The sequence below is a fragment of the Dipodomys merriami genome, unplaced genomic scaffold (genome assembly GCF_024711535.1).
Source record: "Dipodomys merriami isolate MVZ:Mamm:240054 unplaced genomic scaffold, mDipMer1.0.p SCAF_156, whole genome shotgun sequence".
Taxonomy (NCBI): Eukaryota; Metazoa; Chordata; class Mammalia; order Rodentia; family Heteromyidae; genus Dipodomys; species Dipodomys merriami.
In genome coordinates, this window is record NW_027202893.1 from 366,138 (window position 1) to 510,316 (window position 144,179).

Sequence of the window (144,179 nt, forward strand, 5' to 3'; positions counted from 1 at the left end):
TCCTTTTATTTTTTTCTTCCTTTCTTCCTTCCTCCCCTCTCCTTCCCTCCCTCCCCTCTCCTTCTCTCCCTTCTTCTCTCCCTCCTTTCTTCCTTCCCTCCTTCTCTCCTTTCTTCCTTCCCTCCTTCTCTTCTTTCTTTCTTTCTTTCTTCTCTTTTTCTCTTTCTTTCCCTCCCTCCCTCCCTCCCTCCCTCCCTTCCTTCCTTCCTTCCTTCCTTCTTTTTGTCATTAGTGGGGCTTAAACTCAGAGCCTAGGTGGTGTCCCTGAGCTCATTTGCTCAAGGCTAGAACTCTACCACTTTGAACCACAGCTCCACTTTCCATTTTCAGGTGGTTAATTGGAGATAAGAGACTCATTGACTTTCCTGCCCCAGCTGATTTTGAACTGTGATCCTCAGATCTCAGCCCCCTGAGTAGCCAGGATTCCAGGTGTGAGCCACCAGGACCTGGCTTAGAAGTGATTATTCGTTTGAGATGAAATGTAACTAATGTAATGTAAAATAATGCTCAGATGGTCAATATCTATTGACTGAGTTTTGAAAAAGAAACCAGTTGTGTAATCCAAACCCTGGAAACTTTCCTCATGTCCTTTCTCAGTCAATTTCAGTTCTTGCTGGTGATCACGTCAGACACAGCCTTCCACCTGGGCCATAGGAGAAAACACTGTGGGCACTGTGTGTGTGTGTGTGTGTGTGTGTGTGTGTGTGTGTGTGTGTGTGTGTGTGTGTGTGTGTGTGTGTGTGTGTGTATGCTTGGCTGCACTCCTGTTCCACACCTCTTCCCACACCTCCCCTCCTGGGTAAGCCAGGGTTGGGTGGGGGAGTTACTGTGTTGCTGTATGACAGTTCTCAGCTTTCAGATTACAACATTGACTATAGCTTTAAACTTACACCTACCTCAGCCTGCTCTCAGGAACACAGAGGCCTCCAAAGCTTGGAAATCATACTTTGCCTCCCTCAGGCCCTATTATGCTCCTTGTTCTACCAGGGACTGGATTGGTCCCTGTAGAGACATTGGATGAAGGGAATGCCAGAATATCTGAACCAATAGGGGGGATCCAGAAGCCCCCCTGTTCACTCCTTGTGCCATATATGGGGAAACTGAGACCCAGAGAGCTCAGCCAGGGTGGGAGGCATCTTTCTGACTCCCTGTTTCATTTTGTTCTTTGTTTAAATTATATGTTTTATCTTCTTGTTTGGATACTGGTGATTAAACCTAGGAGGTTTCACTTGCTAGGCAAGCACTTTGCCACTGAGCTACATCCCAGCCCTGTTTTATGCTCTTCTTGTGGTTCCTCAGTTCCTTTCAGAAGCATCTCGCTGCCCTGGCTGTGTGGTCCAGGAGAAGGGAAATCAGCAGAGGCCCAGACCAGTGGTGAGTGTACACAAGCGGTCTGAACTTGCTCCAGCGCCCGTCAGCCTTCAGAGAGGCTGCCCTGGACTGCCTTGATAAGGCGAGGAGAGGGTGACATGTTTGGCAGGGACCCATCCTCCCTGCCCAGCCAGTGCATGCGTCATACAGTAAAGTGCTGCTTTGGAGATTAGATGGGAGCCAGAATGCAGAACGGGTGCACACATACCTCAGTAGGCGCAGGAGGCTTGAGCTGGTGCACACGTCTACAATGGGACAGGCCAGCCTGGGCAGAGGGAGGAGGGCTCCCTATTCCTGTCCACTCCACCCTCGTCCTCATGTGACTTGCTACCCCCCCCCCCCCACTTTCTTCTTTCAGGCCTCTCCTTCTCCGGCTTTCCTTTTTCATCCTATTCCTCCTCCCCTTTCTTTCCCCAAGCTGGACCATCCAGGTAGCAATGAATTGGGATTCCCAAGCTGGTCTCTGTACATTTGTGAATGCTGCTCTTCAGAAAGGTTTTGGGGGTGCTGGATGGGTTCATGGCTTCTGCTTCTTCCTTTGCCTGCCTGAGAAGGGACACTGCAAACCGTGCCCACTTTGGGGCAGTCTTTGAGTGCTTGGGAAAAGGGGCCATGGGGGCAACAGGAACTCTTTGAAAGTTTGAAGCTAATGGAAGGAAGAAGCCCAGTCATGCGGGTATCTGGATGGGAAGAGTGAGGGCTGTGAGGGCTGTGAGCGCTGTGCTTGTTGAGTGAATCTTGAGAGATGGCATGGAAGGCAAGCTGCCACTGATTGTCACAGCCTAGGCTCCTGGCTCAGGGACTGTGTGCACTCCCATCAGCTCTGGTTCTCTAGTTTTCATGACTGCATATAGATCAGCAGTTCAAGGGCAGTGTGGACTACATGGCAAAACCCTATCTCGAACAACAAAACAAAAACCCAAACAGGACTGGAGGCACGGCTCAAGCAGTAGAGCACTTGCTAGCAAGCATGAAGTCCTCATGAAACCTCAATACAGTCAAAAAGTCACATTAATTTTATTACGTTAACTATGATTAGTTAGTTTGGAACTTATGATTCAGGCCCATGGAATATTTGCCTACAACGCCATGGTTGTTGAAAGACTTTAGCGAGAAACATGAACTTGGCAGGCTCTGCAAACATTGGTCTTTATCACTGTTGTCCCAGCTTGTGTTCTTAATGCTTGACTATCTGGAGACTGATAAAAATGACAGGCCTACAAGGGATCCACTGAGAGCATCTGCTTTCTCTCAGGATGGTTTAGGTGAGGCAGGATGAGCCCAGAGTCTTAGGAGGGATGTGTGTGTGTCTTTTTTAAAGAAAAAGTATATAAAATTACAAGTACAAAGTCAATACAAAGATGGATATGTACACAGAATAAGAAAACACCACAAATTACATATTACAAGAAAGTTGACAACCACACAGACATCCTAAAATCCCAGGAAAACAAAGAATTTTAGAAGTAATTATGAATCATCTGCTGCCGTGGATCTAGAATATTTTCATCCTTCATCTGTGGGCTGTATATTCTTTGATAGTTTCATAGAATGATAATTTTGAGTTTGCCTTTTACTATAGAGAGAATAAAAGGTAACTCTACTTTTCTGGCAAACATGGTGATCTCAATTTGTGTGTGTGTGTGTGTTTTTTTTTGGGGGGGGGTCTGGTCGTGGGGCCTGAACTCTGGGCCTGGGCGCTGTCCCTCAGCTATTCAGCTCAAGGCTAGCACTCTACCACTTGAGCCAGAATGCCACTTCCGGCTTTTTGCTTTTTGCTCATGTGGTGCTGAGGAATCGAACCCAGGGCCTCAGGCATGCAAGGCAAGCGCTCTACCACTGAGCCAACTTCCCAGCCCCTCAATTTGTGTTTTTATCCTTGTCACTTTGAGAGCATGCATCTTTCATCTTTGTTAGGTGTGGACAATGCTGTGTCTGAGCTCCTGTATGAGCAGGATAAAACAACCCCATTGTGTGCTGGGAGCTTGTTTTTGGGTGATTAGGACCACGAGTTGAGGACAAGAACATGGTTTGGAGTTTATAAAACTGGAGATAGCCTCAGAAGTCACTAACAAAAAGCCAAACTGCTCTAAAACAGGGAAGTTATATGACTTCAGGCTTATTTTTGGGTTGGGGCATGCACTTGTGGCTGAGTCGCATTGTCTTATAGAGAAGGTGTGCAGGTATGGAAGATACATACTTATAGCTTTGGAGGCAAAGACCTCAAAGCATTTAAATGTGGCTAACAGAAGAGCAGGGTAGGATTGGTGTATCATCTATGACAAGCCACTTGAACAGATGGAAGAATTGGGTAATGTGACAGATAACCATCAACTGCCATATGTCATTGTGATATCAACTCCTTAGAATCTTGCTCAAACTATTATTCAACTCTGACTATCCTTAAGCATAATGACAACTGCCACTTTTGAACACTTATTCATGGGGTTAACATTGCATTGGGCACCTGATAGTTGCTGTCTTATTGAATCTCACAGCAAGCCTGTGAAGCAGGTAATACTCTCCCCAATTTGTGAATGAAGAGACTGAGGTTCAGAGAGGTTAATTAACAAATGCAAGCTCATACAGCCAGTGGGTGGTGGGGCTGGAATATGAACGCAGGTTATCTCTTTCCAAAGTCTGTGTTCTTTCCCTTTGACTACCAATTAAATGACAGGGGACATTTGAAGGATAAGGACAGTTTATATGACCCTGTGATATCTACTCTACAAGGATGCCAATTTAAGCCTTAGGAGCCCAGGCTCTAGAATCAAGGTTTTTAACCTGGATGAGCAGATGTAATTCTTGTGCTCCATGGACTTAGATAAGAAACTATGTTAGTTTCTCATTACAGTATTACTAAGTTCTAGCTGAATTTAGCATTTCCATCACTTGCCATGTAGGCAATAAACCACAATCATAACTAAATAAATGACAGCACATCACAATGTTTACAGAGACAGAGGCCAGTGGCTCACACCAGTAATCCTAGCTACTCAGGAGACTGAGATCTGAGGATGCCAGTTGGAAGCCAGCCTAGGCAGGAAAGTCCATGAGACTCTTACCTCTACTTACGCACCAAAAAAGCTGGAAGTGGAGCTGTGGGTCACATGGTAGAGTGCTGGCTTTGAGCAAAAAAGCTTAGGGAGAGCATCCAGGCCTTGAGTTCAAGCTCTAGTACCAGCATGCACACACAAAAAGAACAGTGTTTACAGAATCTCCAAATACCACTTCTGTAACTTATGTGTTGGACCCACAGTAGATTTTGTTATTTAATGCCACACATTAAAAATAGCACAATTATGCTATGCATTTGTTTTTAGAAGTGTAATAATTGTGGTTCAATGTAATTAAATTGGTTTTACTTAATTTAACTTAATTATTTGGAGCAAGGCTCCATAGGCTTCACCTGACTGCCAAACGGTTCCGGATACAAAATGGTCCAGATGCTCAGCTCTGAGCACGAGTTCTGGAGCCAGATCCAGCCAGTATTATTTGCAAGTTAAAGCACATTAAGCAGGTTCCATAGCCTTATGAATGGACCTAAACCCAGGCTTCTCACTTCCCACCTTTAACAGGTGGCTGCATAGTTCATTGTTGGGATGTCAGGGTACAGTGGGCACTTTCCTGGCACTGTAGGATGTACCACCATGGACTTCTGTTCTCTAGATAGCAACCTACTTCCAGTTGTGACAACCCAACCTTCTCCTCCAGACATTGTCACCAAGGAGCGGGGAGGGGCAGGGTGGCCTCAGTAGTGAAGTGTACAGGGCAACACTAGAAGATTCCTTGGGGTTAACTGAGATAATAATGTGAGGGTGCTGTAGCACTCAATCAGTGTTTGGTTTTTAAAAATCCATTCCTGTTAGATTAAGTTCTGAGTCACGGGGTCCAGGTATAGATCCACAAGAAAGGTCCTCTTGAACCATTGGTTCCCGTTATTATAGTAACTCGATGGGGAGTCCTGGAGTACCGGTCTGTGGTGAGCTCATACTGGGATGCAGAAGAGAGGACCTGCTTCATGACCTGAACAATGAGGGCAGAGAGCTAAGCTTCAGATGGGCAGGAAAGATGGAAAGCAGCTAACCCAATCTCAGTTTCTTTAAGGCAAGAAGATCAGGGACCGCAGGGAGCAAGTTCTTGGCTGCAAATATTTGTCATGGCTTCTCCTTTTATTCTAAGGCAAATACTTACCTCCCTCATGTGAGACCCCTGGGCCTTTATGGGCTGGCACTTGCTGACCTTGTAGCCCCCAGCTCTCCCTACCCCATCTCCAACAACCCTACCACTCCATTTCTAAAATATACCATTCATCTCCCATTCTTCCTGTAGCCACATGGCTTGGAACCCATGGATAGGCTCTCAGCCTGACAAGTTTGTGGCTTCCATTCAGGCAGCTGGGCCACGCACCTGCTGATTTAAAATGATGCATTGTGGACACCCAGGGACTGACTTCCAGCCCACTGTGGGATGGTGCAGTCACGGTCTGCAGTTAACCACAACTTCATTGACGCACTCGATCTGTGTTAAGTTTTATGATTCAATACCACCATCCTCAATATTCTCCCTCCCTGACAAGCAACTGCTGCTCTCCGGGGCCCAGTATTTCCTGCTAGACCAGGCATCTTGACTGTGGACTTTCCCCTTTATCACCTTGGAAATGTATGGGTGTTAACTTTTATGCTTTAAATCCAAAATAGACAATAAAATTAGGAAAGACGGTTAGCGATAATCTACAGGGTTGCCTGTGACGATGAACTGAGTCCTTCAGAGTCCTTGGGGGTGGGGGTGGGGGTGGAATTTCTAGAGGTTGTCCTGTCCTCCTGAGCAGAACTTTCCATAGCATACAGGCCAGGGCTGCGCTGAGAAGGAGGGCAAAGGCCTGATGAGGACCTGTGAAGAGAAGTCCAGGAGGTCAGGAATAGCTGTCAGTCTATCTGCTCAGGATAACCCCTAAAAGCTTCGCCTCGAGCTTCACTTGGAGGGTGATAGGATGCAGGTGGGTCAAAGGTGACTGGGTGTACAGGGTGGAGTTAATCACACACACCGCAGCCTCCCTACCACTCATAAGGGAGACAGTAGCTTCCAGGAATCAGATATTTACTAAGTGCTGGTACGTGATTTCCCTAGGCCGTCATTCTCCTGCAGTCCTTCCTCAAGGCAGAGATAAACCATCACTAACTTCTGCATGAAGAAATCAAGGTCCAGAGAAGTAACTTTTCTGACTGCACAGCCAGGTAACAGAGGAGACAAGTTGGGAAGCTAGGTAGCATTCCCTTCTGAAGCCTCAGCTCTTCCATGATGCGGTGCTTCCTCTGTGGGAAACAGCTGGAGATGGGGCTGCCCTAAGGGTGGGGGTGGGAGCTGCCTGCTGGGTACTGAGGGAGGGAGAAAGGATGCAGAAGCCACTGAACATAGTGCCCCAGAATCCTCTGCATTTCACAATCCTGGGCCTGACGTGTGTCTGACTTCTGCAGAAATATGAACCAGGCAGCCTTTGGCCCTGTGCCAGCTGCTGGATTGGGTGTAATTAGGTGGGAAAAGGTCCTGAAGATTCCACACCAGTAAGCCACACCCTTGCAATTAAGAGAAGCTACATGGAAATGAAGTGTGAAGATGTCCATGACTATTACTGCGTTCATGATGGGGAGAAATCAGCCAGAACTCATGCTTGTGGTTCTGTGGGAGCAACACTTCAGTGACCCTCCTGTTGGCCTTCACCTTAGGCAAGCTCTTGGGGGATGGCCCTTGGCCCTCCCCAAGGTGAAGCTGGACACGATTCTCCGTTACACTGCTAGGATACCCATTCACCACATGCCAGGTCTGTGTTCGCAATGAGGTGGCAGGAGGGGGGGGTGATTCTTCATCTCTTATACTCAAGAGGGATGTTGAAAAGAAATGAGTCTGAATCAACATGCCTGGAATACCGCGAAGATTCTTCCTGCCACATACACTCATTACAGTGACGAAAAATCACCGTTGAGTTTGTGATACGCTCACAATGCAGGGGAATCCTGGGGACGTGGCTGGGAATTGATGCTGTATGCGAGCAGGCCTCGCCTTCATGCCTGAAAGATGCCCGTGGCCCTGTGGTGCCTGTTTCCACAGGGGCTGGGGCTGGAGGCAGTCCTGCGTGTGGTCTGTAGGTGAGTGCTGCCTGCTGCTGAAACATTTCCTGCAAGGAGGACGGGACCGCCCCAGACATAGTCCCCAACTGCCACCTCTTCTGGCCATGAAAAATGATACACAAACCTGTATTGGGCATGGGAGAAAGGAGAGGTGTGGGAGTGATGAAGTCTGGTTCCTTGGGGAGGATGCAATATGGTGGACTCCAGGCACCCATATCCTCAGGGCAAGTGATGTTTATCCACAGACCTCTGTAAACACCAGCCCCTTGGAGAAGACGCAGCTGGTGATGGCGAAGTTGCACCAGGGGCAGTGTGAGGCTGTCACTCAAGCCAGGTATCATTTCCCAGTGCGGTACCCACATGCTTAGCACTCGTTACTGCTGGTGGCAGTAACGAGCAGCCTGAGGATGGCTGTTCCCTGGGAGTGGAGACGCCAGCCTTTCCCATGTGGTGTCTCCCTTGGCCTGACGCTCTTTATCTTTTACCTTTTATTTCCATGGCCCGAGATCACTGCCACCCACTTCCGGCCCACCCACCTGGCTCCACTCCACTATGAAAGTCACACTTCAAGCTGTCATTTTCTTTTTAATTTTTAATCAGTCTGTGTCAAGAAAAAAAAAAAAAAAGGACTCGATCAAGCTTCCAGCTCTTACTGCTCTGTCAGCACAGCAATTTTATGGATCAGAGTTTTGTTTATGTTAGTCTAAGACCCAGAGGAGGAAAGGAAGAGACACTTCCAGACTCAGAACATTTTTTTTAAGTCAGTCTATTTCTTAGGATCAACACTTAGTAGATGTCATGAGACACTGGTGGGAATGTGGGATGGTCAGGCAGCAGAGGTATGAAAGCAAGAAGGGACAGTGGTTGGGGGCTGGTCTGTGTGTGTGTGTGTGTGTGTGTGTGTGTGTGTGTGTGTGTGTGTGTGTGTAGTGTGTGTGTGTGTGCATGTGTACATGTGCGTGCCAATACTGGAGCTTGAACTCAAGGCCTGGGTGCTGTCCCTTAGCTGGCTCTCTACCACTTGGAGATAAGAATCTCACAGATTTTCCTGCATAGGCTGGCTTCAAATATGATCCTCAGGTCTCAGTGTCTTGAGTACATAGGATCACAGGCATGAGCCACTGGTGCCCAGCTTACATTCACACTTTCTTTGGAGGCAGAATATGTTTACAGAAACAATTTCTATTTGGAAAATAAAAGCAGTTAAATTTTGGAGTATGGGTAACATAATAGTCATCCAGAAAGGGATGCCTGATTCAGACAAATTGTTAAGTGGATTCTTATTTCAGTGTCCAAACCAAACATCTCCACAAGATGCATTCGAACACATCCCCACCATGTGCAAGGTCATAGGACTTAATCACACACCATGGGTCCACGTGGCATACCATGAACACAAATGCTGATGTTACATCACCAGAAGACAGCACAGGGTACGTGTGAGCTCTACTCTTTGAAGACATTTCCAGGAAGCAGACGGAGTCCTCTTTCCTTTCCTCTGTTACTGGAACTGTCATATCCTGCCTTGAGTGGAGTTATCCAGATGGAGGAAGATGGTCTGAATGTCACATGAGAGCCTTTCCTTGGGAGCCAGGTTCTTTCTGAGAGGGTGCGGGGAGGTAGGGCAGGAGTCGGTTCTGCTCCTTGCCCGCAGCTCGGCAGGGACCTTTTGCAGAGACCGACCCATCCGAATCCGATGTCCCCAGACAGTTTGAAGCAGATTTTAGAAGCTATTTTACATAATGTGTGACATGCTTTCGGAAGAGCAAGGAGTACTCACAACAAAAGTCAGCGGGATGTGCGGGGGGAACTGTCCCCCATCACATGGCATGAGATACCGCACACCATCCTCCAGGGAGGTGCCAGGCACCCCCTCTGCCCTCCATCCCCACTGGTCTTGGTAAACCCTTGAGTCTCACTTAAAAGCAGTGCACCTGCAGTTTGTCAGACTCGCTGTTACACTGGCGATGTATGATGGGCATCACTGTGCCCATGTAGATAAATTAGTAAACAACCTCCTCCAACTCCTCAAGCTCTGTCCTTCAGTGGCCTCACTCCAAGGTTTTAAGGTTCTTTTCCCCAAAGGAGTTTCACCTGGTTAGGGATCTTCTTCCATCAGAGGAATTTCTGTAAAAGAAGAGTTGTTTTGTTTTTTTTAACTTAGTACAATCCTAACACACCAGAATTTGCAACTCTGAGCTGTACTAGACTATAATTCCAGAGATAAGTGATGAGAAGAAAACATTAAGTTGGGGGGAAAATCAAATAAACCAACTCCCCCACAGGACATCTATATGCTGACCAACAATTATGACCTGATTCTCAGGTCATAAAACATAAAATGTTAGATTTTTAGGACAGGCCTAAGAGTTAGGAATGCACATGCCGAGAGGCAGCGTGGCGGGCAGGCAAGGGACTCTGGGACTACTGACATTTACGGTGGATAGAAGCAAAGATTCCTGTTCTCATTAACAAAGCTACACTGGGGCTTTTCTCCCGTGGGAAACAGAGCCTTGAAGAATCAGATGTATTTTCTCCTCCTTTACCAGGAGTTACATCCTTTCTCTGCAAACAGGTACAACTATACCTTTTTCTTCCTATAGGGAAATTCTGCACACTGAATTGCTCTGGGTTGGGATGTGGCTGGGCCCTGGTACACATGTGCAGATGACTTCTCCTTGCCTGTGTGTGATCCTGCTCTGGAGTCCCACTTGCAGAAGTCCTTCCCAATTATAGGATAAAGAAGAGAAACCTCCTGTGCCATACAGAGGCTATGACAACAAAGTCCAGCCACCATAGCCTTTCAACTCTGGATGGCTCAGTGCTCTTTTGGGTCTTCTGAAATGTTTATTAATGGGCTTATTAATCCAGAAATGATTATTCCTTACAGCAATTGGCCATGCCCATGGCTTCTCCAGATAGAGCAAGAAGCACTGGGAGCTGAGGGAGAAGTCAGGAGATGGAAGCAGCCCTGTGCTGCAGAGGGCTGAGTACAGGGAAGGAAGTAGGGTGCAGAGGCTGTGTCTAGCCTGGCAAAACACTCACCATCTGCAATGTCGATGCCTGGGCTGGTGGATGCCACCTCCCCCGCGGTGTTACCAATTGTGTCAGGGTTGTCAGAGCTGAGGCAGCTGCCCCCTTGGCACATGGGAGGTGAATATAGACTCTGGAGCAGCTCAGAAGAGCCCGAGGTGCTGTCACAGGTTTCTGACTCCCCTGGGCCTGTGTCCGTGTCCCCGGAGCCGGGGTATGCTGGGGGGCTCTGGTCGTCCACGGGTAAGGGGCAGCCCTGGCCCACGGAAGTCAGGTATCCAGGGCCTAAGGCACTCAAGCCGCCACTCACAGCCTCGTCATAGGATGGGAGCATGACGGGCACGCCGTCCACTACCACGAAGTCGGGTTCGCTGCTGGAACTCCTGGGAGGGCCCCTGTGCAGGGAAACAGTGTGAACAAGTCAGCGCACCACTCCCGGGAGGCGGCTGCCAGTGCTGGCCTCTGCATCAGGAGGTCCCTGGGCCCATGACGGGGTTGGTAGCATGGGGGTATTCCAGCCTTATTTCTGGGTCTACTCAGGTGAATGTGCCATGCTGCAGAGACAGGGCATTTTAGTCTTGTTCTTCACTTATCCTCTAAGCACCAATGATGCCCCTCAACTCCCACACACCCCAACAGAAAACATCGCCATGGTGTCTTCTCTAATGGGACCCAGCCCTGATCTTGACCTTGAAAACCTACCACTGACTGGAGTAGGTAAGACCAACTTCCCCTAAACAACTGAGAATAAATAGAAGATGGAAAGACATGAAAGATTAAGAGTAGCAGGCATCAAGAACATTCTGTAAACATCTTAATATTTAGTCGATATCCTAGAAGCTTCTTCTAGGCATAGGTAGAAAATAGCTCTGTAGGCCATTTTAAAGTACTCTGATGCACTATCAATCACAGCTATGCAGTCTAGCTCTTTGTAATCCTCTGGCTGCCTTGAGATACTGTAATTGTTCAGTGATGGTACATGGTCCCTTGATTAATAAATAATAATGCTGGAGAGAGAGACAGAGAGAGAGAGTGCATCAAGGGTAGATTTGAGAAGAAGGAAGGTGTTCTGGAACTTCAGCAAGAGTTTGGCTTGATAGGGTGCCTCATCTCTGGGCCTGGGAAGGGTTGAAGGTGTGACCATGTGGGGCTCCTATTGTCAGGCAAAGGAGAAAAGTGCTAAGTGAGGTCAGGTGTTCTCAGATGTGAGGCGCAGGGGAAGGGGCGGATGCTGTCTGCAGCAAGGTGGCAATTTTCTCCTTGCTCACACACCGGGGAGGTGTGAGAGACACTGGGCCTTGCTGGAAGGAAGAGAGAAGTAGTCAATTAAAAAACCCTCCTCATCTCCTAAGCAGGGAAGGTACACGTAATTCTGGGGACTAGAATGTCGCTGCGAGAGAAAAAGCAAATTCCTGTGCTAAGGCATTAGATCTCAAACAGTAATGGTGACTGAAAATGCCTTCCACTGGTGCGGCTTAGATCCAATTTTCAGGCAGATTCTCAGCAGCCTTTTCTTGGTTCCAACGCAGGAGTGGGAGGTGTCCCATTGGACCCACTGGCTGCCTTCTTACGTCACACATTCTGACCTTGTCTCTTCTTCAGGTGTGTGTATGTCTCATCTTCCAGGGTAACATGCAAGTAGACCGCCCCCCCCACCCTCGGAGGGGTGCCCTTGGCGGGGCAGCACACAGCTTTGTTATCCCTGATTTGCCCCCTTCTCCAGTCCCCACAGTGCCTGTTTCATAATGGTCTGCTGGGAAAAAAGGGCAAAGGGGCTTTCGCCAAGTGGTTTTCTCTCTCCTGCTGCCCCAGAGTACTTTGTACTCATCACCTCCTCTCTATTGCACTGACCTGGTGGGGAAGTGGGCCTTGAACTTAGTCTGGAACATCCTGGCCAGGATGACAAGCAAGAGGACCAGCAGCACGCTGGTGGCCGTGAATGCCACGATCTTCCATGTAGTCAGGAGAGTCTCGTGGGTGCTGGGCCATGTTTGCTCTGTGGTGAGAGGGAACAAAGCCATATATGAGACTCCCCAACTGTAGCACTTGCTGAGGCCCCCTCCAAGTTCCTTTCCTGGCACATGAAACATCTATGGTCTGCCACCTCATCCCAGTAGCTTAGTGGAGACAACACATACCTGATATGCCTCCTGATATTCATGTCTTTGGGACACCAAAACCCATCTCCAGCTTGGATTCTGCTGGGTTGAAGACAGACCTGCACATTCATATGCCAGACCACGTGCAAAAGCCTGGCACCAGCCTAATGAATGTGCTTGCTTCTTGGACAGAGAGACTGAAGAAGTTATCTTGAGCTGGACCAAGGGCTAAGGAAATGGAAGCTGGGCTAAGACCTTGGTGATAATCTATGACCTGTTGCTGGCTTGGCAAAGGAAGGTGGGGTAAAGCAAAGAAGAGGAAGACTGAGAGGACACAGCTCTTCCTTAGCTCTCGCTCCATCACCTCTGACCATCAGGTGTCTGCCAGGTAAGGGGCAGTAGGGCAGACATTTCCAGAACAGATTCCTGTCCTTTTGTATAAGTTTCCCTGCCTCCCACCTTCTCCTCCCACCTTCTCTCTCCCCTCATCATGCTCAGGGGTCATCTTCAGACTATACTTTTCTCCTCGCTGGCTCACATAACCATCTGTGAACCTCCAGATACCCAGCATTAGTAAACACTTCTCTCCCATGCTGTGTTCAGAGGAGTAGTAGGCAGACATCATTAACTGCTCCAGGCTGAGGCTATGGCCTTGGCCTAGAAAACACTGGGAGGAGTGGGAAGGATGGGGAAGGGCAGGAGACCGTGGGTATGTGTGGTACCCAGGCCTCCATATGATAGGGTCATTACTAGGTGTGCTGAGATCAGCAGCAAAGTGGAATTATAAGTAATCTGTTACTAGTTAGCAAGCAATGGAACTTGCAAATGGTCTTCATTTGTGTAAGTGAGAGCAGAACAGCACATCATTTGCATTTTGTTCTGCATTCTTCAGTGGGGGTATAAAGGTGGAGTCAAGCATTGCTTGGGTTCCAGAGCAATATGCATACTTAGAGTGATACCCATGGGTATCCTTGCCAGTGGAAGTTGAGGCTGGGAGAATTAAGACTGTGTAAAGAGGCTGAGATTCTGCCAAAGCTGCCAGGGGCTAGGGATCCTGTTTGGAGCGTGGATGGAGTTTTAGTCTAGAAATGGGTGGCTTCATACTCTAGGCCCCAAACTGGGCCTAGAATCATCTGGCAGAGTCCAGCCTTAGCTCCACATTGCCACAATGATATCTTTCTACAGCCTTTTCTTGATGCTGGGTGTGGGAATGAGATGGATGCAGCCCAGGACATAGGCGGACCAAAGCGGGCAGGAAGCTCATGATGGGCGGTAAGCCTCCCACACCTCACCTGATTTGATGCAGTAGACTTGGTAGGAAGGAAACCACTCTCCATACTGGCAGGTGATATACTTGTAGTCACTGGTGAGGCTGTAGCCAGGATCACAGTAGAACTCCACCACCGTTCCGTGGTTGTACCGCTCACAAGGCCGCGGGTGGCAGATGAAATCTCCGTGACTTACCATTGGAGGTAGTGGACAGACTTGGGCAGTGGGGGGAAATAAAAGTGTGAGAACCACAGACTCTCTTTTTCTGTGTCCTTCGCACACACACCCCACACACAAACACAGAGTTAAAGATGTACTTATAGGTGAATTGCCTTTCAGGGAAACAGATACTGCCTCTTTGGTATGCTCCCATAAGGTCAATCAACGAAAGCCTGCTAGAATATTCTGAGCATGCGCAGTGGTCACATGGTGTTGTAAAGTCCATTGTATAAGATGGGCTCATTTTACGATTCAAAGAGCATGCCTATGTGATAGTATTAAGCTGCTCTATTAATAATGCATGCTATTATGTGTCAGACAACCTAGTAAATAAAATTAAGATATTTACAAATAAAATCTTTCCTGAAAGGCACAGCAATGCCAAGTCTGTTTCTGTGAGCACAGTAGTTATTTGAGACTCTTCAAAACATGGGGCTGTGGCCCTACTTAGTCTCCCAGAGTCCTGCTGGGGTTTGGCCAAAGAACAATACTGAATGATTTTTGCTCTTCTTTTGGAACCAGGCCATGAACTCCCATTCACAGGCACAGTAGACCAACAGGGACCAGGGATTTGGAGCCAAGGGTTCTAGGCTGGCCTCTGCCACCAACACACTGTGTGACCCGGAAATTGGACACTTTGTAAGTCTTGATTCCCTCCTCTGTAAGGTAGAAGCCTATTTGGAACTAGATTTTGTCTGGGAGGCTTTCTGACTAATATTCCCTGTTGTCAGAGGGAGAAAACTGTTATAATCTTGAGATTGCATTTCTAGGCTGAAATATAAGAATAGCTCCAACTCCTGAAATGGAAAGACCTCATTCATCTCATGCCACAAGAGCTCTCTTCCCTGGAGAAGAACTCACAAGTAAATGGCCACTTACACATTTGTCAGGAAACAATCTGCGAATCTTACCCATTTCAGATTTAAGTCCACACTATTGAGACCTCAGTAGTAGTAGACCAAAACAAACCCTAAAAAGAGCCAACTCTGTGTGTGTGTGTGTGTGTGTGTGTGTGTGTGTGTGTGTGTGTGTGTGTGTGTGTGTGTGTGTGTGTGTGTGTGTGTGTGTGTGTGTGTATGTGCCGGGCGGGGGGTGGGGTGGTCCTGGGGCTTGAACTCAGGCCCTCAGCTTTTTGCTCATGGCTAGCACTCTACCACTTGAGCCATTTCTGGCTTTTTGGCAGTTAACTTTTGGTTGTTAAAGATCATGAGTTAAGAGTCTCATCTCATGGACTTTCTTGTCCAGACTGGCTTTGAGTCATGATTCTCATATTTCAGCCTCCTGAGTAGCTAGGATTACAGGAGTGAGCCATGGGTACTTGGCAAGAGCAAACTTCTGACCTCGTCTCTGAAAGTAACTAAATATATTAACTAGTGTACAACCTGAGACACCACCTACCACACACAGGCAGTTAGTACTACACTGGCAGCCTGAGTCCACTGAGGCTACGTAACTAGACAGCCTCTTGATAGAGTTGTCCCAAGCCATGCCACCTGATGCTCCTCCCCTGATCCCTCTAATGAACGCAATGCTGAAATGCATATCTGCTTGGCTCTTAAAGCTAGGGAGTCTCAGGAAACTACAGGGGGAAAGGGAGCTGAAGCATGTGTTCCACACAGCGAACTTCCACTGCACTGCTCACCAGCTGAGCAAGTGCTTCCACGTCCTCATGTAACACAAGAGTCTCTCATTCTCAGGAATGCTGCTAAGGGAAAGGCCTTCGTTCAGAGCCCACATATTTCAGTGGGGAAGCCAGGACCTGAGCATCGAAAGAGAGGAAAGGGTTCTAGGCTGTTTTGGCTTCCATGGAAGGGCAGAAAAGCCAACAGGGGCATCTCAAAATCAGCAACAGCAGGAGGTGACTTCCACCCCTGTAGTTAGAAATGCTATGTCGTGTCCCAGAGTCAGCTAAGTGTAGATTTCAACTCTCAGCACTAACATGTAAAGATAACTGTGAGGAGAAAGAGGCGTTAACTTGCTTGGGTGTAGTGATGTCACTATGTGTATGCATATCAAAACATTGTATTGTACACATAGAATATATAAAACTTGGATGAAAGAAAAAAAGAGAGCATCAAGCTCTTCTCCTAGCAGGCTCTCCCAGCAAGTCTCTGAACTGTTTCCAAGGGCCAGAAAACAGCATGAAAGAGGTGCAGTATAAGTGTGTGCAAGTTTGTTATCAGAAGCACTTGCTACTTGGCCTGAAGAGTAAAAGACTGTTCAAATCACTGATTTAGCCCTAGGCAAATGGTCCTGTGATTTGCTAAAGCATTGTTACACTCTTCATTTAAAGAGGCAAAGGGAGGCTTGAGAGAGGGTGGGTGGAATCATCCAAATTTGGGTACAAATGACCACTTTCCTTCTGATACAGTGTAGGCTGTCACTTCTTAGGAAATGACCACTTTCCTTCTGATACAGTGTAGGCTGTCACTTCTTAGGTCTGAACTTCTTGAGTTGTAAGGATTAGAAGTATGTGTAAATTTTCATACACAAAGTCAGGGACACAGTGGATACTTAATAAGTAATAGCTATTATAGCATTGCTGCCTAAACTAACTTGCTGGATATCTGGTGCTGGACCTTCCCAGGCAGTGCCCCATTTCCAGCTCGCTTACGCAAGACAAGGAGGGTTTTCGGGTTGTCCCAAGGCGGCCCCAATCCTCAGAGAACCTGGACAAATGTTTCCACTGCGTTTTCTCAGAGGTCAGATAACAGCCATGAGATGGTTGCTGTGTTCTGACACTGTCATGGTTGGCAGCATGTAATGGACATGCACTTCCCCTAAGTGGAAACATTTATCTTCACACCTCACACTAACGACTGCACCCAGCAAACCGTTAGCTTTTCTGTAGAGGAATCCCCTGTGTGCTGATGCTGATGCTTGTCACAGAGTGGGGAGTGTTTCTTTTGACTTGGAAGGAAATGAGAGCAGAAGTACTGTCGATTACAAACCTGTAGACACAGATTTAAAAAGCCAAAGGAGTACTACCTGGGGTTCAAAGAGACTTCCATTCCTACCCAACACAGCCTGACCACGGGAGGAAACTGAGTTCTGCTATTCTATCCTTTCCACACGGCCCCTAAGAGGCAGGCCATTCTAGACAGAGACAGATAAACAGACAGACAGACAGATAAGCACACACTCCAACCCAAAGAGCTAGCATTTGAAATAATCCACACTTTCCACGAAGCTCCAGTGAGCCAATGCAGTGTGGCTTCACCTCCAAACTGCTTTACGCTCAGCCTGTGACTCACGCCATTAGCTGCTAGTTCTGAGCAAAACACCCCCATGGATGGCACAGATTCTTCTGCAACTTAACTTTAAAAACACTTTCTTACCACATCAGGAATGATCAGCAATAGTGACTGCTTTGATGAGGCTTGTAGTGTGGACATTTAATGGCTACAAAGCAGAATCAAAGCAAAGCTCTGTTGAGGTTCAACCAGAAGAGGAGAAAAAAATTACAGTCCACCAGCTGACAATGCTCTGTTCCTTGTTGGTTGACAGAGGGCTACGGTACTTAGAATAGCCGGAAAATTCCTACCTACACAAAGGGTTGCAGAACAGTTTTTTTTTTTTTTTAAATAGGTTTTGTCTAGGCCCTGTATTGGCTAAAAATGGCCTGCTAGGGTTGGACAGTGAGCGAAAGCTTGCTATGAGACTTCAGATTCCCTAAATAAGTTCTCCGTACCCCCCACCCCCGTTTCCCTTTCCTGGAAAGTTCATGCACAGCTCCTTTTATTCCCATGGAAGTCCTGTACTCACGCCTTCTGCCTCTTGTCCTTTTCAGATTAAGTCCAGGACAAACACCAGCTTCCTCAGGACACCTCTGTACCTAGCCAATGACTGCATTGTTTACCCAGATGCTTCTTGACCTACAGTGTTTGTGTCCTGATAATTCATCATACAACTAGTGTAAATCCTGTTTCATTAGCAGTGTATAATTGTAATGTTAGATTTGATCAGCTAATACTTGTGGAAGGCTTCACGAGATGCTGATCTATAGTTTTCTTGTAATTTCTTTGTGATGTTAGGGTAATGCGGCCTCACAGAATGAGTCAGGAAGTATTCCCTCCACCTTCATCTTCCCACTCAGTTTCCTCCTCTATCAAACAAGAGAAATCTACTCACTAGAGTTTTTGTGAGGATTGTAAGAGTGAAGGAACCTTGGCAAGCAGCTTGCTAACGGAGGTTCATACTCGGTACTAAATTTGCTTGGCTTATTTTCAGAGGCAGGGGCCTATAGCCCTAGCATGGACACAAGGTGAAGTTGCTGGGGTGTTTGGGGAGAGGGGAGCATTTTTGCTGACTGCCTGGTGACTGCTGACTAACAGATTTCAAGTTAAGGAACAGCTCACGTAACCTCTGACCACAGATTCTCTGCTTCAACAGCGACCACTGAGAGGCACAGAAAAGAGACTGAAGTTCTATTAAGTTTGGGCCATGATCTATTTTTGGGAACCTTCACAGTAACAGTCTACCATAAACAGCTAGCCTAAGAAATGAGTAACAGATAAGCATTTATTCTGTGAACCAGGATTAGCTGCTTGAACAATGGTCAGCACTCATGCTTGTTGCCATTTGATGCTGCATTTGAAGAGTGTCTTAATGACTTGAGTCCGTGGTTCTTTAGCTCTATTTGTACACTAGAAACACCTGGGGAGTTTTGTCCATTTAGCCAGTGTTGGGTTCTGGGCTTGACTAGGCCTTTACAACTTTCTCAGTGCTTCTACATGGTAATTAGAGTTGAGGAGCACTGCCTAATGCAGTTATGATAGAGAGCTGGAATAAAACCATCAAGTTTTTCTCCATTTTCTACCTGCTAGGGATCGGGGCATATTACACTCTGGAGCTAGTGGGTCTTCCCTTTCCACCAAGTCCTTGCCATCTGAACTGTGGAATCAGCTAGGAGCTCAGCAATGCAAGGTTCAGTCTGGATATAGTGGCACATGTCTGTAATTCTAGAAACTCAAGAGATGGAGGCAAGTTTGAGGTCACTTAGGAAAAGCTAACAGGGAGATCTTGTCTCAAAAGCAAAAGCAAAGCAAAAGAACTAGGAGCATAGCTCAAACAGCAGAGCTCTGGTCCAATACACGTGAAGCCAAATGCACAGAGACTCTAGCCACACCCAAAACCTATTGAATGAGAAACTTCTTGTTGGCCGGACTCCCAGGTGATTCACACGCACTGTGAGGCCATGAGGAAACAGGGTAGCTGAGTTAAGGGGCAATGGGTAAGAAAGCTGGCACTTAATGCCAGACTCTTGACCTCAGCTGGACATAAGGACTGGTCAAGCAGTGGGAGAATTGAAGGCACAGAAATTCTGTGTACTGGAGGGGAATTATCTCAAGACAGTCCAGCAAACTGTTTGCATGGCTCTTAATGAGACCTGTACAGAATCACTCAAGCTCTGCCTTCAGCAGTTCCGCTGCCTTCTAATGGTCAAAGCTGCTTCTGCACTAGCTGTCTCCCATTCCATCTAAGTTTGGATAATAATTCCAGGTAGCAGCATGGGACTCTCCATGCAAAAGTCACAGCTATTTCCGAGGTTACATGGGAAACTTTGCCTGGGGGCGGGGGCGAATCAATAAACATTATACAGCACATTACATTTTCCACTTTTGTTGCAACAACACGAAAGGCCAATAAATGTGTCTGCCCAAGGAAGCAAATGATCATGAGGTGGGAACTTTGCTTGTTTCCAGGCTGGATGGAACATGGCATTTACCTCCGAGATGTGCTGATAGATCACATTTATGATCAAAATTAGCCAGTGACCCTAGGTGGGGGGAGGGGCTCGTGAGCTGCTCTCTGTCTCAGAGTCACCACATTAGGCTGTCTCCAAAGAAACAGAGTGCATCTGATGATGGCTGTGAACCTCCCACACAAAAACAAAGGCAAGGCTTCACATAAGCAATCGGCAGCATGCGTGGTGTTGCTGCCGCCTGGAACTCACAAAGGAGCTCACAGGTGAGGGAACAGGTGTAAAGCCGTGATGGACTCTGACAGTTTGTGCAGCAGTGGAAGAGTGGTGCTGAAATCCAAAGCTGAGGCATCTTTCTGGGTTTCGATGGGGCTGTGCTTCCCTGCAAAGGCCAGAGTACCGGCTAAATGGAGGACAGCCCCCACCACTGAGAGGAGAAACAAATCACAAGGCATCAGTGGAGTCACAGTAACCTGAAGGCTGTGACCCCTTTTGAAGCATAATCTGCAATTCCTCAGGGCATCTTTATTTTCTTTCTTTTCTTCCCTTCCTCCCTCCCCCATCTCTTTATCTCTCTCCTCCCTCCCTCCTTCCCTCCCCCTCCCTCCCTTCCTTCCTCTCTTTCCCCTCTTCCTCCCCTCCCTCCCTCCCTCCCTCCCTCTCTTTCTTTCTCTTTCTTTCTTTCTTTTTTCCTTCCTTCCTTCCTTTCAATGATGATAATACTGGGGCTTGAATTCAAGGCTGGCACTATACCACTTGAGCCACACTTCTACAAGTCTCACAGACTTTCCTGCTTAGGCTGACTTCAAACTGCAATCTTCAGATCTCAGCCTTCTGAGTAGCTGAGATTACAGGCGTGAACCACTAGTGCCTGACATCTTCATGTTTTTAGGGACACAAGATTAAAAAGAGTTATGTGTCCCACAAGGTTAGCCACAAAGCCCACAAATGAAGGGGGGCATTTGGTGGTACTCCTTTCTCTTTCTTTCTGTATTCCTACCATAGAGGCAATGCTGGAGTTCAATGTTGCCAGTATATCTAATTCTGGTTATTTTCAAATTCTCCCTCTAGACCCTAGATCACAATGGCACACAGATAAATTAAGGTATAGAATTTACTGTACCTTAAGTTTTTGTGCTATCTTTTTTCCTTAAAATGTTGGTACCTCTTCCTTCTTATTTAATAGCAAGTTCTAACAGATAAGGAGATAAATATTTAAGTAGTCAGATAATAATATTGGAAACTCACCGGCCATGTTCTATGTTAGCTATATGTGTGGGTTGTGTATGTGTAGTTCTGAGTACGGTTTTAAAGTACACATAGATTACAAATGCACATACATTACAAATAGCTACACATTAGGCAATAAAAGTTCTAAGATCAACATGTTAGAATTAATCTGATCAGTTTCTCAGAATCCTGTAAAAAAAAGAAGCTATTCTGTAAGGAGAAAGTGTTACACTTTTCAGACATATGAACAAGTGAGAAGCACTGCCTAAGAAAGCATGGACAATGCAAAGAAGAAGAAGAAAAGGAAAAGACAGAGGATGACAGGAAACGCAACGGTAAGAGCTATAATGTGAAGGAAGGAAAAACAGCCAGGAACTAACAAGGCAGTGTTTTAACTAGATACCTCATGAGGTTTAGACACACTGGTCAGCCACTTAGAGTTACACGGCCTTGGATATTTTACTCTCTTTTTAAATTTTATTTCTACTTCCATTCATTTCTCCTTTACTTTCTAGCTGAGCTTTAGTTTCCATCGCCTGTAAAGCAGCAATAGGCATGCCAACATTGCAGATCTTTTACAAGAATTAGAAATACTATCTGTAAATCAGCAAGCACAGAGTGCCTAGAATAAAATTAGCTGCTCAATAAAAGGAGACAGTTACAATTTCTATCAATATTACGAGCCAATGAGATAAAATGCAAGTACTAGTTACAGCCATCACACCTCATGCCTATTTCACTTAATCTAACGATGTTTCTACAGGGCAGGTACTGCTATGGAACCCTTTTGAAGCTCAGAAAGATGAAGCTATTTGTCCAAAGGTCATCTGGTGATTGAACAGCAAGCAGAACTGACTGGCCCTTATATGAGGTTGACTCTGAATTCTTCACAGTACTCTCTTGCCATCTCGTGGGGTTTTAAGGGTATATAGAAAAAAGAGAGTGCAGGGCCTCCCAATGATTTCTTTTATCTGCTAAGCATGCATTGTGCACAGTGGGGTTAGTTTGGAAAAGTCATGATACAGAGAGAGAGTAAAGGTGAGCTAGAAAAGCCCTAACACTATGGGCTCGGCTGATATGCAAAAGCAATGAGCAATCCAAAGGATGCTAGCCAACTCAGGTTTGGGAAGAGTTAAAGACCACAGGTACAAAATTAAGAAACTTGAGGGAAGAGGTGAGGTATGGAGGGATGAGGGAGGTTGATGAAAGATGTGACCCTGATTAAGATGCGCTGTCCTCATAATGCCTCACTGAATGGCAACTCCTTTATATAGCCACTTAAAGTTAAAAAAAATAGCCCCGTTGATCTGGAAACAAAAGAGAGGGTGGAGACAGGGGAAGTTTGCTTCTTATCAAGGCAGGGAGACTGAATTGTATGTGTCTTTCTGTGCCCTAAGCTCTTAGGCTGAAATCCCAACCCTTGGGAATGTGACCAGGTTTGGAAATTGGGTAGATTGCAGATGGAATCAAGTTAAGATGAAGTCACACTATGGAAGGGTAGGGCCTTGATGCCAAGTGACCTCACTAGAAGAGTAGAGAGATACACAGAGAAAAGATGTACACAGGAAACCAGGTACTTGGAGAACAAGGGGATGAGAGGGGAGCAGCTGCACACCAAGGGCCATCACGGACTATGGCCATATCAGAAGTGAGGAGAGGCAAGGAAGGATGCTACTCAAGTCTCAGAGGAAGTAGGGTCCTATCGACAATGGACTTCTTCCCTCCAGAGCCATCAGAGAATAAGTTTCTGTTGTTCTAAGCCACCTGGTTTGTGGAATTTTGCTACTGCAGTTCTGGCAAACAAGTATTGCATGAATCCATCCTTAGCCCAGGAGACGGAGGCCCAGCCCTTAGGCCAGGTCTGCAAGGTAGCATGAGGGTTTCCTAGGTCCTGTCAGAATGTGTCTGGAGTAACTAGACTCTGAAGATTCCTCAGATGGAACTGAAAAATAACTATTAGAACAGTTTACTCCTGAAACTTGTAGCAGTGGGCAAGGTGGGGTAAAAGTAATATAAAGAGGCTGAATCCAAGGCCTGAGATTGCCAGAACTTCCTGGAAAGATAACTGTAATTCTTTCTGGGAGGTGTCAACAGAAACCAATTGGGGGTGCAGAAAGCCACCCACAATTAATGCAAAAGGCTAAACATGTCCAACAGTACGCCTGGGTAAGGTTCTGCTTGGCTATTATTTTAGCCCTGGCTGTCTAGAAAATTCTTGACTTCTCAGCTTCCTATTCATTTACTTTTTTCCCCAGTACAAAAAAAAAATCTCTGAATAAGATACTTATGGTATGAAGATAGACTGATGTATGCAAATTATTCCCTTGTGATAGCTTGAGATGAGGACTAGTTTTAAATCTGAGTTTCAATATAATTGGCTGTCTCAAAAAAAATCTAACCAGGTTTCCAACTTCATAGTAGTCCAGATCGCTTATTAAATCCCTTCCTGTCACTGAAAGAGATGGGGTTAGAAAATGCACTGGATTCTCTCCTGATTGAGGACACACTGGGTAGAATATGTGCAAAGTCCCAGGCTTTGCCTCAGCAGGCAATTCCTGGGAGAAAGCTGAGCTGTGAGTAAAGCATTGTCTTCTTAAAACACTTTTTACTTCAGAGGTAGCTGGGCACAGTTACAGTCAGGCAGGATATTGTACAAAACTAAACTCTAAAGTCTTTTGGACAAAAGGAGAAAATGATTGCGGGCACTGGCATTGAGGGTGTAGGATCTACCAAGAAAAAGAAATTGCATGGTAGAGATGAACAAGGACAGGCGTGGCTTTTTTTTGTTTTGTTTTTGCTTGCTTCCTACCCCGTTGTGTGGTTACTTTGGGAAAAGAGGCAGGCAATTCTGGAAGTGTTTTATAAAGGAAAGCGGGGGGGGGGGCGTGGAATGGGAGACGTGGAAGAGAAGGAAAAAGGAAACGAGAGGCAAAAACAACCCAAACCACTCTGCCGAATACTGTACTGCCAAGTGCCTCTCAGCGTGACACAGCCCCGGAGTGTCTGAGGGGATTTATGGCCTTCTCTGTTGCACCTGATTGCAAGAGATTTTATTACTATGAAATACAAGTCATCTCGCTTTCTAGAAGGGAAAGGAGGAAATAAATCCTGCCTGCAGCAGGGATGGAGAAGATATCCTCGAGTTTAGGGACAAACACAGAGAATTTCCCATTGGTAGTGGCTATCTATTTTCTGAGCATAATGAAGTCACCCTCAGGCCCCAAGTTGAGGTTCTCGGATCATTGGTCATGACTTTGCTGTTGTTTAGCTCTTTGCCAGTTAAACACCACAAAATAAAGACCTCAGCATGCATGTCTGTGGAGCTTATGAAAACACAAAGAAATTGCAGGGAAATACAAGAGAGCCATCAACTCAAGGAAGGAATGACCCTGTGGCCCATCCCTGCCTCACAACTCATCCAAACTGTAGAACAGGACAGGTGGCCTTCCCAGAGGGAGAGCGGTGTGTGTAGGTCATGCCTGGTGGGATCTCCTCTGAGTTTGTAGGAGGAGAGGTGGTTGGAGTGCTTTTCTAAGGTTCTCTTTCTTGATTTGCTGGGGGACACTGTTTAGAACACTGAGGCTGTCTGCTTTGCTGCCCTGTCCTGTTCCTCTGACCCCACTCAAAATTTCTTAAATGATATTTGAAGAAAAAGACGTCTATTTCAAAAGCCCAGGAGAGATAGAGAATGGATGGTCACATTTCCAATGAGGCAAAATAAAGTGAGATGTGGTGAGGCCAGATCTGCCATGGGATGAGAGCTGGCAAAGCACAGATACCAAGAGTAGGAGGGAGAAAAAGAGTCCAGGAAGGAAGAGCAGCAATGCCTGAGAACTTGAGTCTACTTGAAAAACAAGAACAAGGTCTGTTGGTTTTCTTAGGATAAAAAGATCCGTGTTTTCTGATTCAATATAGGAAAAAATAAAACAGAGAAGAATGAAGATTCTTGAAGCTGTGGCACAATCTCCCTGGGGTAAAGAGTGATCTGTGATGATAAAAAAAAAAAAAAAAAAAAAAAAAAAGGGAAGATGCCATTGTGCAATTACTCATTGTAGAAAAGGAAAGAACTGTACGTGGCGATCCTGAGAAGCATGCTGAGGTAAGCAAGCAGTTATGTCTTGTCATCACTCTGCTGTCATGCAAGCACCGTACATGGAAACAATCTTCAGATAATTTACTATCGCTTGTTGAACAATAAATGAGCAGGTATGCTTGTGAGTTTGCATTTGCTGCTAATAAATTACCCCACCAGAGTCGCAGAGAAGAAGGTAGCTTCCACAAGAACAGTGCCAGCCACAGGCCTTTCAATTATGGACATCAGAAGGGCAAAACAGGGGTGGTACCCGCTAACACGTGCCCAGACCACAGAATGCATTTCCACTCACAAGCTGACCTCTCCTTGTTTGAGACAGGGCTTTACAAACTAATGTCACCCACGAGAGGAAACAAACATAAGTGTGTTTTCAAAGCAAACGACGATCCTTACGTTTTTGAGAATGTGACCTAAAATTCCCATAAGACTTTAACTAATGTAAGCCGAGCCCTTAATTAAGGTTAGAAACTAGCTATCTACTTACATACTTGAAAGCTGGGTGTCTGAGGAGATGGAATTTCTTTGTGACCCCAGAAAATCATTCACTCTTTTTGGTCTCAAGTTCTCAAGAAGGCAGAGATAAGGGCATGGTTTTCAGACTACACTGGTAAATTCTTCCCTCCAATAAATCTTGAATGGGAACACACTAGGTAAATATGTAAAACAAACCCCACAGGGGTGGGGATAACCTAGAACAAAATGACCCCAACTTCCCTCATTGCTTCCCAAGGCACTTCCTGGGCATTTGAGCCTGATCAAAACCATCTGACCAGGTATTACCTGAGCTCTTAAAAACCTCTCAAGTTGGTAAAGCAGAGGGAAGGGAATAGCCTGGGGTAAGCAGATAAATCAGAGGGCTTCCTTCCACCTTCTTGTGAATAGAGGTCCCACCGCTACCAGGGAAAAGAGGAGAGAAAAGCATCATTTACTGCCCTTTTGTTCATTTTCTGCTGATTCAATTTCATAGTGGATCCAGCTGCTGGTGGCAGCCTTATGAGTGACTCCTCAGGGAACCTGAAGGGCCAGGAGAGGCTAATGGAGATCATGCCCCAGACAGTTGGTCTACTCGGAGAGAGCGAGAGGGGAGGAGGGTATTGGGTGACCAGTTGGTCACTGTCATTATCATTTACAGCCCAGGAGAGCCAGACCTGAATTCTAATAAGCAGAGGCCCCACAGTGCTCAGTGCACACCGGTCGGCACTGGAGACTTACCTGGAAAAGAGGAGGAAGGGGCAGAGGGAGAGAGGAAAGAATCCTCCCACATGCCAAGCATTGTAGGCACTGCAACTTAAGAGGAATCCCATAGTATAGCTCTTCTACCTCCCAGAGCCTGGTGTCCTGGGTGCATTACAAGAGTGGCATTAGCAGTAGGTATGGGCTCAGGAAGCACATGGGCTGGGCTGTTGATGAAGAGGTGACCTAGGAGAGTTTTTCTGAAGCCCAGTCTCCTCATCTGCCATTGGCACAAACTTTCTTCTCAAGACTGGTTAGGAGGGAAGGTCACATAATAAAGGCACTTCCAAAGCACCTGGCATGGGAGAGGCATCCAAAATGTTACAAGGCAGTTTTAGGCGTGAAAACATGCCACCCAGCAGGCTTACAAAAGCAGAGAAGGAGAAGGCACGGTTTGTCATGAGTTATTCAAGAGAAGTTCAGAATATTGTTTCTCCCTGTTCAAGAACGCAGGCGAGGGAAGGAGACAGAGAAGATGGAGGGGCATGGGCTCTCCCCGTGTGAGATGGTCACTAGGCTGCGGCCAAGCCAGCTCACCTCCAGTGTTGCCAATAAATTCATGTCTACAAAGGAAGTGCTAACCCAGGGGAGAGGGGAGGGGAGGAAGGTACTGGGGATGTCTATGGTCTTCTGTGTCCTGTATTCTGTGATCAGTAATTCAAAGTCATCATCATGAAACTGAGCATGGTGACCCATGCCTTGTCATTCCAGCGCTGAGAAGGACTGTGAGTTTGAGGCCAACCTGGGCTAGATAGCAAGACTATCTCTCAAACAGCAACAAGCGCTGGAGCTCTTATGTAGCATGCATAGGGTCAATTGCAGAAATCAACAAATATAAGAAATAATCCATACCATGAAATCTCTAATGTGATTCTTGACATTTCCCTTGTTCTTCTTGAAGTCCAAGACCAAGCAAGAAGGGGAAGACTGAGTCTTTCTTGCTTGCCTGATGAGAAATAACAAGGCAAGGACACGAGGTACTGGGAGAGTGGCTCTCCTCTGTGTTGGGGAAGTGATAGCGTGAGAATGAACCTCCTTATCATGGACCATAATTTATTTCTTTTCCTTTGTTTTCATTTTAGGGTCAAGTAAGTCTAGGACTTGAACTTGATACTTTACACTTTTGTTCACTGGCTAGTGCTGACTGAGCTATACCTCCAACCCCATGGACCAACTCCTTGGGAACAACCCTAGCCTCTTTATAGTGTTTAATTTTCCATTTGGAAATGGGAGCAATATGCTCCTGGTGGACTGTATGGACATACCTTCAAGGCTGTCCTCTATGGACTGCCTCCCGAAGCCTTTCTCTTTCTCTCTGATCTCCTGAGGTAGGCAGTGTTTCCCATTTGATGAGGTCCAGATTTGAGCTGTGTCTCTCCTGTTCTCTCCACTAGGTTGGCTTTGAAGTCCCAGGGCACTTCCGAGTGACAGCAGGATTTCCAGAGGGAGAAATCGTGGCAGGTGCCTCTTAGGCCAGGCGTCTCTTGTACCTGACTGTGTTTTGACTTGGGAACAAAGTACATTGCAAAATGCAGCTGGGAGACTGGGAGCCCTCCACATCTAAGCTGGCTTTTGAGTTTTGATCTCAAATTGGAACCTTTCAAGTTATTTCATATTTGGCCAAACAGGGTTCTTCAGTTTCTTAGTTTTTTCTACTTATGAAAGGATGAGATCTAAAAAGGACCTTTGGGCACCAGTGGGTTCCTAGAAAATCACACCGCCACCTTCTCTGTAATTGAATCCAATACTGTCTGATCAAACCTCTGTCTCCAACCATGTGAACTAGGGGATAAAGGGGAACAGGGCCATCACTTTGGGCATTCTGAGCTGGGGGAGTAGTTGGATTTAGAAACAAAAATTGCATGTGTTTTTTAGCTGTTTGGAGCTGTGTGTGTGTGTGTGTGTGTGTGTGTGTGTGTGTGTGTGTGTGTAAACCGGCCCTAGGGCTTGAACTCAAGCCCTGTGTGCTGTCTTTGAGCTTTTGTGCTAACGCTAGCACTCCACCACTTGAGCTTCAGCTCCACTTCTGGATTTGGGGTTGTTTAATTGGGGATAAGCATTTCATGGATTTTTCTGCCAGGCTGACTTTGGACCACAATCCTTAGATCTCAGCCTCCTGAGTAACTAGGGTTACAGTCATGAGCCACAAGTGCCCGGCTCTGGCTTTTAATGGGGTCACTTTTACTTATTTCTGGAAGAAATGCTAGTCATAAGGATGAGAAAGTCCCTGAGGATGGAAAAGTCATTGCCCAACTGATCACAGAGGAAGCTACTAATTCTGTTCAGGGAGTGCTGTAGACAGACAAATATACCAAATCCCAACCAGCTACAAGTGGCTCACCTACTTGCCTCTCCTAATACTTTCACAACCACGAACATGCCATTTTCTAGCTCCTTCTCGGTGGCCTCAGAGTAACAATCTCTACTACCATGGTCCTTGGACAACTGATAAATACAATATTATGAACTTAGCTCCATCTGCAGGTCAAAGCCCCAGAATGGCAGAAACCTGTATAACTTGTATAACTATGTGTTTTGGATCTTGTAAATTCCTCAGCATCTAGGAATAACAAATATTTACTGACTGGATACATGACTCTCAAAGGCATTTACTTAAACTAGCACAAAGCTCAGATCTTAGTATCTCTCTTTTCAAAGACTAATCTCACTGCCTGGTCCTTTTTCCATGTGATTGCCTCTCCCCTACTAATCTACTGCCTTTTAAAATCTACTGAAAGAAAGACTTCAGGCTGGAGATGAAAGTTCACTAATTTAACATGGAAACAGAGGAAAATCTTGAAGTGGACGGAACTACACCCAAGGATTACACATTCCACATGTGCTTCAAGCATCTGTTCTGACCCTGGTCATGTGACTCAGAGGTGTACAGTCAGGTGATCACTGCTTTTCTTAACTTACTCTTAGAGCAAGCTGCCATCATGAACTTCTCTAACTAGATACTTAGGGCCCTGCATTACTTTCAGGCCATTGGAAAGCCTGAATGGAAAGAGCACGTTCCATAGACCAAGAGGCTCTTGGATGGTTCTTCCTCCTATAGAGAAAGAGACCTGTTTTGCAGATACCATAGCCAGCATGTGTTGCAGCCCCAGCCACACCATGCCTTGGGGATTCTGGGCAGCTCATACCTCTGTTTCCTCAACTACCTCATATATTCAGGCTTCCTCCTCTGCAGCTACCCACTTCGTGGTGAGGTCACTGGCTGTCTTACGCCTCTCAGTGTCTTTCCACATTCCTGACTCTAAACCTTGAGGCCAGCGCCCTCCATACACTAAGGTGCAATGCCTAGGCTCATGAGCGCTGCAGAGCTTCAGAACGCACAATCCTTTTATATGATTGAGGTTCAGATGCTCTCTTCCTACTGTTCAAAAAGAGACAGAAAATATATGACTGTTTGGTCTTTGGGGACAATAAACAAAAATGCCAGAAATCCCTGGGTAAAAATTTCACTTTACAATTGCAATATTACCTACTGAAACTGCCCTTCCATGTCTTCCAAAAAGACATCTCTCCTCTGCAACTTTTTTCACAGTTGTGGTATGTGTATGTGTCTGCTATTTGTAATGATGCTATTCTCTAGGCAGAGTGATTTGTCTTCTTCTTCTCCCCATTAGACTCTAACCTCTGAGCTGGGCACCAGTGGCTCACGTCTGTAATCCTAGCTACTCAGGAGGCTGAGATCTGAGAATCATGGTTCAAAGCCTGCCCGATCAGAAAAGTCTGTGAGACTCTTATCTCCAATAAACCATTAGAAAACCGGAAGTGGAGCTGTGGCTCAAGCAGTAGAGTGCTTGCCTTGAGCTGAAGAGTTGAGGAACAGTGCCCAGGCCCAGAGTTCAAGCCCCACGACCGACAAAAAAAAAATAGACTCTAACCTCTGTAAAGTAGCAAATTATGTTCTTTGTTTTTCTTTGCAATTTCCTGGGGTCTACTCCAGTGTTTCTCTGGGCCTAGCAGTTGTTCAATAAACACTGCTGGCAAAGGAAATGGATTTCTTGGCATTTAGAAATGAAAGATTCCTTGCACTCATTATCAAAAGTTCCTGGTGTTCTGGATTCTGTGTGTGTGTGTGTGTGTGTGTGTGTGTGTGTGTGTGTGTGTGTGTGTGTGTGTGTGTGTGTGTGTGTGTGTGTGTGTGTGTGTGTGTGTGTGTATGTGTGTGCATAAAAAAGACACTGACAAAGATGAGAGCCTCAAAGGCCATGACAGCATAAGGAAGAAAAGAATTTAGCTATGCCAAGGTCAGGAAAAACACTTGGGCCCAGAGAAAAACAAGCCAAAACACAAGGATCTATGGAGCATCTTCCAAGGCCCGAAATTTTGATGTCAAAGGCTTTAGTCGATGAGGCATGCTTCAGGATGTGCTCACTTGCAATAGCTCCTTGAAATGCACAGCCCACATCTACATATTAGTCCTTGGAACTCTTGCCACCTTTGTTGGCACTTGTCAGTCTGTCTTTTCAAATGGCCAGCTCCTCATGAAGCCAGATCTAGATGATGGGATTGTTCATAAGTGGGTGTGACAGCCGTCACTCAAACATTGGTTTTCTATTCCACCAAGGAGAGGAGGTACCATGCAGCAGGAAGATCCTTGCACTGAGCTAGAGGGTGTGGACAGGTCATGTCATCCTTTAAGGTGAGAGTGTCTCTGTCTGTACAAGGAGGCCACAATATCTGCCCGATTCATTAGCCGAAGTGAGGTTCCCTAGAACTGTGAACCAATGAGCACTGGCCAATGAGCTAGTGGCCACCCCATGGCCAGCAGGGCCATGCTCTGACCTTCCAATCTCCTACAACAGGGGTTCTTCAAGGAGGACAGCTAGACTGGACAGACACATTCCTTCCTACACAACAAGCCTTTGAAACTTTTTTGACTCTTTAAAAATGACTATGAAAATACCAAACTGTTTCCCTCCCACTGGAATGTAATCAGAACAACTCATTAGGTGATGCACCTGGGTGATTAAGATCCACACCTTTGAAGTGACAATATCCACACTCAAGTTCCAGCCCCCTTAGGTATGAGTGCGCGGGTAGGTTACTAAGCTTTCAGAATCCCAGTTGGCTCATCAACATGATGGGACAGACAGCAGACAAGGCACATTATGAGGATCAAATGACACTTTGGTAAGATCCTGACACATAAATAGCCAGCCAGTCTGATGTCAGTCAACACTTCTAATCAATACTCGCATCTCTTCCATTATCAGCTTGGGGAATCCAAGCTTCTTTGTCACAGAAGACTAGAAAAAGAGTTAAGGGTTGGTGGGGGGAGGTCTGCAGTGACATGTACCCTAAGAGTGACAGGTCCACTGACAGTTGATAGTAAGATAGGAAAGGGATAAGAAGCCCATTGAGAAAGATTTCCACTGAGCCGCTGTCCACACAGTCCCTTGCTTGTGGACTCAGAACACTCATAACATGGAAAAGCCCCTATCAGCAGATGATTCTACAGCACAGTGCAAAATGTCCACTGCGTTTTCTTGAAGAAATCACAAATTCAGAAAATAATTTGAGTCAAGGAGGAGAAAGTGTAGACGACACATTAAAGGGATACATTTCCTCAGGACGGTTCATCTATGCTGGATATCTTACAATAAGATTACATCAACAAGGACCTGATATTTAAAAAGAAGATATAAGATTAAAGTAACAACAACAGACACAATTGGAAAACGTTCTCAAGAATCTTTGCTTCTTCTTTTAACTCGTTGCATCCTTTGTTTTCTAAAGATGCAGAGTCTCATTCTGTTGTCCAGGCCAGTCTCTAACTCCAGTGTTCAACTGATCGTCCTGCTTCAGCCTGCCAAGGATCTGTGACTATGAGCATATAGCACCACTCAGGCTTACTTTAGCCCAGTTTCTGTCTAGTCTTGAGAAAAGTAATTCTTTAATTTACTCTGGGCCTCTCCATTTGGAATCATGGCTTTTGTACATTTAGATAGTGTTTCCTTGAAATGGTTCAAAAACTAATTCTATCAGATAACATATTGAAAGTAAAACTGTAAATATTATTTTTATAAAACTGAGGCACTCAGGAGACACTCTGTTGAAAATGAACTATACAATATGTGGGTGGAGATGGGAGGCAAAAATTGGGAGAGAGTGAAGGAAGGCGTGACATTGTCCAAAAAGAAATGTACTTATTACCTGACTTACAAAGTGGTAACCCCTCTGTACATTTTCTTTATAATAACAATAAATTTAAAAAGATAGAAAAAAAACAGAGGAAACTGGAAAGTGGCTCATATCCTTGGAGGCTAAGAGCAAGAGGACTGAGGTTTAAGGCCAGCCCAGGCAGGAAATCTGACTCCTTCTCAACAAATAGCAGGGTAGAGTGTCATATGCCTGATACCTCAAAGCCACATGGGAAACAGGGATTGAGAGGATCTCAGTACCAGACCAGGCCCAAGCAGAAAAGTGTCTCCATAGAGGAGAGCCAGTGATAAAGAGAAGCCTAAAACTAGAGGATCATGGCTCAGATACATGCCCGAGTGGGAAATGATACCCTATTCTAAAAATAACCAGTAAATCAAACCAGGACTAGAGATGTGGATCAATGGTGTTGTTCTAGCCTTCCAAACCTAAGGCCCTGAGTTCAGTCCCCTGGTCTAATATTGCCAAAAAAAAACCCCAAAACAATAAATGACAAGAAAACACTCCCCTTCCCCCGCCCCCCAAAACAAAAACAAAGCCTCCAAGTAACAACAATAAATGTGAAGGACGAAAACACTTAGTGGCCTTAACAGCCTAGGTTTTCAGCATCTTTCCTTGGCCGGAGCCAACTGGTAGCAGTAAAAGAGCATGGTAAGTGAAGGGACTCATTTCTCAGCAGCTTACTCATCCAACGCTCTCTGTTTAAAACCTCACACCACTGCCTCTGGAAGATAGATTTGCTTTACATCTTATCCATATCATATTCTGGACCCCATAGAAACAATTTTCCAAATCCCCCAAATAAAGATGATCAGAACCTGACCGCTTGAAACAAAGTCCAAACAAATTTGAAAAGATTTTTAAAGTGATCATTTTAAATGGTTAAAAATCATCATGATAATGGCATCTTTAAACTGCCCTCTATCTGATTTTAGAGCAGGAAGAACACCAGGCAAACTAGGAAAGTAGCCCCTTTCGGTAGACATGTACCTTGGCCTATTATTGGTGTCTAGAAAATGGAAAGACTATCTCCATTGGAAACAAAGGGGGTAATCTTGGCCCTCCAGGTTAGGATGGCCAGATTTAGCAAACAAAGATTCATACGCAGTTCTACTTGACTTTCAAATAAAGCATATTATTATTATTGTTGTTGTTATTATTACCACAAGTTCCATGCAATATTTAGAACAAGCTCCTATTGGAAAAGTACTTGCTATCTGAAATCCATGTTTAATTGATGTCCCATATTTAAGCTAACAGCTTTACTCTTGGCTCCAGTCACCCGGGGAAATTGGGATGGGTAGTAAGTTGGGGGTCAGTGAAGGTATGGCTATCTTAGGAGTATGACAAAACTTACAGCACAAACCTGGTGTCATCCCTCCCTCTCCTCTCCCTTTTTCCCTCTCCCCTCTCTCCCTCCCTCTTCTTTCCCAACTTTCTCTGAGGAGGTTCATTGGCTCAGGCCAAGCTCATTCCAGGCCACTTAGAAACCAATGCTTTTTTCAATTCCTCTGATCATCACCTGCATGACATACTTTCCTCCTTGGTCTCCTACATCAGAGCTGCTTTAAACTTGTGAGATTCACTTCTACATTCTATTGTTTCTTCCCCAAGCAAGGCTGTAAATAGGTTTGGAAGGGTTCTCTAAAATTGTTTTTTTAATTTACTTTTATTGCAATTTTTTATTAGCATACTAGGAGGGCTCTTGATTAAAGTCCCCCCTCACTTTTTCCACAGACAATCCTCCCTGCAAGTATTCATATGCCAAGAAGCACAGAAGGCCTTATTTCCAACTCAAAGAAAAGAGAAGGCTGAATCTTGTGTCTGACTTGCCTACTACAGAAGAGTTTATGGGCTCCACCCCCAGATACTGCCTTGATGCTGGCAATGGATTCTGTCCCCCTCACTGACTCAGACCTCTGATTAGTGGTCTTTAGTGAGCCAACTTTATAACCATACAGATTTCATAAAAACAAGGAAGAAGAGCTCTGGCTCTCAGGCTTCCAAGGATGTGCTTGCAGTGAAACATTTACAGCTAAGCTATAAAATGCATGGAGATATGGAAGAGACATTGACACAACAATAAAACGAGGAGTGAGATTAACGATGCCATAATGCAATCTGTTTTCATTTGGCGCAGAGAAAATTAAGTTTTGAAGCATTTCATTTAACTTTGCAATATTTTGCAGCTTAACCTTTGATACTTGCAACCATTTGTGTGTGTGTGTGTGTGTGTGTGTGTGTGTGTATGTGAATAATGGGGCTTGAACTCAGAGCCTAGGCACTGTCCATTTGCTTTTTTTTCCACTCAAAACTAGTGCTCTAACACCTGAGCTATAGCTCCATTTCTGGCCTTTTTCTGGTTAACTGAAGGGTCTCATGGATTTTTCTGTTCAACTGAAGAGTCTCATGGTCTTTTCTGCTCAGGTAGACTTTACCATGATCCTCAGATCTCAGTCTCCTGAGTAGCTAGGATTACAAGTATGAGGCACAGACACCTGGCCTACAAGGTTTTCTTTTATCTGCTGTCTACTTCTTTAAGCCTCAGGATGGGGAAAGCAAATTTTGCATGTAGTTCGTATGGCTTTGTGGCAAATGATCTCTTCTGTGGACAGAGACACGGAAAGATTACTCCAAGAACTAAAGCTATTGCTGGCCCTAACTTGTAGCATCGCCTATCAAAAATCTACTTCAGAGCTATTAAATATAACTTCCTAAAGGCTAAGATGTGTTACCTTCCAGAGCAAGGCACCGGGGTGGGCTGGATGACCAGATAAGGTTGTGTAAGCACTCAAGATACTCGGACCCCTCAAGTTTAAATCCAGGGAAGCAGCGATAGGCAATCACAGTCCCCACCGGGAAGGAGGTCTGGAACTCCGAGATGTTCACATAGCCATTGGAAGAGGCTAGAGGTCTCAGGCAGCCTGGGAAGCATAAAAGAAAGAGGAAAGGTTTCACTTGGTCATCTTAGTGCATTCAAAAGTCAAATGGAACACTGGAAGTCTTCAGGATTGCCTCATGGCTCCGAGGAGGGAAACACCTTGGTCTCTAGGCTTAGTTTCCATCTTCAAACTGGCTTATTACATTTAGGAGGCAAAGGTTTGCTTGTATGTTTGCAAATGTCACTGAGAGGGTTAAATAAGGAGTCCAGAAGTAGAGCTGAGGAGGGGATGTGTTTGTGATGAGGACTGGCAAATACAGATTGTGTGTATATCCTAGGTACAATGGCAAATGACTGAACCCTTCCCAGAGCTGACTTTGCCAAATACTGAGAATGTCTTGAAGGAATCTTAGGCACATTTCTTCCATGGACACCTCAGTATATGACGTCTGGAAATCAGAGTGAGTGAGATTAAGTGAGGCAGAGAGGGCAGAACTTAGAGTCACTCATTTTCCTGGTCTGCAGTAGCTAGCGTGCCACTACTGTGCCCTGAGGCACAGAGCTCTCCAATCCCAGCTGACCCTGTCTACTCTTGAACCAATCAATGCTCAGGACAAACTAGATCTGAATAAGTAGAGGAGCTCAACCATCTTTTTAAGAGACTCATACGTCCTTACATGTTTTTGATCTGAAAAGTGGCAATGTTCATGGCAAAAGTGAAATTGGGGTGGGAATCTGGAACTCCTAGGAAGAAGTTACAGCTCTAAGCTACTTGCATAGATAAACTGGTATCTCCCAAATAAACACTGACTGATCCATCGTAAGCAGCAGGCATCTGAACACTGCTTTCCAAAATATAAACGTTCCCACAAAAAATGCCCACCCCAATAGGCCTTCTAGCAGCTTCCTACGCCCAGGAGATGGCAGGGGTTAAAATTTGTGCAGCTAAGCAGAGCTGAGAGGAAAAGGTAGGTTGTTCACTCTTTGCTGGAGATAGTCCATCCTACATATAATAGGAGAAAATGGGCTTCAACTCAATAGTTCAATGGGATTTCCATTTGCACTTCTAGATAATAGAGAGAAGCTTCCTCAGGATTCAGCCCCTGGATCTATAGGTGCAAATAAAAGTTACAGAATGAAATGTCACTCTAAGGGCCAATTAATTCCTGCAGGGGGCTCAGCCAGGTGTCAGGCTGTCAAAGGCAACTCGGATGTCTCATTCCTTGTGCTATGCCAGAGGAGCAGCAGTGACAGCTGGCAGAACACCTGTATAGCAAGAGGCAAAGTGGGGTGGTGGGGTGGTGGTCACAATACAGGCCAGGGCATCTCCTCTGTGAGATGGAGGGCTCTGAGGAGAAATGAGCACAGGGTATGTGTGTATTGTTTGAAGAGGCACATCTCTCAAATGTAGCCATCTAGGCACTAAGGGTTCTATCCAGTGGTAGAGCACTTGCCTAGCATATATGAGGATCTGGGTTCAATCAGGAGAACAGAGAGAGAGAGAGGGAGAAGAGAGAGAAAGAGAGAGAGAGAGAGAGAGAGAGAGAGAGAGAGAGAGAGAGAGAGAGAGAGAGAGAGAGAGAGAGAGAGAGAGAGAGAGAGACTGCAGGGGAAAGGAGGAAGGGAAGGGAGGGAGGAAGAAAAAGAGGGAGAGGGAAAGGAAGATGGAGAAAAAGATGGAGAGAAGTCAGCCAGTTCTTTGGTTGCTGCAAAGTTCTACCTCATGGCTTAAAACAGGATTTGTGAAATGGGTGATAAGGCAAGCCAGACAGAGCAATGGGAAAACAGGTATTTGAACTCCTTAAACTGACATCCCAAGAGATCAACCACCATGGGATGTTCAAAAATTATTGGGGGGGAAAAACTCTTAAGGAAGCCCAGTGTATTTAAATGACACAAAAGGAAATAAAAAGGGTGAAAGGGAAAGAGCAAGGATATATGGGAAAAAGGTAAGAAAAGAAGTAGTGGGAGCCAAGGTGATTTTCTTCGCCATTACTCTGATAGTGCCAGAGACCTGGAACGAATCAGTGGTTAATAAAGTTTATTCAAATAAGGAGATCAATCTAGGAGCCAGCGGCTTCTTTTGTAGACAGTCTCAGAATGTGTAAATAAATCCGAGTCTCCTTTAGAAATGAAATACAAGACAGGCTAGCAGCACAGGCGGCTGTGGGGGAAAGGCAGGGCAAGGAGTGTGATGGTCAGGCTATGTCTGTTTTCCCAATTCTGCAGCCCGTGTTCCTTCACGGGGTCATGACTCTTAAGCTCCCATGTAAGAAAACAATTTATTTCTGATGATGGGGCACACAAAGTAATACCAGAGCCTGCCAGTTGTGATTTCCAAGCACAAAGTTAACATTTGTCTCAACTTGAACATGCCAAGGTTTTGGAAGCAAATGAGATTGCTCTCCTTCTCCCTCACAGAATGAATTATGCATTGCATTCTCAGTCCTTCAGTTCAAATCTCAGGCCAAAAAAATAAAATGAGAATTAATGTGAACTGGAGGGCTTATTTGCACAAACAAGGAGAGATCTCTATATGGCTAGGGCAAATCTTTCAAATCTGAAAGGATAGATATTCACCATAGGGTGAATATCTGAATTTGTTTTTCTGCTTTCTATGCTTTAAAAAATGGCTAGTTTTGGAAGTGGTGCTGTGGCTTAAGTGGTAGAATGCTCACCTTGAGCTGAAAAGCTCAGGGTCAGCATCCAGGCCTGGAGTTCAAGCCCCACAACCGACCCCTCCCCCCCAAAAAAGCTAGTTTTTTTAAAGAGAAAATAGTGCCTGTCAGATGGGATTTTCTATATTCTCACTGAAATAAAGGAAAGCACTCTGTTATTGCCATTACATATATAATGAGCTATATAATGGTTCATCATTGTGTTCAGAGCCCAGATTATATCTCATAGTCCTTAAAACTACCTTTCACTTACTTACAAACACAAGCAACATGCTAAAAAGGAAGGTATATGGAGCCATGACTGTAATCCTAACTGGATCTGAAGATCCAGGTTTGAAGCCAGACTGGGCAGGAAATCTGAGACTCTTACATCCAATTAACCACCCAAAAGCCAGAAGTGGGGCTGTGACTCAAGTGGTAGAGTGTCAGCTTTGAGAAGAAAGAAAAGCCAAGGGACAGTGCCTAGTCTGTGAATTTAAGCTCTGAGTCCAAGGGCTGAACTGAGGGCTGAGTTCAAGCCCAAGTACTGGCACAGAATGTGTGTGTGTGTGTGTGTGTGTGTGTGTGTGTGTGTGTGTGTGTGTGTGTGTGTGTGTGTGTGTGTGTGTGAAGCTGAGTCACTACAGGGATTTAGATGGAGATTCCACGAGCAGAGACATGGCAGTCCCCAGGAAGATATGGGAGGACTCACATGGAATAGATGCTCTTCTATTTCTATTATGCTGCTCTAGACACGATGCAGTCCAGATAGAACAGCTGACAAGTGCAGCTCTGTCCCATACCTTGACAGATGGGCAGATTATCCCACGACCCATCATCGCGACATAATGAAACCGTGTTGTACAGGTCAGGGTACCGAATCTTGAATCCTTCATGACAGGTGATGATTAACTTATCTCCATGTCTGTATGTCTTGTTATGAATCTCAGCATCTTCAATTTGAGGGATACGGCAATCTGCAATCAGGTTAAAGGTATATATTATGTTAGTTTGGGAATTTAAAATGGTTAACAGCTTCACAAGAAAGCTCATGTTTTCAGTCCTTATCTTGACTCATACAAAAAGTTGATGCAAGGTATCTTACCCATCATTAGGCTCAGATGCCAGGAATAGGCAACACAGCCTGAGTCACAGAGAGATGCAACTCAGAGTTGACACGCAGAGGGAAGTTTATTTCCTGCCTATGATACTTCTGTACAGCTGGTCTTAAGAATAATTATGGCAATAAATGAAGATAGGAGTCAGGGCTGAACCTGAACTATCTATCTGGTTATACACTGTTGTGGATGGTACCTAACACAACACAGTCTGTCTGTTAGACCTGGCCAACCCCCTAGCAAGCAGAGGTCAAGCTGTGGCTGTGTTGGCTTTCAGCATCTTCTGTCTATTTTATGTGCTTTTGAATGTCTAATGAATGGAGCAGCACATACTCTTATCAATCGCTCAAAGGCTTAGAGCACCCAGCTGCACTGCCTTCTAAAAGTAGGGTAGAGCAGAGTGCACAGATGCGGGGTGGGGGGTGGGGGCAGGGCAGCAGCTCCTTGCAGCTAAGTAGGGATCCAGTCCTTGCTACCCCCCCTCCCCTCACTGCCTCTTCTAAGTCACATTGATCATAATGTATCTCTCTCCATTTCTTATGAATACATCTCTACTTAGTGTTTCCGATTTTATGCATTTTTTTCAGAGATGGGGATCGAACCCAGGGCCTTGAGCCCACTAAGCAAGTGCTCGGCCACTGAGCTATACTCCCATCCCCACTAATGTTTCTGATTTTAGATGCACATATATTTGTTAGTCTGACCTATGGGTAGATTAGGTTTCAGACATGGACTCTTAATTTTTTTTTAAAAAGGAAAATTCTAAGGACAGCATGTTGTCGATCACAAGAAACTCCCCCCATAAATTCCTGAATCGCCTTAAAGATAATGATTCCTCAGTCATTCCCCACTACACAGAACCTATGATACTGTTGAAATAGCATCAGTAGGAGTTCTGACCTTTAAGTGGTTCTCAGGTGTGGTCTATCAGTGCTGAGGCACTGGACCCTGGAAGCTCTGACTGGGATGACAGGAAGAAAGAAGCCATGGCTGACAGGGTGGCTCTGGTGGCTGCAGACTTTGGTTGCTTTGAAGGAAGGGAACAATGCTAGGGATACGGGGTTTGGGCTACATTGACCAGGAACAGTGGGGAATGATACGATTGACTCTAGAAAACAGGATGTGAACAATGAGAAAGATGAACAGAAAGTGAGAGGGGAGGGCCTGGCAGCTGGAGAGAAGGAGTGTGGGCTATCCATTGTAAGGGTCATCTTAAGTCAAATGCCTGGAAGCCTGAGATGACTTTGTTACCACCATTAGTTTGAGAGCAAGACTGGTGCCATCCACTCCCTGTAACATTGTTTCCAGACTTAGGCACAAACCTGTCAAAGAGGAAATGCAAAGGGAGCCATCTGAATTTCTGCCTGAGAGCCCTAAGAGTACTCAGGAGCCTGGTTAACTGGCTCTCCACACAGCCCCAACCTCTCCCGCTTCCCCAAAGAAATTATCATCAAGCTGTCTGATGAACTCTAGATTTCCAGCTAGAGTCTTGGATACAGAACGGTGATCTTGTTCTTTGTTTTCCTCTCCTTTTTGCTTTTGGAATGGGGGTTAAAACAGTTTACATTTAATCAGTAGTTTTTCTGCTAAAATAGCTGAATTTCTCACAAATTAACCCCAGGATAATCCTGACTAGAGTGACAACTCTGCATACCATTGCTGCTTTCTTCTTAATGGAAAATGTAAATTATGGTGTTTTTTTTCCAATGGCACTAAGCAGACATTATTCACAGCAAATAAAAACACATTTATCAGGGCATCTGTCTGTAAAAATCTTGGCTTCACATAGTTCCTGTGATAGTAATTTGTATGTCTGAATAACTATGTTCATAATGGACTTAAAATGTGTTCAAAAATTAACTGGAAGAGTCAGAAGGTGGTAAACACTAAGAATAGTCCATGGATAAAATGTCCATTTGGACTTGACAGATCAATGCACATGGGCTGGCTAGGTGCCAAAACACTCATGCCTTGTTCCTAAGGTTGACTTCCCAGCCTGTGGTGGTTAAAGTAGAATGCTTTGAACTTCTCAGTAGAACTCCAAGTTTCTGCAGGCAGGAGTCAGGTCTATTTCAGAGCATATGACACAAGGATTGAAGGGAGTTCTCAGCCACCCAAGTCTCATGGACTTCCATCCACAACATCCATGTGGATGCTTCAGGGACAGTGATGCAGGGCCAATTCACCAAGTGGAGCAGTCACATTTCAACTTGCAATTAAGAAGTTAGAGTTCAAGATCCATCACAGTGGAGATGCCAGGAAGGAATATGCCTTAAAAGTAAGGAAAACAGCTGGGCGCTGGTGGCTCACGCCTGTAATCCTAACTACTCAGGCTGAGATCTGAGGATCACACTTCAAAGCCAGCCCAAGCAGGAAAGTCCTCAAGACTCTTATCTCCAATTAAGCACAAGAAAACTGGAAGTGGCATTGTGGCTCAAGTGGCAGAGTGCTTCCCTGGAGCTAAAGAGCTCAAGGGTAGCGCCCAGGCCCAGAGTTCAAGTCCCATGACAAAAAACAAAAAAAAACAAAAACAAAAAAACCACAGACAGGTTCTAACAAAGCCTACATCTAAACAAAAGAAAGGATCATTTGGTCTCTCTGAGTTTTTATGGCCAATGTCTAGCATTTAACTTCCCCACCACCCATGAACGCAGAAGAAGCCATCTGGAACAGGTATGTGCCCGAATGAGCTGTCTGTGATGGAGAATGCCCATGGACCTTAGTTCTATGGAGCAAAATAATCCAGAGACCTTTGGTCTCTGAAAATTAATGTGAAATCTTCATCCATGTGGATGCTTTGTATAGAAGTCTTCATGGTGATATGGTTGGTTTCTGAAAGATCTGTTTGGCCTGTTTATAATCTCACAGCCTTCCTTATTCTATGTCAGTTGGAAGGTTGTTGTTGGTGGTGGGGGGGAGTTTCAGGGAGCCTTCTGGCAACACTCAGATAAATCCATCATAAGTTAAAAATGCATTAAATATACCTAACATATGGAACACCCTAACTTATTAGTAAATATGCCCTGATATCCGCCATTTCCCCTCATGTGGCTGATGGGATTGAGGCTCAATGATACTGTCCAGCACTGAAAGAGAGTACTATAGCACAAATCGCTAGCCCAGGAAGGAACAAAATTCAAAATCTGAAGTACAGTTTCTACTGGACGTGTATATATCACTTTCACATTACTATAAGGTCAAAAGACAATAAGTAGAACCATTATTAAGTTTAAGATGTTTATAACACCATTTTCTTTTCTTCCTTCCTTCCTCTTCTTTCTTCCTCTTCTTTCTTCCTCTTCTTTCTTCCCCTTCTTTCTTTTTTCCCCTTTCTTTCTTTCTTTCTTTCTTCCCCTTTCTTTCTTTCTTTCTTTCTTTCTTTCTTTCTTTCTTTCTTTCTTTCTTTCTTTCTTTCTTTCTTTCTTTCTTTCTTCCCCTTTCTTTCTTTCTTTCTTTCTTTCTTTCTTTCTTTCTTTCTTTCTTTCTTTCTTTCTTTCTTTCTTTCTTTCTTTCTTTCTTTCTTTCTTTCTTTCTTTCATTGGTCGTGGAGCCTGAACTCTGGGCCTGGGCACTGTCCCCCAGCTCTTCAGCTCAAGGCTAGTGCTCTACCACTTGAGCCACAGTTCTACTTCCAGCTTTTTCTGCTATGTGGTGCTGAGAAATTGAACCTAAGACCTCATGCATACAAGTCAAGCACTCTACCACTGAGCCATCTTCCCAGCCCCTGTAACACCATTTTCTATAGCATAAATTCATTCAGTCAGAATTTTTTAAAGTCACTTTAAACATAGTATTACCAAGGACTATAAAAATTATTTATCAATATTGTATTCTATCACGGGGAATCAGTCAACAATTAGAACCTAGGAATATGGGACATAAATAGGTGCTTGCAGGATGCAACTTGAGGGATATCAAAACCTTTGATTCTGGGAGTCATTTTATGCCAGCACACCACTGTCATTATTTTTTGTGCCTTGCTCCTAGTAACAATGGAGATTCGCTACAATGACATATTAAAGGAGCAAAAGATCCTAAGGCAGTTTTATACATTTATATCCAAGTACAAATTAATATATCAAGCTAGTTAGCAGAGAACAGGTTCCTAAGGGATATAGCAGGCATAATATTCATAAAAAGAGGTTTTCAAGAATGTGTGCTATATGCTGGTTGCATATGTCTTTAAGATGTGAGTTATATGTGAAAACAAATTTGATTTCTTAAAAAAGCCACATTTCAGCATTAATACAGCCCCAAACTGGTCCCAGGAACATTAATACATGATATAACACTCAAAGAATCACAGTCCACATTAATATATTAAAGGCTCTAAAGGTCTTTCTGTAAATAATTTGATTTAATTTCATTTAAATCAGAATTTGTAAAGCTTATTTATTCAGGCAGCTACTTGTTCATCCATTCCGTGAATTATTGAGCACTTACTCTAGGCCCAGTACGTTCAAGCTGCTAAGACAGAAAAAGTCAAGATTCCTACTCGTATAGCACTTGCATGGAGGGAGACTGCTACTAGAAAAAAATTAAGAATCAAGTGAGCTGAAAAAAAATGACAAGGACATAGGACAGGTACAGACAAAGGGACTCACTTAATTGGGCAGCCAGGAAATGGGTCCCTGAGGAAATGACATTTGTTGAGCTGAGACATCAGTGACAACAAGGATCCAATTACACGTGGAGCTGGGAGAAGAAAATTTCAGATAGCAGAACAGTTGGTACAAAGGCCAAGAAAGAACTTGGTATCCTGAGAAACACTAAAGGTCCATGTGTTGGGAATACAGTGACAACGAGGGGAAGGGAAAGGCCACACCAGTTGGGCTGATAGATTAGGCAGGGAATTGGGGTTTTAAATAAGTATGGTAGGGAGCTACTGGAGAGTAAGCATGGGCCATGAAGGAGCTGACCTAAATCACGTGCATAATGGCTTTTCTGAGTTCTGTGAGTCCGACAGTACTACTGGAGGAAATGGACTCTTACGCACTGTTGATAGGAATGTCAATTAGTCCAGCCACTATGGAAATCAGTATGGAGGTTCCTTAAAACCCTAAAGACAGAACTATCATATGATCCTGCTATATCACATCTAGGTATATAAGGGATATAAGTCAATATACAATGGAAATGCCCACACATTCACGTTTATAGCAGCACCATTCACAATAACCAAAATACGCAATCCATCTCTGTGCCCATCAATTGATGAGGAAGTAAAGAAAATGTGATACAAACACACAATGGAGTTTTACTTGGTTATAAAGAATGAAATCTTGTCATTCCTAGGAAAATGGATGGAATAGAAGATCATCGTGTTAAGCACATTAAACCAGACGGAGAACAGATACATATCACATACTCTGTCATATGTAGAATTTAGTCCTTAAAAATAAATCCCAGGCGCATACATACTCATGTTTATTGCAGCACTATTTACACTAGCCAAGTTATGGAAACAGCCTTGATGCCCCATAACCAATGAGCAATCAAGAAAACGGTGTGTGTGTGTGTGTGTGTGTGTGTGTGTGTGTGTGTGTGTGTGTGTGTGTGTGTTTGTGTGTGTGTGCATTCACACATGTGTGTACACACACATGGAATTTATTTATTTATTTGCCAGTTGTGGAGCCTGAACTCTTGGCCTGGGTACTGTCCCTCAGCTCTTCAGCTCAAGGCTATTTTACTACCAGAGCCACAGCACCACTTCCAGCTTTTTCTACTTTATGTGGTGCTGAGGAATCGAACCCAGGGCCTCATGCATGCAAGGCAAGCACTCTACCACTGAGCCACCTTCCCAGCCCACACATGGAATTTTACACATCCATCAGAAAGCATAATATTGTTGTTGTTGTTTGCAGGCTCAGAAAGACAAAGGTTCATGTGTTCTCTCCTAGGTGGAAGATAGACCTAAAATATAAATATACTTGAAAATACATACTGGGCCATATATGTGTACACATATATGTATCCCTGAGCCAAGAGCACAGGGACAGCTCCCAAGCCCAGAGTTCAAGCCCCATGACTGACAGAAAAAAAAGAAAGAAAAGAATAAAAGAAAAGAAAAATCCTAAAATATTAACAGTAGCATCAAAACTTCAATTCCTAGGTATAAACCTAACAAAAACATAAGACTTTCCTATAGAAAACTTCAAAACATTATTTAAAGAAAAACTTGGAAAGACCTTAAGTAAGTGGGAGAATAGTCCATGTTCTCTGATTGGAAAACTCAATGTTATAAATATTATAAAGGCATTACTTTCCTCAAAATGAACTACAAATCCAACATGGTTATATTAAAATTTCACATTTTGATAACTGGCATGCTGATTTTAAAATTTAGATAGAAATACAAAAATATCAAGAAGAGATCAGTCTTGAAGACACAGAGGAAAAGGAAAAACTTGTTCTGCCAGAATTCGGGACTTACTAGAGAGCTACTGAATTCAAAATGATATATTAAAGAAAATACAAACAGATAGATCAATACAACAGAACAGAGTCCTGAATCAGGATGTGCCAGATATCCTGCAGTATAGTGGGAAGAGTCTTTTCTATGACTAGTGCTGGATCATGTTCATACACAAACCAATTCCCTATGGGATGGTTGAGGTCTCAAGGGGAAAGGTAAAAGAGTGGAGTTCTGAAGATCATATAAGAGAATGCCTTCATCATCTCATAATAGGAAAACCTTTTTACTGGGGCTTGAACTCAGGGCCTGGACATTGTCTTTTAGCTTTTTTCTGCTCAAAGCTGGTGCTCTACCATTTGAGTCACCCCTTCACTTCCAGCTTTTGGTGGTTAACTAGAGATAAGACTTGCCTGACTGGGCTGACTTCAAACCATGATCCTCAAATCCTAGCTTCTTGAATAGTTAGAATTACAGACATGAGCCATCAGTGTCTGGCAGGAAAGCAGTAAAAACAATCTTTAGGAAAGTATTTTTTAAAACAAGAAAATACATTTAAAAACCACCAGATTTCCAGGATTTAAAAGAAATGACCAATACATTTGATTATATGAAACTATCTCATCACACTGATGTCAAGAGAGTAAAACCATAACCAAAGAACGATGGTCAGCACCCAAAACCAACAAACACTTGTAGCTATTATACATAACATCTAAAAATCAACAAGGGCTAAGTACTGGTGTCTCATGCCTGTAATCCTAGCTACTCAGGAAGCTGAGGGTTGAAGCACCCAGCACCTTAGTTCAAGCCCCAGGACCAGCAATAAACAAACAAACAAACAAACAAATAAGTCAACATGGAAAAGACAACTAATAGATAAATGGGCAAGTGAATTAACGAGTTTCAAAGAGAGAATATCAAGCTTTCCAATAAGAAGATAAAAATGTACCCAGCCTCCTTATTCCTCAGAGAAATGTGCAGTGCAACTGGTAGATGCTGGAAGTGGTAACCCGTGCCTGGAATCCCAGAACTGGGGTGGCAGAAGAGAGGAAGGTGTAGAGGCAATTGGATCATCAGTTCTTGGTCTACATTAGCCAAGACAAGTTCCCGTCTCAAAAAATAGCAACACAAACCAACCAGCAAGGCAATTGCCTATCTATCAGATAGCTAAGATATTAGCAACACCAAGTGCTGTCCAGGAGTATGCTCTGCTGGTGGGGTAAGTGTAAATCAGCGCAGCCACTTCAGAAAGCTAGCAGCACCTATGAACACAAGACATATGCATATTCAATACCTTAGCAGAGCCAACAGAAATGTGAGCCTATGATTCACCAATGGGTTTTCAGCACAACTGCAACAAAATTATGGTTAACAAAGTCAATTAGAAAACACCTGTCTATTAAACATCAGAACGTTTAAGTGATGGAATGTCCATCATATATTAGAATGCCATACAGCAGGGAAAATGAACAAAATGCAGCTGTATGTGATTTATGTACATGGATTTAAACATAATGTAAAAGAAATTAGATATAATCTTTATAATTCCATATACTACAAGATAAGACAAAAGCAAATGAAATGTGAAGGAGTGACATGCTTAGGAATGCATGTTTCTGGACTGGGTGACTGCAATCATGAAATAGTGATCGCTGCCTATTAGAGGGAAATCGAAGGAAGTAGTGGGATCAGCTTTCTGGGGCACCAGCAATATACTATTTTGCTTCACCTGGATGACAGTGATGTTGGTGTTATTTAAACTCATTGGGCTAGTCAGTTTTATATACTTTTCTCTATATGCATTATATTAACAATACTAAATAATATTAAAGTATATTTTATATTAAAGCACATTATAGTATATTAAACACAGTCTTCTATTTATAATATTCTATTTATGCTTCCAGTATTTATAATAAATTTAATGTCTATGTAAGTATTCTACTTTATTCATTTCAAAAAGGGTGAAAACACAGCATAATGCATCCAGAAAGAAGAGCAAGAAAATTCACTGGACATGCAGCCTTCTTTCTCTTCTCAATTGGAGCCACTGGGTCCAACAAGCAGAAAAGTATGTAAAGGAATTTTGGGGGACAGAATGACTAAACACAGGGGGGCAGTGCTAAAATTGCCCAAAGCATAAAACCTTAATTATTTGAATATTTTCCAGATGGCATCTTAACTTCTGAATGACAAGCGTTCCTGGATTCTGAATTCTTGCTTTTCTCCTAATAAACACAATTTAAATGACTTTATCTTTAAAGAAATGTTGAATAGACTTCATTTAAATAAGAAGATCACAGGAAGTACTGCATGGTCAGAGGTGATCTCACAACACAGATGAAGTAGCTGGGCCCCGTGGGCTCCCACCTGTAACCCTAGCTATTCAGAAGGCTGAGATGTGAGATCCTAGTTTGAAGCCAGCCTGGAGAGGAAAGTCTGTGAGACTCTTGTCTCCAATTAACCAGCAAAAAGCTAAAAGCAAAGCTGTAGTTCAAGTGGTAGAGCACCAGCTTGGAGCAAAAAAGCTCAAGGACAGTTCCTAGGCTCTGAGTTCAAACCCCAGTGCTGGTACCAAAATAAAACAAGAACCAATTTCACATCCATTTTCCCTGGCTCATGGCTTATAGAGCTTCTGCTGCCACCCTCCCCCATCTTAATGTTTTATTTGTGGAACATCCAAGACAAGTATCCCAGACACTCTACAGCAGGATCACCTGCAGATGCCTGTGGAATGTAGATCCCAGTGCATAGAAAGCTTTGAGCATGGTGCTTGGAAATGTGCTATTTTTCTTGCAGCCTTCAGACAATTCCCATCAAGTCAATCACGGAGACAACACCGTCTGGTGAGATATACCAGGTTATTCTAGTCACTGACAACTGAAGATATCAATTAAAAAGCAAAATTGCTGGCCCCAAATCGAATTTCTAGCCCATCTTATAGTACCAAGAAAGCCAAGCATAATTCCATTCTAACCTGAGATTCTAATGTTCATTAGCTTCAACTCTGTCCACTAAGGCTTCTAACTCTTGCAGACTGAGTGTAGGTTCTAAGAAAGCCTGGCTCAGTATCTAATTGGACTATAAGAGCTGACTGAGGGAGCCATGATCAACCCCGAGCTGTGCTCGACAGGCAAGAGAGAAGATTATTCCCACCCACATGGGTTTGGAAGGACATCCTTGGGGGTAGCCCCATATGTTCATAAGCAGTCAGCCTAATTCTGGGTTGTTTCAATTGTGAGCTTGAGCAAACAGCTTTCTGGGGATTTTCTACCATCAGCATGGAGTTCAAGGCTGCCACCAATCATAGTGTGACCTTTACATAGGATCCCACAAATCTCTGAACATGTGCCCATGTTGTCATCCTTGTTCCCTGCTTGCCTAATAATTCTGTGACTTAAAGCCGTTTCCACCACCAGGGTCCCCAAGCAGACAAGGGCAGGATCCCAGTACTCATGTGACATCAAAGAGACGTATGGCTAAGACAACGCTGCCCTGGTTAGTACTTTCCCTCCACATTTGAGGGCTCCTCCACAAGCTTGAGAGCCCTTGCCTGCGGCAGTCCAGTTGTCATCTTCCCATAGTGATAACTGATCACTTCCATCACTTTCTTTGTGAGATCTGCTCCTGTCTGACCTGACCTTATTTCCTCTGTATCTCCTCCCCTTTCAAGTCATGATCATATTTAAGTTAAAGAAATCTGTTTAAGAGCAAAAGCCAAACTCACTCGGAAGCTACAAGGGAGGAGTAGAGGAAAGCAGGGAGTTCTGTGGATAGCAGCCTAAGTAAGAAATGGCAGTGGCTCTGGGGACAGGTAGAGACACCTCTCTGCTTTTTCTCCCATTAGAAGATGGAAAAACGAGGCCATGCAAATACCTGCCCTTCCCAGTAGAGGCTGTAGCTTTTGATAACTCCTGTATAAGCAACAAGAAAGACGTTTCAGATGATAGAAAATGCACATGAGAAGAAAAGGATGTTAAATAAAATATTTTTAAAGCACCCATCTGTTTTGGCAGAGCTTCTGGAGCTGGAAGACATTTCACCTTAATATATGAGTAACTGTAAAACAAGAGTAAGATTCCCCCGCTTTTGAAAAATGCCTGCGCCCCACAGTTTCAATGAAGAAAGGAACTAGCTGCCAACTTTGCTGCCAGCTTTAGCTTATGAGTCAAGTTGGATCTTTTAATTAAACATTTATAATGTAATAATAATCTTAAACTCACATTGCACCTTTCTCACTAGGAAATTCAAAAGACCTTTTTAACATCAAATTATTCATTTTTTTAAATAGCAATCCTGGTCAGGTTTATGGGAGCCAAAATATTTTAGTAAGTGCTTTAGAAATAGCACATGATGAATGTGTTTTTTTTTTTCTCATTTGCATTCTGTAGGGAACTGGGACAAAGTAGGGTTAAGCCTGGAGACAAAGGGAGATGGGGGCGTGGCCGGGGCATTTCTTCCTGAGTCCTACGCCCTTTTCAACGATACCAGGCAACCAGTAACAGGGATCTGGGGACACAAAGCACAAATGGAAGGGGTCCCTATGTGCATATTAGAATTGCCTTGGGTGCTTTTATAAACACCCATACCTTGGCTCCCACCTTCCAGAACAACTGAAACCACCTTTGGAATGAGTACTTGGCACTCCAGGTGATTCTAACTTACCAGCTGGGGCTGTATAACACCGGTCCTGGTCTGGAAGTCAGAACACTGGTCCAATTCCAAGCTTACTTACTGTGTACCTTATGTCACCCCTTAAATTTGTACACTTCCTTTGTTCTGTTGTAAAGTGACAAATGGATGTTCATTTGGTGGTAAGAATAAATGGTCTCCAAGAGGCTCTGCTGAACACTAGAGAGCATCATTTCTCTATTCCCTTGCAGAGCCTCATCACACTACATTCCTGAATAAGTGGGTCTCACTCCGTTCTCTTTATGTTTGAGATAACCTGGGAGTTTTAACAAATGAAGATTCCTTGGCTCCACCTCTAGCAGGAGGTCTGAATATGTATTTTCATCCCTCACATACAATAAATCAGGTTCTTTCCCAAGGGGGTCTGGACCTGGACCCTTATTATATGTGTCACCTCCCTCCTCTCCACAGGTGGTTCTTCTCCTCTGGGTAAAACCATTCTCATCAGATGAGATGAGCACCCTGGAAGGCATAAAGGATGTTGACTTGAATCCCAATTCTGTCACTACTTAGGCTTCCATGGGGAATCTAGCCTTTCTGAGCTTCCACATTCTTAGTTGTAAAATAAGGTCTTAGACCTTTCTTTGTGGAATGACTGTAGTAATTAAAAAAGACAGTGTACAACAGGTACACAGTGTTGAGGAAAGGCAAGCAGAGGTGATATGTCAGGGACATAAACTGCAGATGGGCCGGATACAGAGGCACTGAGGAAGCTTTGCCTTTAGTGGCTGACAAGGACAGGGCAGGTTTGGCTGCTGCCTAGCTGCTTCTCCTTCTCATTCAACTGATGCTGAGTTCCTCTGTCAGCATCCCCAAAGTGCATGATGTGGCAATGACAACTCAATTCATAGTGCCCTGCAGATAACTCAGACTCAGCTGTACCAACATTACTAACTATGACTAAGGCAAAACTAGTACTAAGCAATGGGGGGTACTAAGCTAATCAGAAGTAGGGAAGGAAGCAACATATAGGTGCTTTCCTTATATGTGACTAATGAAAAATGGCAAAAGTCAGCTGTTCTTGGAACCCAAGTGGAGGCAGGAAAGACTAACAACTCCTGAAGCTGCTCACTATGACTATTCATGGGACACCACTTAGGGGCCACTAATTATCACTAGATCACTTGAGACTATGGAGAACTTCCAAGAAGGCAGAGACAGATGGGTTGCATGGACCCCTGGACAAATGACTACAGAAGATCAAGAGAAAAAAGGAGTTGCTAGTCTACTGGGCTTCCCGTTTCATCCTCTGTAGAAGAGAACTGTCCACACGCAGGTGATAAATAGCATGGCCAGTGAGGTACAGATCTGGTCATCACACAGACGGTATAACAGCATGCAAATCTGAAATTTCATCTTCCTCCTAGGTTGAGGGATTTCTCCCTGCCACGGCACTGAAAGGTGGAGAAGGCTGCTCTTTTGGTGAAGAAACAAATCTCATGAAGTCATCTCATGTTTGCCTCAGGCCATGGGCCTGGGTCCCACCTTCTATATCTTGCTCTTTGCACAGTGCTGCAAGTCATACTCAGGTTTTCAGGCACAAGACTCTGGCTCTGCTGGTGGTATCCACGGGTGGCCTGTGCAGGCAGCATTTTCAAGATCTATTCTATGTGTGGGGGTAAACAATGCTATTTCCTACCTGGCTCCTCTCCAGCTCAAAGGAGTTGGCTGGCCAACTACAGCCAAGAATTTTCTGAAAACCTTTTCTGCTCAGGCAGTTCATTTTAAAACAAGTGATGTTCTTCAGAGGGGCATGGAAGGTCTCTTCATAGCATTATGCTGGGATTAGGAGAAGAATCACAGGGATGTAAGCTATCTGCGTACTTTCACCTAAACCAGCTGTCTGCCAGAACTGGGTGACTCCAGTGCCATGGAAGTGCTTTATTTTCTTCATATGGCTTTATCTGAAATTGACTTGAAATGGGGGGATCAATGATGAGTGGCTGTGTGCAGAACAGTGGCTGCTCCAAGGAAGGAGTGGAAAGAAAGAGAACTGTTTCTCTCTACTTTGCAGAGAAGAGCTGGGTGAGAAAGTCCTCAAATATTAAGAACCCATTTCATAAAAATTTAAGTCAGCAGCAGCTCTGCCTTTGACTCCTTCTACATCCCAAAGCACCCATTCCATAAAAGGACACTCAGAAAGGAAACACTGTGTTTCTAACACACGGAGTTTGTTGTCTATACCCAACAGTGTTCAATAAGCACTCTGAATCCTCCCAGTTTCTTCTAGATGGAGCTGCTTTTTTAAAGCTAGCATAAACACTCTTTCCAGAAATGAGAATCCAAAGGGAAGAGGGACTTGGATGCTATTCAATATTGTCCAATGGTCTAAAGAAGACCTTTAATCCATGTAGGACTGCAGTATGATAAAGTATTTAGGGATCTATCTGCAGAAAGAAGAAAGAAAGAAAGAAAGAAAGAAAGAAAGAAAGAAAGAAAGAAAGAAAGAAAGAAAGAAAGAAAGAAAGAAAGAAAGAAAGAAAGAAAGAAAGAAAGAAAGAGAAAGAAAGAAAGAAAGGAAGAAAGGAAGGAAGGAAGAAAGGAAGGAAGGAAGAGAAAAAAGAAAGGAAGGAAGGAAGGAAGGAAGGGAAAGAAAGAGAGAAAGAAAAAAGGAAGGAAGGAGGAAGAAAGGAAGGAAGGAAGGAAGGAAGGAAGGGAAAGAAAGAGAGAAAGAAAAAAGGAAGGAAGGAGGAAGAAAGGAAGGAAGGAAGGAAGGAAGGAAGGAAGGAAGGAAGGAAGGAAACTTCTGCCTAGTTAGGATAACCAATATAGAAGGGCTGAGGTGTACTCAGTAGCTCAGCTGTAACACAAAGTGTTAAGCTAGGAAATACTTATATTAATATGGACAATCAATAAACTTGTCAAGATACAGGTTGATTTTTTTTCTCCTCTATTTTGTCCCAAATAATATCTGTTCATAATACAAACAGGTCCTTGAATTGATAGGTTTTATTTTAATCTCTTGAAGTACTGTGAAAGTAATCTTCTTTAATTAATTTTAGAATGTGCTTTTCTTACTTTTGAGACTGTCTTCCTATGTAGCCCAGGCTGGCTTAGAACTCATGACCCTACTGCCTTTGTCTCCAGAGTGCTAGGATTACACGTGTATGCCCATGTGGCTTACATTCCTTCTTGAAGTTGTACAGACCAAAGTGTGAATCAGCAAAACACTGATACCATTTCTTAGCCTTGGCCAATGTATTTAGTAGGTCAGTGCCCACAGGGTGGATTCCTAGTTCTGTGCCAATTCCAGGTCTCCTCTCCATCACACTTTCCTTGTTCTCTGGACCACAAATGTGTTCACTCATGCCTAGGATCACAAAGACACAATTTCATCTCTCAGAATGCAAACTTCAGGGGAATTTGTTTCCTATAGTATCAGTTCTATAAGTCCAAACTAAAAGTGAGTTTGCCTGGGATGAACAAGTTATATGGGAAAGGTAAAGAGAAGACAGATGGCATGTGCTGCAGAATGCAGTGAAGAATAAGAGAGGACCCAAGAGAAACTTATACCTAACACCGTGCAAAGAGTCAGGCAAATGCTTCTGTAGAGCACTTCACTGCTACAAGCCCTGTAATGCATATGAATGTCTCAGACAGAACTGGTCCACAGCGTAAAGCCCAGGAACAGAGACAAACCCTGGGGCTACAACACATCTGCCAGTCACTACTTCATTTAATTCAGGGAAGGGTCTTCTTTGAGCCTCAGTTTCTCTATCTGCCAAATAAAAACTAAATCAAATCAGAATGAAGGCTGGGGTTATGACTTCATGGGTCTCTCTGGCAGCCTAGGGCTCAGTAAAATTGAGCAGAATTGTGGAAAAGCCCCTGACAAAGATTCCATTACTTTACTGGAGAGATGGAATCACAAAATACCAGGTGACCTACACCACAGACCTGCAGGTAAGATAATACCCCCAAATTCCCTATGAGCTCAGGGTCATATCTATGCCTTGAGGGGTATAAGGACCAATGGCAGTGCCAAACCTGGAAGGGACAAGAGGCTCTAATGCATAGGCATCTGCTTGTACTTTCTCAAAAGCATGTGCCTATACTTCCTACACCAGGCAGACACTGAGCTACACCAAACTATTAGGCAAGGGTCCCAGCGGAGGGCTCCAATTTCAGGCCACCTAGAAACCTGCCCTACTGAATAATAAAAATGCTTCAGTTTCACAACAGTGAGTCCTCAACCCAGCTGTCTCCCTCATGTGCCACGGTGTTCTTTCACTTCACTAGAAAATCACTCCTTGCACTCTTCCTCTTTGTGGTTCTCTGCCTACCTAGGGCAGCATCGTAAGCTCAGATGTCACCCCCACCCTCCCCAACAGTAGCATCTGCAGCCCTGAACCTGACCCTGATCCAGCAATGTGCTCTGTGTTGGATTAGAATGGGGCTTCTATGGCACAAAGAAGGTTGGGAAACAACCTTGGTGGAGGACAGAGGCGCCCATTTAGTGCTGGGGTGGGGGAAGGTGGTATTTGTAGTGTAACTGTGAGAGCTCAGAACTGTCCAGAACAACAATTTATTAAGTTGGTTGTCTTGGAGGAAGAGAACTAGGCTTCAGGGTGATACACTGAGAACTTCTTTTTTTCTTAAGCACACACCTCCATCCTTTCCTTAATCTTTTAAGAACCCATCCATTATACATGGACATTCTCCTAACTGCCCTTCCTCTCCTCACTTCATATGAATTATTGCTTTATCTACAAAGAAAAATGTAGATGCTGTCCCAAGAGATCTAGATTCAGAGGAGAGGGAGGAAGTGGGACTCAGAGGAAGTTCCTGTCCAGCCAAGACTTTTATCTCCATTGTCTCATTGTAATGTTCTGGGTCACACACAAGCCCTTCACACTCTCTCTGACCCCTGAAAGATGGAGATTTGAAACAGAAAGCACTTCATTTTCCCCAGGGCTGGCCTGGATAAACCCAGTTTTTGTTGTAGTAGTAGTAGTAGTTGTTGTATTTCTGCTGCTCCCTCATCAGCTCTGTGATCTTAACAAAGTGAGTGGACCTCTCTGAGCTTCAGTTTACTAGCTAGGAAGTGAGAACCATGACTCTCAGCTTGTAGAGTGTTAAATGACACAGTGACTCTGGGGGTACTTTTAATAACCTATAAAAATGTGATAAATTATTATTATTATTACTGCCCCTACCAAAATTCATTGGCTTTCTAAGAGATACCCAGCAAGGGAAACAAAGTAATTCAGCTGCCCTTGCTATTATTCTCCCAGCATAAATCTTGAGCAAGGGCTAAATCAGAAAGACGAGTCTTTCTGAGGAGACGAGTCTCCTCATAAACTGGAGAGAATAAATGAACACGGCCTGGGACATTAAAACTGCTTTCCCTCCATCCGGGACACAAGAACAATGTCTTTATACAGATCTTTCAAAGACCATAACAATATCACTGTTAAGATTAGAATGAAATTGTGCATCATTGTGCTTAGGCTGGCAACAGTCTTCCAGATTTCCAAAATGATGAGAGCCCAGTACCATGACTGGAACACAGACCTGGACCCTCCTTTGAAAAAATCAGACTGTCTTGTTTGAGGGTGCTGTCTTCACCTACCAGCATGGGTGGGCTAAGCATCAAGAACTATGCATACTGACTTGAACAACAGAAAATCTTACTCCTTTCTCAGGAATTACTACATAGCATGAGGAGTTGGAAGGAAGCTCAGCTAAAATGTGACAAACTGGTTTTTCCTGCAATAGTAAAATAACAGAAGCTTTCATCTCTGGGCAATATTCAGGAAGCCTATTTTGGGTTTTCTTTGTTCTCTGATGTCCCTGAGCTTGTCTGGGTTTTAAGTACCGGGTGTCATATGACTTCCCTTTGGCAGCAAAGTTTACATTCATGAACCAAATAAAGTTTAACTAAGTAGGTTCTCATGAAAAGCACAGCTTGCATGGACTGCTTGCAAGAGGAGAAAATAAACTTATTTTTAAAACATTAAATTTGGCTATATTTTTACCTATCTTTATCTCCTTTTCTCTCTATGTCTATAGGGCATGTGATACATATTTACAATATACATATATATGATACATAAAATACACATCCTCATCTTAAAAACAAAAGCAAAAGTAAAGATTAGAGGTACTTTAAGAACAACACACCATCCTACCCATCCTTTACAATTTCCATGAGGAAAACCATAATAGATATTTTTAAAACTGCTTGTCAGATAAATTATTTAAAAGTATCATAAAAGAAACATGCACAGAATCACAACTTTCACATACATACCAGTATCATAAAAGCTCCCTCCCTAAATAAACTCAGTAATGGTATCAAGAGATCCTGGAACTCATTCCTAATGAGCTCAACAACATAGAAGTTCTAGGCTTCATAAAACTGGGGCCTAGAATTAATTCTTGATTAATGACTACACCAACTTCAGCTTTGTTGATCCTCTGAGATGCATAATCAACAACCACTTGGCAGTACAATTAGTTCAACTTTAAATATGTCTACATATATGTGTGTATACGTGTGTGTGTGTGTGTGTGTGTGTGTGTGTGTGTGTGTATTTAAGGTGATTTCCAGCAGAAATTGAATATCTAGTGACCACCAATAGATTTAGGTGTAATTGCTAGGAATAAATGTCTACCATGCAAATCAGTTCTGCTTTCTTTCCTTAAATGAATCACACCTAATTCAGAGCTGAGAAGGACTTGATTTAATCCTCTGAGTAACACTTGTCTTTTGTTTCACAAAATAGAGTTTCTTCACAATATATTTACTGTACTTTTTATTGGACGACATGAGAATGAGTGCTGAGCTGGCAGCCTAATAACAAATAGCCCTAATGTTATCTGAGTTGCTCTCTTGCCTTGACAAAAATGGAGATAAATTAGATTATAATTGACATACAGAGGGAAGACTGTTTTTCTTAATGCTGAGATTAACTTGTCCCCTACCCTAGTCCTCAATGTTTTCATGCTGGTATAGTCAGAAACAGAGATCAACCCCAAGGCAGTCCTGCAGCTGAGCCACTTGAGTGGCTTTCTTGGAGAAGTAAACACTTTACCTTCTTGCACACAGATGGGTCTATCACTTGGGACCCAGCCTAGGGTTCCATTAAGATGTTTCATACACAATCTCTTTGTAGAGCCCTTCAGCCTGAATCCGTCTTGGCAGTGAAATCGTGTTACAGAGCTTTCGAAGAAATCCCCTGTGCTGGGGGTCCTGAATCCATTCTCTGGAACACCAGGATCAGCACATACATGAAGGTCATCAAATCCTGCATTGATAGAGAAAAGAAAATGTATCTTGAATACACTGTTCTTGTGCCAAGGGTTTTCTTAGATAAATGGCAAATACAGTATTATTTCACAAGAGCACAAATATTTCAGTGCAGATTTCATTGGCTAGGAGAGGCAGAGCTTGGACCAAAAGTGCCTGGAACAGGACAACAGGACTTATCTTTCACCGAAAAAGGAAGACAAGTCCTGCTACTGAGGGGAGGAAGTTCTCCATAAGGTAAGTCTCCTTCAGGATTCATCTAAAATAGCACCACTTCCACAAATGCCTCTCTTCCCCTTCAGAATCCAAATAGGAGGCCTCTTTCCCATCATCCCCTGAGCTCTCTTCTCTATAAGTAGTCATTACCATTGATACATCAGGTGTAGCCCATTGGGCTATGAACTCCTAGAGTAGAAGACAATTGTTTTTTTCTTCACCTTCTGAATATTATGGGTAAGTTCCTGGAGGCCATTCCACAGATGTATTCATGAAGGATGGATGCATGCATGCGTGGATGGGTGGATCGATGGACAGGTGGATGAATGAGTGAATGGATGTATGGATAGGTGGCTGGGTAGACTGATAGTTGGGTGGATTTATGTATGAATGGATGGATGGGTGATGGACGGATAGATAGCTGGCTGGCTGGATGGGTGGGTGTTTAGATTAACGATAGATGGAGCTGCACACTAACTATTCTTGTGGAGCCATTAGGCAAGTATCATGATAGTCCCAGAAACTTACACATTCCACAGACAAAAGAGATGTGAGGTACTCTCCTGTAGCACAATGATGCTGTCTCTTTAACACCCTTTCAGCTTCCTCTCTTTTCCCAACCTGAGTAGGCTGTACACCTTAATTTTCTACAACCTTCTTCCAATCCGCAGCCTGAAACAACTTAGTTCTTTTGCTTTGTCACCAATCAAGGAAAAGGTGTATGGTGGAGCTTTTCTCCAGCATATATAGGTTTTAGCCAGTCACCCCTGCTAACCACTAGACCTGCTGACTTCCAAGGTCCCTCGCCTGTGGCACATATCATCCTTGCTCTGTTCTTTCTCCCAGAGGACAGATAATTCAAAGGAGGGCTGAAGACCCATAAGGAAAATGACTGCAGCCATCAAGAAAGTAACTCCTGTCTAATAAATACATGACAAGCACTCCATTAAAATTACAATATTAGAGAGACAAAATTTCTTTTCTGTACTTGTTTCTTCATCATTCTTATTGATTTATATTTTTATGCTGGGATTGAAGTGAGGGCTTTACACATACTAAGCCACACTCAGCACACAACTATTTCCATGGGTTATTTTATTCCTTCCTTTTAAAACACACTTCCATTCCTGTCCTCTACTTTGAACCATAGCTAACTTGAGTGTGTTTCCATGCCCAGGGATGGATGTCTGGAATGTTGCTGCCCATGGCTCCAGCCTCTGGCACAGACTACGGAAGCTGAGAAGCCAGGAGGCATGAGAAGGAAATACTCATCATCTTGGATATGTTGCTAACAAGAAAAATAGACATTTTCTAAGCCTACCAGAGTTTATATACCACTTTTCAAATTAACTCCTTGTAGATCAGTTCCCTACCTGGGTAGTTTTCTGTAGAGCTCTTCTGATAGTATTCTTTTATAATGATGAAGATCAGCCCTAGCCAGTAATGTATCAATTAAGGAGTAGGCTGGTATAGTTATTAGGGAAAAGAGTGGAAAATAATTTATGTGCAGACCTACTCAAATAATTCTATTCTAAGAAACTGTTCTTTGGTTTTTGTTTTTGTTGTTGTTCTTCTTCTTATTTTTGGTACTAGGGTTTAAATTCAGGACTTTGATTTGCCAAGAAGGTATTGTATTCTATCACCTAGCCACATCTTCAGTTCTGCTTTTTACTGGTTATTTTTTTAGATAAGGTCTCACTTCCTGTCTCAGTATAATTACAGACTGTGATCCACCTTTTTTGGGGGGGGGCTCCCTTTCATTGCTGGGATGACAGACAAGCAACAATGGGCATATCTTCCCTACACCGAGATGGAGTCTTGTGGATTTTTCTGTCTAGGGCTGGCCTAGAATCATAATCTTCCCAATTTCAGCCTCCCACATGGCTTATGAGGGCAGTTGTGTGCCAGTGTACCCAGCAATGGGTATGCCCTTGCTTGTTTCAAATTGTGATCCTTCTATTCTCAGTCTCCCAAAGCAGTTAGGATTACAGGTGTGAGCTACCAGCATCTGGCTCAATAACCTGTATTCTTATAGTCTCAACCTATTTCCTTCTAACTCTTCAAATTCTGTTGGTGCTTGGGAAGTAGCCACAGCCTGCGGAAGAGACAAGAATGCACAGAATGATTTTTAACACATTTGTTCTTGGGAGGAGCTGGAGGTGGGGAAGCTTCCATTTCAATCAGCTGTCAGCATGAGGCATCCCCGGAAACTCTTCCTACATTCAATTCAAAGGGCAGCCAGCAATCATGCAAGAGACAGTCTTTGTGATGGCTAATTTTATGTGTCACCTTGCCTGGGCCACAGGTACCCATATATTGGTTAAACCTTATCCTGAGTGTATCTGTGAGTTGTTTCTGAATGAGATAAACATTAGACTCTATATATTAAGTAAGCAGACTGCCCTCCCCAATGTGGTGGGCCTTATCACATGATCAGCGATCTGAATAGAACAAAAGGCTGAATCCAATACATTTTTCCATCTAGCTGAAAGACTTCAAGCTGGGGCAAAGATCACAGACAGACAGACAGATAGAACACACATACACACATACACATACATATGCCTTCCTGATGGTTCTGTTTTTCTGGAAAACCCACACTCCTATGGCCTTTCTAAAGGTACTTAAAATATATGAGTGACAGTAATGCTGTCTGTTCCTTTCCTCTAGAGAATGTCATTTCTCTCAGGACCCTTGGTTCTAGTAAGTAGCAGTCCCTGGGTCCTAAAGTCTGGACCACCCTAGCACATGGTCCCAGCTTTCAGTCTCTTCTGGTACAGACAGGACCAGCCACTCTTAGCCAGCATCTGCTTCTCAAATACTGGCCTCACTCTCATGTGCATTGGTTTTTTGACCAGTGTGATAACTGCAGACCAAGCTCAGGACAGAGCTCTAACTTGGACTCTGGTTCTTGGTGAAAGCTAAGATCTCTTCTTTCTCTTGTCTCCAAACCAAAATCTGTGTAAGAGGAAATGGAGTGGCCTTCCCTTCTCACATGATGACATGAGCACATTAGCTCCTCTGTTTTATGGTAAGGGCTAGACACTTCTAGTTTGCTTACTTCTGAGCCCGCTGAAAACCTACCAGACAGTTTTACTGTGAGCAGCATAAGAAGTCTTTGAAAAGAATAATAAAAATGAAGGATGTACGAAAAGCAATCTTTGGGGCTATTATAACTGAAAAGTCATATTCTAAGAAAGGAAGAGTGTATCAAATGTAGCCAAATCAATTTAGAACTAGGGTAGGTATTCATTTCTCTGTACACTGCTCTGTGAGTCTTTGGGAGAAGAAACAGGATATAGACACAAAAATTGATTTTGTATGCATTTTCTTAGCAAGAGGGTATCCCTGCAAAAGTTTAAACAAATACCTTTGCAAATGTTAAACAGAATTGAGAACCCCCAGTTCCTAAAGCACTAACTACAGACTCATAGAATTGGCATCAAAATCACCTCCAAAGTTATCTACTCTGACCTCTTTGGCTGGGTGGTTAAGGGACTGGCCCAGTCACCCTCAGGGCTAATAGCAGAGCTGAGAATAAAACTTGATTCTTCTGATTCAGCCTAGTGCTCTTTCCACCAACAGTGTTGCTCTACTTGGCCTTGGCCTGTCCCATTTCACTTTGCAAATGACTCAACGCTTTCTGATGCCATCAACTTGTGGACACAAAAGAACATTTTAAAATGTTTTGGGATCCCTGTATCTGTGAAAGAAGGGCTGAGAAAATGCAAAAGTGACATGTTTGGTGAATTAATACAAAACCGTCTTCATGGTTCTCCCCACCGCTGCAAAACCCTAGTGCATCATCTCAGCACAGTGAAGCCAGGGTGTTTGACTTGTGACCTAAGACATCCACCAATCCAGGCAGTCAGCCACCAAATGCGTATTGCCCATAGTGTGTCTCTGCAGCATGTTTCTGGTGATGCAAGATGTTCTTCGGGGAGAGTACAACCTCACCCCAGGTAACAGTTGAGTGAGACAGAGTTATTCCCGGAGATGTGGAGTGCACATTTCCTCTCATCTTCAGAGACGAAAGAGAAAGATGTGGTGGGCTCAGGGAGTCTTTGACCACCTAACTTCCAGATTTTCCCATGGGCTAAAAAGTATGCCATTTCCTCATCAGGAGTGTAGATGAAGTTTCTTTAAAACCATCTAAAGTGTACATTATCTCTGTGCTTCAAGAAACATATGCATGAAGGAGAGAGCCCTTTGTCCTATAGAGGAAAAAAATATTTGGAAAACCTTTCTCATGGTTAAAGATAGTAAGTTTAGTCACCCTGGCTTGTAAGAGACCAAGTAATCACTATGTCCAAAGGCTATGTAGGTAGGGATATATTGACCCATCCTCTTCTCAAAACCCTCTTACTCTTAGAACTACCTAGACTTATTTTCTGAATGAACATTTGTATGGGCATTCCGACAGAAACTATTGGAGCTGGGACTATAACTCTAACAACTTACCAGCAAAGAACAAGCAGCATAAAAGAATTAATATTATAATCATATCAATAATATTAAGCTAAACCTATAAAGCACATAAACTGTCTCTAACACTAATATTTTAAACCCAATGCTCTTGATGTTGGTGGTCTTTAACACAGAAGCACCTGGCATGCCAAGTTTCTAGCTACCCTGCAGCCACTGGGAATCCAGGCTGGCCCCTACCCTGCCTTTGAACCCATCAGGGCTTGGGACATCCTTTGAAGGTGAGATGTGTGTCTGCACTGCCAAAGTTGTGGCTCCTCTTGAGTTTCCTTTTAGAAAAGTTCTGAATGGCCTGGAGCTCTACCTGAGGAAGATCAAGCTTAACCATCCGGCGTGCCTCCTTCCAAAGATAGTTTAAGGGCTACCAAACAGCGTGTAGAAAATGCCAGAAGGACTGAATGACTAAACCAGACTCCAGGCTTCTCATGCATGCCCCCACTCTCCTAGAGATAGAGCAGGAGCCAAGCCCATGCAATCAGCCAGTCTCGAAGAAGAATGCCAGTGTGGGCAAATGATGATGTCACAGGAAGAACAGATTCCAAGCCCAGACTCCAGTGTAAGCAGCAGGAGACACAGACAGGCTGTTAAAAATCAGAACTAAAATCACTGGGAAAATGTAATTTCCTTTATTAAAAGAATCAATATGACACACATATTTTCATAACATGATCATTGAGTGTTTCCTGACCTTCTGGTGTAATAGTATAAGCAATCTTCATCTAAAAACATAGATCTGAAAAAAAATAAAAATTACAACCTGTTTATGCATTTAATCTGTCAACAAACAGTGTTGGGAACTGGGGGAGGGGAAGATGGAGCTGATAAGTCATTCAACAAATAACGGGACCAAGGATCTCTTGAATAGTGAACTAACATCCAGGATGTACAGGGCCTTTAGGATCTCTGTGTGTGTGTGTGTGTGTGTGTGTGTCTGTGTGTGTGTGTGTCTGTGTGTGTGTGTGTCTGTGTGTCTGTGTGTGTGTGTGCTGATACTGGAGTTTGAACTCAGGGCCTCGCATCCTAGCTTAGCGTCTTAGTTCAAGCTGGTACTTTACCACTTGAGCCACACTTCCACTTCCAGCTATTTGCTGGTTAATTGGAGATCTCATAGACTTTTCTGGCCTTTTCTTAGCCTCCTAAGTAGCTAGAATTACAGCTGTGTCTCAGTCCTGGCCTCTTTGCCTTTTTGTTTTTTAACACGGAATCTCCCTGTATAGCCCAGGCTGAACTCAAACTCACAATCATCTTTCCTCAGCCTCCTGAGTGTGGGTCTTAGGAATGTGTACCATCATGCCCAATTGAGTTAGTAGGTCTATCTTCAAGTTGTGACTTATAATGGGTCTTGAAATCAGTTCTAAGGTTTTGAAGTCAACTAGCATTCTTTAGAAATGAGGTGAAACAGAAAGGCAAAGTCAGAACACCCTTCACGGTAGAGGTGAGCTGTGTTTTGTGTGGCTTTCTGTTTTATTTGTGCACATGTGCTTGTGTGCAATGCAAACTATGTCTTTCAGTGGGTCACATCAAAAAGATGTAGCAAACCCTGCTTCCAAATCCTCTACTTTTTCATGATACATGAAAACATATGTACTTGAAAATGTGCCCAGGGCTTAAGGGCACAGGTTGTGGAGTGAACCTGCAGGTTTGGAATGTCAGCGCTGCTACTTTCTACCTGGGTCACCTTGGGGGGTAAGTTGGTTAACCTCTCTGTGTATCTTAGGTTGCTTGAAATGTACATTCAATGGATGCTGTAAGCATAGTAACTGTTTCCTGGGATAATGCCACAATCATGTAGAGTATTGACTGGCAGACAGTAAGTGCACAGTCCTGTATGTAAACTGTCCTGTTGCTAATATTCAACTGGCTTTCTAAAAAATAAAATGCATTGCTTCATACAGGGACAGTCACCTAATTTCCTAGAGCCATTTGAGTTTCTGAAATATTCAGGCCTAATGTGTCTTAAAATTATGTTTTTGAAAATGACTTTCAAACCTAGGAATAGCAACAAACACTTATAGGCTTTTTCTTGGCCAACCCATTCCATTAAACCATGTAATAGTCAAAGGCAAAACACAAATATCCAAAAAACCAAACTCTGATTTCTCCAAGAGCTCAGCTTGCAGAGGAAATCATGGGGCCAGCATCTTTCAGTACCCAGACAGCTCTGGCCTTTGTTATAAGAGACAGCAACCTGTCCCTGGGGAAAGGCAGGCAATGCTTTTCTCTCAGGGTGAGCAATCAGGCGTAAAGCACCCTGTGATTCCATTTGGGCACAGGCTGTGTGTGTGTGTGTGTGTGTGTGTGTGTGTGTGTGTGTGTGTGTGTGTGTGTGTGTGTGTGTGTGTGTGGTGTGGTATATAGCAATGAGTGAAACCAAATCCTAGACCAAATTAACCACAGGAACAAAATAGATTCTAAGATTTATGAAGCAAAAGCTCAAAGACAATGTTTGAAATGAACGTTCCAATAAGACATACAATATTCACACACACACACACACACACACACACACACATACACAACAACAACAACAACAAAGAAACTCAAAGGAAAATCAAACTTCAGCAAAGAAGATTAAAGTTTCCTAAATTAATGTTCGTGTTTGTAAACTAGTGTTATGTCATTCCATAATTCAGTGTAGTAACATACATATTTAAGAAATATCTGGGAGGGAAAAAAGGAAGCTGATTACTGTTACCATTTATTAGGCTAAACAGATTTTTCACTGCAAAAGCAGCATCCTTAGGGAAATACAGCAAAGAAACACTAGGAAGCAAGACAGAGATAGTTACTATAGTAATATTTCTGCTGTCCCAGTAGTATGAAGTGCTATTTATTATAGCAGATTTATACTAACGACACACCACTTAAACCTAGTTTTCTGAGACATAACAATGAGTTGAGAGAATCAGAATACATCTACATAGGCTGAAAGCTCAGTATCTGAATTGAATTTTCCAGAAACTACATGGAACACCACACCTGTGATTATAAACAAAATATCTATGCTGAATATTTGGATGCTAATCAAGTTTAGGTAACTTTCCCCTAGCAATGGTAAGAAAGTCTTAATGCTTCAAGAACTATCCAGAGATGAATATAATGTCTGCTATGTCTGGGCAAGTGTAAACATAGCAAAAATAAGTCTTAGTGGCATAATTTAGACTTGATTAGAATGGATAAAGACCACAGATGTGGAAGTCAAAGCAGTCCCCATTTGATGCCAGAATTGATATTTTCCCCCTCTTGATTTAATTCACTTTGATTACCCAATTATTCCTAAATCCTTTCACTCAGTTTCAGCTCCAATAAAACCGATCACAAAGCTAACTCATAATGTGATTCTCCCTGCAGTCTCATGATACTGATCCATAAAAGCATGCCCAGCAACATAACGGAAGCATTCCAAACTAGGTTATTATAATGCAGAAAACCAGAACCAACCTTTATCTATTTGAAACAAAGCATGCACAGAGAGCCACACAGCAGAAAAAATTGGAGGTTTCCATCTACCTTTAGGAAAGTGGTGGCGGGGAGATTTTGTAGTTGATGAAGACTGCAGAATTACCAACTGTCCAGACATCAGAATGAGGTATGGATACATTTCTAAAACTGACTGGAGAAAGATAATCATACTAATCAATGAACCTATGTGAAAACAGAACCAGGTAAGTTGAAGGAGATGAGAGGGGTCAGAAGATAGGGGGAGAACGATGAAAGGAATGACACTGATCAAAAGCAATGGACTCACAAATGGACACGTTGAATGAAACCCCTTTGTTCAATACTTAAAGATGATTTTAAAAATCAGAAAAAAAGAAAATTAGAAAAAATCTGATTGGTATGATTAAAGAGGAGTCTTCTTTCTGAATCAACTCCTTCTGAGGGTTGCCTGTCTAGCTGGTGTGGCTCAGAAAAGTATCCTATCACTGAATGGGAGAAGTGGTTGGTTTCTCAGGCCCTTTGAACTTCTGGATCCCACAGTATCTAGTCTCTTCTTTTTCTTTTCTTTTTTTTTTTTGGGGGGGGGGTCGTAGGGCTTGAACTCTGGGCCTAGGCACTGTCCCTGAGCTCTTTGGCTCAAGGCAAGTGCTCTACCACTTGAAGCACAGCTCCACTTCTGGTTTTCTGTTGGTTAATTGGAGATAAGAGTCTCACAGACTTTCCTGCCTGGGCTGGCTTTGAACTGCTGGTAGACTCAGCCAGAAAACCACGTGGACATCCAGGTAGGAAGAACAAAGGAAAGGTTTATTGCCATTAAGGGGACCGGAAGACCCCATCTCACCAGGTGAGAGGAAGTGAGAAGTGTTGGCTATTGTCTCAGGTGACCTTTATAACTTCCGGGATTTGGGGGATCTTGCTGCCTTATATGGTCATAGCTAACTCAACAGGGTGCTCTCTTTACTACTTGGGCCTAGTGTTGCCTAGGGAAAGAGCATGTTAAGCCATGAGGGAGGAGGCTTCTGGGCTAACAACCAAAATCCTCAGATCTCAGCCTCCTGAGTAGCTAGGATTACAGGCGTGAACCACCAGTGCCGGTCCCTCACCTCTTCTTGATAAAAATTTCCCAGAGCACAAGTACTTAGACTTGTGTAATCAAAGGAAAACCAAAGTTCCTAGAATGCTATTCATTATTATTATTTTCAAAAGTTTCCCCTCTTGTCTGCGAGCCTCAGCTTTGCGGCAGTGTTAACACATGTGTTCCACAGACACACACAGTTCACAGTTTACAAAGCATCTTACACAACATCTTATCACATCCCTCTGAGATCTCCACAGCAGTGTGATGGGATTAGTTCTCACAGTCATGCGATGAAAATCCAACTGTTAGCAGCAGCAACCATTTTAGCAATACTAAATAGATCGCCCACATAGTTCATTCACAAACTAGAGTCCAGCTCAAAGCGGAAGTTTTAATTCTCTGTATTCTCAAGTGCCCTAAGGACTTCTTTTGATGTGGTAGTCTGGTGGAAGGTGGGAGTTATGTGTTAGTCAACTCTTTCCTACTATGACCAAGATAAGCAACTTATTTTCAGAGGTTCTAGTCCCCAGTTGAGTGGCCTCATTGCTTTGGGGCCTGGGGAGAGGCAATACATGTTGGCAGGGAGCAAATGAAGGAATGAAGCTGCTCATGTCATGGCAGTGAGGAAGAAGAATGACGGTGGGGATAGGTAGTTAGAGAAGGAAAGACCCAGGGTTCAAATATCCCTTTAAGGGCATATGGCCCCAGTGATCTAACATCCTTCCACTAAGCCCAACCTAGATAGCATCCCAATAGTGCTACAAGCTAGAGACAAATTCAATAACCCGCAGCCCTTTGAGAAACATTCAACATGTAAACTTGCTGTGAAATGAAAGTTGGAGAAGAAGCTGCTGCTGACTTAGAACAGCATGTGTGAGACAACTAGTGTCTTTCATCATCAGGGTTACCTGCTGAGAAGCCTGAGCACATTTAATAAGTAAGCAGGTGAGGGTTCCACTTGCTTTCTTGTTGGTTTGTTTCTTTATGTGCTTGTCTCTTTGTCCTCTTTTGTGATGATAATCTAGAGGAGACACTTGCTTCCATCAATGCATACATTTACTACAAAAATTTGCACCCATGATCTAGGAGGCAGTGATCTCTGTGACTCTGATATCTGTGGTTGAAGACACAAATATTGAAAACCTGCTTCTTGGTTGGTTGTTGGAATCTGGGACACCAGATCTGTTGTCTGAATGTGGTGAGGTAACTTTTCAAAGTATTTTTTAAATCAAATTATATCACCTTTCTCCCATAGAGGATCCTATTTTAGTCAAATACAACCTTTATAAAGAATATTCTAGGAGGTGACGCTGTGGCTCAAGTGGTAGAGCACTAGCCTTGAGCTGAGGGACAGCACCCAGGCCCAGAGTTCAAGCCCCATGACCAAAATTTAAAAAAAAAAAAGAATAAAGAATATTCTAACAGCTACAAAACAAGAGGCAAGCATATACAAACAAAACCTTTGCAGGGAGATTCCAATGAATGTTATTACTGGGAGACTGGGAGGATCTTAGAACTTTCACTAAATAATTTCCCAAGAAAATTGAGACCTGAGAAGTATAACTAACATGTACGCTTACCCACACAGCTCTGAGGACTAGAATATGGGGCTGACTGATCACTAATGCAAGTCCAGTCCTACTTGGTGGAAAAACAGAACAAGGCAAGGTTGGTGCACTGTTTTGCTGCCGGAATGGTCATCTCGACCTGATGGCACAATGTACCTTCCACCACGCCAATAAAAGTACCATGAAGAGAAAGAATGGCCTCTAAATAAGGGGGAAATATATGGGATTTCCTCATAAAAGAACAGCTATGTGAATTCATTCTGACAGACTTGTAGAGAGCACGCAGTTCTTTTCAGACTATAAAATTTGAGGGAATATTATTCTTCAGATGCATAAGAAGAATTGTTTTTCTTCCTTTTCCAACAAACCATCTCGCAGCATCACAGTGTAAAATCATTCAAAATAAACACACCGTTGTTGATCAACAGGGGTTCAAGGTAAAAATCAAATGAAAGATGTATATAGCACACAGACTTTCCCTGACCAGGCTGAAGCTCTGCCACCACTCCACATAGATCAGTCCCTTCTTCTGAATCGCTGTGAAATATCCTCCTGTGCCCTGCACTGTGCATCTTCCCCCAGCTAGCTGTGTTTGTTAGGGACGAAAGCTGAGTTGGGGGGAAGCAGCAGCTGAACCAGTGCCAGAAAGAACTAGAGAATGGAATGGTAGGCCCTGTGGTGATTCTACCTAGGGCCCTAGGCTGAACTTGGAGTGGTAGCTCAAGATGAGGGACAAGGTGTGTGTGTGGAGGGGGGGGGCGGCTTCCTATGGTGAGTGGAATTAAACACCTAAAAGTATCCTGAGCCCTCCCCAAAGGGTAGTATTCAAGATGTCAGCTGGATTATGTTTAGCTTAGAGAAACATATCAATGTCCTGTTTCTGGCTTTGTGACCTCTACCCAAGGCCTCATTCCTGGTACGCAAATCTGGTGTGAACAGGAAGGTAGGTATAGGCCTGGTAGCAGCTATTCTAGAAGCCATTTCTGAGGACAAGATGTGTTCCACCTAAAGGCTAGTTTTTTCAGACATCCCCTGATATATCTCTGACTGGTAGAGAATTGGTTAACCTTAGTCTATTGTTCCCAAAATATGGGTAGTTTGGTTACTTCCATGTGATTTATGTGGCCAATAGCACACCACATCAAGTCCACTGGAGCTCATTCCCGAGTCTGTCATCCAGACTACATAACAAAAGCTTTTGGCCATCAATGCACAGCACCAGGGCATTGCCTGGATTTGATGCATAGGCCTCGCTCCTGGCCCTTTGGTGATCAGCTGGAGATGGATGTTTCTGAGTGTCGGCTTGACAAGGTTGCCCATTTGATCTTTTACTGAGCTCTATGGCCCTACAAAGCCATTCTTCCATAGACAGGACATCAGTGGCCAGTGACTTTGAGAAATCATATCAGTAACCATGGGCACTGCTCTGTGTGTGTTCACACCAGCATCTAAAGCCCAGGGCTGTACTTCTCTCATAGCTGCAATGCTGTGACCTTGGGCTGCAGTAAGTGGAAACACTTTTGTCATTTTCTTTTTTTACTGGAAATGCTTATGAACAATTTCAAACACCTCAGTCTTCAAACATGTAGGTCCAACAGCACTTTCTCAGGAACACCTTCACCAGAGTAAAAAATACTAGTTCATAAGTTATTCATACAATAGAATGCTTTAGAATAATTAAATCATGTTCTGGAAGATCTAGTCATTAACTGTTAATGATGATGGGCCCATTCTCTACATGCATAGTGGCTTAAAAAATTTGCATCACAGAATTTTTTTCAATGTGGAGAAAAATGCATGCATGTATAAAAAAGAATGAAAAAGAATATACTTAAATATTAAATGAAATCTTTGAGATTGAAGGTTGATGGGTGCCCTTTATATTCTTCTTTGTGCGTTTCTGAGTTTTCCAAATTCTCTACCAGGAATATTTACAATGAACTCTTACAGCACAGGATTGTTAAACAGGGCAGGGAGGGGTGGGAAAAGTGGGCCTCTGAAGACACACACAGCTTCCAAGACTCCATACAAGGCGAGCCCAGTCCAGTTCCTCTAGAGGTTGTGGTGCAGAGAATGAGCTTTGCTCTGGCAGGTATTAAATTCTACAGAGACGCCTGCAAATAACATAATGTCCCTTTAGTGGTTCCCCTAAATCATTCCCCGGCCTGAGAGCAGCATTGCCTCTGAGCCGCCCAGGGCTCTGAAGTTCTCCAGGCTAGTGATACCCAGGATGCTGCTGGGTGCTTTATGGCTCTCCTCCCCATAAGGGTAGTCTGAAGGCTGAGAATAAATGGTGTCAGGCAGGTACCAGGAGACTGAGAGAGAAAAATTGTAGCTGGATGCTGAAGAACAGCCGTCTGGCTGGGATTGATAATAAACCTTTGCATCCTATCTGAGGCCACTTAATTTTCAAAACACTGTGTTATAAATATGTTGTCAGTGGAGTTAGTGAGTTTGCTAAGGATGGGGGAGAATCAGAAAGAGGCAGATAAAATAGCTCCAGTTCCCCAGTATCCTTGTCTCTGGTCTTAGCTGGAACACTACTAGGAGAGGAAAGAGAGATGCTATGAATGACACAAAATGTTCTCTATGTTTGGGTAGGGGTAGGGGAGGGAGAGGAGCAGCTTGACCTCCAAAACAAAACAAAACAAAAAAGCCATAGTCACTAATGGGCTTTGATGCATTGGCCCTTTTCACCTGTACACTTCTATCCTAATTTATGGTGGAAATGGCCTGGTTCAGTAGTGATGGAAGTAGATGGTGTTTGTGAGCAGTGAAATATGCAAGTAAATTAACTTAAGGTGACTCTAAGGGGAAAGAATTGCACATTGATCCTTATTTGCTCAAAAGTAGATTCAATAGGTATTTATTTTGGGCTTCTGTTTTTCTTGTAAAATAGTATAAAATCCCCAAACCTCTGACACAGAAACAGATAAGTCTTCCTTTCCCTAGTGTCAAAATGCCAGCCGCAACTATCCTTATAGGCCAGAAAACAAAAAGACAAATCTGCAGATTTTGAGTCCATTGTGAGCCCTCACACTAGATTTCTATCTTCTTCCTCTTTTTACTAGAGGAAGGCATAGAACTTTACACTCTAGCATTCTAATAATTGCTAATTTGTTATGGGCTCAACTCACTTCCTCATTTCATCTCCTAGATATTATTCCAGTGAGAAGCTGCAGGTAGTACCTCCACTCGGAAGGTATTATTAATTAGCAGCCAACAGGGCAAGCAGAAATCATGTGCTCCATTTGCACAGCTAATGGTTTGGTTTCATGACTGGTTGCTCGAAATATTTTATGCCAACTGATCTGAAAGAACATATGATTCTGGTTAAATTTAAGGACTCTTGGATCCTGAAGGCCCACATATTCATGCCTTGAGCTGCCATGCAAATGAGATCACCATAATTTCAAAGTTCGATAGGAAGAAAATGAAGCAGCTGCTATTTAATTTTTTATGGAGCCCACAATTTCTCTCATTAGCTGGTAAATAGGATAGGCTGGGAACTGAAAGCAGCCTAAGCCTCGAGTCACAGGAGAGAAAAAAGGGATCACATTAAATCACTCACTGGGGCTCTCTACGGAAAGGCTGGACAGGCTGATGTGAGGTAACAGAGAAACACTGGCTGCTAGACCAGCCCCCTGCTTCAGCGCTACATCACCTTCACCTACCTATGGAAGCCAAATCTTCCTTACCTCATAATCTAACCAGGAAGGATCTGGAATTATCTATCCCTCAAAGCTGTGGGATCATGAGTGTGTTCTGAACGGTTGTTTGACTTGAAGATGACTGAGGTTTTACCAAGGGTCATAGATTTGACTTGTACGGCCATGAGTTCGAGCTTCCTCCTTCGGTGATTTGAAGAAAATCTCCACATTTTCCTGGTCTCTACTCGCAGTTGTATCCATCAGCCAGCACAGGGGAGGCCGAAGACAAGGAGGATGGAAGAGTGCTTCATCAAAGCCTGTTCACCCCAGGAACACAGTGAGGCTACCTGGTGACAAGTCATAGTAACCTGCTGCTGGAAATACAGATACCAGAGATGGGGAGGAAGACACGAAGCAAACAGAGCTAAGTCCTCTAAAGAGGAAGTATAGAGGAGAGGTAAAGATGGGAGAGAATGATGGAAGGGTGACATTGGTCAGGATGCATTGTACTTATAACCTGACTTAGGGAATGGCCACCTCGTTGTACAACTACTTAAGGATAAAATGTTAAAAAAAAAAAAAAAAAGAATCTGATTGGCTTTTGTCCCTAATTCCTAAGAGGTTTCCTCTAAATCCTTGAAATTTCTTGATCAATGCAATGCACTTTTATTCTTAATGGTGTGCCATAGGGTTTGTACTAATTAAATGTCTGTGGAGATCTCTAGATAGTTCATGGTAAAAAGAGGAGATCAGGATTGGGGGTGGAGGAGCTGGACATGCCAGAAACACCAACTGTGTATTTAGAGGTTTGGGACTTAGTGCCATGGGATCAGCCCCACCCACTCCATGGCTGGGGTGAGGACTGAATTCAATTCCATGGTTGATGACTAAATCAGGGCCTCTGTAATGGAACTCAAAAAGAAACTCAAGACACCAAGGCTCAGTCAGACCTCCCTGGTCAGAGATGCACCATGATGTACTTGGGATCTTCCTAGACCTCACTCTGTGTGTGTGTGTGTGTGTGTGTGTGTGTGTGTGTGTGTGTGTGTGTGTGTGTGTGTGTGTGTCTTCTTTGGGTTGGTCCTGATTTGCATCCTCTATGGCAGAAATGAATATGGTACTCTCTTGTGTTCTGTGAGCTGTTCTAGAAAATTATCAAGCCTGAGGGGGTAATTAGAACCCATGAATTTTTAGTGAGTTGGCTAGAAATGCAGGTGACCTGGGAACCCCAGAGCTTCTGGCTGGTGTCTGAAGAGAGGGCAGTCTTGCCAGGAGCCTACGCCTTTAACTCACGGAGCCTGTGCTGACCATGCGGTTGCTATCAGAATGGCACTGCGAGCCTTCAGGTCCTGAAAGAATTTTTTGTTTTGAAATGCCATTGATTTTCAAAAAGTCACGGAGTCACTTGGGGCAGTAGTCTTTATTGATATCTCTTATTCATCCTGTATTCCCTAGAGAACTTTATTGCTGTTGCTTTTATCTCCAGTCAATGTTGCTCATGCTGGCCAAGAAGCCTATGTGCTCCTGATGTATAAAGCTGGGGCTGCCAATGTTGCTGGGGCTTTACAGAAGCTCTTTCTGACTTGGCCTTCTTAATGCTGTGTGCTCAGCAGGCCCTACCCACCACCAGACTGGAGCAGAGCCTCCCCAGAACTCCTCTAGCTCCACTGCAGCTTCCCACACTGCACAGAACATGCCCACCAGCCTCCATGTGTAGTGACTAGAAGAACAGAGAGATAAGAGGCAATAAACTACACTTTCAACAGTATTGACCTCTTTCCTAGGACACGTTTCTTCCAGTTGAATTTTAATCCATGGCCCTTTCTTTCAGCCTGACGTTTCCCACTAGCAAGGAAAGCAAAAGTGTTATGCTTAGAGAAACATCTGCCTGAGGTTTCTTTTTTTTTTTTTTCATTGTGGAAGTGGTAGAGGGAACCACAGTGGTGAGTTGGGAAGGCAAAGGCTTAAAGCCAATTACATCTGAGTTTGAATCCAGCTCTGCCACTTTGAAGCAAGGTAGACAAGTTATTTTCCTTCTCTGTGTCCTCATCAAAGCCAAATGCATACTAACTGAGTTATGGGGGCTTAAATAAAGAATCCTGTTGGAACTAGCATAATGCCCAATGCATAGGGGAGTTAGAAGCCTTTATGTCCTTCTCTTTATCCTTCCTCATCCAGGCAGAGTTATGGTTGTTGTTGTTATTATAACTTTTGTTGTTATTCTCTTTAAGTAGTTGTATAAAGGAAATGTCATTTAACAAAGCACTATATGACTATAATGCAATGCAATCTTTATCTGTACCACCCCTTCAACAATCCCAACCCCCTTCACCCCACTCCTTCTCTTACATTTCTTAATTTTGTGGAATATAAAATGAATTCTTGACCACATTCTGCCCCTTTCCTCCATTCATTGTCTGCTCTTTTCCTCTCTGCCCCACCCCCACCCCCAACTTGCAAGTATTTATCTCTCAGTGCTTATTTTCTTTGGTTTTGACTTAGGCTTTCTAAAAATCCTCAACTATTTGAGCTCTCTATAGCATCTATTATAATTCAGTCAGTTCATTTGGTGTGGTTTTTTTTTTTTAATGATTTCTTTTTTTGGGGGGGGGGGTCCGGTAGTGGGGCCTGAGCTCTGGGCCTGGGCGCTGTCCCTCAGCTCTTCAGCTCAAGGCTAGCACTCTACCATTTGAGCCACAGTGCCACTTCCAGCTTTTTTTTCTTTTTGCTTATGTGGTGCTGAGGAATCAAACCCAGGGCCTCAGGCATGTAAGGCAAGCACTCTACCACTGAGCCACCTTCCCAGCCCTTTTAATGATTTCTTGTCTACAAAAAACTCTAAGTGAATTCAGGAAAAGTTATTTCATCTCTCTGTTCCCACTATCTTAATAAATATCACACATCTAAGAGACAGCAGTACCTCATGTGGCACCTGCCCTGTCCTGTTTATAACAGCATCTTCAGGGGAGAGAAGGTGGGAATGCATTGGTTTACAAAGTTAGGTGTCCGGAAGCCAAAATGTGCTCAGCATTCAGAGCCAGGCTGGAATGAAGGAGCTCCTCTTATCTTTGCCTCTGCTTCCTGGGGCTCCCACAGGGGTGTCCACCTGACTGGACACAGATGTCCCCATGCATAAGTCCCCATGGACATTTGGCTAGACATGGGGTAGGGGTGGCATAAGACCAATGGGCACCAGACATGGGCAGCAGAGTTCTAAGCCAGGAAGATGTTGAACCTGGCCTTCAGCTTCCTGTAACTTGGGGAGAGGGAGACACTCTGGTGTAGTCTCTGGACTGGGAGCACTATCTATGGAAAAATTACCTTCTCTTGTTGCATGCCCTGAGCTCAGAGACAGCTGTCTGGGACAGAGCCTAACCTCTGTGAGTACCTGGTTTCTCTAACAACTCTGACATCCATTTACTTGCCCCAACTCTTTGGACCCATTTAATGGACACAGGGTATGAAGTAGCATTCTACTCAGGTTTTCTGAGTTTCCATCACTTACTGCTTTCAAGCTTCAAAGGTGCTATCCCATTCCACATGTGGCACAATGTAGATTTTGGTTATCACTTCTCCCATATCTCATCTTTCCAGGTGGCAACTCCCTTCCCTATCCACAAGGCCATTGGCCAACACCGCAAGACTTGTCTATCGTCTGAAATACACAGCCAGGGAAAAGCAGACGTAGGCCTGCCCTGGTTTCAGACACCAGCCCTGAGAATTCCTTCCTGTTTTCTTCCCCATTTGGTTAGGCAGAGAAAACCAGAGACCTGCATGCAACCTCAAGTTAGCCAATTTCCACATGCATAGATCAGGGCAGCAATTAGCCTCTAAGCAAGGCTGTATTTTCTTATCTGTAGAATGGGAGGCTTACCTCCTAGGTAAGTGTGTGCCTCTCCCTGAGTCGTTAGCAGGCTTGCAGATGTTACACATGCCTTCTCTGGGCTAAGTGTTCGTTTGGCCCTCTGTGCTTCCCTAAAGTCCTGTTCCTTTTGCCAGCTTAGAGCCTGCCACAATGCTGGGATTATTAATCGTGTGTTTATTGACCCAACAAGATCAGGTATTCCAAACCTTTTTGTGCAAAGAGATTCTCTAGCAATCTGGTGAAGTCCATGAACCTGTTCTAAAACAATGTCTTTAAATGCACAAAGTAAACACACAGGATTATAGGGAAAAACTGATCCTACTGAAATTCATTCAAAACAAAGAGGTCTGTGGGATGGGAATGTACACGTTTCTCTATTAACACATCAAATAAGATGTAGCAGTGTCTGAAAATTACTCTGACTTCAATGTAGCAATTAGTACAAATGGTATTTTGGAATACTGACAACTGTAACTGATATGGAAGTTTCTGCGATTTCTGTTGCTGAGAAGCGCACATGCTGCTAAGATCACTGTGGCAAGTCCCTACTTCCGTAGGTTAAAAAAAATGCTGAATTTAGAGATTCATGGAAATAAAAAGTAACTTTCTTTTTTTTAAATCTAAGTTCACTGACCTCTGGAATTCTGGGTGAGCCTTCATCTAGATTGTAAGAGTTTACATGCTATTCATATATGTAACTTTAGCATCAAACATACAGCAAAAACAACATCTTGGGGTTTTTTTTAAACTAATGAATTTAGGATATTGTGCCAAGTGCCACAAAACTGACAAGGCACTTACCCTCTAGAAGTGCGCACACACACACACACACACACACGCACGCACACACACACACACACACACACACACATACACACACACACACACGCACACACTGGTAATATAAGGTAAGGGGTAGCTAATGCTATACAGATTAGAAATACAGATGGCCTAGGAGGTATAAGTACATGCATGTGTGCACTTGCATGTGTGCACACGCATGTATGTTTGCACATGCAAGTGTGTACAGAGGTGTGTGCATATGAGGCAGGGAGCAGAGGACTGCAGCACAACTGCGCATTTACCAAATCATTTTGGAATTATTTGTTATGAATCCATCTCCCTGAGTAAAGTAAACTTTCCATGGGCAGAGACCATGTTTTATTTATGTTTATGCAACTGGAATGATATTTTGAAAATAGTAAGCTGATGCATTTTTCATTCCCCCATAATCATGTTCCCTGCAGCCTTCACATAATTACAGCTAGACCTTTCCCCAGGGAAGAGGAGCAAGGTACAAGGGAGGCCACAGGGATGGGGGGAGGGGAGCTGGAAGAAGGCTGTCACCTGCCCCCCTCCCCCCAGGCAGAGAAAGGTGCAGCCCTGCCACACTCATCATTGGGATGGGGGACAGGGGTGAGGCAGCATCAGCTACCTGTTCCTCCTCTCCCGGGGGCTGATTCTCAACATAAGGATGTAGAGAGAAGGCATAAAGGGAGAGACAAAAAGAGGAAGAGAAGAAAGAGGCAAAAAGAAGATAGAGTGAGGGTGGTAGGAAAGAAAAGAACCAAGAAGAGAGGTTAAGGGAATGCTTGTTTCCTGCAAGCCTCTGAGACTCGAGGTGCAGGAAAACAGCTTACAGCTGTGTCAGCACCGACAGGAGATGTCCAGGACAGAAGAACAGGGATGTGTCAGGTTTAGTTGGCCAGGGCCTGAAAGGACAACCAAACACAGGGGTCTCTTGACTTGCATGTGGCGTAAGGGACACATGGTAGAGGTGGAAAGTGGCTGCCAGCAGGCCTGCCTGAGTTGCTGTGGAGAGCAGAAAAGTGGGTCCATAGCTTAGCTTCTCAGTGGACCACTGCTCTGGTTTGAATGTGATTTGTCCCCCAAGGGTTCATGTGTTGGAGGGATTGATCCCCAGTGAGAGGTGCTGCGGCTTCTTGGGGGGAGGGGTCCTTAGGTCAACTGAAAGATTGTGCCACCTCAGAAAGTATTTTTCCCCTAAGCTGGCCCGAAACTATGATCTTCCTGATGTCTATTTCCTAAGAAGTTAAGATGGCAGGCACGTACCACCCACTGGTGTCTAGCCAAAATGGTTGTTTTTTAAAATGTATCTTAAAGGGCTACACTTTGGCTAATAAAAAAAAATTATCTCCCAAGGTTCCCTGTCACCCATCCCAAGATCACGGATCAATAAAACACAACCATATTTTGCCTTTCTTCTGTGCAGATCAGGCCAGGATCTGCCTCCAAAGGACCCTCAAGCATTCTGGCTCTGGGAGGGCAGCAAGCCTGCACACTTACTCCAGAGTGAAAAGATGCCTCCCACAGTATTGCTTGTGAAAACAGGGCTGCCAGACTCTGAATGAGTATGGAGGGGACAGTGGGCACTCGGAATCGGAGGAACCAGCAAGCACTGCATGGAGCTACATGTGCTACTCCCTAGGAAGGTCCTCATTGGCAAACAAGTCCCCTCGATCCTCCAGCCCAGGATCAGTGCCTTGCATTCCCCCTGTGAGTGCTCTGCCCCTGTGTCTCTATGATACCCACTTCACCATGTTACTGAGGTGAGCTGCTGACTCCTCTGCCTTCAGGAGGGTCAACACTCCCTGGCTCATCCCTTGGCAGCTGTACTTAATACAGTCTCTGCTTTGGTGGCTGGCCAACCAGTTGGCTCTTCAGGATCCACTGGGGAGCCTGCCATTTAGGATCAGACTTGGCTCCCAGGTATAGAGACAAGTCTCACCACCATCACTCCAAAAACTAGTATTTTGGTCTGTAGCTTTATAACCATGAGCAGCACCTCTGTCCACAAAGCTTTTAAAACCATCTGACGTGGGATAGCTTAATGCCAGGAAAGCAAAAATGAGGGTCTGTGTTCAGTCTTGATTATGACTTTGGTTGGGCAAAGTTGATCCTCCTGTCCTATACCCAGTGCGTCTCCTCCACCAGCATTTCCCCTTCCTCTCCGACACATGCTATTTAGGGTGATTTCACCTTATTCACCAGGCTTATTGATGATTAGGAAAGAAGAACAAGAAATATCCAATGTACATAGGTGAAAAATGGAACCAGGGAACTTGAAGGGATGGATGGGGTGAGGAGAGATGTGGGGAGAAAAATGGAAGGGGTGACATTGTTCAAGAGGCATTATACTCATAAACTGACATGCTAAATTGAAACCCCTTTTTATCTTTTTATTTTTGTACATTTTTATTGTAAAAATGCTGTACAGAGGGGTTACAGTTACATGAGCAAGGTAATGAGTACGTTTCCTATTGAGCATTAGTGCCTCCTCCTTTGTTTTCCCCCTACCATCCCTTCCCTCCCACCTCCACAACTCCCCCCCACCCAGCCGAAGTTTTAAAGTTCATTTTCAACATAGTTTTTTGTACATCTCATTGTTACAATGGGTCAATCTGTATCCTTATTTAAGCATTTTGTTTTTTTCCCTTCCCCTTCCCGAATTAGAGAAGTGTATATACAAGATGCAGGGCACCGACATCAAATACAATGAAAACAGGGGTTATACCATGGGGGAGGAACATACAAAGCAACAAAAAAATGATACATTATAAATACATTAAAAACAATAAAAAGAAATAAAAAAGATATTTGTGTCCCTATCTTGGAGTTCATTTTGTTTAACATCATCTTATCTGGTCATATGTACATAGCTTTTGGTCTTTTCTGCTTGTCCTACATATGTACTAGTAATTGCAAATAAGGGAAACCATGGGACCTATGTTTCTTTGGGCCTGGCTTACTTCATTTAATATAATTTTGAAACCCCTTTTTAAACTACTTAAAGAGTATATATATATATATATATATATATATATATATATATATATATATATATATATATATATATATAATATGTGTATAAACATATATAATGTATGCAAGTTTTTGTTTAAACTCAAGATGAAGGTTGAAATTTATATGTGGATAAAAATTTGAGATTATCAATGACTTTTCATTTACCTACATTATCTTCTACTAGATCAATACTGAACAATAGCCTTAACTGTAATTTGTCTGCTCTGACTTAATAACTTGTATGCCATTCTAAAAAGAACTGAAACACTTATGCCTGACATTATCCTGCCTTTTCTCTAAGCTCAACATCCTTTGTCCCAAAGGTGTAAATTTCCTCCCTCCAACTTTCCCTGTATTTGATCTACACATTCCTCTTTTGTTTGCTCTAGTGTACAATCACTGTATTCTTTCCTCATCCCTTCTTCAAAGCTATGAGAAAGGATAGCTTTCTACCTTTCACATGGGTAGAGTACCATGAAACTTGATTTACTGCATGGATGTATGGTCAGATGGATAGATGGCTGGCTGGCTACCTGGATGGCTGGGTGGATGGATGGATGGATGGATGGATGGATGGATGGATGGATGGATGGATGGATGGATGGATGGACGGATGGACGGACGGACAGACAGACAGACGGATGGCTGGCTGGCTGGCTGGCTGGATGGCTGGATGGATGGACGGACAGACAGATGGATGGACAGACGGATGGATGGATGGATGGATGGATGGGTAGGTGGGTGGGTGGGTGGATGGATAGATGGATGGACAGTGGGACAGATGAATGAATAGGTTACAGGAAGAAAAAGATAATACTCTTCTTTCATGCTACCACAACTTACTCTGCTGCTTCTTTGGAAAAAAAGAACTCACATTCATCCTCATTATCACACACTTTTGATTTCAGAGCACGTTCCCAGCTGGGGAGGTTTTGCCATTTCTCTCTGCCACCACTAAATTAAAAGCACACTGGCATACTGTAGCAAGGGGAAGATATAAAGGTCCAAAACTTGAAGGGCTAGATTTCTGACTAACCCACAATCCACATATTACTGTTCTTATTTGAGAAATAAGTTTTCTGTTTGGAAAATTCCCCAGGCCTGCCTTCTCTCACCTGCGTACTATACCTTCCAAGTTCTGCCAACATATCTTTATTCTTTCCTAAGACCCTCATTCCCAATTTTTGTCAAATTTTAAGTCTTAACCAAAGAGGTTCAGAAAACAACAAGTGAGAAAATAGAGTCCACACTATGAAAAATAAAACAGGTTAGTCGACAGCACAAGGATTATCTGCCAATAACAACACCATTTGTCTTAGTTACTGCTTTTAACTTGTTCTCTCTCCTGGCATTAATAGAAATAAAACTGCATGTCTCAAGCCTCATGCAACTAATGTACAGTTTGCACCCCAGGCAATAGGAGCCACGGAGTTCAAGTACAGTGGAGACAAATTCAAGTAAACAGATGGTAGACACAATTGATCGCAGCACTTAGTCTCATGGTACTGTTCACCATAGCTGAGGGGTTCTATGTACAAACATGGAGTCCTAAGGAGGGACAGCCCCATGTGGCCAGGCAGGCCCTAAATAAAAGATGGAAAGATGAGCCAAGAGCCAGTGGCTCAGGCCTGCAATCCTAGCTACTCAAGAGGTTAAGATCGGAAGATCAAGGTTCAAAGCAAGCCTAGTCAGGGAAACCCATGAGACTTATTTCCAATTAACCACTAAAAACCTAGAAGTAGAGGTGTGACTGAAGTGCCAACCTGGAGCAAAAATCTAAGGGAAAGTTCAAGACCCTGAGTTCAAGCCCCAGTACTGGTAGAAAGAAAAGAAAAACATGGAAAGATGACCAAGGAATTGAAACAGAATGAATGCTACTAGTGGTAGGTGGAGATCTTTGTTCTGATTTAAATGCAGGGTACCTACCTAATCCTTTTCTGCATCTCCCCTTCCCCACCTGCCTTCCCCATCACCACTGCCCAAGTACTGCAGCTGCCTCACACAGCAATTTATGGAAAGGGCATTCTTCATGGCAGCCCATCCAACCCTTCAAGGGTTGCACCTCAGGTTACCTACTCACTTCCTTTGCTTAGACTTTGGCATCACATTCCTATTTCCCCCAGTGGCATTAGTGATTCTAACATGACAATAATCCAAAGAACAATAGTAGATGACTCAGATTCGATTTGGTGGCACTTCGGAGTTCACGAGGTATTCTCCCACTGCTGGGTCACAGAATCTGGTTCTGTAACATGGAACCATCTCTTGGGGCTACTGAGGTCCCAAGGATAAGCTTTCTCTTATCTCCCCACCCCAACTCAGCAGTGAAAACAAACTGTAATTTTTTTAACCAAATCCCAGCAGCACCTGTGCCCCATGTGGCTGGCGTGGAGCATGACTAAGGAGCCTCTGAAGAGCAAGCCCCAGCGTGGCCTGGCGGTTCCAGTCATTTCACATTGTCTACTCAACACCATCAGTCAGACTCTCAAGATCTCTGACACTATCTGCACAAGGCAGAAAATGGGATCTTCTTGAAGTAAAAGCAGACACCCTGAAAACATTACAGGAAGGCACAGGAGAAACTCTAGGGCCCCTTGGCACACACCAAAATTTTCTTAATAAAGACCCAGAAACACAGCAAATCAAAGAAAGGCTGGACAAATGGGATTGCATTAAATTACAGAGCTTCTGCATGGCAAAGGACATAGCTAGTAAGATCAACAGAAAGCCCATGGACTGGGAGAAGATCTTCACTAGCTACACAACAGACAAGGGCCTCATATCTAAAATATACTTAGAACTCAAAAAATTAAATCCTCCAAAAACAAATCCTCAAAGAAACAACCACCCCATTAATAAGTGGGCTAAAGACTTAAAGAGAGACTTCTCTGAAGAGGAAATAAGAATGGCCAATAGACACATGAAGAAATGCTCAACTTCTCTAGCCATTAAAGAAAGGCTCACCCCAGTTAGAATGGCTATAATCAAGAAATCTAATATCAAAAGATGCTGGAGGGGATGAGACCAAAAGGAAACCCTACTGCATTGTTGGTGGGAGTGTAAACTTGTTTTGTAAAGCAGTATGGAGGTCCCTCAAAAGACTCCACATAGAGCTCCCCTATGAACCCAGCAACCCCACTTCTGGGCATTTAACCCAATGATCACAAACAAGGCCATACTAATGTTTGGCACAACTATGTGTATCGCAGCATTATTCACCATAGGTAAGATATGGAACCAACCCAGATGCCCCTTAGTAGATGAATGGATCAAGAATATGTGGTGTGCATATATATATATATATATACACATATATGTATATATATAGTAATTCTATGCTTCCATCAGAAAGAATGACACTGCCCCATTTGTTAGAAAATGGAAAGACTTGGAAAAAAATCATATTAAGTGAAGTAAGAAATATAGGTCCCCCCCCAAAAAAGAAATATAGGTCCCATGTTTCCCTCATTTGTAATAATTAGTATATGTCTAGGATAATAGGATAATTTTATCAAATGAGCAGAAAAGCTCAAAAGCTATGTACATATGACCATTTAAGATGACACTAAGTGAAATGAACCCAAAGATATAGACACAAGAGGTCTTTCTTTGTTGTTTTTAATGTATTATGTGATTTTTTTGTTTCCTTTGTATGTTCTTCCCCTTATGGTATACTCCCTGTTGTCACTGTACTTGATTTTGGTAGCCTGTATCTTGTACACACATTTGTCTAATTTGGGGAGGGGAAGGGGAATAACAAAACGCTGAAACAAGGATACAGGATGACCCATGGCAACAATGATACCCACAAGACAGCATATTGGAAATGAACTTTACAACTTCGGGGCAGGGAGGAGTGAGGGAGGAGGGTAAGGGAAGGGTTAGTGGGAGAGCAATAATGGGGAAGGGGCAACAATGCTGGACAAGAAATGTACTCATGTAATTGTAACCCCTCTGTACAGCATCTTTACAATAAAATAAAATTAAAAACAAAAACAAAAACAAAACAAAATGTGGTTTTGGGGCTGGAGACTGAACTGCAAGTCTCCCAACAAGCTCACGTGTAAGAAAGGCCCAAGTTCACATGACCTGTGTGTCTTTTCTAATAAGAACGGAAAGAACTCTGACAGAGCCATCTGCTCCCACAAGAGGGCTTGGCTGAGAAGCCCCAGGAGATACAGCCCCAGCTTGGCAGTGCCAACCTGGAGACCTGGAGAGGCTGAGGAGCTCATTATGTTCTCTTCATCTTCCTCAAGAGAACACCTAGCAAAGCCACTCAAGGGCACTGACAAGGCAGTGCAGATTGTAGTATGAGCAGAAGTAAAAGTCTCAATAGCAGAGTAGGTAATGAATGAGGTGGCAAGTCATTTTGACTTCCAGCTTCCTACCCTTCATCCTCTGGCCTTCTGCCTGCATTCTGCTTCATGGAATCCCAACATGGCTATTCTAGAGGGCATCTAGAACCCACGCAGAGTGGGCTGAGTGATGAGGAAAGAGCCACCCATAGGAAATGCAGGTGAGAAGCTCTCTATTCTGCAAGCTTCTGAATTCTAGTCCTCATGGGCAATGCTAGTTGCTAAGTGAAACAGCAGTCCAGTGGTGTCAGGAATACTATCAGTGGCCATAAAATAGGTATGATGAGATTCATAAAATATTTGGAGGATGCTATTAGACAGTGTGGCTAGGCTACCTCAAAGTAACTGTTTTATATGTACTCACATGCACATGTATCTACAGAAAATATAATGGTATACGTACAAATGGCATATCTATATTCACACAGTACCTGTATTCCAACAAACATCAAAGGATTAAATTACTTTTTGAACTCCCTTGCTAAAACTGGCTATTTACGGCTGCTGGTATCTATAACCATTTCCAGCCATGAGCATTATTGAACACTAAGCCTTCCCAGTTCATCGCATAGAGTTATAGAGGGTTTCTTAGGATATGTCCACTTACACTCAAAGCCATTAGTTACTTTTATTGATGTAAGTTGGATTCCAGACATTAAAATACATGTTCTAGGCACCAAAACATGACCTGGAAACCCCATCATGACTAACTTGCAATGCAGTGAAGGAAAGTTGTCATGGAAGACAAGATCTTTCCAAAAAACACTCTCTTCAGTGCATGTGTGCCAGGGAACTGGAATTATGGGTTGGAACTTCCTCCAAGCCTGGAGACTGAAGCTTGATCTCTCCCTCTTCTGCCCCTGACTTTTACTTTTCCCCATGGTTCTGACATTTGAACTCATCACCATGCTCCCAACTCTTTTTTCTCTAGTTTATTTTTTTTTTCAGATTAAGGTCTTGTTATTTCAACCTCTATCTCATGTGCAGCTGGGTTTGCAGCTGTGAGTCAACACCTGGCTTGTCTGCTAAGATAGGGTTGGTCTCACGAACTTTTTTCCCCAGGTTGGCCTTGAACCACGATCCTCTTATCTCTGTCTCTCAGGTAACTGGGACTAGGCATAAGCCATCACATCTGCACCTCCACCAACCCCTGACTTTTATAGCTCCTTCCACCTACACAGGTAGTGGGGAGGGTAGCATCATCTTCTCTCTCAGTTTTTCCCTCCCATGTGACTACCATATTTTAAGAATACTTTCTGTTTCTTTTAAAAACAGCATTCAGAGGCTGGGAAGTTGGCTCAGTGGTAGAGCCTGCCTGAGGCCCTGGGTTCGATTCCTCAGCACCACATAAGCAAAAATCCAGAAGTGGCGCTGTGGCTCAAGTGGTAGAGTGCTAGCCTTGAGCTGAAGAGCTGAGGGACAGCGCCCAGGCCCAGAGTTCAGGCCCCAGGACCAGCCCCCCCCCCAAAAAAAAGAAAAAACAGCATTCAGGCTGGCACTGGCGGTTCATCTCTGTAATCCTAGCTACTCAGGAGGCTGAGATTTGAGGATTATGGTTCAAAGCCAGCCCATGCAGGAAAGTCTCCAAGACTCTTATCTCCAATTAACCACCAGAAAACAGGAGGTGAAGCTGTGTCTCAAAGTAGTAGAGCATTAGCCTTGAGCAAAAGAGCTCAGGGACAGTGTCTGGGCCCTGAGTTCAAGCCCCACGATGGACCAAAAAAAAAAGTCAGCATTCATGGATACATGGTATTTTCTTATGTGTCTGAGAATTATTAATTGTGATATTTTCTGTCTGCATTGTTTTATATTTCTTCATACTTTGCCTTTCAAATCGGAGGCTTCTTTGACTATAGTTAAGAATGAGATAAGAAAGGAAGATCTGGCTTGTGGGTGGGGCTTGTCCATTCCTGGGCATCACTAAAAATGGATTGGGCTAGAATTTGGCCATTTCACTGTGAGTAGGTGGTATTAAGTCTAGCCCCTGATTGTTAAACCTGAAGGTCTTTTCCCTAAGACTGTGTGCTTTCTCAAAGTGTGGGAACACATGTAAAGACATATTGCAAGAGATGTCTCTGTGTGCTATGTACATATGACCATTTAAGCCAACGCTAAGCGAAATGAACCCCAAGATAGGGACACAAGAGATTTTATCTTTCTTGCTGTTCTTTTTAATGTATTTATAATGTACTATGTGATTTTTTTTGTTTCTTTGTATGTTCTTCCCCGTGGTACAACCCCTGTTGTCACTGTGTTGATTCCTGTGTCCTGTGTCTTGTATATACATTTTTCTGATTTGGGAAGGGGAAGGGAAATAACAAATTGCTGAAATAAAGATACAGGATGACTCATTGTAACGAGATGTACAAGACACAATGTTGAAAACGAACTTTACAACTTTGCGGGGAGGGGAGCGGCACAGGGAGGGAAGAGGTGGGGAGGTGGGGAGGAAAGGGATGGTAGGGGAAAAACAAAGATGAGAGTAACAATGCTCAATAGGAAATGGCCTCATGTAACTGTAACCCCTCTGTACAGTATCTTTACAATAAAAAATATTAAAAATAGAAAAAAGAAAGAAAGAGAGAGAGAGAGAGAGAGAGAGAGAGAGAGAGAGAGAGAGAGAGAGAGAGAGAGAGAGAGAGAGGGAGGGAGGGAGAGAGAGAGAGAGAGAATAACAAGTGAATAAAGGAATTAGCAGAATGGAGAAGTCACCAGAAAGTCACAGATGTCCAGAAAGAAGGATGATCGTTTTGCAGGTGAGTAGTCATGAGGCTAAAACAGAGAGACTGGCTAAAATATGTTAAGGAGAAATTAGACCCACATTCTTCTCTCCTGGGCTCTCCAGGAGAGGAGAGGGCGATTTCCTGCAGAGCTTGTAGCTTAGTAAAAGCTGGCATCTAGGATGGAAGGAAAGGAGACCACCCCAGCCTTCCAAGGGTCTCTATCTTTCAATCTAATTCCCTGCCAATTTATTCTCTAGACGATACTCAGCTCACTGTCTTAAAAGTGTTCTTTGTAGTTTTTTTTTGTCATCAATGTGCTTTATTGCACTGCAAGAAATGGGGGTTGTAATTTTCATAGTCACCAAAGACTGTTCAACACTCAAATGTTAGTAGAATGTGTGAGCTAATTAATGGATGGATGGATGGATGGATGGATGGATGGATGGATGGATGGATGGATGACACTTCACGGAGCCTACCCACAGACTTTGTTGAGTGGATAAAACCTCAAGTGTCTAAATGTAGCTTGAGGTGTGAGGGGAAAATATAAAGATCCCAAGTAATGAATGCCTGCAAATGAGGGTGGGTAGGTTAGGAAGTTCTTGCTGTAACTGGGTGTTCATAATAGAAACTCCTCAGCAACCTTAGCACCACGAGAGTGAGCCATCTGCTCAGAAGACAGCAATTAGGACAGCAGCTAAGTGCCCAGAGCCACGTGCTTGCAGCTGTGAGCTGTGTACAAAATCCCTGGTACCCACTTTTCTCAGCCTCGCCAGCACCAGCTGTGTGGATACCTGCTACACAGTCAGTTTATACAGTTATCACTCACAGTGGCTTTCCTCCCTACCCCCAACAGGAATGGTTATAGTTTCTAGCATAAACAGAGACCAAAACAAAAGAGGCTTAGAGTGAGAAAATGAGGCCAAAGTACAACCAAATCCCTTAAGAAAGACTAGGTGCCCTTCAGAGTCTGCCTGGTCTGGAGGCCACCCAAGCCTCTGAGCAGACTTGCTCAAGCAGGATTCTCTCTGTTCGACTATAAGGTCCCTCGACTCCTCAGGAATACTTGAACTATTTTTCATTTCTTAAAAAAACAGGTGAATCAAAATAGTACATGTATCCAGGACAGATTCACACAGGCCAATGGAGAAATCCAGCTTCCTTTGATTAGACTCGAAATTCAGCGTGGAGAAAAGAAGACTTAGGTCATGTCCAACACAGCGATATTTATGTACAAATGTAACTGTCACCAGAAATGAAAGAATGAACTAACTGTTGCTTCATAAAGCCACTCAGTCAGTCTCTTCTAGCACAGGTTAATGAGCCGAAAATAACAAAAAGGGTCCTGAAGGGTGAGGCTGGGCACCACTGTGTTCATAGGGATATCTGTGTCTTCTGCTCTGAAATGAGATCAAGCTGCAGGAACAGATGAGAGTGGGAGAAAAACAGGAAGCAGCAAAAAGAGAGGCAGGAAAATGGCAAGGTACCTCCGGCAGTGGGCTGTGTGCAGGCCTTGAAGTTCACAGTTCTACCTGGACTTTGAGCTATAATGATGTAAGCAGATATTTTGTTTTGTTTTGTTTTTGGAAAAATAACTGTCTTAGTGCTGCTATCACAAAATACCACAGACTAGGAAACGTATAATCTATGGAGATTTATGCTGGTAGGTCTGAAAGCTGGAAAGTTTAAGGTTGAGGAGTCATATCTGGGGAGGGCCTTCTTGCTGCATCATCTCTGGGTGCAAAGCAGAAGGGCAAGGGAGTTCCAGAGAGTGAGAGGGGGCCACCCCAAAGTAGAACAAACCTATTCTTTCCAAAACCAACTGGCTTCCATGAATGTTTTTTTTGAAGACAGAGACCTGTGATCTAATCATGTCTCATTAGGCCCCATCTTCAACACTGCTACATGGGGATTCATCTTCTGATGTGTGAACTTGAAGGGCACAGAAAAAACAGAAGCAACAATTCTCTGAGCTGCAGGGAGGGTGGCTGGATGGGTACTACAAGAGATGGAAAATCCATTGTGAAGCATTGCCAGTGGTCCTAGGATGGTAGTATGAAGGTAGTAGAGAGGGCGATGGAGTGGGAGATAATAGATGCAGTGTGTGTGTGTGTGTGTGTGTGTGTGTGTGTGTGTGTGTGTGTGTACTGGGCTTGACTTCAAGGCACAGGCACTGTTTTTCAGCTTATTCCCTCAAAGCTGGCATTCTACCTTTTCAGCTACCACCTCCACCTCTGCTTTTTTTTTTTTTTGCTGGTTAATTGGAGGTAAGTCTCACACTCTCCTTCCTGCCCTGGCTTCAAACCGTGGTCCTCAGATCTCTGCCTCCAGATTAGCTAGGATTACAGGCGTGAGGCATCAGGGCCTGCTAGATGAGGAATTTTATTTTATTTTTTAGCACAGACAAGCAGGACACAGACTGAGTTTACAGATAGAAGATGATGCCCAAGCTCTGTTGAGAAGGCCGAGGCATATAGATACAGCATCACTGAGACAGAGAACATGGATGAAGAAGATAATGTAGTCTAGACCAGCTGAAGTTGGTGGAGGGCAATTCAACAGAGATGTCTATAGGCACAGACATATCCTTATCAGGTCTGGAAAGAATCCTGTTCCTGGGAGGAGTTTGGGGGAAGAGTTTGGATCATAATAGCAGATGGGGTCTGTGGGTAGCCTGGATGGCCTGAGATGAGAGGACTCACCCCCCATCCCTCCCACCCCAACTATGGGGAGAAAGTAGGAGGAAATCCCAGGAGTCACCTCGGAGTTTGGACATTAATTCTTAAAAGACCTTGAGACATACAAGATGAAGCAAATGACAGACAGGAAGGAAAGCTATTTCTTCTTTTGTTTATTGATATATGTAAGTTTGAAAACACCTGTCTATCATTGGTAGAAGATTTGTCTTGGTTGATAATGTGGATTCTCATGTACTTAAATAATTTAGGGTTTTCTTCCAAATTAAATAGCATTTAAAGACTAATATATTGCACTTTTAGACAAGTATGCTATTCATGTATAGTCTTCTGATTCTGTGGAACACTAAAATTATTATAAATGAGGTATCTGGATCCATTACAGGTTGTAAAAAAAACTCCTTTATAATTTGAATCTAATACTCCTACTACTTTAGAGATTATATATAATGTTTTTAACCACCTAAATTATAATGTTGAGTTTTGAAAATAGAATGTGGATATTTTAAGATGCTGTACTTAATGCATTTCTTCTAGTTATCATTATGCATTACATAGAATTCTAATAAAATATTATTTGCTTTAAAAAAAAAAGGTAGGTGGTGAAAACAGAGAGACTCAGAGGGCTGGCTAGACAAAGAAAATCCCCAAAGTGAGTAATATCCTAGGAGTCATGGGAGGAGAGAGGGTCAAGGAGAAGAAATCACATGCTACAGAGCAAGAAGAGACCTGGCAATCCCCATCGTGTTCACAGATCTGGGGTTTGCATGTCTTTGGAGGTGACATTTACCAAGATAATTTCAGTGGCGGTGGGGGTGGAACCAGATTGCTGTGGGTTGAACAGTGAAGTTAGAGATGAGGAAAGCAACTAAATATGAACTGTGATCACTGGGAACTCCTGGGGGGACAAGGGGAGACAGAGAATCAGTCAGGAAGGGCCAGGACCAAGAAGGGTTTGGGAGAGGAAAGGTTGGAAATAAGGGCAGTGGTGGAGTGGGACAGAGATCATCTCCCTCTTGCCTGCCAGATCCTCCCTCACACAGCCAGATCCCTTCCAAAGCTAGGATAGGACAGGGGGATTCATGAGATTGGGGCTATAAAACACAGCTAGCTACATATCAAAATCTCATGACATCCGTTCAGTAAATCACTCCATTCCACTATCTTCTCCTTCTAACACGGCAGGAAGATTGAGGCCAAGGGAATCTGTGTTTACAGAAAATCCCTGCTCATTGCCAAACCTGTCAGTTCCTCTAACTGATAAACTTTGCAAATGGTACACTGAGGCCCTACCAGAAGCAGAAGCCACAGCTCTTCAAGAATGGGCTGCTTCTAGGGCCTGCTACCACATGAATCCTTGCACAGCCCAGGGCCAAGTCCAACAGCCTTGATGGGGGTAGATAGCAATCTACTAAACTAACAAAATTGGGCCATCATTCCAACAGCCTCTTCTGACACAACAATGCTCAGCTCCCATCTCCTGACATCTGTCTTCCTTCACCCCTCAAGCAGGAGGATCTGCAGGTAGCAAAGTCCCACCATCATCTCAAATCATATTCTCTGAAGCTGACTGTTGCTTGGGCCATGGGTACCCAAGAAAGGCTGAATATCACCAAGAAGTGAGACTTCCTGTTTGGCTGAGAACCAACTGATAAACCAGTGTGTTTATCACTTTTTCCTTGGAGACAGTTCTGCCTGGTGTCCTGTCTCCTGGAAGAGACAGAAATTCCCGCTCTGGCTTATCTGTCTTTCTGATGGGTGCCTCAGGAATGCCCTGACCTGGCAAGGCCTCTCCCTGGGGTGCAGAAGCAGGTGAACCACACTCCACACTGCAACTGATTAAAAACCAGGTACTAATGCTAGAGAAAAGGGAAGGCAAGTGTCTTACAAGACACTGGGAGCCACATGGCACAGTGGAAAAAAAAGGGGCTTTCAACTCAGTCCTTTAAAATCCCAGGTAATCTGAAGGTCCCCAGTTCACACTATGCTTTGACCACTGGAAACTGAGGCTAAGAAATTGCTGACAATAGATGAGGAAGAAAAGTCAAGTCTTGTCCAAAGGAGGGGCATGTGATTCTTTTCAGTCCTGTGACCTCATTAGTAAGAACACAGCCAACAGATACCCACAATGAGACAGGTCAACAAAAACTGCCAATGTTCCAGAAGAACATTTCTTAACTCTCTGTTGTTTCCTAAATGTAAATGCCCAGGCAAAGCTGATTCCTATCAAAAGACATTTGTGACTTCTCACTTCAACTTTTGCTGTGTTACACCCAGGAACTACCTGGTCAAAGAGAGGAATCGACATCTTTGATTACTACAGTGTACATGTTTGATATGCAAAGTTCTAAAGCCAGCTGCCACATCTTGAAACAGACACTAACAACCTAGTATTCTTGGGCAAGTGGTTTTGTTTTGGTTGCTGTTGTTGTAAATTTTTGTATAAGGCCCAGAAGTAACAGGCACCACAGAAGCACTAGGCCTGCCTGGAGTCCCTACCCCAAGGAGTGTTTACTGCCCTGTCTCTCCCCCATTACATTGCAGGAGCCCCAAATGTAGAACCAGATGCCTGTCTGAGTACTTGGCAGGCCACAGGCACTGCTGCAATTAGCAAGCTGGATCATGATTCAGCATCAGACACGGGCAGCCTCCACCAGAGCGTAGCGGACAGCTTAAAAATAGCAAAGCTGGGGCTGCATCTTGCCAGCCCAGGCTATAGGAGAGGCAAGGCAGCTGCTGCCAGCAGAGCCTGGAGAGAGTCCCACCGCCCACTGCCCACCGCCCCTCTCATCCTTCCCTGATGTGCCTTCCAGCTGTGAGGGAAACAGAAGGGGTCAGCTCCCATCAAGCCTCTCAAAGCAGAACATCTGATGCACAAATGGTCTTGTTTTACATATACAAATGGAAATGAACATGGCTTCCCCTGTTCCAGGTAGGATAACAACTGCATGTACAAACACAGCAGTAGGGGGCGCTCTCAGCCTCTCTGCACCCCTCCTATCCCCAGTTAAAGATGGTGCACAGGACAAATGTCATTCTGAAGAAAAAGGTGGAAAGAGGCGAGATTCTGTGCAGAGTGGCCTGGGTGCAAACCTCTGTCCGTCAGCCATCTTTCCATTGACGCTATTTGTTCCCTGGTTCCCTCATCACTACCCCTGTCTTACCCGAGTTAAATTACTTCCTAAGGCCTTGGAGTTAGATATAAAACTGAGCTAATGAGCACTCATTTGCTGGTCATGTCAAGAGTAAATGAGATACAAGCACAGCACTGAGGAAAGTGCCCAGCGTAGATGAATCTCGATAAATCAACATCCTTTCCTTCCACAGCTCCTCGGAGTCATGGCTAAGGTGTGTCCTAGAGGACTGAAGCCCTTGTAAGACCACAGATGGAGGACAGTTGGGGCCGCTGGAGCCCAGCACGAGAGGGAACCACAGAGAGACCTCTGCGGTTATTTGCCTTGTTTTCATCTCAGTCACGTTCTCTGGATCTTGATATCTTTCTAGATTAAAATATCCAGAACTGATATTGTCTTAAAATGTTCTTTCTCCTCAGTAACCCAAAAGAGAAGACTGAAAATAATGGAGAGGTTTGCCATTTTCCCTGAGAATACTAGTATTGAATAGATGTCACTTGTCCCTGAATTAATCTACAAAATTAACTCTATGATTCTAAAATTTATCCAGAAGAATAATTTCATGGGACTAACTGAGAACATTTTGAAAAAGAAGAGTAATGAGTGAGGACTTTCTCTATCAGATTTTAAAAGGTATAGTAGTAAAATAGTGTGGTTCTGGCACAGAAAGAGACATCAAATCAATGGGATAAAATAGAAGGTCCAGAAACAGCCCCAAATACCTATACAACATTAGTATGTTATGAAGGTGCTATTTCAAAACAGTGGGGAAAGGATGGCCTACTCAATTAATACTACCGGTAAAACTATCTAAGCATCTAAATAACAATAAACAATATCCACGCTTCTCCAAAACACACAAATGAATTTCCAAATCGACTAAACATTTAAATATAACCAACCAGTGAAAGTATAAGTGGACATTTAAGTAACCTAGGGTTGGCAACACACTTTCAAAGCATGCCACCACATGGTAGAAATCACAAGGAAGAATGAAGTTGACAGAATGTTCATAAATCCAATGAAAGGCAGGTGGAAAGTACAAGAACAAGTACCAGGAGAGAGGTGAAGGAGTGAATATTTGAGAAGAGTTTTTACAATAAGAGAAAGAGATAAGAAAAAAGAGAGAGAAACAGCAGTGGAAAAACTGGAAAAGAACACAAGCTAACAACTCAAAGTAGGAATGTCACATAACCACTAACCCTACAGGGCAATCTGCATTCCAGCCCCATGGCCACGTTCGAGGTGCTTGAACATCCATGCTATCTCCCCATGTTCAATGTGCTTGAACATCCCATGCTATCTCCTGACACAGGATATTTGCACAGGCAGTTCCCTCCACCAGGAACACCTTCTCCCTTGATCTTCCCTAGTTTAAGTCCATCAATTCTGGGAAAAACCAGTTCCTGGGGAAAGTCTTTGAAGACTCCCTGAACTCAATCACGTGTACTACTCTTTTATAAGCACTTCAACACCAAGCTGAGTTCAGTGCTATACTGAGGATGCTTGATTCTTTTTTTCCCATAACACTGCCCAACATGTGCTTAAGAGACACTGTCTTTCAAACCATCTAAAATTCTCACTTTATCACTTCAATTAAGCACATCAACTTACACTTCGCTTTCTGGGTACCGTTTGCTTCATGAAAGGGAGATCTTCACAGAATTGAGAGCAGGGAAACATAGCAAATAACACAACAATTTACATTCAACTCGCCATCCCCAGGGACTGGGCCACATAATGCATACATGAATTTCAAACTTTTGTTTTTAAATCTTCTTTTGCTTTAAAAATAAATTGTTACAGTTTGACCATACTTAGTCAAAATTGCACACAACGAATCACACATAAGGCAGGAGTTCTGCATGTACAGCACAATGGTTAAGTTATAGGACAGACACAAAATGGAATGTTTTTTGTATAGCAAGATAAAATGATGTAATAAGCCAGGCATCTATGGCCCGCATCTGTAATCCTTGCTACTCAGGAAGCTGAGATCTGAAAATCAAGGCTGAAAGCCATCCTGAATAGAAAAATCACCGAGTCTCATCTCCAATTAACCAGCAAAGAGTCAGGGATAGAAGTGCGGTTTAAGTGATAAAGTTCCAGTCTTGAGCAAAAATGTCAAGTGAGAACAAGAGGCCTTGAGTTCAAGCTCCAATTCAGATGTGCACCTGTGCAGAAGTGAGCACGCATGTGCTCTCTCTCTCTCTCTCTCTCTCTCTCTCTCTCACACACACACACACACACACACACACACACACACACACTTTTTTTTTTTTTGCCAGTCCTGGGGCTTGGACTCAGGGCTTGGGCACTGTCCCTGAACTTCTTTTTGCTCAAGGCTAGCACTCTACCACTTGAGCCACAGTGCCACTTCTGGCTTTTTTTTTTTTGGTCTGGTCGTGGGGCCTGAACTCTGGGCCTGGGCACTGTCCCTCAGCTCTTCAGCTCAAGGCTAGCGCTCTACCACTTGAGCCACAGTGCCACTTCTGGCTTTTTTCTTTTTGCTTATGTGGTGCTGAGGAATCGAACCCAGGGCCTCATGCATGCAAGGCAAGCATTTTACCACTGAGCCACCTTCCCAGCCCCACTTCTGGCTTTTTTCTGTTTATGTGATACTGACGAATAGAACCCAGGACCTCATGCATACTAGGCAAGCACTCTACCCCTAAGTTACATTCCCAGCCCCCATATACACACAGAATTTTTAAAAAATGATGTTACATAAGATAAATTATTAAAGGATTACAAAAGGCAGCATGACATGTTGTTAAATAACAAAAGGCTAAAAATTAATATATATGTATACTTGTAAAAGAAAATATATAATAGAAAGGAGAAAGACATAATTTTAACAGGATTAGGAGAAGTATTTTCTTTTAAAAATTTTTATTGTTATAAATAACAATAAATAACCCTCTCTGTACAACAGAGAGGGTTACAGTTACATATGTTTGCTTAATTTTGGTTAGCTATATATTCCCATCTATCTGTGTGTGTGTGTGTGTGTGTGAGAGAGAGAGAGAGAGAGAGAGAGAGAGAGAGAGAGAGAGAGAGAGAGAGAGAGATTTCTTCTCTCAGCATGGAGTCTTACACACTGCCGCAGTTCCATCCCACATATTCTCCCTGATTCTCTTCTTAGCCCTTTGGCTTTATTTGCCCCAACAGAAAGAAAGGGAACACAGGCCAGCAGCAAACCAACAGCTAACTCTCTGTTTAGTCATCTCTAAGCCCTGTGTCACTCATCTACAGAAAATACAAACTAAGCACATAGATTTCCACAGGTCAGACTCCCTAAAACAAATGAAGATGCAATGTGGATTATGATTGTCTAGACCTCTAACTCTACCTAGCCTCAAGGACTGTCTTCCAAGTACACATCTGCAGACAACTGGGCCACTTAACAAAACAAAGGAAGACCTTTGTAACTTTTACTACTGGACAGCAGAGATCATTCTTACCGTGTTTTAAAGTGATGGGTACGTTATGTGTGCACAGTCCTCTTAAATGGTTGATGAGCAGAGAGAGGGAGGTAAAAGAGAGAACAGAGCTTCAGCTAGGTGCTGGTGGCTCATGTTTGCAATCCTAGCCACTGAGGAGGCTGAGATCTGAGGATCAAAATTGGAAGTCAGCCTGAGCGGATGAATCCACGTGACTTATCTCCAATTAACCAGCAAAAGGCTTGAAGTAGAGCTGTGTGGCCCAGGTGGCAGAGCATCAGCTGTGAGTGGAAAAGTCTCTGAGCTCACATCCCAGTAGCAGCTGCCAACACACACACACACACACACACACACACACAGAAGGAGGTGTTCATAATTCCCTGGAAATAAGAAACCTCCTTCTCAACAAATTGATGTGGCAAGCACTTAGGTACCCTATCACCGGGCACGATGAATGTGTAAGGATGAGCCGTCATTGTACTTCTCCGGAGGCTTCCTTCTTGGCCTGCTCATTTGTAGCTAAGGGAAGAGCAAGTCTGCATTTAATACAATGACAGAACTGCTTGAGAATGGTTCATCCCTGAGAAAGGCTGAGCTTTGAAGGGCTGCCAAGGACGGCGTTCAGTGTGGGCTCAGCAATTTCAATCTGACCTGAGTGTGACTCACACTTCAGCCCCGGGAAGATGCACGCCCACTTCCCACCCTCTTTGGAGCCTGTGGCCCTCCCATCATCTGGGTGACCCTTCCCACTGGGGCTGGACCTTCTCCCTTCTCCCTAAGACAAAGCTGATGGTTTTGCCATCGCTGTGGCCCCCACGCTTGCAGAGAGGACAGACAGACTGCCTCCCTGCATCCTTCTGGACAATTTCTTGCAGTTGGGAACATTCTGTGCTCTTTTCAATGTTCAAGGCTAGGAGTTTGGAAGTTCAGAGATAAACAGATTCTGAGGAACTAACCATGATTTCCTCTGTTGCCTCTCCCTTCTCATTTATAGCTTCTAATCTTCTCTTTTTCCCTCTACAATTTATTTCTCTTAGTTAAGGAAACTGCAAAGTTAATATGAGTAATTGGTTATTAAAGCTACACAACACAACTTTCGCAACCTACTGTAAGAAAAACATAATTGGATGTTGCAGTCATGCCAGGGGGGCTAACTTGTATGGAAGCAGTGCTCACAAACAGTAATGAAAATGCATCCCCAAAGGTGCCAAGGAGCTCCTAGCAAAAAGCTGCTTTCTAGTCCTTGGTTTCCTCCAGCTCTGCATAGTTCCACACAGTGGCCAGATGTCCTTAAAGTCCTCTTGTCTCTGGCTTAGAGCACACGGTGGTATCCTAACTTCCCACCCATCTCTCTGAACATTCCTTTTGTCTCCTGCAAGAAAACCAAGGAAATTCTGTGCTTACTAAGAGATAGAACTTCATAGCTGAGCATGGTGGTACATATACTCCTATAATCCCAGAAGTTGGAAGGCACAAGCAGGAAGATCACAAGTTCAAGCCCAGCCTGGGCTACATAGTGAGTTTCAGATATATAGAATTCTAGGTCAGCCATGGATACAAATCAAGACCTTTCCTCAAGAGGAGCAAGGGGAGGAGAGTGGGGTAGGATTTAAACTCAGGCTCCTGGCTTTCCTGTAGGCTTCCAGGATATCACACAGGCCCCCTTCCATAGTCTTCTCTCTAAACCACTGAACACTGATCCTGAAGATTGCTTTCCCTGATACGACGCCTAAGTCTGTATTTATAACCCCTATTTGGCCCTTTCCACTCTTCATTTTCAATTGACTGTTGGGTAATTCCATCTCCAAGTCAAAATTTAAACACCCAAGGACTAAATTCACTTTTTTGAAGTGACTGACCCCACTCATCTGGGCTGCCTGTAGGAGATACCTCTGACTGACTTCTCACTTGGTTTCCCTCCTACCCTCTTTCATCATCCTTTGCAATGTGTACCCCCACCTTTCTCTGCTGTAGACCCCTCAGCACCTATCTCCTGGAACAGCTCCTCCTGTTTCATCCCCCCATCTCCCCTCCAGCCTGCTCTGCCCACCACAGCAAGACAAACTGATCACCCCACATGGGGCTGCTCCCCTCCACCTCTGGGCATTTTGTCTGGGCAACTGTTTGCTGTATGGACTATTAGAAGGGGGTTAGAGCATCCTTAGCCTCTACCCTCTGAACATTAGTAGCATACTGTCTCCCATCCCACCTCCTCACTCCAGTTTCTACCAAAGATGTCTCCAAATGTTCTCTTTGAGAGCCATTTCTCTAAAGCAAGACTCAACCACACCCTCCATTGAGGGTGGCCTCATTGGTGGTGGCCTCCTGATGCATTTGTTCAAGATGTAGGAAATGAGTCTTCCTACTTATGATTTCCTTTCTCTTAAGTTTTCATCTTCACCAGCTTTGGGCTCGGGTTCAGATAGGGAAACCCAAGATCTATACAGAAAAAGGCAGTTATACTGGCTGGCAAAGCCATCTCTGCTGGAACACTGAGTCTCCCGTGGCTATGTGCGCCTGGAGTTGGTAAGGCAAGGAGCCATGAATACCCTGGCACCCCAGAGCCACCACCTTCTAAGGCCAGGACTTTGTATTTGTCCTTTAACCTATCCCTGCCCCATTCCCTCTAAAAACAAGAATTAAAACTACCTGATTCTCAAGGCTGTGGTGAGGTTATATGAGTTAATGTGCATACAGCATCTGGAGAATGTCTGGCCTGAAACAAGTAAAGGATAAGCATTATGATAAATAATAAACAAGCATTATCTCTAATTACCCATATTGTGATCTTTCCAGCTGTACCAGCTGAATGTCCCTCACATATGCTCTTAGTTCAGGTGCTGGGTTAGTCAGCTTTCTGTGACTGTGATAAAAACACCTGAGACAAGCAACTGTAAAAGGAGGTAAAGTTTATTTTGGCAAATGGATTCAGGGGCTTCAGTCTATCATCAATTGTCCTATTGGTTTCTGGGCTTGTAATGAGGCAGCACACCAGGAGCATGTGGTGGAGCAAAACTATTCATGTCATGGCAGCCAGGAAGCAAACAGAAAAGGCCAATGTCTCACACATCCCTTTTAAAGACACACCCCCAATGATGTAACATCCTTTCACTAGGACCCTTCTCCTTAAAGGCTTTACCACTCCATAACATCACAGACTAGCAACCATGACCTTAACACATGGGCATCTTGGAGATCATTTACCTAAACCACAGCAAGTCCAAAGTAAGTCCTTCTTTGACCATAAGTGGTATATTATGCTTGTCTTAGCAATGCTCTTCATTCTTTCTTCTAAAAACCCTTAGTCTATATTCTCTGTGGTTGAAATTCTGTGTGTCTTTCAAGGCCTAACTCAAAAGTCATGTCTATCACAAATCCTCACTTCTTCCAACAGTTAGAAGTCATCTTTCCCACTCCTGAAGCTCACAATACTGGAACTATGTACCCAGCATCTTCTCTCACAATTAAGACTGATAGAATTATTTCCTGGCTGAATAGAATACCTCAGACCTATCTGCATTCTTTACAGAGGCTGGTTTGCAACCCTTCACACAGCAAACACTCAGTAACTCTAACTTAAATCCGCACATGAAATAACTAAGGCACTATTTCATTAACACTGTGATTTCTTTTTTCTTATTTCAATTTCTGTTGGAATGAGTTCATAGTCTTGCTAACATAAAACTATCCTTTATTCTCCATGGGTGGAGGTGGAGTCAGGTGTGTCTCTCTGTGTGTGGTGGGGGGTAGGGGGTGTTTCAACACTATCTTCTCACCCAGATACCAAAATCTCCAATGCTCAAGTACTTAAACAAAATGACATAGTATTTGTAAGGTTACTGAGAACATTTGATACAATGTAAGTGCTATGTAACTAGTTCTTATACTGTATTGTTTATAGAATAATGCCAAGAAAAAATATTTTCAAATAGTTTTAATCCACAGTTGATTGAACCTGTGGTTATGGGACCCACAGAAACAGACGGCCAATCGTACTAGCAACAGAAACATTTTCAAACTTACAACTTTCAAAGTGCTTGGTTACAAGATATTAGGCATGACAAGTATCATTTCCCCACTTAAAAAAAATGTTCAATCCAGGTGCCAGAGGCTCATGCCTGTAATGCTAGCTACTCAGGAGGCTGAGATCTGAAGATCACAGTTCAAAGCCGGACCAGGCAGGAAAGTCCATGAGACTCTTATCTACAATTAACCACCAGAAAACTAGAAGTGGCACTGTGGTTCAAAGTGCTGTAGAGCACTAGCTTTGAGTGAAAAAGTTCAGGGACAGCACTCAGGACCTGAGTTCAAGCACCACGATCAACAGAAAACATTTTCCATGTTGAATTAATATTCTGCCATAAATTATAATCGCTTCCTGTTAGTTTTGCATATGGACTGGCTTTGATGATTTCACTAAGGCCTGGTGAATACTCAGTTTCTGCCTATGACTGTGAAATTCTGAGCATATAGGTGTCTTCCCCTTAGTATGTTCTTGCGTTTCCTTGGCAGCAAGTCCTGCTCAATGGAAACAACTCATACTAGGAAGTGTTTATAAAACACTCATCAGAGTTCCCCAGAAAAGGCCCCAAGAGTTTGAGTCTCCATACCTTGGAGCTAAGGCCTGGATCCAGGGAGACACAAATTCCTTAAACAACAAAGCACTTCAAGAAACATTTCCAGAATCTACTTGAGTGGTCTGGACCACGATATACAAGAATGGAAATGTTCAGAAGCCTGCTAGTCTAGCCAATGACCTTTGGACATCACAAATTCAAAGGCATGGATCACCCTCCCCCGCCCCCCGAAAAAGAACAAGTAAGTGGCCTATGAAGAGGCATGAGGACCATCAACAGTGTGCAAGAAAATGCTGCAACTCCTTGCCATCCAATCAACAAGCAGCTTCTCCCTGGTTGGTTCCTATAAATGCCCTTGTAGTTAACCAATCAGGGGAGGCAGATTTGAGCTCTTTTGCAAATGATCAAGGCCATAGTTTAGCCTTCTATATGCAACAAGCAGCACTACTCAGAACACCCAGTGTTCTGATGGAAGCAGAGCCTTCAGCAAAGTTCTAGATGATGTAGAGAGGACCTCTCCCATCAGCCTTGGGCTTATCAAAATGCTTGGGCACACCTAATTCCTCTCTGCCAAGACTAAGGGGAACTAGAGAGCAGCTACCAAGGGAGACTATGACTGACACATAAACGAGGGACAGAGGACCAAACAGAGACAGATTTACCAGAGAGGTAGAGTGTGAAGGGCAACCTTAAATTGAAATTCTGCACACACACAAAAAAAGTGTAAGGCTTCTCTGAGCATCTCCTACAACTAATGGACAAGAAGCCAGAAGAAGGGCACTGTGTTGGAAGAAAATTAACAGAAGTTCTTGGCAGCTCATAGGCATATGATATACATTACCCATTCATGAAGAGTTTAAATAAAGTCGTAAAGAATAAGATCCATACATGGCAAGGAGATGGCTAGAATTCACAGAGCTTGTGTTCTGGGCTAGGCCTAGGCATAAATGTTTTTTCTTGCATTATCTCATTTAATCCACAGGATTTCAGAGGTAAGTCCTGTTATAATCCATAGTTTTGAGAAAGAAGGTACCCCTGTTTATAGCAAAGATGCCAGCTCCTTCCCCTGTTTTCACCACTATGAAGATGACTTCAGACCATTCCTGCTCTACAACTTCAAACTGAAGTCCAGATCTACACTAGGAAGACGTATTTATTACGTTTCTAATATTCATTACGGAACAGAAAAATAATTTCTTTCACATGCAACTAAACTGTCCGTTTATAACAGTGGAAACTGCATAATCACAGTTGTAAAGCCTGTAATGTCTCAATATGTCACCGCGGCATGCTGAATGACAGAGATAACCTAGACAAAAGCATCGCTTTTGCCTGTTTATTGGGATATTTCTCATTCTGTCTACATTTTCAGGGGGAAAATATAAAGATGACTATTTTCCCTTCATAATTTCCCATAAACTCCGGCTGCCGGCTTCTGCCTATCATTCATTCCAGACTCTCATCCTCACTCCCACAGTGCCTTGCATATAACAGAGGTTCCAGACACACCTGCAGATGCTCCACCTATTCTGTACCTACCTATTCCTTGAATATTTACACAGAAACTGCTGCAGGGTGGAGGGGTTTTAGATTGCAGTGTTTGCGACTGTCAGGGTGATTGGAGAGCTAAAGGAAAGATGCAGCTCTGATGGTTCTGGTGGCCAACACAGTCCGCTTTTCCTCTCCAACCCTTTTTCCCCAGTACACCATGAACCAAAGCCCAAAGGTGACTCAGGTCAAAACCTCCAAAGGAAGGTAATCACAAGCAGAAAAACCAAAGAAATCACTTCCCAATATCTCAGAAACTATTTTCTTTCCTGGATGATCTCTCTAGTAGCTTAGCCGCAACCTCATTCAAAGCAGTCCATTCTAAACTTGTCATTCCTTTTTTCAGCCCTTTGTGGGTTAATGAACCTAGGTAAAAGTCGGTTGGAAACTAGATACCCTTTTTAGGTATTCATTTATGGCTATGGGTGGGGCTGGAGATGGTTTAAGGAGGTATGGCAGCTGGTCCATGTCACAAGGCTAAGAACGTCTAGGATGCACTTGTCAGCAAGGGGTGGACATTGACCCAGCTGCTGCCCTGCCCATCAGGCTGCAAAAACCTTCATTAAATACATGGGCTGGAGTTCTTCACAAACCCTTAGGTGCCTTCGATTGCCCCACAGCCCAATCCAAACATATAATGCATTCTGATATTCCCATTTATTTAAAGCATCACAAGAAGAAGGAAAGAGCAAAGGAACTATGTTGACTTGGAGAGAAAAGAAAATGCCCCATAAAAGACAAACTTAAAATGTTAAATAAAAGATAAAAAGTTTCCAGTACAACCTGAGACAGCCACCTATTACCACAGCTATTAACCAATCACTTCTCCACAGGCTAAGTTCTCATCATAATTCAATATTTACCTGACCTATACCAGAAGTAGCCCCACTGCATGGCCTGAGGAGCCATTTACAATTGATTTTTAGTGGCCAGCAGCTGTAATCAAATAATGTGAGTGTCTAGCAGTAGGTTGATTAGGTTAGAGCAAACATTGTAGCCCTGTAATTTGGGAAACTCTGCAATGTGAGCTTCTGCCTCAGTGCCGACCAACACAGCAAAGCTTATGACACATTTGGCGAATGACTCAGTGACATAAATTAATAGGTAAATGAATGGTGTGTACTACCAGCACATATAAACACAAGCAGCTTCATGAGATCACACTGATGCTCATATTGCTCCTCCTTCTCCTTCTTCACCAATTACTATGCTTCCTTCTGGAGTACTTTCTTCCTGGAAGCCTTCTCAGATTTCCCCTGACTGAGACAAGAACTCTGCATTCTCATAGCAGATTAACATGCATCTTCCTTTAGTATCTGTTGAGAACTGAAATGCAACCTCCTTTTACCCCTTATCTGTATGTTGAAGTCTTGGCTCCAATGTGACTCTATGTAGAAAAAGGGCCAACAGGAAGTAATAAAGGTTAAATTAAGTTTGGGCCCTAATCTGATAGGACTAGTGACTCTTATTGGACGATACACCAGAGATGATCTCTCCTGCCTGCCTCCTCTCACCCAACGCCCACCCCAAGAAAAAGGCCATGTAAGAACACAGAGAGAAGACAACTTCCTGCAAGCCAGGAAGAGAATCCTCACAAGAACCTATCTCTACCAACATCTTGATCATGGACTTTCAGCCTCCAGAATCATAACAGTTGTCTGATGTTTAAGCTGCCCAGTCCATAGTATTTTGTTATTTAGACTGGAGCCCCTAGAGGGACAATGTTTATATTATTCATATTCCTAATTCTAGTACCAAATGCAGTCTTTGCACATAGTAAATAGCCAATGAATGCTTGTTAAGTGTAGGAACAAATGAAGGTAAGAAGCTGAAAAATAAAAACACCTCACTTTCCCATCCTTATGGACACAAAGCCATGTTTAAAACATGCTCAAAAGTCTATAACCATCATGTTGCCACTCACAAGGGAGGGTCAAGGTTCAAGTCAGACATCAACAACGGGGACATTGAACCTGGTTCTGGAGTCCTTTCAATCTGAACAAGCTACGGCACCTTGACTAGGTCTACACATGTGTGCAATGCTTTGAGAGGAAAAAGGAGGGAAAGCCTAGTGATCACCCTCCAGGAACTGCATGTCACTTTGGGGAGTTCTCAGACCCCCCCAGAACATTACAATCATGGAGCTCTGGAAACAGAGAGATTTGGGGGAACTAGGGAAGCCAAAGGCTCTCTGAAATACTACAGAAGAGAGATGGAAGTATATGCAGGAGAGGGGAAGGATCCTGAAGGTAGAAAGTGAATGCTCCTGGAGGAAAGGGACAGAGGCAATGAGTGAGTTCAGCAGAGCTACTTTGACTTAGGTCATGCACCATCCTTAAAGCATATCCTTTCTTTTACAATTCTTGCACGAGTATATGGCCATCCTGCTTTCCAAGTTAAGGAGAGCACGTGCACCTCAATCCCACAATGGTTCCAAAAAAAAAATCATTTCCATGTAAATTCAGGGTCCCAGAAGAAACGGGCCTGGTACACTCGTTTGCATTTCCATTCAAGGTAGCTTATGCCATATTACCGAGAACATGACCCAGTTTAGTAACATCAACACAGCAGGAGTTAAAGAAAATGCCAAGTATTAGAAGCCCAAGGCATGTAGGAGGTGAAAGGGACACAAGCCAAACAGCACCACGAAGACAGGGACCAGTAGCAGACTCTGCTTTTGATTAGAGCCCCTGGTAACTACATTGCATGGAGGGAACTGGGAAAGAACAATTTTTAACAGCAGCAGCAACAACAGAGTAGCAGAATTCTGCCCCTGTGTGCAGCTGCAGTTCCCCACCAAGCATGCAGAGGTAACTTCTTCAGAGATGGGGCCCTTTCAGACACCCTGGGTTTCATTTTGGGAGCTCCTGCATAACTAGGTCTTCCTTCATCTCTAGATGACAAAGGGCAAAAGCTCTTTGGGCTCATTTCCATGTAAATGAAAGAGACAGCGGCAGATTTTCAGCAAAGCCACTCTTAAGGGGATAGATAAATGCCTTGCTACCTCATAAAACCATGTAAGACCCTCCGCTAGTAATTCAAAGCCAACTGATCTGGTTGCATTTGAAGGAACCTTTCCCAAAATAAGACCCTAGCATTGCAGGGGCCTATACATGGCAAAGGTCTGATGGCTAAGCCAAGGCTGCAGTGAGATGCCCCCGGAAAAGGCAGCTTTCCTAAAGGGCTCTAATATGGGAGCACAGAGAATTTCCTGTCCTTCCTGCAAAGCACTAAGAATCCCCACAAATGACCAGAAGCAACATCCTACTTAGGAAGCTATAAAGAAGCTTCCCAAAAGTCACAGACGGCAAGTGTGCAGCTGGAGGTGAGAGAGAGCTTTCCACAGAGATAAGCACTTAGAGATCTCCTAGATCTCAAGGCAAACTCTTGATTCATCCCTTGGTCCTCCCTCAGCCCACAGAGGCTGAGCCTTCATGTTCATGGGCATCCAGCACCAGACACACCACGCTGGAGAAGGGAGAGCAGAATGAGGGACATGAGAGCAGCTTCCTCCCGCGCAGAACCTTTGAAGCACTTATAATGAATTACTCGCCTGCTTCACATGTCTAATTTCTTTTTTTTTCCCTTGAGGCTTCTGTGAGCATACAAAAAGAGCCCACTGGGCTTGGGCCAACAGCCATAGAGAAGATCCTCTCAACAGAACAAGGACCTTCTCCATCTCCAGATGTGACTATTCGCCGAAGGCGCCAGCAGCACAGACTAGCATAACCCATGTTGCAGCAAAATCAGCTCCTCCAGCCGCCAGACATCATGTCCTCATAAAATGAGCTTTCACAGGGTCAGAACCCCCATGTGGGCACAAATTTACACACTGTGTAGAGCAGCCCTCGCCCTCTTTTTGGACTTAGGGAGGTGAAAGGCAAAAATGGCCCTCGGCAGAGTAGAGCGATGCCGCCCCTCCAGACAGGCAGTAATCACTCAGATGCATGTTTATCAAATGCCTTCTGACACGGCCTCCTGTACAATGGTGCATCCCGTGCCCCCATGAGCTGGAGGAACTGGCCTTATTGCCCCTGAATTACAGAGGAAGAAACCAAAGCATGGAGAGGTCAGGTGACTCACTTCGGAGGTGGCAAAGCAGGTCATAGGGGGCGGGGTGACAGGGGGAATCTCTCTGACAACTGTACCTTTAAAGATGAAGTGACAGCCTGGGAAGGCTGAATCTTTGAAGGACATGAGAACAGGGCTGCTGAAGGATCTATACAAGAAGGAATTGTGTCAAGAGCGCTAAGCACCTAAACAAGTTCAGTGCTCCAGAGAGACAGATGACAGGGAGATGAAGCCCTACCACCCGTACTGCAGTTAAGACACAGGACAAGAGACACCTTGTAATCCTGGTAAACCCCAGTTCTTCTCTTAGCTTTGTCCTCCCACCAAAGACTAGGACATATTCCAACTCTTCTCCATTGATCCACTTCCCTACATACAGCTCTTCTCCCTTCTAACCCTGTTGACTTTCTTGCCCAGTTGGTATAAGAATCCAGAATTGGGATCATGTAAACATTATCCTAATAATAACATAAAGTAAGCCTCCCAGCCCCCAAATAGGAAGAGCAATCAGGAGGCCAGCATTAAGTTATGGACAAAAATTGCGGGGGGGGGACCAGTAGCTCATACCTGTAATACTAACTATTCAGGATGCTGAGATCTGAGGGTCTCAGTTTGAAGACAGCCCTGAGAGGAAAGTTCCATGAGCCTGTTATCTCCAATTAACCACCAGAATGCTAGAAGCGGAGCTGTGGCTCAAGCGATAGAGCTCTAACCTAGAGTTTTAAAAAAAGCTAAGGAACAGGCCCTGGATTCAAGTGTCACAGGATGGAATGCCACTGCTGATTAGCAGCACATCTCTTCAGCCTCTATCTTTTTTGGGTCTGGTCGTGGGGCCTGAACTCTGGGCCTGGGCGCTGTCCCTCAGCTCTTTAGCTCAAGGCTAGCACTCTACCACTTGAGCCACAGTGCCACTTCTGGCTTTTTTTAAAATTTTTTTCTGCTTATGTGCTGCTGAGGAATCGAACCCAGGGCCTCATGCATGCAAGGCAAGCACTCTACCACTGAGCCACCTTCCCAGCCCTCCTCAGCCTCTATCTTGACACTAAATGCACATATCTCCTGGGGTCCATCCTCAACCTCCCCTCTGTGCTCATTTCATACTCCCTTCCTGGGAAAGCCCAGCCCCGCCAATGGCTCTCACAATCCTCTCAATGTAGAGGACACACACATCTTCATCTCTACCCTTGATCTCTCTCCTGAGAACCAAACGGAATTTTCAACTACTGGGTGGACAGATGGCATCCAAATAGATGTCCTGCAGGCAACAACACAGCCTCCTCATCCAGAATGAAATCATTAGCTTCTCCTCCAAACAACACTGCCAGGCTCCGTGACTGGCTCTTCCTCTTCAGCCATCCCTACATCTAGCCAGCTGCTGATGCTGTTAATTCTCCCACTTTGCATCTTTTACCTCCATTTATTCCTTTCTAGTTAAAGCCCTTGTCATGTCCCTCCTGGATCTACGCCATTGTTTCCCAACTGGGCCCCCAGACACTATCAATTTTTGCCAGGCAGAGCTTTGTTTCCCCTTGTATCTTCCACCTCGTCTCGGATAGATACACAATAAATATTTAATAAGCAAAGGTCTCTCAACTTCTTCAGCTCCCACACCACTAAAAAAATAACTTTTAAAACAAAAAGACCTGATCTTGTCATGACCCTGAAAGATATATTTTGCAGGTTCTCCTTTACTAGGGGTATAGGGAATGTTCAAGTTCCTAAGCATTGTAGTTAGCGGGGCATGTGAGTTCAGCCTGCCCACCCACAACTCTTCTCTTGTCTTTTCCCCATTTTCCCCTTTTCTAAGGTTGCCTGCCCTGAACTATTCCTTATTTTCAGTACATACTCTTTCTCATTCTGAGTCTCTGTTCACGCTATCTTTTCTCTTGGAAAAAAAACTTACCTCCCAACACCTCTGCCTGGAAAATTATTTTATCGATCAAGACTTGGCTCAAATATCTTTAGAAAGCTTTTCCCCTACTCCTTTCCCCTCCCCAGAGTCTCCAAGATAAATCTCCACTATAGAAGCTACTGTACCATATCATGACAATTAGCTCTATGGGACTGTGGGGGTCGAGGCTCAGTGACTACCCAGTGAATGAATGCCTATGACACATGTTTCTCTTGGCCTGTGCCTCTGTGTATTGTTATGTATGTTTTATGCTATATCCCCTCAGGACAAAGGAAGCTCTTGAGGAGGTAAACCTGGAATAGTGAATGTAGTAAGCATTGTCAGTTTTTTCCTGAATGAAACTGATCCCTCAGATAGTTGTGGTTCTTTGCTCTATTTGACTTTCTGGGTTTGACTTCCATAACAACAAGGGGAAGTAACAGATTATTTTCCTTTCAGGTAGATGGATAATTTCACTTTCACAGTTAGTGAAACTGAGGCAACACTTTTTACCATCCCTCTGCCTTTGTAACTTTAGCAAGGAACCCTGAGTATTTTCTTTAAGGTTCTAGGCCTCTCTAGGTCTTTGTTGCAAGAACTGAAAATATGCATACAATAATTATTTAAAGTAAATAATTGGTGGCTTGCACCTGTACATCCTACCTGCTCAGGAGGCTGAGATGTGAAGATCGTGGTTCAAAGCCAGCCTGGGAAGGGAAAGACTGTGAGATTCTTAACTCCAATTAACCATCAAAAATCAAAATTCCAGAAGTAGAACTGTGACTCAAGTGTAAAGCACAATCCTTGAGGGGAGAAAAAAGTAAATGGAAGCAAGGACCTGATGGCTCATATCTATAATCATAGTTACTCAGGAAGATAAGGTCTAGGATCACGGTTCAAAGCCAGCCACACAGCAAAATCTCTGAAACTCTTACCTCCAACTAACCATGGTCCAGAGCCAGTGTTAAGTGAGAAAGTGAAGGGACACTTCCCAGGCCCTGAGTTCATGCTCCAGTACTGGCGTGTGCAAGCACACGGGCATGCACACACACACACACACACACACACACACACACACACACACGCACACACACACACAGTAAACAAACATCTCCCATTGAAAGACGAAAGGGAACAATCTGGACTATTTGCAACCTAAAAGGAAAAAATCTGGGGGTGCTTTTTAAAGACCCCTTAGCAATTCAAAACACTACTGTTCTAACTCAGATGAACTGCAAGTTTCTAAAATATTATTTCTCCATTGTATTTAAGTATGAGTTAAATACAGAGGAAGTCCCTGTATTTAGTTTATGCTACCCAAAACCTAATCTAAATCTACAGGTGTGTCTCCCTCCTCAACTCCTCCTCAAAAAAAAAAAAAAATCCTTGTTAATTTGGGATTGATTCTAATGTTGAGATTCAGACTTAAGTAAATAGAATCCAACTAAAAGGCCAAAAGAGAACCTCCTATAAGATTAATCCTCAAAGCCTATCAAATTTCTCCCAAACAAGTAGCTCTTGTTTGTCTAATGGAGAAAAATCAGAATCTTCTAAGTGTCTAAAGTCCAAAGAATTCTTCTCCATGCTGAAAATGTGAATCTGAAGGCCTACACCAGTAACAGTGTTTTGTGAACACCTAAATACCCAAAGTAAGAAAAGATTTTCTTTCCTTAAAAGACCCTTCCTCTTACTGGCTCACTCAATTCAACCACATATATCTTTTATAAATGAAACCAGATCCAAGAAATAAGGTATTTTTGTATTTTGTTGCTCTCAAAAAGAAAAAAAAAACAACACATAGAGTGTCTAAGTGACCTTCCCTGTACAGCTCTTCTTCCACACTAGAAACTCCAGGAGATAAAAGGTACCAATTCCTAATAGAAACAGAAGAGATAGCCAGAAGGAGCCTTCATATCCAGGCAGCCTCGCTCTAATTCATCTTCTCTTGAAAAGCTCAATGTATTGGAATAATGATGATCACTGATCAAGTGTACTTGGCTCTGCAATTCCTTTCACTTCTACAAACCAAACTCCATTACTAGAGACTGGGCACAGACCCACAGATAGGGTCACATAGGTTCTATTCTAGTGTCCCTGACCTGCAGGGCATGGGTGTGCTTGTCGTTTACAGAGGAATAGAGAGAGACTCGCTCACTGTGGTGCTCCAAGCTTAATGCTATTTCCAAATCATGTCAAGGATTGTTTTTGTCTGACTTTTCTGATGTTCCCTGTTTACCTTGTTTAAGATTGATAAAGCAATTATGATATTCCCAATTAAGAAGCTATTTTAAAATGCACTTTAATTTCAGTTTGTGAACAACTCATTTAATTATTTCTGTTTGTTCTTCTTCTAGAGTAGACAATTTCTTTTCTCAGACTCACACAGCCATCTTTTTCTACAAAGAAGAAATTTTGAGCCAAATTCTTTCCTAATGTACAACATCATGTAATCCAATATGCCTTCCCAGATAGCAGAATGAGACTCACATTTCTTGACCTATAACATCGTGTGTGTGTGAGTGTGGGTGTGTGCATGCACACGCACACACACATACAACACATGAGAGAGAGAGGAGAGAGAGAGAAAGAGAGATAGTACTAGGGCTTGAATCAGGACCTCATGCTCTTGCTTGGCATAGTCACTCAGTTGAGCCACATTTACATTTGCAGCTTTTTGGTGGTTAATTGGAGATAAGTCTCTCAAACTTTTCTGCCAAGGCTGTCTTCAAACTAAGATCCTCAGATCTCAACCTCCTGAGTAGCTAGGATTATAGGTATGAGCCCTCAGTGCCTGGCTCAAACTATCATATCTTATTCCTACTTCAAAGTTAATCTTTTGGGAGGAATTTATACTCAGGCTTATGGGTCTCAGATATCATTTTTCCCTTACTTTTTTGTATATACTAACTAGATTATCATTGACACTATATTGAAAAAAATAGCCTTAAGCCCTAGTCAATAGGCCTGGCTCCTAATCTAGGTTTGTCTAACCAATTATGAAACCTAGAAGAGCAACGTCAATGTCAATGCCTCTTGAAATGTAGAAAATAAACAAGAGGAAGATAGTTAAAATCTTCTGCTTTACATGGTTCAGAAACTCCTGACAAGCTATAATACCCTGAGCATATATTAGCTAAGGTGTCATTTAGTGCTTGGACAAATTACATGAAAAATAGCCAGTCCAAGGAAAGCTGTCCCATTGAGAGCAACAAACTGTTCAAAGAATCACAGATGTGGAGGGTGGGGAAGAGGGTCACTAGAAGGGGACCACAGAGATCAGCCTTCCATTCATTCATGCTTGTTCTATCTAAGCAGGTAAGCATCCTAGATGTCCCTTCTTACCACCCTCCTCAAACAGCCCACAAGGACAGGCTCACAGGTTTCTGAGTCCTTCCTTTCTCCAATCATGAGCCCAAGGTTCAGGCACTCTGACCTTTGCTTTGTCCTGGAATTTTGTTGGTGATTTGCTGGTTTGTTTTCTGCTTTTTTATGTTTTTTATAATAACACCAAAGAATTCTCTTAAATCAGGGTTGGGAAGGCCAACTTTCGAAAGATAGGTTTGAGTCAAGTATGATGAATGGGAGAAAAATGTGTTTAGGATCTTGGATTGCCATGCCCTTGCACACTAAAAAAAAACTCTAACGAACAGGACAGCGTGAGTCAGATGACAGTGCAAAAATGGCCTTGGGTTCATCTTCTACAAAGTAAACATTAAATAATAACATCTGCCCTGCACAGTCACTGTGAGAAATTAAACAAGCTAACAAATCTAAGTATGAAAGCAGTATAAGCACTCTGTAAATGTTTGCAATTAGAATCAGTAATGATTCAGAAACTTCTATCAATCACTCAGATATTGGACACTTTAAAACTTCATCCTGGGGCTGGGAATGTGGTTTAATGGTAGACTGCTTGCTTAGTATGCACGATGCCCTGGGTTCAATTCTTCAGTACCACATAAATAGAAAAAGCTAAAAGTGGCACTAAGGCTCAATTGGTAGAGTGGTAGCCTTGAGCAAAAAGAAGCTCAGGGACAGTGCCTAGGCCCTGAGTTCAAGCCCTAGGACTAGCAAAACCAACAAACCAAACCACATAACTTCATCCTATCTATTCCCAGTCCTTCACAGTTACCAACAGTTGCAGGCTTATTCTTGAGAATGAATAAATGGTGTATCCAATGGACGAGAACATTAGCACTTCTTTAAAATTTGACTGTGTATATAAATAAATTAGAAAGTCTATTTGTTTTGCCTATTTCTTTCAGAAGCAATGATCCCAATGACCTCTTTAGACATATGTCTAAATGTGTGGTCATCTCAATGACCAAACACCAAATGAGCTTCAAAATAAGGCAAGGATAAACAGCAGAAGCAATCTGAAATCCCACTTTCCTCATTTGTATCAGTAAGTACCATTAGTTTTTAATGGAATTAAAAACCTATACTCCCTAAAATTTGTGCAATCCTTTTTTTATTGTGAAAATACCATACAGAGGGGTTACAATCACATGAGCAAGGTAATGAGTACATTTCCATTTCTTATCAAGCATTGTTGCCTCCTCCTTTGTTTCCCCTTCCCATCCCTTCCCATCCCCCCTTCCGCCAGCCAGTCTCCCCCACACCCCACATCTCCCCCATGCCAAAGTTGTAAAGTTCGTTTTTCGACAATACGTCTTGTGCATCTCATTGCTGCAATGGGTCTACCTGTATCCCTATTTAAACAATTTGTTTTTTCCCTTCCCCCCCACAAATTATACCAACATCAAATACAGTGAAAACAGGGGTTATACCGTGGGGGAGGGACATACAAAGCTGTAATCCTTTTGTGTTTACACTTTTAAGAAGAAACCAACCCTTACTTGGATGTTTCCTCAGGAGAAAAAACTGGATCCTCTTTAACACATACATGACTAAGGCATACAACAGAGACGAAAACTTAAGGCTAGGTAGAACAGAAAGACTTGTGGCTTGCCTTGGATTTTAGAGCCCACCAACTCTTAAAAGGTTCCTCTTATTGTTCCAAGATCCTCCTGAAACCAAGCAGAGCACCAAAACCCATGCACTGTGCTATATGTGTTTTCCTGGTTTTATGCCAAAATCCTAAGATTAATGCTCCAGCCCAAAGAGAAATTGCTATTCCTAAATTTACTGATAGCTGTGGAGTTTATCACAGATATGTCTCTATGATAGTTTGTTTTATAAATTAGGCACAATAAGAGATTAAAAACAATAAAATATACAATAGGCTGTTATGAAATTACAAGATACTGTAATGAAAATCATGTAAATGTCATCTCAAAACTCCTTGCTGTATTGTACATTGGTCAAAGGAACAAACCCGAGCAGGAGGGACTGATCAGGGTTCTTAAGAGTTCATTGTACACCTCAGAACAGCACACCATCTAAAGCTTAGGAATTACTTCTTTGTAGAATTTTCCGATCTCCTATTTTCCAACCACAATAACAGTGGATAACTGAAACTATGGTAAGTGCAACTGTGGAAAATGATAAGAAGGAACTATTGTAAACTCTGAAACCAAAGAATATAAGTGATATGAGTCAAGTTAGTGAAACTGAGTCACAGAGAAGTACTACAGACTGCCTAAGCTTTATAGCCAATCAATGGCAAAGGCTGAACTTGAACTCTTATCAGTCCTATTGGGAATGCAAAGCTCTTGTTCTGTACCAGAACTTTCCACAAAGAGCAGGTCTCCTTGGCCTTTTGAGGGCTTTGGAGATAACGCCTCACCAAGCACAAATTGAGTAGGTGCTTTTCTTCACATTTCTAATCAATATTTCCTGGAGAGAGATCTTCACCTACACTCATCATTACTTAGGAATTAAAGAGCCACTGATTGTCTCTGACTTGCCTCTTCAGGCCTCTGAGATGAGAGACTCGTTACTTGTTATATGAAATCCTTCTGCCCCCAGAAGCTTTCAAATTTCACCCTGTGGATAAATCAAAAGAGTTTCCATTCTCCTTATGTTAAGGCAGGCTTTGCTGAAAAAAATGAGAACCCTCAAGAGTTGGGACCCTGTTTGCAGAATGAGTAATATGCAATCTGAAATTATGGATTTTACATGTAACCCTGTATGACATTAAGACTTTTTCTTTCTTTCTTTAAGATACTAGCATCTAACAAAGCAGCCCATCACTCCAAAAGAATCCATTCCTACCTACTGGCACACAGCTTGATGCTGCAGCTCCATGACCCAAAGGAGGCCTCAAAGGACTTGATTCAGCCACCTTCCAACTGTGACGGTGTGCAGAGACACAGACTAGACTGAGAGATTGACCAGAGCCAGACTTGCAAGCAGAGAAAGAAGCTATGTACAGTGCCTGGATATTAAGTTCCTGCTCTAAACTCTTCAGAAGATCTGACTGCATGCTGTGTGACATTCGGGGTCCTTATTGGAGCTTCTAGAATACTTACAATAAGACTCAGACCTATTTGTTCCTCTATCCTACTGGTTACCTCCAAGTACACTATACTCTAGAGCATTGGGACTATTTTCTGCTCCTTGAACAGTCCCATCACATAACCACCCTTACACCTTTGCACAAGGTATCTCTGCTTCTTAGGCGCTTCACCCATCCCCCCACCCCACTCCTTCTCTGGAGCCTTTCCTGATTTTCCTCCATCATCATAGACAATCAAACTGGATCTGGCCTCAACTATGTAATGAAAGTTTGAATTTCTGTAACTCAATAGTAGTGATTATTTTCTAAATGGTGTGGCAGTAATTCGGGGTCCTTTTGTTTTGCTTGCTTTCAATTAACATTAGCTACAGCACTAACTATGTGTTAGAGGCTATACTGGGTACCGGGACACAAAAATGAACATGTCGAGAAGCTCTTTTCCCCAGAGGGTTTGCAGTACTCAGAAGGCTGTACCCAAGAGCAATCAGTGTCCAGGTGAGGGGAGAATTGGATGACCAGGGAAACATGAAATATAGCAGGGCATCTGAGTTGGGAACGGGAAAGTGAAGGAAGATTCTACCAGGCAAAGAGAACATTACATACATACTACAGTCCTTGGATCAGGGTGGGGTACAGGCAATGCTTACTAAGTGAATAAAAGCAAAGGCCTCATGGATTAGAACATTGTCTTGGTCCCTTATTCCCTACTTCTAGCTGAATTTTTTACTGAATGCCTATGTGTTTTCCATCCCTCACACCAACCCCATCAGTTCAGCATCATCATCTTCATTTTACAGATGAAGAAACAGACTCTCAAGGCCAAAGACCCCAAAGGTATTAAAGTGGCAAAGCCCGCTGAGCTCATAATCATACAGGAATTCATCTTCAAAGAACAACCTGTAGAGCAAATTCCTGGCTCTCTTCCTCTGAGCCTGGGCTCAGAGAAAGGGCTAAGAGGGCTCTGGGAATCCCTCAAAACCTAGCAGGCTTCTGCAAAAGTAAAGGGGACAAAGAAAGAAGAGCAGCCCAAATCAGGCTCCATGTGGATTATGGGAACAGCAAGCTCTGTCCTGGTATAAATCTGGTATCAACACCAGATTTATTTATTAAAATGGAATTTTAATAGCCCCAGATGAGGACCCTTCTTCCTCATTTACAAAAGATAACCTGAAGAGAGTCACCCAAAAGGGACTTATGAAGGCTCTCCTAGGGCTCAATGAATTGAATTAGATCTCTGGCTTTCTAGAACAAAACGTTTTGGTTTTGATGAGAGCTCTTTCCCCGCTTTTCCTTTGTCTGATCATTTTCTCTATTTCTCTCTTTCTAGTCCAGGCTTTTTCTGTAATACTTGTGTTGGGCACAGCTTTTTTCCTCCTAGCTGAGACTATTATGTCTTTCTATTGTGGTGCTTCTTTCCCATTGAAAGCAATCAAAAATGAAAATCCACATTTCAGAACAGTGTCTATTAAAAATGCACCTTCTTGTACATTTGAAAAAAAAAAGAAAAGGCTGATTTTCAGCTCTATGTATCACCCACAGGTAGATGCTAGGTGAGACTTCTACTTCCTAGCAGACCATTTGCATTTGACAATTGAAAGTGATGCCAGAAAGTCTGCAGCCAGCAGCAACTTACTGTAAGGAATGCCTTAGTTTCAAGCACTGCTAATTGAAGTGTGATCTTCGCACCAGAAGCAAGTGCTTCACCTGGGAGCTTATTAGAAATGCAGACTCACGGGCTCCATTCCCAAACCAATTGGGTCAGACTCTGCCTTTTCACAAAGATGTCAGTAATTTAGATGCAAAGTAAAGTTTTAGGAGCACAGATGTAACTGGGGGAGAGGGGGGCTATGTATGTCTGTGTATGTCAGTACTAGGGTTTGAACTCAGGACCTTGTGCTTGCTAACCAGGTGCTCCTCCACTTGAGCCACACCACCAACTCAGCACAGATTAGAATTAAAATGCATTTACTTGTACTGTCATCCTGGACCCCCCCCCATGTGTGTTTCTTCTCAAAAAAGAAAAAAAGAAAGAGAAAATCTCTGTTTAGTGAATTCCACAGGATGTCTCCCATCACTCTCCATTGCTTGTTCACAGAGGAAATCTGAAATGGTAAATATTCTAGAAATCAGTGTCGGCCCAGAGAGTTCAAGGTGAAGCAAACAAAGCTGATGACTAGCCTTTCTGCTGTGTATAGATAGCTAAAAGGAAAACACTGGAAGTGAGGCAGCTCATTTTCCTACCCTCTTTTCTGAGACTCTGGATCATTTTGCTTGGCATATTTTCCTCAGGGAAGGGATGGAAAAAGACACAATGTATGGACTGCACAAAAGACAGGTGAGTCCAAGAGGACATACTGAGTATCAGGAAGCTTTGAAAGCACAAACAGACAGATACAAGATCATAGCCTTTAAATTCAGGCTTTGCTCAGATATCATACATCTAAGAACAGTCCAGACATATGTAGATGAACTCAGATTAACCCATCTGGCATCTACATGAGAGACAAGGACCAGGAATATGGAAAATCTTATGGATCTGATTGGAGGGAAAGGGAACAAGAACTAAAAGGTATGAGAAAAGGGGAGGAAGAGGCCTGCTGCTCACTGGTATAGTGCCCATGGATGCTCACTTGCTGGAGAAACTTAATACCGGAGGAGGCATAGAGTCTCTGATAGGCCACGTAGATGCTGGCCAGGCCTCACATATGACCTTGTTCTCTATAAAAAGATACCTGCCTCAGAGATATTCTTATTTAAAAAAATAAATAAAGCACCAGAAAGTTACTTTGCTAAGCAAACAAACAGAAAACCCTGTCTCCTCACCCAAAGCGAGTGTTTTCTCCCTATTTCTAACAGATTTGCACATCACAACCAACATTTTCATGCCCTAGGCATCTTTCAGATGTCTAAGCAGAATGCCTGAGTTATTGATTACTGTAGTTAAGGCCTAACTTGTTATTCTCTTCTCTCCACTTTTTCTAATCATTCACTCTTTTTTTTCTATCTTTGACTTCAGAATCTCCCAAACAGAGTATTTTCAAACACAAAAATGGTTTATTTATACCAAGCAATGTTTATTCTCAATGAATGATAGTTTGTATCCTAACAGTATTTCAGCTCTGGGAACACAATGTTGTCTCTTTTAACTCTTTAGTTCACATCAACAAGCTCTCAAAGACAATTTGGAATGGGCAGGAATTAAGGACAGCCTTGTCAAGAAGATGCTTCAGCTCTGACATTCAGACAGGAACTCCACTAGTCTTCACCATAACCAAAAGATAGCTCTCTCCTTCACAGTCAAGTATTATAGATTAGCCACCGACAGACTATCAATTCTATTTCAGCTAACTTCCCCTTTATAGAAAAGTACTTGATTTGATTCTCCCACCCCCACCCTCTGTAAGTCAGACCCCAGTGAGCTAAGACATCTTCCAGAAACGCACCTGAAGAAAACCTCTTCTCACCCCCAACAAGCACAGACATGAACACACAACCTCCAAGAAAGAGAAAGTTAACTTTAAAATGAACCCTTCTTCTCAGTCTGGCCATGCTTTGAAACCTTCACATTCATGGATAGTTCGCAAACTTTCTCTTTTTCTCTTGCCTCTCTCTTCCTCTCTTTCCCTTCTCTTCCCCCTTTCCCTCTCCTGATTGTCTGCCAACGTGAAGATGGCTTTATTTTGTCCTTCCTTCAGAGAAGGCAACCTGGGCTACTAATGGGGTGCCTGGGGCAAGGTAGATGTGTTAACCTGTGCAGGGTCCAGAGAAGAATTTTCTGGCAACTCCGGAGGTATTGAAGAAGGCTGGGACACTGTGACTCTCGGGTTCTCAGGCACCCCTATGCTCTGGACTTATAGTGGTGGGGGGACTGGTGTAGGGCCATCCTGGTAGCTGACTCCTCTCCCTGCTGGGCCATCCTGGGCCCTCCACCAAAGCGGGGTCACTCACCACCCGTGAGCTGTGCAGGGCCGAAGCACAGCGCAAGCTGAAACCACAGGATCACGGCCAAGAGTCTCTGGGGGGACTGAGGCTGCTGCTGCTGCTGCTGCTGTTCTAGAAATCCATCTCCATTGCTCGGGTTCATTCCATGATACATCTTTCATCCACAGAGGGCATCCAGCTTGCAAGAGTCTGCAACCAGGAGGAAACAGAACACGACATACCCGGTTACCCTGGGTATCAGGGGCCACGCTCCCTCTGCCCGGGGACCCCGTGCCACGACTTCGCGGACTCCATCCTGGTTCTCCCCAGCGTGGCCCCCGCCCCCCTTTCCCACGGCGAGATCCCCCCCTCCACCCCACCCCGCCACCTCCCGCACGGGGCACACGGAGTACCCGCCACCGTGGGATGCTGCGCGTGCGGCAGAGGTGGAGGAGGGGAGAGAGGGCAGGGGTTAGCGCACATGGGCTCTGCGCCGGTCCCCGGGATTCGCCGGTAGTGACCACGATTGCAAAGTCTAAAAGCCTTCCAGCACCTCGGGGCTGGGAGAACACTTTTCCCTGGGCCTAGACATTTCACTCCTGAGGAATCTCTCTCGGTGTGGGCACCGTTCCCTCCAGCTACTTCTCTGGTTTCCCTGAGATCGGGAGGGTCTTATTGCCCCAGTCCCCAATGAAATTTCTCTGCGCTCGGAAATGATTTTTTTTTAATTAAAAAAAATTGATCGCTGGGAGAGGGGGAGGGAGCAAAAGCAGGCGCCAACTCCCCCCCCCCGACCCCCGGCGCCCCTGCCCGGCCTGCGCGCACCTCCCCGGGGTGGAAAGCCCCTTTCTCCCCCCGCTCTCGATCTTACCTGTGGGTCTCATGCATGCAGCTCCCTTCCCTCCTCCGCCTCCTCCCCCCGCCGGGCTAACCCGCATCTGTGCGCGACCTCTGCCGCCGCCGCCGCCGCTGCGCGAGCCAGCGACCGAGCGAGCGAGCGAGCGACCGAGACAGAAGCCTCGGCGGCGGCCGCGGCGCCCGGCTCCAGCTGCCCCCGCCCGCCGCGCGCTCCCTCCCCAGGCTCCCTCGAGCGGGAGCAGGGGTGCAGGGAGCGGAGGGATGGAGGGGAGGGGGGAGGAGGGAGAGAGGACGGCGTCCCGGCCGCGCGCCCCCGGGGAGGCGCCCGCGCGCCCGCTACCTGGATTCTGGGGCGCGCGCGCGCGGCGGCGCGGAAAGGGGGAGGGAACAAACGAGGGAGCGCGCGGAGGCCGGCACGCGCCTCCACCGATCTTGCAGGAGCTGCGCCCGGGGAGGGCGAGGGGAGGAGGGGGGACGGATCGGTGAGGGCGGGGAGTGGGACGGGGGCCCGCCGCAGCTGCCGCGGCTGCCGCCGCGACCAATGGGAAGCCGGCGCGCTTGCACCTGTCGGGGCGCAAGTCGCCTGGCGTCGGCACACAACACACACACACACACACGCGCGCGCTCGTGAACACACACACACATACACACGCATACACTTAGGCCTGCAGATGCTGGGCTGCAGCTCCCAGCCTCCATTGCACGCTGGCCTAGCGGCCAGCTGTGGCCTCGGAGTGGCCTCTGGTGCCCCCCAGTGCGCGGGGCTGAGCAACGCGGGAGAGTGAATACAAAGCCGGATATGGTGCTCACCATGGGGTCCTGGATCCCTGCCCTGAGGTCCTCACCCCAGGATGCTTACCACTGACAGGCTGGGTTAACTTGGGTGGGACCAAGCTGGGGACGTAAATTGCCAGAGCCTCTTTTGCTGTGCTACAATCTGCCCCGGCCCATGTCTGCAGAGGCTCTGCTAGTCTCTTCCAAGCTGAAAAGACCATCTAAAGGGGGCTGAGAGTCTGACCCCCTTGGTATTTTCCCATTGCCAAATGCAGGCATATGGAACTAGCTTTCTTGGCAGGCCTAAGAGATGCCTGGGCCAGTCCAAGCCTTGAGAGGCGTTCCCCAGACAGGGGGTTGCAGACCGTGCTACCTAGGAAGGCTGATGGGGGAGGGTAGGCAATGGGGAGGAGTGGACAGGAACCCAAGAGAGTCAGGTATATTTGTCCTCCCAGCTTCCAGAGGAGAGAATTCCCAGGTGGCTATGGCCCTTTCTGGCAACTGAGCTCAGCCTGACAGCCGGCAAGGCTCTTTCCCACCTGACCACCCACGGTTCTGCAGAGATAGGCCTCCTTCTGTGGGCTAGGTTCAGAGGGCCCACGTTCCAGCCACGGTGATTAAGGGGTGTGAGTTAATGAGGTGGTGCCGGCAGGCAGTACTTTAGAAACAGTGGCACTCCATTATTCTGTAGCAATTTGTGGATATGAAAACCGTATTTCTGATAGAGCTACCAAATCATCCCGTCCTTCTATCGACTTTCCCAAAATCTTACATACTGAAATTACAGCTTTTACTGTGTCGACTCTTACCGGGAGTAATTTTAACAAATTCTTGCAGGATAGATTAGCTTGAATTTAGTAGATAAATCAAGCTCAGGATTTTTTTCTTTTGATTTGTAAAACTGAGCTGGCAGCCTTATACAGAATAAGTTGAAGATATTAGTTAACACAAGTACATTCCTACTAAGTGTCTCGCTGGGACTCCAAAGTCCTAGTTGGACATTTTCCCATATTCCCAAAGTCCCATTCCTCTACAGATTGAATATTTATTACCTTTTTTTCGGTAAATATTCTACCAAATCACGAAGCTGAAAGCTAGTTATTGACTGTATATGTATGCTTATGCAAAATCAAAAGAGAGCAGAGAGAGAGAAAGAGAAAGAGAGAGAGGGAGGGAGGGAGAGAGAGGGAGAGAGAATTACTAGGGATTAAATTTATGGTCCTTGTACATCCTCAGGCTATTCCTGAGCCATATCCCCAACCAGTTTTTTTTTTAAACTAAATGTTTCCATTTATTAGAAATACTTTCAGAAAATATCTAACATGTGAGCAATATAAAAAATGAATAAGGACAAAGGTGATCTTGTTGGCATAGGTTGTTCTTTGGTTTATGTAGTACGAGGGTTTGAATTCGGGACTTGAACCAGGTATTCTACTACTTAAGCCACTTTGCCAGACACTTTTGGGGCTGGCTATTAGTGTGATACTGCTATTTTTGCCCCCCACTTCCACCTCTCCCTGGGATGACAAGTTCATGCCACTTAAACCAACCTTTGTGTCCCATGCCACCTAGGAAAACAAGCACAAATCACCCATGCCCAGCCATTGGTTCAGATGGAGTCTTAACTTTCCCCCCCACTTAGTCCAGGCTATCCTTGAATCATGATTCCTCCATTTACCACAGACTGGAGCTGCTGTACTTGGCTAATTTATAAAAATACAAAGATAAAATAAAGGATTAGGTCATTTGAACCTTCCTAATTATTAGCAAAAAAAAAAAGCTTAAAAAGCAATCCAAGTACATAACAAAGAAAACTTTTTTTTTGTCTGTTGTGGGGCTTGAACTCTGGGCCTGGGCAGTGTCCCTCAGCTCTTCAGCTCAAGGCAAGTGCTCTACCACTATCCCCAACCAGTTTTTTTTTTTAATTTTAAGACAAGCTTTTCCAAAGTGTCTGTGCTAGCTTCAAACTCACTATATAGCCCTGGCAGACCTTGAGCTTACAATTCTCTTGCCTCTGCCTCCTGAATAGCTAGAATTATAAGAGTGCCATCACACCAAGTAAAAGAAATTTATCTTAAGTGTGACTGAAATCTGTTCTTCAGCTGGAGCGTAATCTATTTATATGGAAAGCATTAGGGCCAAAAGAACACCTAAATTCCCTGGATCCAAGCATAAAATCTATGCTTAGTCCCATCTCTGGCATTTCTAAACAGTGGTCATCAGCCTCATGCAATGCTTGAGGAAGCCTGTTATATTTGCTGACAGCACTCTTAGAAAAGCCTTCAGTATATGGAACTGAATTCTACCCTCCCACTACTTTTAGCCACTATTTCTAGATGTCCCCTCTGGCCTCCACAGCTAAACCAAATGCCCATTTAAGACAGTATTTCATTCATTTGAATATGGCTTTTTGTTCCTTTGAATCTTCCCTTCTCTATGTTATAAAAAGTCACTTCCTTCAGCTTAACAATTCACAGAATCCACCAGCCTGTAGTCTTTCTCTGGCTGTAACTGGACTCCTCAGTACCCAGCATTGCCAACACTCAGTTTGTTTCAGAAAGAATATTCTGTTTACTCTGAGTTCTGACCAGTTCGGGGACAGGACTGGCTCTCCCTGTCATCTAACTAGCTAGCTAGCTGTCTGTCTGTCTGTCTGTCTATCTATCTACTTATCTCTTCTATTAGTGCAAATGAGGAAGGCAGTCATTTGGGTACGCCATTTTGTCAGTTTCTACATTACCACATTTACTTTTCTTTTTAGATCTGCCATAACAAAATAACCATTGTCTGGCTAGCTGAACTGATAAGAATTTAAGTTTTCAGAGTTCTAGAGGCTGGAAGTCCAAGATCAAACTGTTGATGGAGTTGATTCCTTTTCAGGTATCTTCTAGGCTTGGAGATGACCACCTTCTTCCCAAGTGTTCAGGCAGTCACTCCCCTGTGGTATCTGTGTCTTACTCTGTACTTTTTTAAAAAAAAATCAAGGATACCAGTTAGGTTAACTTAGGGACAACTCTAATGATCTTAGTTGAGAGCCTCTATGGAAAATATAGTCACATTCTGAGGTACCGTGAGTTGGGGCTTCCTTCATCCTATGAATTCCGAGGAAAGGATGTAGTTCGACCCAACAAAATAAATAAATCTGTGTTGTGTTCATCTTCAATAACAAAAACAAGCAACCTGTGTTGTACTCATCTTCCAAGTAAAGATGGTGAAAGCAAAGGAAGTCAGCCATTTATTCAAGACCACCCAGCCATTAGGTCCTCAGATTCAAATCTATCACAGTTCAACTCCATCCTTATAAGCTTTCCGCCATTTCACAGCTACTTTTGTGATTCCTGGTTACCTCAAGGAGCCTACAAAATGAGATATCTGATTTGGATATATGTTTTTCTCAAGAAGAGAAGGGGAGTGAAAGTAGAGAGTACAGAAGCTTGCTTCTTACTGGGGTGGTGAAGGGAATATACTTTATCTCTTCCTAACCATTAGAGTCAACTACCAAACCAATACCACTAGAAAAGTGCTAAATAAAGGCTCAGAGTCCTCCTCCCAAACACAGGAGGGCAGGAGGGCTATGGAATGGTTAGAAAACTTATCCTCTACTTCTTCCTCCTCTCCACCTTAGATGCATGAAGTTCTCTGTTGTTTTTACTCCATTATCACCCTGCCTTGCCGCTTGCTATAATATATTAAGTTTTCAAAACTTAATAAAGCTCTTTCTTCCTATCATATAGTAGAATTTCACTTTGAGCAGCCAATATTATTTTATTGCATATATTAATTAAACACCTACTATGAACTAGATATTGTTCTAGGTGCTGGGAATGCAACAACAAACAAACTCAAAAATCTAAGCCTGTCAGGAATTTATATTTTAATTAAGGAAGACAGATACAAATGAAAGAAGAAAAGCATTCTGTAGTTTAGATACTAAGTACTGGATAGAATAAGAAATCAGGGAAGGGTAGAGTTGTAGATATAGTCTGAGTAGTAACAAAGGATTTCAAATATGCAGTCATAGAATGGAAGTTTATTTCTTTCTCATCTAAACGTCTTATCATTCTTGGTGATAGATGTTTCTGCTCCACCAAGTCATAAAAAGACTGTTTTCCTCTAGCTGGTTACTCTGCCATCCTCTAAGGTTTTATCTGCATTTCCACAGTTGAAGTGGTGTGTCTGGGGTCATGCCTGAAAGTGATTTTTAGAAAAGGTTAATGATAGTGAAAAATAGTGAGGGAGAAGTTAACAAACAAGTACTCTCACATTTCAAAAATGAGAACAAAGTCACATGTCCACACCTAGCTGCAAGGGAAGCAGGGAAATGTAGTTTTTATGGGGCAGGCAGGTAGCCAGAATGAAGAGAATGGACTTGGGAGGAGGTAGGAGAAATCACATTCTGGTTACAACTTCTGAAGAAGGCTATTGGCTGTGATTTTTAGAAACTTCATGGGGAGGAGAAACCTCAGTGAGAAGACAGTCAAATAAATAACATGCAGTGGAACCATGCAGTTTTCTAAGAGAAAAGTTATCTCCAGGCAGAGACAAGAGGACCTACAAAGTCCATGGAGCATGCGCAAACCTGTCAGAGATTTTTTTTTCTTTAAAGCATAGAGGCCTGGAATGGAGTAGTAGTAAGAAGAACCAAGGGAGCCAAAGTCATCAGACCTCAGAAGCCTCGGCATTGATCTGGTTCTTTGGGTAAGAAGAGGTTTTATGAGCAAAGAAGGAACACGATATGACTTCATCAGGAACGAAGACAGATACAAATAAGAGAAACATAAAGCAGAAAGGCTTTGTGTTCAGTATCATACCAATTGCCCACCACCACTCTGTGCCATCTCTTGTTATGCTGGGACCCCAAAGTGCCAGCTTTGGAGGTACACTGCTTCATAATCCTCACAAAAACCTTAGGGCTTAATATCACCAGCTAACCTCTCCCACCTTCTTATTCATTCCTCCATAGGCACATGGATGGTGATAGCTCTATTTGTCTATTTGGTCCACCTATGGCTGAGCAGAGCCTGAAAGGCAAATATGCAACTGAAATGTTTCCAGATTTAATTCATATTTGAGGGAAAGGAATCAGTCTCCACCAATTTCTCGCTGTCTTAGTCTATTTTCTGCTTGAACAACAGAACACTGCAGACTGGGTAATTTGTAAATAATAACAGAAGATTATTTGTATGAAAAAGTCAAGCGTTTGGTGCTGGCAGGGAACAGGAGATTTCAGAGTTCTGCCGGTAGCAGTGTGATTTGCTCTGTATTAACCATGCTGTTTATTTTCTGTATTTTGATCCATTGACATCTGGGACCTTGCTAACCCACGGCAACCACCTTTCCCAGGGCTAGGCAATTTCTAGAGATACTAAATCAGGGCCCATTCACTTACAGTCTCTTCTCTGAGCCTTCGTACTCATAGCCACTATTTTCCTGCCCACAGGCATATACCAAACAGCAAGGGACAGTCCCTGTAACTGGCTGAAATTGTTCAGACAAGCCAGTCAGAAACCTGTTTATCTTGACCCTCAGGTACTTCCCATGAAAACCACAACAAAAGCTAGCTCTTACCCATGTTCCCACTCTACCACCCCCATTCCATCTGCTTTCTGATCAGCTCCAGTGCTTCCTTACATGGCCCTGCCTGGTGTGTCTGCACTTACGCTAGTTGCTGTCTATCCCTAATGAAACTCTGTTGCTTTTTGTCTAAATTACTCCAATCACTCGAAAATGATGTCAGAGCTTGCTGCAGACTACTAGGCATACTAAGAGGGATTATGAGTACCCAAACATAACAAGTGCTCAGAAAGGTAGGTCCCGAGTGCTCATGGAAGATACATTTTGAAAAAGTGACAAATTGGAAACAACCTGCATAAAAAGGTAACTAAATAAAGTATGATATGTCATACTAAAAACAGTGTAGCCACAAAGAATGAGCTAGGTTCCATAGAGAAACATGGAGAGCTCTGTGGAAAGCTGTTGTTCTATACTTTTAGGACAAGGTATGTCTGTGCTACACTGTCTGACCCCAAACTCCAGCGTTCAAGGAATCCTCATATCTCATCCTCATGAGTCCTTGGGACTTTCGGCATCCAGCCATCAAAACATTGTTGCTGAGTAAGAAAAGCAAATTGTAGAACTAAAGGTATAGTGGGAAAAAATAAAGGTATAGTGGGATACAATTTATGAAAAAACAAATGCCATGGATTTTTCTCTATATTTATACAAACACAAAAGAATAAGGTCTCAAAAGATCCCAGAAAAGGGGTAACATTCAGATTGATGAAACAGCTAAAATTGTTTGGGAGAGGGATAGACCAAGAGTAATTATTTTATTTTTATGACTTCTTTATTGGTTTTTGGATGATGAGACTATTCTATAATTCTTAGGTAATTTAACATTAATCTGAAATGGACAAGAAAAAATGGTAGGGAAAAACACAGGAGAAAAAGAAGGAATGAACCTAAAGCTTAATGATGTGGAGTCAGCTTTGAGAACACATGTGCCACTGGTATACTTGAAAAAATATAAAGTAGAGATCTATCTGGTAAGAAGTCCTTTAACTGAAGGCTTTTCCTTGGAATGGGATGGGAGGGATATTCAACAAATGTTGCCTTTTTTGCTATTTTGTTGAAGATCAATGGTCAGCTCACTTCTAGAGTTTTCCCTTCTCATAGTGGTTGAGATGTAAGCATTCTATATTCTAAGCACACTATATCCTAAGCAGCCGTTGGTTGTTTCCCTTTAAAATTAAATGGCTACATTTAATGGTCTACATTAAATGGCTATAACCGACAACCCAAAGCAAGTAGTGGCTTCAACTTAGTAGAAGTTTCTTTCTCCCTCACAGGTCAGTATCTACAGGATGATGATGATGGGGCGGGGGAGGGACTGGGATGTTAGAGATAAATGGATTGAAGGAGGAGGGATAGCAGTTATTCAGAAACCCAAGCTTAAAACTTGGTTGTCTTCAGTACATGGTTTCTAAGAGTTGTTAGTTTTCATCATTCCAGATATTTTATAAGATTTAAAGATAATGGCAGGTGCCGGTGGCTCAAACATGTAATCTTAGCTACTAAGGAGGCTGAGCTCTGAGGATTTTGCTTCAAAGCCAGCTGGAGCAAGAAAGCCTATAAAACTCTTATTGCCAATTAACTAGCAAAAATGCTAGAAGTGGAGGTATGGCTCAAGTGGTTGAGTGCTAGCCTTGAGCAAAAGAAGCTCAGGGATAACACCTAAGCCCCAAGTTCAAGCCCCAGAACTGCCCCCCACACACACAAGATTTAAAGATAGTCTGACACCGTAATGTCACCTAGAATGATGAAAGGCAGAACTCTTTATTATTTGTGTGAAAAGGCCAAGCAGGGCCACACAGGACATTTTTTTTGGAAACAGGCTTTCAGCAGATAGAGCTGTAGGAAGCAACTTATGCAAAGAAAATTGGGGTTAGCTAGTTTTCATGGGCTCCCTGTGGAGTGGCTACCATGAATAATTTTGGAGGGCTAGAAGGCATAGGAGTTATTCCTGATTGGTCCCTGGCCCTGTGTGATTAGAGGAGATGTATAGTAACTCATTTAACAGCCCCTCCAAATACAGGGCTGGGGTATAGATTTAATCAGCTATTTCAGGAGAAACTGTCCAGCCACTTACCAGGTCCTCAAAACTGGATGATGATACAGTAAAAAAAGTATCAGCCCATAGCAAAATAGCAAAAGGTATGGGGGAAGGCCTCAGAATAGTCCACATACTATTGGCCAGAATAAAGTTACATGTCCCACTATCATATGGTCTCACATAGATGCAAAAGGATCTGGGAAATGTGGTCTCAGGCACAATTATTCTGAGTATAGGAAATTACCTCTGAACTTTTCAGGTTCCACGCAAAAATGCATTAAATGACTCTGCACTCATGTATTTCTTTGCTTTGCTCCCCTAACCTTGCTTTCCTCGTGTCTATTTCACTTTCTTAGATGGGAAGATCCTTCAGGGCAAGGACTGTGATGTTCTCTTGCTTCTGATACTCTCCTTAGCAATTAATCCTGCATCCAAAGGGCTTCGTAATGGATGAATTTCTCCCTGAAAGGAGTCTCAAGTCATTTCAATATGCAAAAAAAAAGCTGCCACTTCAGAACCTGGCATAAATATGTGATACGTGCAATTTTAGTTAAATTTAGATCGTAGGGAATAGGGAGTTGAGAATGGCAACAGATATATTCTCTGGGCCTTTGGCTTTTTATTTAATTCTGAGTTGGATAAATATTTTAACAATTTTAAGCTTTGGCTTGTATATAGCAATATTGGTCCTCAAATTAAATGTAACAAGTATAACTAATGAGCTGGTTCAACACAGTCAACACCTATGGTCAAATAGTCTTCAGTTCACTAGCAGGTAAAGACAAACTAGTGCTTTCAGACACACATTCAGTAGTTAATTGCATTAAAATTTATATTTTCTTAATATTTTTCTTTTGTCTCATTCTCTGCCATCTTGCAGGGTTTCCCCCCCTTGATTTCTTAAAGCCAGTATTAGCCTGGCATAAACATGTTCTTTATGATGACATGTTCTATATGATGACACCAGGGTAAAGATTAGAAGAAAACAAATCTGAGCCATAGGATATCTTAATCCACATTCACCCAGCATTTATAAAGTGCCTAAGAGATGCTGAAAACAATGAACATCTATAAAAATGCAAATAGACACTAACCCAGCCTTTAAGAAGCTCACCATTATATTGGAAAGGCTTGGAAAAAATTATATTAAGTGAAGTAAGCCAGGCCCAAAGAAACATAGGTCCCATGGTTTCCCTTATTTGCAATATCTAGTATAGGTATGAGTCAAGCAGAAAAGGTCAGATAATGTGATGTTAGGAAAACGAACCCTTAAATATGTATTTTAATGTTTTCGTTTCTTTCATGCATGTGTTTCTAACGCATTTATAAGATTATTTCTTTGTTGCTTTGTATGTCCCTCCCCCACAGTGTAACCCCCGCTTTCACTTTATTTGATGTCAGTATAACATGTGGAGGAGATGGGGACAAACAAGTCGTTTAAAGATTCAGGTGGACCTGTTGCAACAAGGAGAATTACAAAATGTCATGTCAAAGCAAGCTTTACAATGTCGGTGTGGGGGCGGGGAGGGGGTATGATTGGGTGGGGGAGAGGGGGGAGGCTGGGAAGGGAGGTGAAGGGTAAACAAAGGAGGAGGCTGCAATGCTTGGTAAGAAATGTATGCATTATCCTGCCAATGTAATTGTAACCCCTCTGTACAGTATGCTCTCAAATAAAATAAAATAAAATTTAAATTAAAAAAAAAAAGAAGCTCACCATTATAAAGCCAAGCCTACACATCTTATGTACAATTCTTAGTCATTCACTCACCCAATACATGTCAACACACATCTGTTCTTACTATATGCTAGGCACTTCTCTGGGTGCTGAAAGTACAGAATTAAGCACAGTAAAGATCCCAGTCCTTCCAGAATTCAAGTGGAAGAAGGTAGGCAATAATAACTTATCCTCATTTTCCACTTCTCAAACCCAGAAGTGATTTGTCTTACCTGCGAAGGTCTCTGAGAATTTATTCTTTCTTTAGACAATCACTACTGTCCATCAAATATGACAAAGGTCATTACCTTGCCTTCAACAATGTGCCTAGAATAGGGTTAATAAATGCTGATATTGACTGACTGAAGGAATGAGTATGTCTTCATAGAACTATAACCAGCATAGCTAAATCAAGTGAAGACCCCCCCCCCAAGGAAGTAAATAGCCCACACTTCCATTTGTTAAAGTTTCCTTCATAGCTGGCATCACAGGTGCATGTTAACAGGTCTAGATATTGGTTAGTATGGGGGGGGGGAGCCTTGAATCTCAAGCAGCTGGAATTTTTTTCTTTTCTTTTCTTTTTGTCAGTCGTGGGGCCTGAACTCTGGGCCTGGGCGCTGTCCCTCAGCTCTTCAGCTCAAGGCTAGCGCTCTTCCACTTGAGCCACAGGCATAAATAACTGGCACCTAGTAACTTTTTTTAAAGTTTATTACCTCAAGTGTTTGATATGGTAATAGAAAACTGACTAACTTGTTAGGGAAATTGAAGACATTTGTTTTGATGACCTTGATCCTATTTTAAATGTAGTTGCCTAGAGCAGGAACAAAGAACGAGTGAGCAAAGGTACAGTTGGGAGCTTCAGTCAGATGGTTTGAGTCATATACATATACACATGAGTCATATATATATATATATATATATATATATATACCTATATATGCATATATATGTACATGTATATCTATCCATATGAACATTGGTGCTCATTAGCAAAGGTTCAGCTGTGATTTGGCATAGTAAATTTTTAATGAAGTCAGTCATTTATTCCATCAAAACACTTACCAAAGGCCTATAATGTGTCAAACACCGGCAATACATTGGTGAGCAGTAGTGATGAAAGGAAAGTACTGTTCATTCTCTCACAGCACTTACTGCAAAAGGACTTGGTCAGTGAAGTTGTCACAGAACCTCCAAGTGTAGGTCTAGAATGAACATGCAACCAAGAAGAGGCACTAACATCATGTAGTGGAGGACTGGATCTGGCAAGGGAAGTCAGAGAAGGCCCATAGAACTGAGATGTGAAGAAGAGGCACCATTCCACCCAAAAGGGAGGATGTTAATAGCTTTCCCCAGCAATGTGGCAATGGAGACATGTAGACAGGGTAACAAAAGTCCCTTGGCAAGGTTCATTTGGACTGAAGTAGTTTCTGAGTGCGCAGAGAGCCACCCGTGATGGCTGAGGTTATTATCCAGCTCTGTATGTGGGTGCTTTAGCGTGAAAAGGACACTATGGTTTGCCCACTGGAAATGCTTTCCTAGCCCCTTAACCCTGCTTGGAGGGAGAGGCTACGATTTTTGTGGGCTGAAGAAGCCTCTCCTGATGTTAACACTTGTAAATCATGAACAAAAACCATGTATTACAAAATATGCTCCATCAGCAATTGCAGAAAAACAGCCATCACCATGGCTCTACTGTATCAACATCTCCCCCTACCTAGACCTTTCTGAAAAAGACCAATGTTCTTCAAAGTCAAAGCTCAATGTTAGAAAAAAACAGAACTTGTCCTGTACACGTTTTTATAAATATTAAGAAAAGCATATTTCTTTAAAGAAAAGACGAAACAGTTATTCAGTATCATGCCTGTGTTACATTGGAGATGAAGAAGTAACTCCAAATTGGGTAAGCAATGAAGATCAACTATTTCTTGAAATCTCCACTGGGTTACTTTTTCCTTTTATGTTTAACATTGCAACCCATGTGTGATAATATTTGTCACCACTGAGCAATGCAATAACTGTTCCTCAGTCTTGTTATCTTCCTGTAGAGCTGAACTCTTTTGGCTCTTGATACTCACTTCAAGTTCTTCCTTTCTTCAGAAGAATCAGTTAATTGCCGTCTTCTGCTTGTAATCATGCTCAGGTTACAAACGCAAAACAACATTAAAATCCAAAGATGCAGAGAATGTAGAAGTGTTTATGATTCTCTCCTTCTCTGCTCCATACATGGTGTTCTCTGGCTATTATTGCGCAGCATTAACACAGAAGGTCAGATAGCATTAACACAGAAGGTCAGATAGTGAGAAGGCTGGATGATGGGGTAGGAGGTAGGTGTGACAGTCCAAAATCCAATTCTGGTTCCCCTACCAACTACTAGCTTTGTGATGGTGGAAATGTGCACTTTATGCCTTAGGAAAGAACAGACCTTGCTTGGAATTGTGGTAGGGTTTACACATAAAGCACTTAGAGCAATGCTCCCACACACACTCAATATGTTATCAGCCATCATTCTATACACACATAACCTCTCATACACATGAAATATTTGTAGTCTGGGTGAGTGTTTCCATGGCAACCTAACTTTGCTGTTTCCAGGTTCTTAACCCACTATTCTCCTTTTTTTTGGTTCCTTTTTAAAAAGAAGTTTATCATTTTCATACTTTGTATGATATTAATATAAAGGTTTTAAAAAAATTTATTGCCCTTGGTGTTTGCATATTTGTTTGTCTTTTACTGCTCTGTGGCTCGAATGTTTTTAATGAATCCAGAGCATTTTGGATAGGTGTAGAGTGTAGTCCTGCTCTGTATTTTTCAAGTATTGTGTCTTAGGGGTGTCTGTTTTTCTGCATGGTGAGGAAAAAGTAGAGATGGGTTAGAAAAGAACTAACATCCTGTGAAATTGTATCAGAAAGTTGAATTTTGACAATTAATCATGTAGTCTATGACCCACATATTCTTTGCAAACGTGCTTTCAAACAAATAATCCTATGTAAAATTATAATTATATAGATGTTGAAAGCTTTCATTTACAATATGAATATTGGGCAATCTTTATAAATCAGCACTGTCCAAATGAAATATACAAAAATTTGAGAAAGGTTGGTCAACGGGCAGTAAGTTACAGCTACGGGGCAAGAATGTTTGGTGTACACTGTAGGGTGACTATTGAAAACAATGTGCTGTGTAATCAAAAAGGTAGAAGAAAGAATTTTGAACGTTTTTGCCATAAAGAAAAGATAAATGTTTCTGATAGCTATATTTGTCCTGAGAACATTATATAGTACAAACATACATCAAAACATTACACAGCTTCCCATGAATATGTAATTTTATGTGTTTATGTATCAGTTACAAAATAAATTTAAATAATATAAAAAAGTCTATAAAAATCTATGTCATATATATTGTATCTACATATATGCAGTTTTTAATTTACTAGTAGTCCCATTAAAACAAGTACAAAAAATGGTGAAATTAATTTTGGCAATATATTGCATTTTGTCTAATGCGTTTGAAATAATTATCTCAACATGAACCTAATATAAAAAGCATTGGGAAGCAGGTACCAGTGGCTCATACCTGTAATTCTAGCTGCTCAGGAGACTATCTGAGGATCGTGGTTTGTAGTCAGCTCAGGCAAGAATCTCCAAGAGACTCTTATCCCCAAATAAACCAGCAAAAAGCCAAAAGTAGAGATGTGGCTCAAGTGTGTGCCATTCTTGAGTGAAAAAGCTTAAGGGATAGCACCCAGGCCCTGAGTACCATCACACACGTGTGCATGCACGCGTGTGCACGCATGCACACGCACCCACGTCCACACCCACACAGAGGCATTGGGGTTATTTTTTGTATTTTGTTTTTGGAATCCAATTTCTATATTATACTAGCATAACATATCAGTTTGAACTACTCATGTCAGTTTGCTCATACCATGTATGGTTATCTGATTTCTTCCCCTGGAACCCATCTGAGAATTGGAAGCTCCTCTGAAAGACAGAATTTCAAGTCCCTATACTGAGATCTCTCGGTTCTGAAGGATGAAGAACATACTGTCATCCCATAAAATAACTTGAATCGGGGACTGGAACATGTTTTTCCATGTTTTCCAATCTTCCAACAATTTTAGAAAAGAGGTCCAGGTCTTCATTTGGCAAGGGGCTATGTTCTGAGACATCCCATGGAATACATTAAGAATTTTGCTGCCAAATAAAAAAGAAGCTGATTGTTCTCAGTATCAAGGGAATGCTTGGCAGCTTAGCATTTGCAAAACATCTCTTTCATCTGTCCCGTGATAGAGATGACATGTCTTCCAAGCTGGGAATCCTCCAAGGAAAGGGTTTGAGCAGATATGAAGATGCAGGCTGAGGATTGTCCCTGCATTGTGAGTTGTATCCAAGGCCCAGAGCCTTGTCACCTGGTCCCTCAAAAATGGTTTCTCTTCCAAGTCTTGTCAGTTTGTTTCAAACATTCTGCCTCCTGTTCTGTGTGGGGCTTGTTTGTTATTACAGTTTGTTATTACAGCCATTATCACTCAACTATCTGCCTGGGCAACTGACTTAGGAACTCCCTTTTTCCAGATGGGATTCATTTCCAGGTCATGAACCCCTGACTTCTGAACTGACTGCCTGTCACTCCATTGCTTCCTGCCCCTTCTGCCACTGTCCCCGGTTTATCCTAATGGCTGCACCAGCCTCCTCTCTTCCCTTCCTCACTGTTGACAGGATGGATGTCCATTCAAAAACACATCTCCCATTCAATCAATTCTCTGCCCTCGAGACTTTTATGGACTTTCTACCCTTGTTTACTTGGTAGCTTTCAATCCCTCCCTGCCTTCTTTTGTGCCAGTCTTGGGTCTTAAATTCAGGGCCTGGGCCTGTGGCCTGAGCCACAGCTCCACTACCAGCGTTTTGGTTGTTAATTGTAGCTAAGAATCTCACAGACTTTCTTGCCCCAGCTGGCTTCAAACCACCATCCTCAGATCTCAGCCTCCTGAGTCGCTAGAATTACAGGTGTGAGCCACCAGTGCCTGAGTATCAACCTCTACCTTCTTCTTTTTTTTTTCTTTTTCTTTTTTTGTCAGTTGTGGGTCCTGAACTCTGGGCCTGGGTGCTGTCCCTCAGTTCTTCAGCTCAAGGCTAGCACTCTACCACTTGAGCCACAGAGCCACTTCTGGCTTTTTCTGCTTATGTGGTGCTGAGGAATCGAACCCAGGTCCTCATGCATGCAAGGCAAGCACTCTACACTGAGCCACCTTCCCAGCCCTTTCTTCTTCTTTTTTTTTAATAAGCAGAAGAACCCTAGATTTTTCAACCTAAGTGTATAAAACAGATAAGGGGCTCCTCACTGTAAGACAAGGATGTAGATCTTAGGACCTTCCCTAAAGACTCCTATACCTACCCACTTCAGCAACTCCAGGAAATCCTGGAACTCTTCTGGACATAGCTGAAACTCTTCTACCTAGGTGGTAAAGCCCATGATCCTTGGACTTCAAGACCCTCCAGGCTGTGGGCCCAGCCCACCTTTCTGGCTTTATCACTCAGCACTCTTCTGTATACCTTCTATATTTCTGCTAGACAGACCACTCATGACCTGAATGGACTAGGCACTGGAGGCTCCACACTGTGGTCTACCCAGCTTCCTTAGCCAGACGTGTCTTCCTATCCAACCCTGAACTCCTAATCATCCTCCCAGGTTTAAATGCAATATCATCCCTTATGAAACCTCTGTGAATGACTCAGATGGAACCAAACTCTCCCTTCCTTGGGAACTCTGTTAAACAGACTAACTACTTGATATATCTGTGACTTTCATGTGTTTCTCCAAGTAATGGTATCTTTCTAATCCTGGCCCACAGTTCCAATAAACATTTGTAGCTTTATGAAGCTAAAACCATGACCTTTCCAGCATTACCAATAGTCCTATACAAGTTCACCATGAATTCTGAAACCCTTCACAGCAAACAAGTGCCCAAAGGATGCAAGAGCTGTAAATGAATACTTAGATTTTACTTCTGGCCCTGTCCCAAACTAAAAGATAGCTATCATTTTCATATTGTTGGCATAAGAATAATGATCATTCCAATGGCTAATAGTATGAGGCAATTACAACATGCCAGGAACTGCTATAAGTGATTTTTCATGGATTAACTCAGTTTTACTTTACTGAACAAAGGCTGAAGCGTTTGCTTGCTCAAACTCTTCTGCTAGTTCCAATTGAGTCTAAAAGAAACTTTACAGGCCAGAGACTAGAAGAATGAGGAGACAGACTCATAGGTAAAATCATTTGGCTTGTGGTCAGGCTTGTGGCTCATAGGAGACTATGTTTCACACTGCTTCTCCATGACCCAGGAACTACCCAGAGCCACAATTGTTGATGCAAAAGTTCTTACAAAGCTATACCAGGGAGATATGGTACTCAGCTAAGTAGCTGGCATGTCTAAGTATTTCCTAACTTGAAGAGTTAAAGGAGCCACCAAGCACTGATGACTTATAGCAGTAATCTTAGCTTTTCATGAGGCTGCGATCTGGAGGATAGTGGTTCAAAGTCAGCCTGGGAAGAAAAGTCTGTAAATTTCCATTTCCAAAGTAACCAGCAAGAGGCTAGGCTAGAGGCATGGTTTAAGTTGGTAGGAACCAGCCAAACAAGCTCAAGGACCTAAATGAAAGCTCTGTATTGGCAAAGAGTTAAATGATTCTGCTTGGATTTAGTTTAGTTTTTTAATACTGTCTAGTAAGGATTATAATCACATAAACTAATTTAGCTAATGAGATATAAATGGTATCTGCTAAGAATGCTGGGCACCATCTTCTAGACAGAGCAGCCTCTCGGGATTATCATACGAGCACATTTTACTTCAAAGCACATTGCCTAAGAGGCAGTATGATATCACAAAAAAAGAGAAGCCAAATCTGAAGACTAACTCCTATCATTGGCCAGTGACCTTTGGAAAACTCAGTTGATATGGCAGATTCTCTGAGGGAGATAATTAATTCTGCCCGTCCTGCCTAACTGGGTTTTTCTGAAGCTCCACGGAAATGTGGGTGAAGACTAGAGTAGGAAAGCACTCGTCTTCTCCTGTAATGAGTGAATGTAATTGGAGAAGGCTATCTGGCAGTCTGTCCTCATTGTACAGGTCTCAGTCCATTTGGCTGTCATAACGAAACACTGGGTAGCTTGTAAGCAACTGACATGAGGGCCTCACAACCCAAAAGCTGGGAAGTCCAAGATCAATGGTAGATGTAGAGTCTGTGGAGATCCCTTCCTGCTTCATAGACAGCCTTCTCTTTACTTTGTCTTCACATGGCACTTTAAATGTCTGCCCTGGCTTCCCACCGACCTGCAGCCAGCGCCTCCCAGCCCCCAGCTGCCTGGCCTGCTCCGGGTCCCTGTGGCCCTGGGGCGGGGGAGGGGGTAACTGGGGGTGGCACCCAGCTAGGCTGAAAGCTGCAAGGACCCCAGGCGCATTGTGAAGTGGCCTGAGCGTCACAGGCGCGGCGGACCCCGGGGATCCGAGGGCCTGGTGGGTTATCTGCAGTGCCCCCTGGGCCCCTCCCCCGGGACCCTCGCACTGAACCTGGGCACCTTCCCCAAGGGAGCATGGCAGACTTCCGCTACTTCTCTCCTCGGCCCTACCCGGACCTCTGGGAATCTCCGCCGCCTGGTGGAGATCTGGGGTCCCCGGGGCCGCTGGACGGGTCGGCCAAGGACTCCCTGGCGGGGACTCTGTGCGCCGGGTGCGAAGCTGGAGCGACCTGGTATCGCCCGCGCTGTTCGCCCACCCTGAGGTGCTGTCGGCCTGGGTACTTCAGCTCCCCGAAAGAAAGCCACAGCCTGACCCACGTGGCCCGGAGGCCCCTGGACCGTGCCAGGAAGCTCCGATCCGGCGCCCGGCGCCTAGGAGATGCCTGGGAGGAGTCAGGAGCCCAGTGGAGTCCAGCATGGAGGCAGCGGCGACCTCCACAGCCCCATCCCTGTTCGTGCTACCCCTCGGCCCAGGGAGATTCGCCCCCGCCGTACCCCGGGGGAGCGTACACCCCTCCCGGTATTCGAACTTTTGGGAAAGAGAAGGCGCAGGCCTGGGAAGATCGGTGGGCCGTGCCCGTGTGCACCCACGTGGGTTGCTGGTCCCCTTCCTCGGTCCTCACGGATAAGTCCTCTGGGTCATCCCAAGAGTGTAGGACCAAGTCAGTCTGCATCTGCGCCCAGAAGCGAGACGGTGGCGGTCGGATGGAGTCCGTGGACAGTCAGTGCTCGCAGGCCTCGGCCTCCAGCGGGCACCATCCCCATTCCAAGGGCAAGCTGGAAGACGCGGTGATGTCCTCCCGAGATCAGAAGATCGTGGCCCTGGTGCTGAGTCGGCTCAAGAAGGCGCAGAGGATGCGGGAGCTGCAGCAGCAGGCGGCGGTAGCCTGGGAGGAGCTGAAGCGCTCGGACCAGAAGGTCCAGCTGACCCTGGAAAGGGAACGGCGCCAGCTTCTGCAGCAGAGCCAAGCGCAGTGGCAGCAACAGAAAGAGCAGCGCAAGACTCGCCTGCCGCCGGGCCGGCGGCGGGACCGCCTGGGGAAGCACTCTGCCGCGAGCCAGGGGAACAAACACGCTGGGGGCCCCGGTGACAGCGCGTGGAAGGCGCTGACTCCGCCACCGGAGGACCAGGAGAACCAGCAGCAGGAGCAGCGGGAGAGGACGCGTGCGCAGGCCGAGCCTCCCCGGCACTGCCAGGGGCACAGCCTCTGGGAGCAGGAAAGGATGCTCCAGAAGCTGCGGGAGCTCCACAGCCTGCGCCAGAACAAGAAGCTGGAGGAGGCTCGGTACAAGAGGCAGATGATGCACGCCACGGAGACGCAGAACAACGTCCGGGAGAGCAACCTGAGTTCCCTGGTCAATTATCAAGCCCGCAAGGTCCTCATGGACTGTCAGCTCAAGGCAGAGGAGCTCCTCAGGAAGCTGTCACTAGAGCAAAGTGGCCAACGGTCCCAAGAGACGCACCAGGGCCTGGTGAAGAAACAGCACCAGGAGCAGCAAGAGAAGGCCCAGAAGTTGGGAGAGCAGCTAACGCAGACCAAGGGGCACGCGCAGGAGTCGGAGGAGCAGAGGCAGGTGCTCAAGAGGATGTTGCTCGAGCTGGCGGAACAGAAGATCCGCCATGCCAGGTGTCACTCACAGAAGACCACCAGAGACAGGGTGCACCACCTGAGAGAGCTCAACGCCCTGCGAGAGAAGAACCACCACATCCTGAAGCTGAAGGCCGAGAAAGAGCAAAAATATCCCATCGAGGGCATCAAGGAAGCCGTTAAGAAAAGAGAGCAGAGGATGGAGCAGACATCCCACAGGCAAGATCCTATCTTCCAGGACTTCCACAAATTCTCCTCGGCCTCTAGGAGAGACAATGGTGGCGGGCCTTCCAACAGCTGCTTTGATCCGATGGCCACAGAGCCCCAGGTGCACACACATAAGCATAGAGGAGACTACTGAGGAGCGAGAGCGATGCGGCCATGCCATTCCAATTTATAATCTGATTAAAATTGAGCATTGATTTTTTTTTAAAAAAAGTATATAAAGTAGCTGCAATTTCTTCTCATGAACTAGTTTACTAATTCGTTTTAGATAGTTTAGCGGGTTGGAGGGATTTGGAGGTTTTGAGAAAGTTGTTGGGCTTTGTCCATTTTGATCTGAACAGAAAAATATTCATTTAGAAGCACACATCAAGCAGATCTTGGAAGAGAGAGAGAAAGAGAATGTACTTGGGGATGCAGTTGTGCGTTATGTCTAAGTTTTCCTATCCTAGAAATTATGAAAGGTAAAGTGTGAAAAACCAGTCATAAAACATCTCCCCGAGTAAAATAAAAAAGATATAGCAGAAGAATTTATGTCAATAAATAGATTTGAGAAATATGTATACTATATCCCCCCTTCAGAGTTCATAATGCACTTAAAATTTTAAAGACTATGAAAAGACCTGCAGTAAAGGAATTTTTACTTGTTTGTCGCACAACACAGTCTGTCTCTCTCTTTCTCTCAATCTTTTTTTTTTTCTTGTAAATGACAGTCTAGTTCTTTCCAGATTGAGGATTTCTTTGGACATTCCTTCTTGTGTAGGTAAGAAGTGTTTATGATTCCACCAACACTATGTCTTTTTCTTTTTCCTCTGGTTCTGATTTGTACTTTTCACATAAGGCTGGTGCTCTAGATAGAGCACCACTTGAGCTATCGATCCACTTTGGCTTTTTTTCCCCTAGTTAATTGGAAATAAGAGTCTCTCCAACTTTGCTGCCTTGGTATGGTTTCCAACTGCCATCTTCAGATCTTAGCCTCCAGACTGGCTAGGATTACAGATGTGAACCATCAGTGCCCAGCAGCACAATGTCTTGATTTAAAACACCATGCTAGCATTATCTAAGAGCTATTATTTAGTCTGATTGTTTTGGTTGCTCCTATCCAATTCTATTCAATAAAACTTTATTAGCATTCTTTTCTTCCTCTATTTCTCCTCTGTCTCTTTTGAGGGAGGTGTGTGATGTCATTCTGTCTACCCACATTGTGTCTAATTAACTCAACCAGGCTCTGAATGAATAAGCATGACTCAGTAATGTGACATTTTTAAAATAAAGAGCAAGCAGCTAAATCGAAATGAGACCATTACATCTCACCATTTGTATTGAAAAATTTGAAGTGTTTTCTTTATAAGGCCCTTAATATAACATTTGTATTGATGAAGGGAAGGCAGGAGAAGAGAGATGAAGAATAAATGCCACTGGAAATTTTTCTTTAATTAGTTATTTTGAAGCAACATTGAAAACAACCTGATAAGGGAATTGGTACAGAGATCACAGCTTGTATATGGAAACCAAGCTTTCCTTAGCTAGTTTTCTTCCTCTGCCATAAGACCTCCTCTATTTGCTGTCTCCCAGAGAGGCCTACTGTAGGGCCTTTACTCCTTTGCTTGAAAATGAGGGTCTTTACTCCTTTGCTTGAAAATGTTCAGGGAGCTCCCTGTTCAATAATGCAAAGGCTTAGCTGGGATATAGCCCAGTCGCAAAGCACTTGCCTAGCAAGTGTAATGTCCTGGGTTCAATCCCCAGTACAAAAGAGAAAAGACAAAAAAAGTACAGTTTAAATGTCTCACAGCTTGTGCCTCAGTTTTCATCTTTGTGCTCTTCTTTCCTCAATTAATGAATTTCATGTTCTAGACAAAGGGCATATGCCTTCCAGGTGTTCTAGATATTCTATAATTGTGTAAATCTGAGGAAATCACCTCATTGAGTCTGAGTTTCCTCACCTGTAAAATGGAAAGTGATTGATAGTTCAAAGGCATGTTGCAAGGAATGGATTAAATAATCTATGGAAGGGTTTGACCCAGTGTTCATAATCTAATACGTACCTTACAATTAAATAACATGGCTTCTATTATTAATAATACTGACTGTGCCTTTGTCATTTCTATTTACCATCATGCTTTTCTACCCAGCTGCTTCCTCCTGTAATATCCAAGTTTATTTTCATTGCTGTTGTTTTTGTCTGTCTTTATCTTATTCGCATTCTCTCTCCTCTGGGATAGGTGGGATTTTCTGCTACCTTTCTTGATGTTACTCTTCTCTTGTAAATCACATAGCTCACTGATCAAGCAGTTGTCACCTTTCTGTGGTATTTCCATTTTGCAGTCTATATTTTGTCTTCCTAACTAGACTGCATGCTATTTGAGGCCAAGGTCAATGTCTTCTTTATATTGATGCATAATATGCTGGTCAACATAAAGCCAAAGTTATCCAATAGGATGGTTTGACTTCCCACCCATATTCCATGCCTTTTACCCTACAGTTTCTTGCTTTAAGAAATAAATATAAACTTTCTTTTTTCCAACCTTTGGGAGAACTACTAGCCAAAATTAATCTGTACAAAATAAAGCTGAGAATTCAAATAGTCTTCAACCTGTCTTTATATACAAATAACCTCCTAAACATTATATATATATTATATGTTATATAATATATTGTATATTATAATATACAATTACATAATTATATAATTGTATCTATAATATACATAATATAATATAATATACATAATATAATATAATATAATACATAATATAATATATAATAATATAATATATAATATAACATATAATATATATTATATATTATATATAAATATAAGTATAATATATATAATATATAAATATAAGTATATATTTATATATAATATATATTATATATATTTATATATATAATTATATACATAATATATTATAATATATTATATATTATATATTATAATACATTATATATATAATATATAATTATATATATTATAATATATATTTTATATAATTATATATTATATATTATAATATATTATATAATTATATTACATCATATTATATATAATATTATATTATATTATATATTATGTATAATATATAATATTATATAATTATAATATATTATATAATTATATGTTATATATTATATATTACATATATAATATTATATTATATTATATATTCTATAACATATAATTATATAACATATAATTATACATATAAACATATTATATGTTATATAATATATAAGATATATATAATATATATTATACAATAAATAAAAAATATATATTACATATTATATATAATTACATAATTATATAATATAATATATAATATAATATATAATTGCATAATTATATAATATAACATATATATAATAAATCTAAAATAAAAAATATATTTATATATTATATAAAAATATATTATATATAATTATATATATATTGTATAATTATATATTATATAACATATATTTAATGTATAATATATAATATATAATATATAAATTATATAATATATAATAAATAATTATAAATAATATATAAATAGAAATAATTATATATAATATAATATATAATTATATTATATAATATATATTATATAAATTTTGTAATATATAATAAATACTTATATAATATATAATAATAGCATAATATTATATTATATTATAATATATAATTATAATTATATATTGTATATTATATAATATATAATTATATTATACATAATATTATAATTATATATTATTTATATATATTATATATATATGCCAAACTTGAGAAGACTGCAAGATGAAGAAAGGGAAGACTGGCCAGAACTGAGTACCTGAAGGACCACTCAGTGGCATATTTCCTGGGTTTTCTTTTTGAATCACATGTCCCAGACTTGGAGCTGAAGAAATTGACAACCCCAAATAGCAACAAGTGCAGGCACAACAGAAGCCTACTCTTTGCCAAAGCACCTGGAGATAGGGTGCCCTAACAGAGCAATAACTCCTCTACTTCAGCCAAATATGACAGAAAATTCTGGCCTCACTTGAACCCATGCCAGCTTCTAAAGATGGAGAAGGGAAATAAACTTTTACTAACCTCAGGAGGCTGTAACAAGGAGCTTTCTTCAGGAGAGCAATGTCAAGAAAGACCACATGGCAGCCAAACTCCTTGACCATTCTCTCCATAACTAAATCTTTCCTGTTCTCTACTGGGTCGTGTTGCAGGAAGTATAGTGGAGAGTCAAACTTTTATCAGTATGTAATGACAGCAAAGCAACATACCCATTCTCCCTCATTCTCCCTCATCTACCCACTTTGCCACTGTGTGGTGTCAGTAGAGGACACATGGAATAAGGAGGCTTAGAGGAGATCCAGGGCTCCTCCATCTCCCAATAATGAAGAATACTTCCCCTCCCCCTCAGTTGGCTGCAGAGGCTGAGCAGGTTACCAGATGAGGCACTAACACATCTTATTTTCTAGAGTAATATCAGATAAAAAAAAAAGTTTAAATACACTCTAGGGCCTTGTTTAAAGACTTTTTAGGCTTTGATTGAAAAAATAACTCTACCAAGAAGTAAAACTATATCAAGCCAAATGGAAGAGAATCCATAGATGCCAATATCTAAAAAAATAAAAGGAGCCACAATAAAAATCCCTTAATAAGCAATTATGATAGCATTTAAGACTAGTAAACTTCAGAAAGGAGAAATAAAAAGCAAGAGGAAGAATAATTTTAGAAGTGGAAATTAGAACAAAAACCTAAGTTTTGATGGATGGGCTTATTAACAAATGGAAGGAGCGAGGAAATAAGTATCTGTGACAGAATAATTAAAACTTACATAGTCTGAGAAATAAGCCAAGAATGGTGGCTCATGCCAGTGATTCTAGATAGTCTGGAGGCTAAGGTTGGGAAGATTTTGGTTCATGTCCAGCCTGGGTAAAAAGATAGGGAGAGCCCATCTCAACCATTAAATAGTGTGGTGGCACACATCTGTCTTATCAGCAAGTGAGAAGTATAAATAGGGGAGTCATGTTTTAGACAAGTCTGGACATAAATATGAAATTCTATTTGAAAAATAACAAAAGCACAAAGGTCTAAGAGCATAGTTCAAGTTATAAATACCTACATGGCAAGTGTGAGGATTTATGTTCAAACCCCAATACCTCTATCTGAGAAACAGAATATTTGTTGGAAAAAAATGATAGTATATCCTCTTGGACATGGTGAACTAAAGCAAAAGTTCTACCAGTCATAGCATGCGAATCCAGAAAAAAGACAGGGCTGGAAAATATTCAAGGAAATAATAGTCCAAGACTTTCTAATTTGCTAAGGAAGTCAAGCAAACCCTATAAAGGGTAAGCTCACAAAAATTCTTAAGACAAACTTCTAAAATTAAAAACAAAAGAAAAAAATCTTAACCAAGAGAATAAAAAC

General features: G+C 43.3%; 2 protein-coding genes across 3 annotated transcripts; one reads left to right on the plus strand and one right to left on the minus strand.

Moving 5' to 3' along the window:
* Window positions 1-8,082: 8,082 nt before the first annotated feature.
* LOC138827444 (sushi domain-containing protein 4-like) lies at window positions 8,083-119,446 on the minus strand. Of its 2 annotated transcripts, XM_070022945.1 has the most exons (9): window positions 119,348-119,446; window positions 118,504-118,686; window positions 57,354-57,566; window positions 38,895-39,068; window positions 35,289-35,477; window positions 13,924-14,115; window positions 12,384-12,528; window positions 10,545-10,927; window positions 8,083-9,626 (listed from the first exon to the last, which is right to left on the minus strand). In XM_070022945.1, the coding sequence occupies exons 2-9, from the start codon at window positions 118,649-118,651 to the stop codon at window positions 9,598-9,600; spliced, it is 1,473 nt and encodes a 490-aa protein (XP_069879046.1). In that variant the 5' UTR covers window positions 118,652-118,686; window positions 119,348-119,446; the 3' UTR covers window positions 8,083-9,597. The 2 variants fall into 2 exon arrangements, with proteins under 2 accessions (XP_069879046.1, XP_069879047.1); XM_070022946.1 differs by lacking the exon at window positions 35,289-35,477.
* A 17,581-nt stretch (window positions 119,447-137,027) lies between these two features.
* On the plus strand, window positions 137,028-138,952 carry LOC138827426 (coiled-coil domain-containing protein 185-like). Its single transcript, XM_070022913.1, has one exon. It carries the CDS (start codon window positions 137,028-137,030, stop codon window positions 138,900-138,902), a length of 1,875 nt encoding a protein of 624 aa, XP_069879014.1. The 3' UTR covers window positions 138,903-138,952.
* The last annotated feature ends 5,227 nt before the right edge of the window (window positions 138,953-144,179 follow it).

What these genes read in the sequence shown, in the direction of transcription:
- LOC138827444 (XM_070022945.1), bottom strand. Translation starts at nt 118,651, where the DNA reads ATGTATCATGGAATGAACCCGAGCAATGGAGATGGATTTCTAGAACAG. An exon ending in TAATCTGCCCATCTGTCAAG is followed by an intron (nt 35,478 to 38,894) that starts GTATGGGACAGA and finishes TATGCTTCCCAG; the next exon opens with GCTGCCTGAGACCTCTAGCC. An exon ending in AAGGCCCACTTCCCCACCAG is followed by an intron (nt 10,928 to 12,383) that starts GTCAGTGCAATA and finishes TTCCCTGCACAG; the next exon opens with GGGCCCTCCCAGGAGTTCCA.
- LOC138827426 (XM_070022913.1), top strand. Translation starts at nt 137,028, where the DNA reads ATGGCAGACTTCCGCTACTTCTCTCCTCGGCCCTACCCGGACCTCTGG.